The sequence below is a fragment of the Echiichthys vipera genome, assembly GCF_963691815.1.
Source record: "Echiichthys vipera genome assembly, chromosome: 8".
Taxonomy (NCBI): domain Eukaryota; kingdom Metazoa; phylum Chordata; class Actinopteri; order Perciformes; family Trachinidae; genus Echiichthys; species Echiichthys vipera.
The window spans coordinates 3,409,998-3,553,064 of NC_139833.1; the positions used below are offsets into that span (position 1 = coordinate 3,409,998).

A 143,067-nucleotide genomic window follows, 5' to 3' on the forward strand; every position below is an offset into this window, starting at 1 on the left:
ATTCTTGACAGTCATGGAAATGCTAATTATGCTAACTATTCATTCATTCATTCATTCATTCATCCTCGACCGCTTGTCCCTGTCGGGGCCGCGGGGGGCTGGAGCCGATCCCAGCTGACATCGGGCGTGAGGCGGGGTCCACCCTGGACAGGACGCCAGTCTATCACAGGGCACATAGAGACGAACAGAGACAGACAACCATTCACACCTACGGGTGATTTAGAGTCATCAATGAACCGAACACCTGCACGTCTTTGGACTGTGGGAGGAAACCGGAGAACCCGGAGAAAACCCACGCAGACACGGGGAGAACATGCCAACTCCACACAGAAGGGCCCCAGCCGGTTAACCACTACACCACCGTGTAGCCCGTGCTAAATATTATTGAGTTAAAATTAGGGATGGCCGATAATATCGGCCCACCGATATTATCGGCCGATATTGAGTTAAAAATGTAATATCGGGAATTATCGGTATCGGGTTTTTACATCCGATGTTAATTCTGTAGGCTTCAGCATTTCCGAGTGTACCTGAATGCAACACGGGCCGTTTACAGGCGCGTGCTTGATGACGTATAACAACAACAACACGCTCACTCGTAGGTCGCTAACCGTGGCTAACAAGCTTCAGCTCTCCCGGTGCATGAGATGTCCGTGGTTTGGAAGTATTTCCAAGTGTCATCTACTAACAGTATATGTGCGCTTTGCAATGACTGCAAGGCGTTAGTTATGAGAGGAGGAAACAAGGCGTCTTCCTTTAGAACATCAAATTTGATCACCCACCTCAAGAAGATTCATGGGGAGTTAAACGCTACATAAAGTGATGAAAAGAAGCAACAGCCGACACCGAGAAACAAACCTTTTTTCTATCGTTCAAGATGCCGGATTCACCAAACGTGTGGAGTTCCTCGAGCCACGTTATGTCTGTATAACGCCCAGTCGCAAGTATTTCTCAGACCATTGCTGACCCGAACTGTACAGCATTGTTTACAGTCACGTCGAGAAAGTAATTTCTGGTGCTGTATCCGTTAGATCCAATACAGGCTAGCATGTTGAGCTTGACTGCTAATTTATTGATTGTATTATTTGCCAAGTTACGGCTCTTTCGTTACTCAGTCTGGAAAAAGAAAACTATGTTTGTTCACTACTCTGGACTGAAGCTATGCATCTTCCTTGTGTTGATAATGTCTGTAGTGTGTTTGAGGCAAAATATTCTCTCTAAAAACACAAACAAATAAATGAATGGCACTTTTTTCAATAACTTATTTTGCGCAGACTGTGTTTACATTTGAAAAGCCGTGTTGCATTTATGTTTGCATCCAGTGGGGCATCACATACAATTAGGCATAATATGTTAATTCCATAATAGGTGATATGTGATGAATTTTGGTGTAAAAAGGCTGCATATATCGGTATCGGGTGATATCGGTATCGGAAATTAAGGGTTGGACAATATCGGAATATCGGATATCGACAGAAAAGCCAATATCGAGCATCCCTAGTTAAAATAAAATATCCGTGTATATTTTACTCGTCACACCAGAATTATTACTTGTCGTCATGGCATCGTGCCCAAAATTGCCTCTTTGCTGCTCAAAAAAGCAAAAAAATCTACATGTTTAAGGGGACAGAGGTGCTGTAGCATGCTGCTAGCAACATAGCTGATAGCTTTGATACTTTATTTTATGATGCATGAAACCACGACTGTTTACTTGCACTGATAACTAAAAGTACCTAATTTGAGGCAGAGTGCACGGTGTCATAAACACTCCCATTGCTCTGTGAAGGTGAGTTTCACACTTATTCCAGAGTCGAGGGGAGGCTTGGCTCAGCCGCGCTGGTACCGTGCAAAAATTTCCATGACCTGATATGACCGCTTCTCTCTATACTGAGCTGAAGGAGACTGCAGCATCTTAGCCTCACACACACACACACACACACACACATCAAAAAAATACACTGTCAAAACACAATGAATAAAGTAAGTTACGTGAACAAACATATACACGCACACAAGCCCAAACAATAGAAATAGGACTGAAATGAATGGCTCTACAGGTGTCCGGTTACCCCAACAGTGAGTGCAGTGTGCTCTTGTTTGGTGTGGTGGAGCATGAATGCCACACTAAGCAGGGAGCGCTGTATTCGTCACTCACAGATTGATAGCCTGACGCTGATGTTTAATCCAGCTTCAGGCTTCAGTGCACAGAGATGGGTTTTTTTTTTCTCCTATTCATTTCAGAGGCCATTATTTTACAGCCTGTGGTAGCGGCTCTTATTTTACCGGCCCGCACGCTATTTCAGGTACGTACTTTGAGTGTGCGCGTCAAAGGAGAAGATCAAATCTCCCCAGTGTGTATAAACTTTTAATTATGCATGTTATTATTTATCATGGTATATAGCAAAATTTATATTATTCATTAGTTTGTCTTCAACCGCTTATCCCTGTCGGGGTCGCGTGGGGGGCTGGAGCCGATCCCAGCTGACATCGGGCGTGAGGCGGGGTCCAACCTGGACAGGACGCCAGTCTATCACAGGACACATAGAGACGAACAGAGACAGACAACCATTCACACCTACGGGTGATTTAGAGTCATCAATGAACCGAACACCTGCACGTCTTTGGACTGTAGGAGGAAACCGGAGAACCCGGAGAAAACCCACGCAGACACAGGGACAACATGCAAACTCCACACAGAAGGGCCCCAGCCGGGATTCAAACCAGGAACCCTCTTGTTGTGAGGCGACAGTGCTAACCACCACACCAACGTGTTGCCGGCTTCTTTATTATAAAAAAAGATCCTTAAAATACTTTCATTTGACCAATAGGTGTCATATTTTTTAATGGTAAGTGTGGGAAATACAACTGTGTGTGTGTGTGTGTGTGTGTGGGGGGGGGGGGGGGGCGAATCACTGGACCCAACAGTTCAATATGTTATGATTAAATAATTCGAACAGGCATCTGCAGGTGTAAAGCAGAGCAAACTGAACAGACCTTTGAATGAGGGGCGAATAAAATCATGACATTAATTTATCTTGAAAAAAACACCCCATGCGTTGGTCAGCCCGTGACTCATACTACGGACATATGTACTGTAACTTCTCACACTGCCTAGGGTTTTTAGCTAAAAGCTCACAGCTCTGAATCACGGGCATCTATGGGATTTGACGACATCATGCCTGCAAACGTTATGAGCCAACCGCATCCAGAGGGAGATCATTATCCCGGATTGGCAGCCCACTGATTGGCGCAGGAGAGAGGAGGCAGCTCATCCTGACCTTTTTGTGAGTGAACCCTGACAAGATCAATCAAAAGCCAAGGCTCGCTCTCTCTCTCTCTCTCGCTCTCTCTGTGTCTCTCTCTCTCTCTCTCCGTCTCTCTCTCCGTCTCTTTCTCTCTCTCTCTCTCTCTCGCTCTCTCTCCCCGACTCTGACTCTCTCTCTCTCTCTTTCTCTCTCTCTCTCTCTCTCCCTCTGTGAAAACCTATTGAGTCATTCCACTCAGGCTTTGCAGCAGAACTGAATTACCCACCCACCCAAAGTGTAGCTGAATCTGAAAAGCCACTCCTCCCATCGACTCCAGCAGCACCCCATGCAGATTCCCCCAGTATCACTGAAGCACCAAAGGCTCTTACGGCGATAAGGGTCAGGGTACGCTTTACTGTAGCTTGTTTAGTGTCGGGCAACAGAGAGGATCAGCTGACGACGAGTCAATCTATTGATACTGAACAAAAAGACCGAGAGAATGACGCCACATCCGCACTCAAGGCTAATTTATTCAAAATAAACCATTCAGAGCCTTCCACGGACACATAGTAATACGACTTCCAGACTGTAAAAGCAGCCTATCCTCACACTATATGTAGATGACTTGATGTACTATTGGGGAGATGTCACGTCGTGTTAAGATCTCACCTTGGGCATCAGTACTTACACTTGTATGGATTATCAATGGGTCCATACGGTCACAATCCCTGGTGTAGCGCAGACATATTTTATCCTGCCGCGGTCAGCTATTGATTGACCTCTACGGTATCAAAGACCGTGCAATGTCTGCCAGATAATATGCGTTTAAACAAGCGTATTAAGTGACTGCGAGGCACCATCTTGTGTGCTTGTTCATTGGATCCTTGAACATACTGATGAATGTGTAAAATATTACGTCATTGCATTCAATTTAAATGCCTGTTGAACGTCGATTGCCTTCCTGTCTGCGGGGCCAGAATAATGACAGACAGGATATTTCCCATATATCTTGACATCATTGCATGTCTTTGACCAGAAAGCTTCTGGGATATTTGAAAAATCTAAAGGCACGGTCTTATTTGACATTTAGAAGTGCTGACTTCCCAGATCCAGAGGGGATTGGGCCAGCAAATTTAAATCGTCCATGAACTTGGACAGGGGGCTCTTTGATTCGCGAAACATCAGATCACTGAAGATCTGTCAACACCAACGGAGAGAAGCTCTCCGTCTGGATAATTCAGCCCTACATGTGTGATTAAAAGAGGAATCACTTCTCCTGAATGCTCGTCACTGGTCGTCTCCACCGCTAATTCGACACAACACTTGCCGGAAACGCGTCTCCAGTACACTCAGCGCCCCACTGGAGAATGAATGGGCTCTCTCTTTCGACAGATCCTCTAGAGCACAGGGCTAGATGGATCTAACGCATGCGGTACAGTAATAGCCTAACAGATGATGGTTCTTGGCACAGCCTGAGTATTGGAGGGGTGTAAGACAGTCCCTTATGTCATATGGGAGAAAGAGAGGGAAAGAGAAGGAGGGAGTAGAGGAGTGCTGCAGTGCATTGGTGGTGTGCTGTCTCTTTAACCACGGCCATGCTTGACAGGAGCTGCTGTATCAAACTACTGTAAAATCGACAAGGCCAGGGATAGCTCAGCGGCTAGCTGCATGCTTCCACAGTGTCCATCTGCACTCACCGATTGCCATTGTGGAGAAGGGAAAAGAGAGAGACAGTGAGGGGGTAGAAGAGCATGTGTGTGTGTGTGTGTGTGTGTGTGTGTGTGTGGGTGGGTGGTTCAGCGTGAGGAGGGGTCGACTACAGGAAAGAGAAAAGGAAAAAGAGATAGAATGAAAGGAGGTGTGAGTTTAAGAGAGCGAATGAGGGAGAGAAAAGATTAAGCCAAGATAGGAAGGCCCGTCTCTGCTGCTGCTGCTGCTGCTGCTGCTGCTGCCGCTGCCGCTGCTGCTGCCACTGCCTGCCTCCCACTATCTGCCTGTTCATGTGAGCCGGTACTTGGCATGACTGCAAATGGCTTGCCTCGTAAATTAGCTTAACACACTCGTCAATGTGGGCTCAAATACAACCGCATGATCGCCGAGGGGGGGTTTATTTCCTCCCCCAACTCTCCCCTTATCTGGACCTACATCTCACCGCCGATCACTGTCACACTAAAAATCAGCCGTCTTACAACACAACACTTTATCCGTAGATGTTGAGTCACTGTGCGGCAATAAATATCACACGGTGTTACATAATCGCTTTGAGTAACCATGGAGCTTCTAATGTATAGGTGGACAGGGGAGATGGATGGAGTGTGTCAAGGGTGTATTGAGCCGGTTGGCCAGGATACGTACGGGGGCTGCAAACAACACGTATTTTCACAATGGGCTGATCAATTGTTTGGATTATGAAATATCAGGAAATAGGGAAATGTGCGCATCACAATTCTTCATCTTCAAATGGCTTCTCATGCCCGACCGACAGTCCAAAAACATGATGGCGTAAAAGTGAGAAAAGCGACAAATTCTCCCAATTTAGCGACTTTCTACTGTAACATTTAAGAGGACATATGTAGGAACTTACGCATTTTACCATATAAATAAAATACAGCACATAAGGCTAGTAAATAAACAGGTTTACAGGTGTCACCCGCTTGATCCTACTCATGCTTTTAGGGAGTTAAAACCATTAAACCTAGCAGCGGATTGGTGCGTCTCCATATCGATACGCCTCATAATCCAGTTTGCGGTTAAACCCCGATCGGTTGAGCCAAATTGGATAAAACTAAACAGCGCTTAGCTCCGACAACAATGTCTAAAACCAAACACCACATCCCTGCGATCACGGGGAGAGAAAGAGCACTTGGTGCCATCGCTGGCAGGTTTTGAAGGTGCAGCACTGGGCGCACAATTTCCTGGCAATGACTCCCAGAGTGGGCTTGTGCGCACACACACACACACACAGCCAGAGCATCTCACCAACATTATGCAACCGACTTCTATAGCTGCACTTTCACACTAGGGCATTTTGGCCATTATCTGCTTCGCTCTGGGGGAATAATAATAGAAAAAAAAGCCCAGTGAAAAAGGAGCCGCTGTTAAATGTGGTCTCTCTTTTCACGTGCAGCTCAGACGACGACTCCAGGGTCACGAGTGAAGTCCACGAGCCGAGAGTGGAGCCTTTTCCGGTCGACGTTCGTCTCCATTTTGGCAGCACCCGTGGTTGTTCCACAAAGGGTTACAGGTCCGGGAGTGTGTGCCGCTCGTCTCCACACACACACAAACCGACACACTCTCTCTCTCGCCCTGGCAGTCACATGCAGCACACCTCCACTCTCTCCTGAACCCACACACCGACTACACACTGCTCATTTTCTCTCTGTCACACTCACATCCACTCACACACATCCAGTCTCTTTCCTCATCCTCCACAGCTTCTGGCATCTAAGCCTCTTTGGTGGTAACAGGTACTCACACGGACCACGACACCCTCAATCCTTCACGGTTCCTCCAAACTTTACGCCCGGCGTTCCATTTCATTCCGGTCTGACTCTGGCCATCGTGCTTGACGACCTCCTAGTTTTCCAAATTAGCCTCTCTGACACACACACGCACACACACACACTCACACACACGCATACACACACTGCAAATTGAACGTTTCGACTGGATAGAGTTGAGGCAGCTCACTGCAGCACGCCTGCTCACATATAGCATTAGTCACAGTTGCAGTGCACTGATACCAAGGGGAATCTGCCTTCACCGTGCACTGAAGCGCCTTTCACCCACTCACACTCGCGTACGGGGGAATGAAAGACCAGCAGGAATGGAGGAGCCTCTCTTTCTGGTCATCTCCATATTTTAGTGGGCAAAAGTTTTTTTGCACAGAGGAGGCAGGATGCAGTCCATTCAGGCTGTCGACACAACCCCAAATATATTTCCTGAGGTACTACACTGAAGAAACCCACCAATAGGAATATTTCACGGGAGATAATGAAGTATTAAACGCACACTCTGAACTCCTCAGAGTGCCTATAAGAGTATTACCACCATTTTACACCAACAAATAGAATAAAACCACTAAAATCAGACAATCTTGTCCCTATAAACTCCTTATAGCGTCACATCCTGGTCCACCACAGGAGCATTATGGGGATATTTCTAAGAATATCACAGCGGTTTTCACATATAAGGCAGGGATGCACTTGCAGGAGTAGACCGTGACACCAGCACGCATGCATACCTTATTACAATACTATAATTGCGGCATGCACGGGTCCATATGGATCCGTGCGTGTGTGTGCGTGTGTGTGTGTGTCCGTGCATCTATCGAGAGGCCACTCCGGGCTTATTCCTATGCACCTGTCGGCTATGGTGCTTTAAGATATGCCTATTGCATATGATAGAGGGAGAAGAGAGGGACACAGAGAGAGAGAGAGAGGGAGAGAGAGGGTGGTGAGGAACGGGGGGAGGACAGAAAAGAGAGAGATGCAGTGGATGAGAATAAAAAAATGACACTATAATAATAATAATATGTGCTCCGTCTTACCTTGAAAGGGAACATAGGACATGTTCCAACGGCATTGAACGGAAGCTGTGCGTGTCGGCGGTCTCTCGGTGCTCTGAAGTAACGGGGGGAACGGAATTAGAAATAAATGTGCAAAATAAAAAATCAAATAAAAGAAATAAAAAGAGGCGATGCGCTGCTGTTCACAGTGGCAGCCGGAGGAGAGGCCGATATTCCGCTGTTATCAAAACTGGCATCATAATCCACCACCGCTTATAAAGCGCTCGGTTCCCGGTGCATAAAAAAATACAGGATGCAGGAGTGTGTCTGCGTGTGTGAGTGTGTGTGTGTGTGTGTGTGTGGATGTGTGTGTGTGTGTGCGGGTGTGTGTGTGTATGTGTGTGTGTGTTTATTTGCACGCCGCTGTTGAGGTGTGAGGGTGAAACACGAGTGTGTGTGCGTGTGTGTGTGTGAGAGAGAGAGAGGGAGAGAGAGGAGGGGAGGGGAGGAGGACTACTGAGTACGCGCGCATGTGTGCGTGTGTCCGTGCGTGGGCGCGCACGTTTCCCAATATCTATAAGCTATGTTTAGCTGATGCGTTTTACATTTTGTGCTAAAAAGATATTATCATAATGTTGCAGTGAGTGTAAATCCACTGTACCGCTCCAGGCTACAGTGTGCTTTATATAGTGTGTGTGTGTGTGTGTGTGTGTGTGTGTGTGTGTGTGTGTGTGTGTGTGTGTGTGTGTGTGTGTGTGTGTCCCAAATGTATCTTATGACACAGGCCCACCGTCATTTACTTACTCGGGTGAAATTAAACGTCACTTTTTATTAAGTGTTTTAAAAATGACAGGTGTTTTTTTTTTTAATCCCTTCAAAATTGAATTATTTTGAGTTTATTCAAATTGTTAATAGCAAGAAAAGTATTTTAACAGTTTATAAAAGGAAATTAGACTCTATAGCCTACCTCTCACTTTATATTTTTGTGTTTATTTACACTATATTTATGTTTTAGTTTCACCTCATTGTCTATTAAAGAAGGTTGCTCTTCCCTCTTAACTTTACTTATGTCCTCATCCTGATATAAGATTGTAATTAAAAGCATTTAAAGGGGAAATAAACGCTTTATAGATATATTCTTTTAAAAAAGTAGGAGCCAGAAGTGTCCTTTAACTGTTGTTGTGTCACATGTTTGTAAAGAAATGCAAATAAAGTTGTAAAAAAGAAAACAAACGCTTATGTCCATGGGCCCGTGCCCAAAGGTTAGTGCCCATACATTCAATTTGTTACCTAGCAACTGATGTTTTGTCTCTGTTGAAAACGAGCTAATTAACATTACACGCTTCTGTGACAGCTATTCATAAAATCAGGGAGTGATAATAAATGTCGTTAATTTCTGACTGGAGCGTGCGCATTAGCTCCAGTTTATAGTTTTTATTTTATTTTTTATTTTTATTTTATTATAAAGATTCAATATAAACTTTACTTTTCCTGCATATTCCAGAGTAATACACAATACCAAATATGTATTTTTAAATGCAGAAATAATAAAAACATGAATTAAAATGTACAAACACAGTAAAACAAACAAAAATAAAATAAAAAGGAATAAAAAATAACAGAAACTTTGGCGTCTGCTGCTAAACGAAGGGCGTACATTTGAATAATATTAAATAATAATAAAATAGTTTTTGCCAATTTATTATCTTTAAGTTTTAAGTTTCCCATAGTGGTCAAATATGATTTAAAATCTGAATCTTTAAACTCTAAAAAGGGAAATAATATTATATATATGTGGATGTGGAAGTGCATCACAGTGAGAAGCTGTGGAGCCAAAATGGCGCCCAGAGCTGGAGTATGCTGCCTTCAAGTGACCTGGGAGAAACAACTACTGCGAGTTAAACATGAACATTTACCCTAACATGCGCTCATGCTAGCGTTCATAAAACATTTAAGTTGTGAAAAAGGATGAAAGCATATCTAAGAATACTAGCATCAACACTTAAGTGTCTTTTTAACCCAACTAGCAGTCGGTATTGAAGCTTCATTGGCTTCAGCTGAAATATTAGCTATGCATCAAACTGCAGTGGCTCTCAAACGGTACTGTCACAAGACATGAAGTATGCATGACACAGGTGAGAAGACATGAAGTATGCATGAACCCACAACACACACACACACAACTTTGGCTAACTTACTCACATGTGTGGCCCGCATGGTGTCTTCTTTCTGCCCCTGCTCCAAAGCCACTGCACTTCTGTTCATGTTGATTTCAAACCCCTAAAACAAAGCCGAGTCACAACTACGGGCTACTTTTTGGTGTTGTTTTCAACCCAAAACACTTGAACATGTTAGCTAGCATCACTTCTGCAGAGAGGCCCTTGAAGGCAGCACAGCACAGCAGCTGACTGTGGTTGAGTGGTTTAGGTGGGGCCGCCATCTTGTGGTCAAACCCAGCGGCTGCAGGTGAAGCTGGGGCCTCGAGTCCAATTCAACAGTGCATCTTTTTTCATTCTCAGAGTAAAATCACATGTGTAGTTGTTGTTTTTTTCAGTCCACTTGGTTTTAATTAAACTCTTTATGTAACACACCTGTGCACCTGACACTCGTTTGGCCTAGTAAGAACTATGACTGTGCACTTTTGCACATATAAACCTGCTGCTATCACTCGTTTTGCACTATTATGCCACCATCTGCACTTTTATTATCATTATTATTATTACGATTGTATTATTTTTGTTGTTACTATAGCAGTTAGATCATTTATGTTGTGTCACTTACAATTCAATTCAGTTCAATTCAGTTTTATTTACAGTGCCGAATCATAACCAAAGTTCTCTCAGGACACTTTACAGAGTAGGTAAAGACCACACTCTATGACTTATTTATGATTTACAGAGACCCAACAATTCCCCCGTAGAGTACGGTGGCAACGCAAACCTTCACTATAACAGACAGGAACGTCAGACAGACCCAGCTCTGTGGAGGACGCACATCTGTCTGCACCGGAGAGAGGAAGAGAAGGAGAGAGAGAGAGAGAGACAAAGACGGACAGATGGACAGAGAGAGACACACTTCCAGTAACTATAATAATATCTATAGTAATGTGAATATGACTTATATGTTATGGCGGTTAATACACCATTGTGTCTTGCACTTTACTAATTGTGTGAAGTCAAGTCAAGAGGTCTTTATTGTCCCTGGAGGGCAGTGTGCGGTGCAGCCAGCAGCAAAAAAATACATTTTACAGGTAAAACGATTAACATTAATTCAACAACAAACAAACAAAGAAAGTGCAACAGAGCCTCACTGGATAAAACAAGGAGTCAAAGTGACCACAGTGCTGTTAATTGTCCAGAGGGCCAACAGCCAATGGAGCCCAGGATTTGTTAAATCTGTCAGTCCTGCATCTGGGCACATTAAACCTGTCAGTCCTGCATCTGGGCACATTAAACCTGTCAGTCCTGCATCTGGGAACATTAAACCTGTCAGTCTTGCATCTGGGCACATTAAACCTGTCAGTCTTGCATCTGGGCACATTAAACCTGTCAGTCCTGAATCTGGGCACATTACATTAAATCTGCGTCTTGATGGAAGCAGTTTAAATCCAGGTGCTAAGGGACGGCTCGGGTCAGACTGGACACGTCTCGCTTTGTCTCTGTCTTGTCTAGTCTACACAGAGGGAGAGACGAAATGTCGGTTCCTTGTTTGTCTTGTTCACGTGAACTTGACGATGAAGCTGACTTTGACTTTGAGCACAGTTGTTTTGGCTCCACTAACATGGTCCGTGTGTGACAGTAAGCCAGCATGCACAAGACAAAGAGCCTGGAACCAAAGTAGCATCATCACATCGCATCTTCAGCCTCTTATCCGGGGTCGGGTCTCGGGGGCAGCAGCTTTAGCAGGGGACCCCAAACTTCCCTTTCCCGGGCCACATTAACCAGCTCTAACTGGGGGATCCTGAGGCGTTCCCAGGCCAGTGTGGAGATCTAATCTCTCCACCTGGTCCTGGGTCTTCCCCGAGGCCTCCTCCCAGCTGGACGTGCCTGCAACACCTCCCTAGGGAGGCGCCCAGGGTTCATCCTTACCAGATGATCCTGAACCACCTCAACTGGCTCCTTTCAACGCAAAGGAGCAGCGGCTCTACTCCGAGTTCCTCACGGATGCTGAACTTCTCCCCCTCTCTCTAAGGGAGACTCCAGCCCCCCTCCTGAGGAAACACATTTCAGACACTTGTACCCGCGACCTCGTTCTTTCGGTCATGAACCAAAGAAGCTCAATGACATTTTATAATGTCATCATTTAAATCTGTGTTTTTCTCCTGCGACTCGTCAAAATGACACGTTCAGCCGACGACCACTGGACCGAAGAAGTGACTTTCCCTTAAAAATCTTTACTTAACCATGTTTTAAACCGAATTTTGATCCCACACCTGCAAACGACACACTCGATTGTTACCGCTCGTGCTTCTTTGAGGTAAAACGTGTCACAGGATTGTCGCAGAGACGTGCTATCAATCTTTCTTTGGAGTCGTTCTTTAGCGTTTTCCATTCATCTTGAAAACTCATTGTAACCGACGCAAACACAAAATAAACATCTGTCTTTCACGTCGGCGACAGTTGTGCGTTTTCTGCCAAAAGGAGTAGTTAATCTTTCCTACAGGACGCATTTGGCTGTGATGTCATTCATCATCGCCATCACACTCATTTAGACCAACATTGTTTGAACCACCTGCAGTGGGAGTGATTAATGGCAACAGCAAAGCGGCTCGGCCTCAGTCTACTTTTGCTTTAAAGATAAAAAAGAGGTGATGTATATAATTATTTACATTATCAGACTATGGAAAATCATCTTTGCAGTCTTTATAGAGCAGAAATTTCTCCCTTGGGTAAAAAAACTCTGCCCTTCTTCATAAAAATGGAATAAATGTAGAATTAGATGAAGGCTGGGAGGTGACTTTAATTGTATTTGGCACATATTATGGGATTGTTTGTCTTTAAATCATATATGTATATATATATATATATATATATATTATATCATTCAGATAAATCATGAATAAAAAGTAACTACCTCTTTAAACTGTGCTTGCAAACTAGTTTTCACACTTTTACATGATTGAAACATAGTGTCCAGGTGGGATGGCTGATATATTTTTCTGTTCAAAACATCATTTCTATATTTCGTTTTAATTTAGTTTCATAATATCCCCCGACAGCACAAGTGCAAGTGCCCCTGGTTGGGAAACAGTGTCTTAACATTTCAGCTGAAAAGGTCTTTTTTACTTTTGCTTCGCTCTGTTAAAACATTTGCAAGTGATTGTGTATTTTTTATTATTTTTTGGTAACCCTGCCGTCGTTCTCCTCAAAGCAATTTCAGTCAAAAGCAACTGGACTTGGTTATTTGTGTAGGAAGACGTTTCACCTCTCATCCAAGAGGCTTCATCAGTTCATGTACGCATCTGACCAGGCTGGGATGAAAGGGCAGCAAATAATGCTGCCCTTTCATCCCTTCCCAGGAGATTCAACAATCTAACCTGTGTGTGCTGTTCAGACATGGCTTCCTGTGACCCCAACGACTGTCGTTCAGACTCAATAGAGCACTAACCAAGTCCAGACCAACTGCCCACCAAGGACTGCCACCCAAAGAGTTTGCATGTTCTCCCCGTGTCTGCGTGGGTTTTCTCCGGGTTCTCCGGTTTCCTCCCACAGTCCAAAGACGTGCAGGTGTTCGGTTCATTGATGACTCTAAATCACCCGTAGGTGTGAATGGTTGTCTGTCTCTGTTCGTCTCTATGTGTCCTGTGATAGACTGGCGTCCTGTCCAGGGTGGACCCCGCCTCACGCCCGATGTCAGCTGGGACCGGCTCCAGTCCCCCGTGACACCGACAGGGACAAGAGGCTGAAGATGAATGAATATATAAATATATGCACAAATAAAGAACAAAAAAGGACAGAGACGGACTTAATGATCACCTGTTTGAAAGCTACTAACAGATAAAACGGCGCATGAGGTGAAACTTTTTTATTATTCATGTTACATATTAGGTGTCAACGCAGAGTATACATGTACAAACGTAATGTCTCCAAAAATACACCAAACTCAACTTGGACTTGACTACTAATCCGAAAAAGAAGACGACCTCTCTCAAAAGAAACGATGTTCCTCAATGCTGATGTCTTTACTTCCTCCTCTTTTTTTTATTTTTTTTTTACTCTTTTGAAAAAATCGGGTCGAGTCCCACCTCGAGTACAACCTATAACGAGCACTTGACGGGCATGGACATACCATAGAAAACACGGGAATACATTCATCACCATCGCCTAGAAAGGTTGGACACACCTCTTCCTAATAAACTACAGTCAAAGAGTCACTGAGGAGGAGGAGGAGGAGGAGGAAAATCACAGTTAACAGAATCTCACTGGCCTGAAATGTACGTGGGAGATAATTCAACAGAGAGGTTGGTTCGGAACGAAAGTCTGAGAGTTTTGCATTGGTGTGATTATAACAGTATAAATGCTGTATTTGTCTTTTACCTGTTTTTTTTTTAAACAACGAAACCTGTAATAGTCTTTCCTGAAAGATAAAACCGACAAATGTACACACGCCGTTTACGTTTTATCGAACAGATTGCTGAAATAAACCTCTGTATAAAATATAAACTCTGAAACTTGCACCGCAGTATTCTAGATTTGTGTAACCTGTTTGAAACTCCGACTTCAGCTCCTCTGAGAGGAAGTCGGACCTCGACTTATGAATTCCTACTTAAAGGGATACCTCCGATGTTCTGAAGTGGGGTTGTATGAGGTACTTGTCCGTAGCCAGCGTGTCACCTACAGTAGGCGACGGTCGGCACGCATCCGGTTCGGAGAGGCAGGCCGGAGGACAGGCAATGAAGTTAAGCAATGTACCGCTGTGGATGGGGGCAGCAGGTACGCATATTTTAGCCACCTAAAAAAAACAATATCAGTTTAAGAGTACACTCTATTGAGAACATTTTCACAGCTTAACCTTGCCACAGCCTTGTTTTGATTTACGCAGGGGAACATGCAGCCGTTATCTTTGCTCTCGTCAAAGCCACCAGACTTTTTCACACCTTCATTGTGATGGTGCAGCTGGAGGTTGAGAGGAAATGGGAGAGAGAGGGGGCGACATGCAGCAAAGGGCCACAGGTCAAAGTTAAACCCTGGGTTCCTGCGGTGAGGACTTTTAGCCTCTGTACGCGGGCCGCCTGCTCGAACCCCTGAGCCACCGGGCGCCCCAAAGCCCCCAGACTCCATTGACAAAAACAGTAATTTTTCCCTTTGCATAAAACAGAGGTGGTGTAGTGGTTAGCACTGTCGCCACTGGGCCCTTCTGTGTGGAGTTTGCATGTTCTCCCCGTGTCTGCGTGGGTTTTCTCCGGGTTCTCCGGTTTCCTCCCACAGTCCAAAGACGTGCAGGTGTTCGGTTCATTGATGACTCTAAATCACCCGTAGGTGTGAATGGTTGTCTGTCTCTGTTCGTCTCTATGTGTCCTGTGATAGACTGGCGTCCTGTCCAGGGTGGACCCCGCCTCACGCCCGATGTCAGCTGGGATCGGCTCCAGCCCCCCCGCGACCCCGACAGGAACAAGCGGTTGAAGGTGAATGAATGAATATCTTGATTGTTTGGTTTGTATGTTAGTTCCTAACACTTTTAAAATACCAAAATCTCACAATAACACAATGTTGTTTTGCTGTTTTAATACAAGCTTGATCTACTGTTTCTGTCACTGGAGTCGTTGACGTGAGCGTACGGCTTCAGTTCCCCGCGTGTAAACTTAAACAGGGCTGTCTGTCCGTAAGGTAAAGTGGTGACATAGCACATTTAAACTGATATTGATTTTTTCTGGGTGTCTAAAATGTGTTTAGCTGCTGCCTCCATCCACGGCAGTACATTTCCTAACTTCCACGTCTGTCCTCCAAACTGGAGTTGCTCTGAGTGCCTTCTACCGTAGCTAGCGCCTTATACGACACTTCTAAAGCTCCGAACTATCCCTTTAATGCCATGTTGTTGCTTTTAAATCATAGACTGTTAGACCCTGGAAGAAACTATGGGTTTGAGTTGAGAGTCGGGCTCAGTGTCTTCTTTTACCTGTACTGTTACTTTGAACGCAAGGACTGAACTCGATACGACGTGAAACTGAACCTGGACCTGAACCTGGACCTGAACTGGACCTTTAGCCGATCTTTATGACATTTAACATCAAAACAAAAGCAAAAAAACCCGCAATATTTTCAAAATAATTTCCAATCGGGATGACTTCTAACCGACATTTCAACATATACATATATATATTGTATATACTGTATATATATATGTATATTGTGTTTTTTTGGAATGTACAGTAACATCACAGTCCTGTTCTGATATAAAACATTATAAATGGTCCTTGTTTAACCACGTTGTCGTGTGTGTAACGGATAAAGAGCCATCCTCTTGTTTAGTAGGCCTCGTTCATCTAACTGTCTCCTGATTGGTCGACTCAGGTCGGCCGACCAATCGGCAGGTACACAACCCATGTAGGCACTATGCAACCACGTCAAAGAAACAAAATAAAGGTATTCGATCATAGCAATATATTGTGAATATATAATTCTATCTATAAAACAAAAGCCCTCTCGTGGCTACTATCTCTAATACGTACAGTCGTCTAAATGTAAATTATGTATGTGACAAAATCTAACATAACAGATAACGAACCCCGTAATAATAACGTGTATACAATCTCTTATCAACATACTGCGATGAGAAGAAATGTGAAAACCTCCTGAGGATTTGTTTATGAAACCGGTGTCCGAGCTGATATAAGGGCTCAATCACTACCGTCAGGGCGCCCTCCCACTGTGCCTCCGTACCGGGCTTTAGGGTCCTTGTCCCCCCCTCCAGGCCCGTTTGTACTCACACTACCTGGGCCTCTGCGAATGCTTCTTGCTGCCTATACGTCATCACGCCGTAACACGTCACACGCATTGATGACGTCATGGCGATGCGTGGCTTTGTTTCCAAATCTTTCCGTAGACCTCTGAGTTTTTGTGCGTCTTGTCGACTGTTTTTGAATCTTTTCATCGACCAAATCTGCAGTAAACACTCCACCTCCGCATCACACCAACGTGAACCTTTCACCGCCATTGTTTGAAATGTCTGCGCATGGTCCCTCCTTCTTTTTTCTACGTCCCAACAGGCGCACAAGAAATGACCTCAGAACCGCCGTAGGCCTTGTGCCCGTACACGTGCGCACGCTCGTGCTCGTACATGTGCAAACGTGCTTTACAAAAGCCCACCTCTCCCAAACGGGCCGTGGCCGGCAAGTGACCTCTCCTAGGGCCGGTACGGTTGCACTCATACTGGTCAAACGAACTAGACTTTAGCCGTGAATCGTGCTTGGGCATGGTGCGGATGGACAGTGTGAGTGCGCCCTCAGAGTGCCTTTAAGCAAGACATTACACTGGCATCTGTGTGGTCGAACGTACCTGCTCTATCTCATCCTGATCAATCAAAGGTTACTGCTTTTTTCAGGAGCAGCCAGCAGCCACCACCCGGCCGTCACCGTGCCTCCCAGTGATGACGTAACATTTATCACAGTTTATTTTCTCACTGAACTCCGTGTGAAAATTAGCAAACAGATGATGAACCAGCAATTACAAGAGTGGCGTCTGATGGAAGTGAGGAGTTGGCTGCTGGCTGTTTCGCTTGCTCATCCTTTAGATCTCCGTATCAGAACCTGGGGGAAGCTTTTAAACTATTATATTGTTTTGTTTCCTTTAAAAAGCATGAATGAGTTTTAAAATGGTTTGTTTAAAGTAATTACTAATTTGGTGATTGAGATCATTCAGACGTCCAGGTGTCGAGACCTCATTTGGTTTGAAAAGTGAACCTTTTTTTTTATACAGCCAGGCTACAGATAATCTTTTTTCATCATTTTTTAAGTGATTATGATTCATATCAAAGTAGGGTCTAACTACACATTTAAATAAAGTAAATGAAACGCTGCAAAAGCATCTAAGAAACCTAAACTTAACTTCTTCATTCAAACACTTTTTGTGCTACAGGCCACATTGTGCTGTAAATTATTTTACTGTTGTTAAACAGGACGCCAGTCGGGCTCAGAGGCAGCCATGCGACGCTGGCTCACAACTATGATTCATTACAAATTATTATTATAATTATTGTGCATTACTTTTTGCAGGTATGAGCACGAACAGTGAATGAGAAAGAAGAAACACTATCAACCGTCTAATCGCACTCTCACCAAGGAAGCGAATGTTCAAAATATTCCTGTGAATTAGCAGCACGTTGTCTGTGACACGCTGTTTGAATTGTGTAAAACAAAATAACAGATGTAAGTATAAAGTATTTTAAAATGTAGTAAGTAAACGATTCTACCCGGCTGTTCAGTCTGAGGTAACACCCTTTCAAAATAAGATTTCCGGGTCCAAACGCTCCGTTGAAACAAAACAGACAACAACGTCCGAACATGTGAACAATTACGATCACCTTTAATGTCACTTAGACGTCTTTTTCATTGATAAGAAGGAGGTTAAATGACAATGACGTTGTTTTTTCTAAAAACTCAGATGTGTTCAAACAACAGGGAACACGGCACGGCTCGGCACGGCACGGCACGGCTCGGCACGGCACGGCACGGCACGGTACAGCATTGTAGAAGTACGAGGCTTGGACCCGGATATCATATTCTGAAAGGGTGTTATGTCACGACTTAACAGCCGGATAAAGCTCATTTTTCACTTATACTCGAGCAATGAAAAAGCAGTACTCTTTAATTTCCTGTATTAAACTGTTGCTTATCTACGGCGCTCTATATCAAGATATGAGTACCATCGCACACATGCTCGTCTCGAGTCCCAAAGATTGACAAATCCTCAGGAGGTTTAAAGATCTTCCCTCATCGCCGTCAAACATGATCAATGCAAAGGCATATTCCAAAGTTAACAGTACAAATATCAGAGGAACACTAGCAAAGAGGGACATTTAGTAACGAGTAGTGACCCTTATAACGATGCAGAGTAGAAGTGATGCTATGACAGCAACCTGGATTTGCAATGTGTAGGGTTTTTTTTTTCTTCCTTTTTTGTTTTGTTTGTACTTTGAACGCCGCCACATGTTACATACACAGTGTTCCAGTGGCAACTGCACAACAGTCATCGCGTCTCATGTTCACTCTGTGTGTGTGTGTGTGTGTCAGTACAAATTCACGTTCTCCCACTCCACAAGGTACTGCACCTTCCCGTCGGGTGTGACGCGTCTCGCCAAGATCCTCACTGCCTCCCCTCCTCCCCAGCTCCTGGCCACTGTCCCGTCCCCCCCTCCGACTACCACACCGCCACCTCCTCCTTCTCCACCTCCTCCGCCTCCCCCGCCTGCACCACCCCCTCCGCCCATGCCGTCCTGGTATGCGGGCACATCGCGTAGGACGAGAGGCTCCAGCTGCTTCTGCCCCGGCTGGTGTTGGTGGTTGTGTTGATGGTTGTGTTGGTGGTTCTGTTGGTGGTTGTGTTGGTGGTTCTGTTGGTGGTTCTGTTGGTGGCTGTGATGGTGTTGGTGGGAGTGGTGGTGGTGATGGCTGCCATTGGCATTGAGGGGGTATGGGAAGCAAGGTGGTGGTACTCTGCAGGTGTCCTCCACACTGTAGAGGGAGACAGAGACAAGCACAGGAGACAGGAACAGGGATGGGATCATCTACAACACCTGTAGTTCACCATCTCATTCAAATCTTCATTCTTTTATCTATTTATTTTAAAATTTGAGATTAGAGACAAAGACATCAGTCAGACGATAGTGACCACCTGTCACAGACATACACATGTACCCTGGTTAGAGAACAGTAACCATTGTGTCAGAAGAGAAGATTTAAACAATGTTTTCTTCTATAGGACTCAAAAATGAACAGGAAGTCTTGTCTTCAGCACGTCTGCGCCCACAGGACACCACTAGTTTCTCTCACTGCTCTGCTTTGATCTGCGTCCGTTCTGACTCAGTAACTGTAGTGGGTTTCTTAGACATTACTGTGTTGCCAAGGATTTTCCAGAGATTCTTTATGAGGTTTAGATCTGGACGCTTTCACTGTTTCAATATTCTTAGCTTTAATGAAACTGCGTAACCTGTTTTGCAGTGTGACAGGAGGCATTGTCTTGCATGATACTGCAGCTGATTTGGAGACAGTTGCAGTGGAGGTGTTGCATGTTGCCGAAGGAGGTTCACATAAACATTTGCCTTCACCCTGCCTTGTAGCTGTACAAAAGGCCCAACTCCTGCTGCAGAAAACATTCCCCAAACCATGACGTGACATCAAGGAAAGTTCAACTAATTTGTGTCTGATGGGAAACATTATGTTTGGCGTCGGACTGGGGAAGGACTGAACCCAAAGTGTGTAAAGTGGCTGTACACGAGGCCCAACTCCTGCTGCAGAAAACATCCCCCAAACCATGACGTGACATCAAGGAAAGTTCAATTAATTTGGGTCTGATGGGAAACATTATGTTCGGCGTCGGACTGGGGACGGACTGAACCCAAAGTGTCTAAAGATGTTAAATTTGGAGCAGGAAGTGGAATCCAGATCTAAACCCCATAGAGAAACGAGTACAGCAGCGGATATTCTATCTAAACAACAGTATTTCAGAATAAATCAAGTATTTCTAATCTGTTCTCTAATTTTGATCTCCAGTGTATCAGTATCTATCACGTACATGTTTTCCGATATGCAGCCGTATGAAAATCTTTTTACAGAACATATGAAGCAGAAAACTGAGCTTGGAGTGATTTAGAAACGCAGTCATATAACTATTTATTAAATTTTTATTTATTCTTTATTTAAGTGGTCAACCATTGACTCATACGGAACATACAGTACTTATTAGCTATTCAATTTAGCTTTTTATCTATTCTTTATTTAAATGGTCAGCACTTGACCGCTACTGATGTTTATTTAGCATTTTCTATTAATTCTTCTCAGTGTTAACTGGGAGAAAAGGCTTAATATTGTCAGTCACCACGCCTGACTTCAGGATTATAACAGTTCATATAACAAATTAATAGAATAATAACACCTTATTCATTACATTGTACACATTTCCTCCTGGACAACTATTCAGGCTCACAAATCGTTTCGTGCTTTAACCTCTGAATGTAAAACACTGTATGTATAATAATGTTAAAGCTTCTTTAATAAAGTTATTTGTGGAAGAAAATAGAACTTAATTAACATGTAAATCAGCCGTTTAACTGCCGAAATGTCCTTAAGTCTGTGTGTGATGAAAATGAACCTCGAGAGCTACGGTGGGGCTCAAAGGCAGCAACTGAGTATAAACATGAGCAGCAGCAGTTACTACGAAAGAGGATGACAATTGAGTAAAACCTGTTGTAGTGATTGAGACTCCTGGAGATTGCGGTGTTCCCGTTGTACGTGGCGTGGTACAGGGCGTACATCCGCTTGGGAGGAGAGCTGTGGACGGGGACGCACAGAGGTTGTACGTGGTTACTTTGCAGCTTTAATCTTAAATAAAGTACCGTATTTTCCGCACTATAGGCGCACCTAAAAACCGCGACAGTGCGCCTTATAATCCTTATATATGGACCAATATTGAGCCGCAAGAGGTCTCGCAACTACGGTGAGCAGCCGCCGACTCTATTTCCCCCCGTAGAAGAAGTAACGCGCGGTGCATGTTGAGATATACGACTGCGTGAAGCGTGCTGTTTCATTTCCATGTGTGTGTTTGTGTAAAGAGCCCAAAATGGCTCCTGTTAAGAGACACGCTTACGATGCAGAGTTTACACTCAAGGCCATTAGTCACGCAGTAGAACACGGGAATAGAGCAGCAGCCAGAGAGTTGAACATGAACCAATCAATGGTGCAGAAGTGGAGGAAGCAACAAGACGACCTCCCCTGACTGTTTTGTTGACATTTCCTTTAGAGCAGCTCCATCTAATGGATGCAGAACGTAACCCCAGCCTCCACTGTAGCGTCTGTTCTATGCGCCTTATAATGTGGTGCGCCTTATAGTGCGAAAAATACGGTACTATTTTCATCCAGGTGTGTTTGAAAAACAGACTATAATTTAAATATTCAGTTAGAAAAAATAAACACAAACAACAACATACTGTATTTACCAACTTACAGTTTGTGGTACCTCACCGTACAGACTGTTCTCTTTAAGCTTAATTACTTAAGGAACCAGATATCTTCTGCTAAGACTTCTGTCGTCACCCAAAAACTGCGTGGGCTAAAAAGGGTTTTGTAAAGGAAAAATAATCCTCTGAAACCCCTCAGCATTTATAACGGGTCTATCTGCGACACAGTAGTTTGGCTATGTTGATTTGATAGGGCTGGAAGGTCAAGTGACAGGATTCATACAGACTCTCCAGCATGAACACAGTGCTTCAAAGGCGGTTTCTGATCAAACATGGGTCACTCGGTCACGAGCCAACGCCCCCTCCTGAACACATGTTCCTGCAGCCTTATGTTACCTGTAATAGTGGCTACCTGACCTTTTAACAACCCTTACCTCAAACTAAGCTCCTCCTCTGACTTCCTGGAGTGGTAAAGACCGGCCCCTCCCATGTAGCCATGGCAACATGGCAGCAGCTCAATAGGGTTGGCAGCGACTGGGGGCGGACAAGCCTGGGCACAGGAGACACACAGAGATCAGCCGGTGTCTGGAGCCAACACCGTCACGGGAGTCAATCAAGCTCGGATGGCTCCGTGCTCAGACATACATTAAGTCCATTCTGCATGTGGACTGTTCAGTTTTGACACAAATATGTCTAAATAAAAGGTTTGCATGCTGAAAATCAGAGAGAAAACATTTTAAAACTGAGTTGATAAACATTTTGCATATTTTTTAGAGCTTAACTTCCATGTTCCTTCATGTCATGGTGTCATTCAACACCAAGCACATTCAATCTCAGGGATTTCCTCCCGATTTGATTCCCCTGCTTTTATAGACATGCATGTAAACAAAGTGTCATCATCATCATTCGTCTTCAACCACTTATCCCGCGGTCAGGGTCGCGCGGGGGCTGGAGCCGATCCCAGCTGACATCGGGCGTGAGGTGGGGTCCACTTTGGACAGGACGCCAGTCTATCACAGGACACATAGAGACGAACAGAGACAGACAACCATTCACACCTACGGGTGATTTAGAGTCATCAATGAACCGAACACCTGCACGTCTTTGGACTGTGGGAGGAAACCGGAGAACCTGGAGAAAACCCACGCAGACACGGGGAGAACATGCAAACTCCACACAGAAGGGCCCAGGCCGGGATGCGCACCTGGAACCTTCTCGCTGTGAGGCGACAGTGCTAACCACTACACCACCGTGTCGCCCTAAACAAAGTGTATATCTGGAAAAAGAAATTCTCTATAATTTCACTTCATTTTCACTGAAGTTCTTAAATGAGAAAATATTCACTACTCTTCATTTGTCAAGTATTTAATTCACTATTCAAAGATTAGATTTACCATGTGGTTTATTCACACAGTATATTTATGTATTATTATTTATTGAATTACCAGAAAAGCTGCTAAATAATTAAATATATCATATTCAAGATATATCGGGACTTTTTGCCCTCGATGTGAGTCACATCATCAGGCAGAGCCGTAGGATGTCGAACGTGTCTGCTCCAGAGTACATCCAAAGGAGCTGGCTGGTTAGTGAGGCAGCTCTCCTGACACGCAGACTCACCACCCGTGAAGAGTAAAAACATCAGAGCGTCATCAGAGCAATCGATCACTGGAAACGTCATCTGGGGCGGGGACGCCACGTAAAGTTTGATGCATTTCTCATTGCTGGACTGTGACATATGGCGCCCCACTTGGACCATTAGCATTCCCTTCTGTAGCATTGCTTTTCGGATGGGAGATTATTATTCAGTGGCCTCAGTCGACGTGTGTGCCTTTAAATGGATGTGCTCTGTCAATGCAGCACTGCCGAGGTGCCAGCACCACCTGGCCAAACTGTAATCGACTGCAAAGTGCACTTGGAAGTGATCCCAGGATACGCATATCAGCATTCCTTCCCATCTCACTTTCCCCGCGACAACGAACCTGCTCCTCCAAGACGGCTGGAGATTAGCATCAATCAGACGGGCACAATAGGGCCTGGATGTGCCAGAGTGAAAACGAGCGCTCTGTGCAGAGCATTGTTCCAGGATTACTGTACATGCACGTACACGGATCAGAGTGTTGTGTAGGAGGACACAGTACAATGAGCGTTCGCCGTTAAGAATGCTGCGTAAAAATAGTAACTGCCACGTGCGGTGTCGCCTGTTTCATTGTGATCCGCTGGGAATTAGGTTTGATGATCATGATAAATGTGGCGCTGAACTGCAGATGTTGATGAAATACATGAGTGGGTTTTTATGCGCGCCCGAGTTTGCATTTGAATTACACGTTTTAAATGAAGCCGACGCACGACACTTCATCTGTCACACGTTACCTTTACTCTACCGTAGCCTCTACAGCGTCAACATGCATTAAAGTACAGCAGAAAGGAGCAGAGAGATCCTGAGACACTGAGCTACACTGGGTGTTAAAAAGACACGCAGCCTGATTTAGACTGCGAAATGAACCTTCATCACAGCGTCTGACTGACAGGTTATTTGGATCGCAGAGAGCTGTTTACCTGGATGCATAAAAAAAAAAGAAAGAAATCATCAGAGAGGTTTGGTGGCCCAGACCTCCCTCCTCGCCCTGAGCCCGAGACAGAGGCACTGACCTGTGTCTCCATGATGCGGCGCTTTGATTTACGTGACTCTGTCCCCCCCACTCTCCTCTGGCAGGGTAGTGACAACGGGCTGAAGAGAACAAAAACACACGTAAATTAAGTTACAAGCACAGACACAGACACACAGTCCCACCGTGCACTGGTGAGTTTATTACTCTGTCTTCATAAACGCCTACTGAGAGGTGTAAAATACGAGAAGATGAGAGCAGAGAGATGATGCACTGAGGGAGTGTGATGTATTACATTAGTAACATATTTAACATACTGTATATGAGCCCAAACATCATCAGCAGGGAGGTTACAACCCACAACACACTCTTCATTGTGCCCTTATTAGAGCCGTTCAGGTAGAAGGAATTTAAACGTGTATGTGACCAGAGTCAAAATGTAAATGTATCCTCGTTGCAGCATGAATGTGTATGTATAGGGGGCACCCACTCCACTAGGTGAGCTACTGGGTGCCCCGACTGCAGATCTCAGTTCTCAGTTTGCAGAATAAAGTTATATTTCTTGCCTCTGATGTAACCGTCTGATCACTGAACTGACTTCACTCTCGTCAAATTGAACTTCTAACATTTCTCTCAGAAGTAGGGGCGAAACTAGAAATGCACCGATTCAGTGTTTTCCAATCCAATACCAACACCTGGGCTGAGCGAATCGGCCGATACCTGATAATGATCTGATCCTACTGTTGAATGAATGAACCCTATACCTGTCCGTGTGAGTGAAGGCATCTGGCTTGACATAAACATTTAGCCTTGTTAAAAAAAGATAACAAATTAAGACAGATATAAATGTACTTAATATTATTTATATATAAATAACAAAGTGTACATTAGCAGCAAAAATAAATAAATAACCCTCCATGTAAAGTGCAAACAGACTGCCCCGATTTATTCGGGGACCTATGTTTGTGTGCACTCTGCTCTTTTCTGTGTTTCTTTTACTTTCAGTGTGGCGAGCGCCAGGAGGCGGGGCTGATCCACTCAGGCAAGCGCAACGAGGCACACCTGGTTCCCATCTCCACTTAATCACCTGCTCCATAAGAAGCCAGCTCTGACTCCACTCCTGTGCCGGATCATTCCGTCTCATCGGTGGAGCTTGTCGCCAGCGTTCTCTGCGTCTTGGTAATACTCTAACATTAGAAGATAATCTGGCCCTAACTTTGTTTTTGTTCTCCTCGTTAGCTTGGTGCCTCGCCGCCCTGCCTGCCACGTGCTCGCCTCCAGCCTCCAGCCGCCTGCCAACGCGGACACCTTATGTTAATCCCTTTGGACACTTTCTGTTAATCTTATTGAACTTTGTCAATAAACTCTTGTGATCATTCGCTCAGTCTTCCGCTCTTGGGTCCTCCTCCTTGACGATCCGTAACAAAACCTAAGCACACAGGGGGGGTTGATGCTCTTTTAGGAGAATATTAAGTCACTGATGCTGTTGCTGGCATATGAAAGTTGCAGCCCTTTGATTGGTAAGTTAATTGTTCCTGCGTAAGGACTGTACGCCCCGGGGGAACCACCCCGGAGCTGTGATTACGATAAGAGCTATAAAAAAAGAGAGGCGCTGTCCTTACTCTGACCTTCTCCGGTGCGTGATGTTGACAGGTGGGTCGGTGATGAGGGGCGAGGAATCGGACGTGAGTGGAGGTGGAGCTCGGACCTGGAGCCCAAAAAGACACTTCTTCTTCTTGATCTCCTTTCCAGAGACAAACCTGGGGCGACATTAGAGAAACAGCGTGTACAGTGCAGCGTTGGTTCTTAAAACATATCAACATCAAATGTGTTTTTTTTTATCTTTCATTAAAACTCTTTGATGCTAATAATGAACTCAACGTAGTGTAAGAAAATGTACCTACTGTCCTGATGCAAAAGCAGACTCATGAACATTTCAATGTCAGTGATCGTGTACCTAAGTATGATTAAAGTTTATTTTTATTTGTATGTGAACTCACTAAAGGCAATGAGAGCTTTAGAGGCTCTACGAGACGAGATTATGGATCACCAGATTAGCTGGAAACCAAATATTCAATACATCAAGAGTAAAATATCCAAAACACTTGGTATACTTTATACAACGCAACACTCGTTAAATATGAAATGTTTGCATATATTGTATTCCTCACTCCCATACCCATCTTACTGCTCAGAAATGTGGGGATATGCATATAAAACGCACATAGATCCAATTATTAAGTTACAAAAAAGGCAATAAGACGACTCAGTAAAGTGGGACACCGTGACTCTACCAAGGAGCTTTCCATAAAATCTAATATTTTAAAATTTACGGATATAGTCAAGCTGGGGCGGCAGTAGCTCAGCTGGGAACCGGAGGGTCGCCGATTCGAGTCCCTGTGTGGAGCGTGGACTGGTGGCTGGAGAGGTGCCAGTTCATGCTCCTGGGCACTGCAGAGGTGCTGTTGAGCAATGCACCGAACCCCCAACTGCTCAGGGCAGCCCCCTCGCTCTAACATCTCTCCATTAAGTGTGTGTGTGTGTGTGTGTGTGTGTGTGTGTGTGTGTGTGTGTGTGTGTGTGTGTGTGTGTGTGTGTGTGTGTGTGTGTGTGTGTGTGTGTGTGTGTGTGTGTGTGTGTGTCTGTGTGTGTGTGTGTGTGTGTGTGTGTGTGTGTGTGTGTGATAATAGAGTGAAAAATCTAATTTCCCCGTTACAGGACGAATAAAGGAATTCTTCTTCTTCTGAAAATACTTGAAATCTTATTCAGAGCTGGGAAAAAAAGATCTTCCTACAGGTATTCAATCTTTATTTAAATGAAGAAACAATTGAATTTAATTTTTCACTCTTATTATTGTTCATGTTACACACACACAGGCCCGAAATACACACATGCACAGACAGGAACTATATACATGCAATTAATGGAGAGATGTTAGAGCGAGGGGGCTGCCAGTGACCAGCGCCCCGAGCAGTTGGGGGTTCGGTGCCTAACACCTCGGCCCAGGAGATGAACTGGCACCTCTCCAGCCACCAGTCCACGCTCCATTCATGGTCCACACAGGGACTTGAACCAGCAACCCTACAGTTCCCAGCCAAGTCACCCATGGACTGAGCTACTGCCAGCACTAGATGAAAGAACAATTGCTATCATTTAAGCAAGAACTAACATTAGACGAAGGTGCGTGTCCGTTATTGGTGTAAAAATTCATTCATTAAATATTCATTAAATACCAATAACTCGCGTCCTCTTCTAACAAATCAAAACAAGTGACAAAAAGTGTTAAATCACATCTGGTCTGACGGCATTTGAACGTTTAATTCAAAGTCACACGTTTCATCCTGCTCGTTTCAGCCCGCGTGTCAAAACGCTGCAAACTACACAGCGCTAAGAAGTCCCCTCTATTCATGAAGCGCTACTCATCAATCCAGTCATGCGTGGCCGGTGTTTATTCTTCTCATCACATGCGATGACTTACCTGTCCTTGTGGGAGTTCAGAGCGTTGAGGAGATTGTGACAGCGGTCTTGCCTCGGCGTGTCAGAGAGCTGGAGGACAGACGGGAATGAAAAATCAGAGCTGTGTTTACGCAGCGGACGGCCGTCACACGGAAAACCTTTTAATGCATGGAATAATTTTCTCTTACACACGCTGACAGCAATAATGTTGATATGGAAAAGCACTCGTCGCAGCTACAAAGCTTTAAAACCCTGCCACCGTGTGATGAGAGGACGCGCGATACATTTTGAAATGTCTTTTAAAAACAGCTTAAAGGAGAACCCCCTACTTTAACCTTACTGTCTCTCCTCTGTGGAGGAACTCATCTCATCTCATCTTCAGCCTCTTATCCGGGGTCGGGTCGCAGGGGCAGCAGCTTTAGCAGGGGACCCCAAACTTCCCTTTCCCGGGCCACATTAACCAGCTCTAACTGCGGGATCCTGAGGCGTTCCCAGGCCAGTGTGGAGATCTAATCTCTCCACCTGGTCCTGGGTCTTCCCCGAGGCCTCCTCCCAGCTGGACGTGCCTGGAACACCTCCCTAGGGAGGCGCCCAGGGTTCATCCTTACCAGATGATCCTGAACCACCTCAACTGGCTCCTTTCAACACAAAGGAGCAGCGGCTCTACTCCGAGTTCCTCACGGATGCTGAACTTCTCCCCCTCTCTCTAAGGGAGACTCCAGACCCCCTCCTGAGGAAACACATTTTGGCCGCTTGTACCCGCGACCTGGTTCTTTGGGTCCTGACCCAGCTTTCATGACCACAGGTGAGGGTAGGAACGAAGACTGACCGGTAGATCCAGAGCTTTGCCTTCAGCTAAGCTCTCTTTGCGACTGCAGCACCGCCCCCGCTGCCCCGATTCTCCGGCCAAACTCACGCTCCATCGTCCCCTCACTCATGAACATGTGGAGGAACTTCAGAATTTAAATTGGTGTTATCACAATTTTGTGTCACTGCACTCTACGCAGTTTGAGGATTTGTTAAAACCCATTCAGGTTTACCACCGCTGGTCGGTGTCCTAGATCAGTGACTCACAACCCGGGGTGCTTGACCCAGAGGGCTACTCCTGCATCGCCCAGGGGTGCTGGGTACGACCGAGGAGTGGCTCAACTAATTGGAGAAAATCGCAGAGATGCAGATCTTTATTAGATTTATTGACACAATAACAATAAGCTGACTGCAATAAGCTGACTCACACCAACCTTGGTGATTTCCTCACTGAGTGTATGATTGTTGCAAACGTGCAGAGAAAATGAAAGTGATGGATAAATAGTTGAAACGATCAACGTAAAGTAAAAGTAATGAAATCAAAGTAATGGATAAACAAGCGCGTGGGAGAAATGAAAGCCAAACTAAACCGTGATTGAAATCTGAAGAAAAAACCCAGAAAAGAATAAGTCAACCACAGTGAGTCTGAAAATACTGAGTCAACATTGACTTTAGTTTCTCACAGGGCACAAATCCCCGTCTCCTGAGTGAGAGTGTGTTTGACCCATTCATCAGAAAAGCTCTGAAGGATAAAAAGGATACACAGCTCAATAGTTAGCTTTGTGAGTAAATGGTTGAAAAGGTTACCCAAAGACATAAGGAACAGGTTAGCTGAATGGTTTAAACAGGTTAAAATAAGTTGTTAAAATGAATGGACAAATATCTGCCTTATATGGCTAAAAATAATTTATAAAAAGTTGAAATGGTTATCGTTCTTTGGGTCCTGACCCAGCTTTCATGACCACAGGTGAGGGTAGGAACCAAGATTGACCGGTAGATCCAGAGCTTTGCCTTCTCTTTTCGTCAAAGCTGGGTCGTGACCGAAAGAACGAGGTTGCGAGTACAAGCGGCCGAAATGTGTTTCCTCAGGAGGGGGTCTGGAGTCTCCCTTAGAGAGAGGGGGAGAAGTTCAGCATCCGTGAGGAACTCGGAGTAGAGCCGCTGCTCCTTTGTGTTGAAAGGAGCCAGTTGAGGTGGTTCAGGATCATCTGGTAAGGATGAACCCTGGGCGCTTCCCTAGGGTGACCTTTCAAAGGGTCTAATGTTTTTACCCTTAGTCAAATGTCCAGTGTATGTTTCCCTGGGTCAATATGTTGAAATCACCTACAGCTCACAGCGTACTGACGTTAAGCTTATTGAAACCTGTATGCCCTCAAATTTGTGGACAAAACCGTTTTCTTGTCTTTAGAGATTGATATCTCCCCAGTGGCTGAATGGGTTTTTACCATTCAAACTGCACATGAAACATCCATCTCTTTGTGTTTCTGCTGTGTGAACTGCAAAACTATGTCTTATATCAAGAGACATGGGGCCCTGGGAGCAGGGATAACCCCATTAAGGACGACTGTGGCTCAATTGGTAGAGCGAGTCGGCCAATGCCCGAAGGGTCGGCGGTTCTATCGCCGCCCTGCCCTACTTGTGTCATGGACGTTGTGTCCTTGGGCAAGACACTTCACCCACCTTGCCTCGTGTGAATGTGTGTGACTGCTGTATGGTTGAGGAGGTGGTCGGAGGGGCCGTAGGCGCTGCCACGCCCCCGTCAGTCTGCCCCAGGGCAGCTGTGACTATTGGGTAGTTTACCACCAACATGTAGGTCTGTGTGAATGAACCTGGACTTTGTAAAGCGCCTTGAGCACTGAGAAAGACGCTATATAGATTAAAGCCATAATAATAATAAGAAGAAACCAGCCAACTTAGGTTCAGAGTCACTGACCTCGATCATAAAAACATACAATGTCGAATTCAGGTCTTTAACTTGGCGGTGTTCTAACTCTAAATATTTTAACTTTAATGGCGTTTAACAGGCTTCAAGCATCAAATGACACACAAAAAAAAAGGCTGGCAGCATTTCACATCATTTCATCATGGGGCTTAAACGAGGAAATATCAATACCGCGCCCAGGAGCAACGAGTCCCAGTTCTCATTGGTGAAGGACAGGATTTCATGGTCAAAATCAAAGTATTTCCTCTTGCAGCAGAGCGAGAGATGGTAGAGCACTAAATGAGCCAAATCCATCCTGCGTTTAAAGAAACAAAGTTAATAAGACGCAGGTCAAACACAAAGAAGATCAAATTAAAAAGGATTTTCAGACATTTTAACACATAATTCAGAATATATTCTTATACTTATATGCTATATTTGTTAGCCTAGCTTGATATCCAACATTTTTACAATATTATTATATTAAAAACAATATCAATCAGTAGCAATAACATGATTTAGTTTTCAAATGTTTATAAACAAAGCCGCTATTTATTTAGTATCTTAACTTTCCCTTAGTCTAACCACTCTACTGAGAGTCAACATGTAAAGAAATAAGGTATGATCAATTAAAGGTACCGTATTTTTCGGATTATAAGTCGCAGTTTTTGTCATAGTTTGGCCGCGGGGGTGCGACTTATACTCTGGAGCGACTTATGTGTGAAATTATTAACACATTACCGTAAAATATCAAACAATAGGCCGGGCTGTTATTTATCTCAGTCACGTAAGAGACTAGGCGTATATCAGCAATCGTCACACACACACACACACACACACACACGCGTCAACCAATCAGAATCTGGCGGGGCGGGTCATGGCAGAAGTGCGTTGTGAAAAAAAAAGATGCTAGCTGCTACTTCGTACCGTTGAAAATTGATCATTTCAACATTGGCTGGATCAACAAAGCGTTGGCTTCAGTGATAACCGAAACCATCCTGTCGGGATTCAGAAAGGCCGGAATAATTGGAACCGCAACTGACGATGACCCTGACGTAAGCGACGTACCGATAGAAGAGGAAGCGGCACGTTGAATACCTTTGGAGTTGGCGGAGTTGTTCAGAAGTGACAGCGAGGAAGAAGAGTTCAGTGGATTTAGTGATTAGCAGTGACAGAGTGTTTGGTAAACGTAGAGCATGTTCTATATGTTATAGTTCTGTGTGATCAGTGACAGAGTGTTTGGTAAACGTAGAGCATGTTCTATATGTTATAGTTCTGTGTGATTAGCAGTGACAGAGTGTTTGGTAAACGTAGAGCATGTTCTATATGTTATAGTTCTGTGTGATTAGTGACAGAGTGTTTGGTAAACGTAGAGCATGTTCTATATGTTATAGTTCTGTGTGATTAGCAGTGACAGAGTGTTTGGTAAACGTAGAGCATGTTCTATATGTTATAGTTCTGTGTGATTAGCAGTGACAGAGTGTTTGGTAAACGTAGAGCGTGTTCTATATGTTATAGTTCTGTGTGATTAGTGACAGAGTGTTTGGTAAACGTAGAGCATGTTCTATATGTTATAGTTCTGTGTGATTAGTGACAGAGTGTTTGGTAAACGTAGAGCATGTTCTATATGTTATAGTTCTGTGTGATTAGTGACAGAGTGTTTGGTAAACGTAGAGCATGTTCTATATGTTATAGTTCTGTGTGATTAGCAGTGACAGAGTGTTTGGTAAACGTAGAGCATGTTCTATATGTTATAGTTCTGTGTGATTAGCAGTGACAGAGTGTTTGGTAAACGTAGAGCATGTTCTATATGTTATAGTTCTGTGTGATTAGCAGTGACAGAGTGTTTGGTAAACGTAGAGCGTGTTCTATATGTTATAGTTCTGTGTGATTAGCAGTGACAGAGTGTTTGGTAAACGTAGAGCATGTTCTATATGTTATAGTTCTGTGTGATTAGCAGTGACAGAGTGTTTGGTAAACGTAGAGCATGTTCTATATGTTATAGTTCTGTGTGATTAGTGACAGAGTGTTTGGTAAACGTAGAGCATGTTCTATATGTTATAGTTCTGTGTGATTAGCAGTGACAGAGTGTTTGGTAAACGTAGAGCGTGTTCTATATGTTATAGTTCTGTGTGATTAGCAGTGACAGAGTGTTTGGTTAGCTTAGCGCGACTTATAATCTGAAAAATACGGTACTTTTATTCTATATTTGTTAGCCTAGTTTGATATACTACATTTTTACAATATTATTATATTTAAAAAACACAAAAACAACAGTAGCAATAACATCATATAGTTTTCACACTAGACATTGAATGCACTGAAAAAATACTTCAAAATGTCACGTGTGAAATTAGTTTTACCTTGTTTTAGTTTCTACATTTCTCTCAAAAGTGTAATTATAGTGTTTTTTAATCGCTGCAAACATGTGAGAGGAGGTTTTACTGTTACATCACCAGGTCATGGGGAGTCTCTGGATGGTCTCGGGTCCCTTTGTGCACACGGAGCACTGGAACTGATAAAACCTAAAAACACAAACAGGGAAAAAACGTTTAAGAAATGAACATAATGTCAGACTGTGAAATATCATTTATGGTTTTAAATAAAGTGTATTTTCTTCTCTCTGATGATGAAGAACTGTCATCTTCTATTTTGTCTTTGTCCCGTTTCATCCTCGCTCACACAACCGCCGCCTCATTAACATATTAACTCTGTGAAAACTATTTTTGTCCATTTTCACGCTCACTTCTTATCTTTAAGTCCGAGTTCTTCGTTTACGCTCACTGAGCTTTTCCCCCCTTGACTTCTCTGCGGCCTACATATTTAAGTCTCTCTTCTCTGGACGTGTTATCATATAAATGGTGTGTGAGTTTCACCACGATGCTACATGCTGTTCTGGGCTGACCATGAAAATCAGCTCATACGCTACAACAACATGCGCCGTTGTCCTTCTCGGTGAATGTGTTGGCTGAAGGTCATTGGGAGAGATGAAGCGCAGACACAGTATGACGGCAGCGCACGCTTACTATTCCAACTGTGAACTCAGTCTTCACTCTTCCTCCATCACCTGCTCAGCAGATGTTGTACCAATCCGGCCTCACTCTCCCCGACTGTCAGTCTAAATCTAATCCCCACCCCCCAACCACCCCCCCCACCATTCAGACAGGCTCGGCATTAACAAGGTGTCAGGGCGGGTGTAGAACCCAGTCGTCTAACACAGATGGTTAATGACAGTAATGACTTAATGGATGGATACATTTTATTACACGCATGAGATGCAGCCCATCAAACGGCACTGGGATCAGCATCTTGCATATCCTCCCGACATCACATCGAAACAACTACCAGAGAGGGGATATGCCTGCTCCGCTGTCCGTCCCTTTGCTCGGAGTGTGCGCGGAGCTTCTCTCCTTGTACAACAAGTCAGTGAGTTCATTAACATGCCCGCTAATTATTTAGTCTAACGCTAATTAAGGGAGTTCTCTGGCAAGTGAAGCTGTCATGTAGACGTCTTCATCTAATTATCGTGTAGCCTCTTAAAGGGGAACAGCACCTGCATTCAGAAATTCCAATATTATTTACATAAATTCAATCCATAGAAATAGAACTGGATAGAAAGGACAATGAGCTATTTCTCATTGACAGCAAATCGATGCGGCTCAGGAGACGTTTTCCAGAGCGGCAGGGATTGAGGAGGAGGGGCCGTTAGATCCAGCGGCAGCGGGTCAGTGGACAGTTAGACCCAGGCCTCTGTTACGCTTGTTTTTTCTAACCAATGCAACATGAAAACACGGCGGAACCATTGCCTGTATAAAAAATGGACGTAGCATCTCCGTCGAGGTGCGTTCTCTCAACTTGATCCAATCGTACTCGTCTACGGGAGTCGGCATCTTGTCAAAGTTTGACTCCGCCTCATTTCCTCTGACCAAAAAAGGGCATGTATGTGACGTTGTGGGGAGGGTGACGCGTCCATCTGGCTGACGTTTACCTCCAAGGAGAAGTGAGGGTCAGGGGCTAGCTGTCACTCAAGAGGCTGCGCCCCTAATTGTTCATAAACTTTAACCTCCAATAAAATAAAAAATAGCCTGGTATTGAAAAGATCGGGGCGGCCATTGGCACAGTGGTTAGAGCAGTCGCCCCATGTAAAGAGGTCCTCAAGGCAGCGGCCGCAGGTTCAACTCCGACCTGCGGCCCTTTGCTGCATGTCTCCCTCTTATTATGCTGTGAAAACGGCCTTCATTACATGGGGGTCAATGAGAAATCGCTCTGTTATGAAACCTGCCCCTAGTGGACACTCAGAGAACTGCACTCAATCCATTTGGCACTTCCTTATTGGATCAACCAGGAAGTTGCTGTGGTTGGGGCTTGGGCGGAACCAGGAAGCCAACCAGTGAGCGACTGGCTAGTTAGCTAGCTCGCAAACTCATGCAAATACTGCAAAACTTCACCTCCTCAACTGCCACTTGGACGCTGCTCTGAGTATTCTGCTACATTGATTTCAATGCTAATTACCTTTCTACCCAATTCATTTTCTTTGGTTCAATCAGTATTTGTGAACACTAGCTACCTTTTCAACGGCCTTTACACACCAGGGTTGTGATAAAATAAACAACACAAAAATGTGAAATGCTCGCCTATATCCGTACAGGTGATGTGCTCAGCCTGCCAGATCAACTCAACAATTACGCAGTCCGGGACTCTTATTGTGAAAGGTAAGAATGGAAGGATGGAGTATATCATGTATGTGCTGCCTTTGTCATTGTTGAAAGGAGAAAATATAGCCATCGTAAATGGAACTGCGAAGCTCGGTGTTTTATGTTTTCATGCCTGTAGTTCGTGGTGGGAAATATCAGAAAATCAAACAAACCTTACTTTACCGCCTCGTTATATCCATTCTTTTATTTTTATAGCACCTTTCTGATTGACGCGTGAATAGATCGCATAAAAAACGCACCTCTGGTGTGTAAAAGGCCTTGTGTCAAAGTTGTGATGTCAGACTTTATACTTCATTACATCACAAATTTGATTTTTAACACTCTAGTTTTGGATTTCAGGAGTTGTTCACTGAATTTATTTTTTTGGACTGACCATAGGAATAACATGTATGAGTTTTAAAAATGGGCATAGTTCCCCTTTAAATTTGCTGATTTTCTGTCTTAATCCATCCGACAACGAATCAATATATTTGGGGCGGCAGTAGCTCAGTCCATAGGTGACTAGGCTGGGAACCAGAGGGTCGCTGGGGCTGCCAGTGAGCGGCGCCCTGAGCAGTTGGGGGTTCGGGGCCTTGCTCAACAGCACCTCAGCAGTGCCCAGGAGATGAACTGGCACCTCTCCAGCCACTTCATCTCCTGGGCACTGCCGGCACCGAACCCCCAACTGCTCGGGGCGCCGCTCACTGGCAGCCCCCTCGCTCTGACATCTCTCCATTTATTGCATGTATATAGGTCTTCACTCATATAGGTCTATATGTATTATTGTAAACTGAATATTTTTGATTGTCGGTTTTGACAAAATAAGCAATTGTATCATGATGTGTCTCCCTGACAAATACATATAAGTATGTTTTTCTAGACGAATTAAACACTTTTGTCTTATTGTGATTTGAGGCTTAAGGTTGGGCTTAAGGCTGTTGAGACCCAGTGTCTACATGCAGATTTAAGATTTCTTATCTTTTTTCTTTTATACTTTTGTATTAGTCCTTTATTGCATTGTTATTTACCCATTGTTTTTGGATGGTTCATCACCCTGGGCATTTTGGATGAACCACAGCTGCCATTATAGAGCTTGTCAGCCCGTTGGTGGGAATGATATAATAATGATATAAATAGTGAGGCTGTTTCCATTTTCCCCACATTGTGACTTGACAAAGATCAACGTAGGATTAAATCATCATTCCTAAACTTTTGTGACATGGTGTGCGGGCTCTACCTTGTCTTTAATGCTTCTGACAAATCCCTTTCTCTTCACTGTAATGAAAATAAAACGCTCTTTAAAGGAATGATAAGTAACGCACCTGTCTCCATACAGCAGTGGCTTGGTAAGACACTGCGTGCAGGCCTCGTGGAACCACTGACCACAGCTCCCACACTGCAACATCTTCAGGTTCCACCTGCGGTACAACAACATGAACACATGAATGAACGGAAGTGTCTAACATCCGTCACCACACACGTTTTTTGTATTCATGCATAATTGAGGGAAGGCTGAAGGCTAACGACTGCAGCGGAGAGTTCTCATTTTCTGAGCTGAAATGTGTCTTCGCTTGTAAACTCCCACCGGATCCTACGACTCATAAAGACGCAGCAGGTGGGTCTGTTTTACACTTGTTCTTTTGCCATGTGGGTGGGGTTTGCCACGTAAGCAAAATAGTGCAACATAAGCAAAAACAAATTAAAAAGCATTAAAAAGAGGGTTCGGGTAACTTTCTTTTGATGGACGAGTTACCTGGCAGTATCTGAGCCGATGCAGCGAACGTCTCTCACATCCGAGAAAGTCGAAACAAACTCTAAAGAAATCCTGCTAATACGGTCTGATACGCTGCATGCAGTTTGCAAATGGACTTGACTTCGATGAGAGTTCAGAGCATACATGAACTGCACATTCTGAAACTGAAACTGGCCTCTGCGGTGTCACTCACTCTCCAGGTCCGGCACAGTAGCAGTAGCATTGTTGTTGATTGGTCAGATGCTGCGGGTCCCAGTCCAAAGAGGACAGCTGGTAGGGAAGCCGGAGTTTCATGAATTGCATGAGCCGGGCGAAGCGTCCTCGCTTGAGCGCCCCACCTCTCTGAAAAAAAAACACAATTTTAGGACAGAGCTGATCGGTCGGTGACCCCTCAAATCACCGTCCTGTCAGAGCAGTGAGGGAGACAGATCACATTCGGTGAGGAGAAAGCAATTCGTCTCGTTTTATTGTAGGTCAGCTGTGAGAGATAGTGTCCGAGGCAGCGGAAGTCTGGACAATGAGATATGGACGTTGACCGATTGACAATTAACCGAGCGCTTTCTCATCTTAGATCTACAGAATTGGAGCACGTGTGATTGATTGACTTTAAATGTACTTCTCTCAACTTCAGCGTAGTTTTTCAGCTCCATAACTATTGATTCCTCATGATTTCTTGGACACAATGTAGAACATCTCATATTGAAGTCAATACTGAGGGAATTAGTGTGCGTTTTGCGCCGCATAAACCCATTTTCCGCTGTACACAACACTACGGTGGCAGCAAAGTCTGATATATTTGACTGAATTGCTCCCATATTACACACTGAATGTTTTTTTTTCTCCCCCCGGAGTGTGAGACGGAGAGATTAGCAGCCCGACCTTGGTTGCGACTGCAAAGACACATTGCCGACATATCCACGAATCGCTGTCAGCTTCCGGTTCGATGGTCGGCGTGTGGCACTCTGGATGATAACCTGTAATGGGAGGAGGAGGCAGAGCGTTTAATTCGTGTTTACGAGACGGACAGACGGAGTGACAATAATGGCAGAGCGGCTCCATGTTTAGTGCACTGCCGGTTTGTTTCAGCAGCGTGAAAAACATTTCACTATAGTTTTTGCATCCGGTGAGGAGGGAGCATGCTTGTCAGTAAACCTGTTAGTCTGACAGAGACGTGAAGACACAACGGTTAAGACGCGCTGCCCTCTCCTGCTGGTGCGTCGTGCTGCTGAGGGTTTGAAAAACTTCTTCCCACTTGCACTTCAGTGTATTTAATTTCATCATTCATGCTTTTAAAGTCCCCCTCCATTTAAAAAATGCGTGTTATTTATAGTTTCTTCACTTGGATGTTTTACCTACACTGTGCAGAACGAGGTAAGTGCAAAGTTTGACGCCAGAATGTTGTTTTTTCACATTCTGTTCTCACTTTAAATCTGAGTTTAAGGCCAGTGCACACTGTGGACTCCACAGTGAAGTAAGAGAAGTATTGTTTCCAGCAGTTAAAATGGATAATATTTGCATATTCATATAGATTATGAAGTTTTCAATAAGGGAGGAGGATTAAGATTTTTTTAACAGCGTAATTAAGCTTAAACTGGAAAAACAGACACATTACTATTCAATGTAAGAGTATTTTTATGCCTTAAAATATGCCTGTAGGGGATCTATAAATTAGCAACAAGCTCTAGTGAACACATCTTGTTTGAGTCTATGATTAAGCTCCATGTCTGTGGGCATCTCATTCACTTTCATTCCAACCAGGATGGAAGTGCAACAACTATCATTTACGATGGCGGTTCTTTGTAAACAGCAAAACTATTATTTACCATACTGTGTCAAATATTCAAGGTCACTGCGAGATCTGGTGGAGAACAAGCGCCTGACAGCATAATGATAAAGGTGTGCTTCCTTACCGTGGCGACATTTAAGACAATTTATGAGGGGTTCTTTAAGAGGTGGAGCGTCACAAATACAGCAAACTTCTTCCACTCCAGCGGCGACTGAGGCAAACAGAGGGAGAGAGAGAGAGAGAGAGAGAGAGAGAGAGAGAGAGAGAGAGAGAGAGAGAGAGAGAGAGAGAGAGAGAGATGCGAGGGGAGGGGAGGAAGTAAATGTGAAAGAGGAAGACAGAGAGAGCAGTCAACAGCATTAATTTATGTATATTGATTCACATCCTTGCCACCTCATTGATTTCCGTGTCTCCTGCACCCTTTCAGATTTCACTTCGTTTGACGGGCGGATATTCAGTCTAACAAGCGTCCAACTTCCCCCCCTTTGGCCTGATGCTAGGTGGAGTGGGGGCGCCGTTCCCCCCGAAGAATCATTAGACTAATAAATTCATAAATAGACTTTAATATACCAATTACATCTCAACGTACCCCGATCAGAGCACTCAGCATCATAACCTTGAGCGTGACTGTAATTCAGTTCCCCGCGTTTGTCTCGGAGCGACCATTCAGGGAAGCCGAGCCAAAATGTGTAAAAAGAAAACACGTAAACACGTAAAAGTTTTAAGTTCGTAAGGAGAAAGAAACAGAGAAGTGCTCCTTCAACTCCTCGGGGGAAAGTTTCAGAATGGAAATAAACCCGTTTAGTTTGAATTCAGCGTCGGTGCATTCGAAAAACTCAATCGAGGAGTGTTTTTTTGGAGGTGTAAGAAACGCAAAGTGCTCCCAACAGGAAGCTACTTAGCTGTTCTGGCTGAGGGGAGAGGGAGAAAATAAAAAAAGACAGAGAGAGAGAGTTCTTCTTACACGAGTGAATGTCCTTTCTCAGCACCCAGAACTCGGAGTTGTCCTCAAATCTCACCAGGCAACATTGCTTGACTCCATCTACCTGAGAGGGAGATAGCAGGTGAGCAGGAATGATTGACACAAACTAAATGGAAGTCTTTCCCAAAATCCAAGTGAACACTCACACTACACACACACACACACACACACACACTGAAAAGTATCCCTGCCACGCACACACACACGCTCCCGTATGCACTTACTCTTTTCACATTGCCGAGGTACAGTAGTCCATCACTCCATCGAGCCAACACATCATCTCCTTCACTTACTCCCCCCATCCTGAGGTGAAAGACAGAGAGGGGAGAGAGAGAGAGAGAGGAGAGGAGAGGAGAGAAGGAACAGGGCTCATGTGAAATGGAAATCCGATTTATTCGCTGAATACTTTGCTGCCGTTGCTGACAGAGGGGTTTATGGCCCCGGCGTTTCGGCTGGCTCTCAGACAGGCGGGCTTCGGTGCAAAGGGGTTAAAATCCCCCCCCCCCCCCCCTCCTCCTCCTCCTCCTCCTTCTCCTCCTCCTCCTTTTAGATCAGAGCATAGCGACAGCCTGTATCCACCACAGTGAAAGATGAGAGTGAGTACACAACCAGAGAGCAAGACAAATGATTACTGCACACATGAAACGCACATACACACACACACGCACACAGGGAAAAACACTGCATGATGACTGCTGCAATACAATTTGACTGAATGAGCAAAGACCACTGTGCGGCTACTTGAAGCATCTGCCTGGCACTTTGCTGTTTTCTTCTCCAACATCTCACAAACTTGAATAGATGCATGAGATGACTGTGCGGGCATTATCTCTCTGCACGTTAAGCATTTGTTCCAGTGCATGCACTCTAGTCAAGACAGACGCAGGATGCAGAACACAGTGAATGTAGCCTTTTGTGAATCAAAGGGAAAATCAGGCAAATTGGACAGTGAGCTGTGCCGGTGAAGGGTACCTGTCAAGTCGAACTCCTTTCCGTCGGGGTCACAGTGATTCCTGGGCAGGATGGACATGAAATGCCCTCATCTGCTGTCGGATCTCCGCTGCCCAATTACTGCCCGCACGGATGCGCAGCCTGCGTGTTTGCAAAAAGTGGATGGTGTGCATGTATGTCCCTGTCTGTGCCAAGCGCCTGTGTGTGTGTGTCAGTCAAGCCGTCACTGAGGAGGGGGTGAGGAGGAGGAGGAGGAGGAGGAGGTGGTGGAGGAGGAGGGGGGAAAGGCGACTGACTGTCCGTCCGTCTCTCAGCCTAGTTTGTCCGTCCCCCGCGATGCCGTTTCGTCATGTTCCCGTCGCTTTAGCTCTCCAATCCCCCCCCCCTCCCCTCTCCGCCGCCACCTATTGATGCTATTAAGGCGGGATTGTCAGAGCAGCACCGGAATCAAGCCGCCAGAGACGCCATCATCCCTGCCTCTCGCTCTCGACCGACTTGTTGTGACGCAGACATAAAACACCGAGATAGAGTGGGAGGGAGATACTGATAGAGGGGGATCCGGAGGTGGAGGGGAGAGGGGAGGAGGGGGGTCCGCGGCGAGAACACCTTCCCGTCTGAGAGACTGACCCTAAATCGTTGTGGACAAGGTGGGATTGTGATGTCTGGAGGGAGGGAGGGAGGGAGGCAGGGACGGCGGTGCGCTAATAGCCGGCGGAAGCAGCGCGCGCAGCGACGGGGGCCAATTAAGCGGCCAATTAACGAGTTTAGCCGCCTCATTAATTGGGCTCAAACAAGGGAGGCCGGCCAAGTTTAGGAAATCCGTGGAGAAAAGTTTTCAAACTGAGATGCCCCGAGCCAGCAGAGCAGAACACCCGGGCCGGTCTTTATCACTGGTGATTATGGCCTCTGGCTTAAGGAGAGGGGTGTGCTGCTGTGATCGCTGTCTTTATTAGAGGAGATCTGAGGGGTGGTTGGACATTACTCCATCCCTTCTTATGCAAAAGTCAGGTTTAGACCGACAGCGTTCAACACAATCAGCATGTAATCTACAATCAAAGCACTCTTTGCTGGAAACACCGGGAGGACACTCCAAAGTGGACAAACAGCACATCTGCAGGACAGATGTGACATCAAGAGGGTCATCTCCTCTCACAGTCATGTCATTTAACGCGCGATGGAAAACATTGTTCACACAAAACCACTTTGGCTCGGGTTAAACCAACTCAAAGCATGCAACTGGGTTTGCCACAAACAATACAGACAGAAGAGTCTTAAAGTAAAGTCCAGACATGAACCGAACATGCACACTGTGGAGTGAATCACAGGAAACCTCAGACATACACGAGGTTTAAAACTGCTTTAAGATGCATGTCATTAAATGATAACTCTGCATAATGAAGCATGCACTGACAGCACATTACACTCACGGTTAAGTTGCTTTGGAGGAATAACAGGATCTGGATGCAGGAATATGAATCCGAGCCGAGGTTATGTTTGTTTCATTCTGAGTCCTCTCTTGTTTGTTGATGTCTCGCACATTACTCACACAGTCAAGAGTGTGGTAACAACGCCGCGGTTCAAAATGGCCCCTGGCACATTAACAAGTGGTGAAGTGCCAGTTTCCAATTAACACCACTAGGTGGCGCGCAAATATCAAGGACAGCTGCACCGCAACCAGGCCTGCAGTCTGAGGGGTGTTCAGGGTCAGTGTGCTGAGACTGAGGTGTGCAGTGATATGAGAGTAGTTCCTATCCTCGGGGTCAGGACCGGTGCATTCACTTAACTGCACTCAAGCACAGTTTTTAGGTATTTGTATTTCCATTTGATGCTGCTTTACCCTTACTTTTAGAAGCTGATTCAGTTGACAACATCATTTAGTCCGCAGATTATTCTTAATAATACAGAATATATATCAGCTAACTGTTATGGATTAAACTACAGAAAAGCATCACAGGTCAATTAAATCAACCTGAACTTCACAATTTATAATCCAGTAATATTACAGATATTACTAGGCTTTAGCTGAAAAAACGGTTTTGGCCGCGGCCAAAAGGACAGTGTGAGTAGGCTCTAAGATCGCCTAAAGAAGCAGTCCTAATGATATAAAAAAAAACTTCAAATGATGTGATTTGGGTATATTATAGCATATATGTGTCATGTGTTGAGTCTCTGTGTCGTTTCTGGTCATTTCCACTTTGTGTGTCGGAGAAACACACACAGTTTCATCTTCCTATCCATAATGCACATGCTCATCCCCGTCACATGATAGCTGTGGTAATCAAGAGTGGAGCGATGGCTTCATGGTTACAGACGGTCCCATTCATGACTGGCTAACAGCTGAAGCATGCAGCCACAACATTTCTAATGTCAGCCAATCCTTTGGTGGATGGCAGCGCGTCTCTGATCGGAGCATCAGATAATTAATCAAAGATGGCTCGGGGAGTTAAGCATGCTGTCTGGATCAGTGTCATGAGGCGTCAGGAGACTCACACACACACTGAGGCCGAGATGAAATGAAAATGGCAAACATTTTACATCACTTGAGCGAGTGAGGGATCAGACATTATGCTATACTTTATACAGTTGAGTGACAAATTAAAGGATAAGCCAAGTTGTATATTCTTCAAGCTCTTCTGGAGGAATGAACTACATTGTTATTTCCCCGTTTTGTGTTGTAGCTGTGACGACCACAGCATAATTCAGAGGTTGTCTTTAATTTGTCACCAGTATGTATGTCAGTGTGGATAAGGATGGGCATTTAATACGATATCTCACCCAACTACACATGTGTGTAAAGCTTTAGAGCCACAGGGGGGCTGACTTTTAAGCAAAAGTACTCATTATGCATAAAATGGCTCCTGTGAGTTTTATATTACTGGGTATTTTAATTGTGCATTTACTGCTTACTCAGCACTTTATTGACGCAGATGGTCAAGTTGGAGCTGTTAAGGAGTTTAAAGTAGCATAAAATGGGAATAATTGATGCCTTGAGTATAGGGTTAGAATTAGGATATGGCTATGCAGTGGTGGAATAAGTACCCAGATCTGCTTAAGTAAAAGAATCAGTACCACAGTGTAATAATAAAGACTTTGTTACAAGGAAAAATCATGCATTCAAAATCTTACTTACAGTGTGACCATGTAGAAACTTTACTAAAAGCTATATTTAAAAAAACAAAAACAATAATACACCCACAGCGCATTTTGAGGGGTACAAAACGAAAGTATTGCTTTTCCATAAAAAAAATTAATATTCAAAAAATGTTTGACAATGACTTTCTGTCACGTTCTGTGCACCAGCCAATAGCGGCCGACATTGCCGGTTGCCAGAGTTGTCTGTTGTTCGGTGCAGCTACTGTCTTTATGGTGCAATTTGCCGGAGGGGGTGGGTCCAAACAGGCTCAAATGGACTCCGGTCTCCTGTAGGCTACTGGGCTGGGTCGGACCAACCTGGCAACCCAACCGGTGAAATTATTTTTTGTTGTTGGGACTACGATCTTGAGACACTAGATGGCGGAGTTCTGCTCCTTCTCCATATTCAACCTTGAACTAATATAAGAATTAGCATCAAAATGCAATTAAAGCACAACAGGTACTCTTATTGTGCACAATGCCGAGTTTCAGGATAATTTATTTTACTTAATGCATTCATGTGTAAACATATCAATGTATTAATGTGTAAACATACTAATGTTGCAGCTGGTAAAGGTGAGATGAGGCATTTGAGGTCCCGTCATCTAAAGAAAACACAGTGGCGACTACATTGGCCTGTATGCACCCGTATATTAGATATAATTGGGTTTTAGCGGTACCGGTGGCCTAGTAAACTGCAGTCAGCACCCTGTTGCTCGCGCGCCCTCCAAAGTACGGCCAAAACTAAATTAAAATTAAGAAATTTAAATTAGATTTTCAATATTTGAACTTACAATTACGCTAGCATAACAGTTAGCAGGTTTCAGTGAGCTAACATTAGCTAGCAAGCGAACGTTCGACAGAGCTGTGACTTAGCAACGCTGAACGGTTCTGTTGGTTGCTTGGTAACGCTTGCTAAGGCGGCTAGCAATTCGGTCGCATTAGCTAGCTAACATTAGCAAATATAAGTAGCTAAAACCACAATATATGGTTTTGGTTTTGCTGTACCGGCACAACACGAAGTCCACACAAACTGCTCCTCCCCGCCGGGTTGTTACTCAGGACAGCCGCCAACATGAGGCGCATCTCCGGGACCACCGCTGCAGAGTTTCCAACAGAAGAACCGCATTGGACGCTAGCGGGCTCCGGTTAGCTAGCACTGTTGGCTTTGGACTCGGGAGCGCGAAACTCACTCACCCACCATGGAGTTTACCGGAACAACATTTGACAGAAAAGTCAGACCACAGACTGAGAACGTCTCCATTTTCAAGTTTACAAAAGAGGTAAAACATTACACACGGGGCATTTAATAGAAACATAACGTTACACACCTGGGGTAGGCCTCTAGCCTGTTGGTGTGAGTCCTAGGCTTTAGGGTCAGAGTTTGGGTAATGGTTCAGGTCAGTGGCAGTGGAGAGACGGGGAGGACCAATGTGCCAAACTCTGCGACTTGTTTTGCTCCAAACAAGTGCACAAGCGTCAGCAGAGGATGCTAGTGATGACTCTATAGGTTTGGTTACAGTGCTGAGATTCCAGGTGTGTTAACAAAAATAAGAAAATAGCCAATAAGTGCTTTGTCGAAGAAAAATAGTTTGTTGCGACGGCGCTATCTAGCGTTAAGTGTGTTGTCAGACACACACCTACTGTAAATATGCACCTGAACATGGCATACGTCCACACACACATACCCCTGGGTGGCTAACTTTTTGGCTTACAATGCCCAGACTAATCTAACATTAAATGAACTGTATGACTGGTCTAACACTAAACCCCGCTCTAAAATGTCTCGGTGGATTAGGTTAGATGAGGTGAAGAGGTTACAGGTTTAATGCAACAACTAAAAAAAACCCGTGTGTGTAGTTTATACGTTGCGTACGCGCGCACGTACGCAGGAGCCGATCGTGCGGAAATGCGTCTGTGCGGGGAATGCTTCCCTCTCCGGCCCCTCAAGTCACATTTCCCCGGAGGAGCGGTGCATTGAAGCTGCTCCCTCCTCACACCGTGCACCACCCGGAGAGACGCTGCTGTTGCTAAAGCGCTGAGTGCATAACACACAGGCAGGAACTGCGACGTCAGAGAGAGAGAGAGAAGGTGGAGAAGAGGAGAGGAGAGGAGAGGGAGGGAGTTTGCAGCTTGGCCAAAGTGCGCTATCAGCTGCTGAGGGCTGGACAGACGAGCGGTGCGGGGACACTGATAGAGGGGATAGACAGGGGGGTGGTGGGCGAGGCGGTGGACGGAGACTCTCGTCGTTGTCGTCGCTGACGGTGGCACGGATGGGCGCGACCCTCAGCTGAGCCCGGCCACAGATCGAGCAGCGCCAGCGGCCATCCAATGCTGCCTGAATCCAGCTGACCACAGTTGGATACCCCACATCCTGCGAATGACACTTGGTTATAAGTAAGTTGCTGTACAGCTTCCTTTATTTCTCTTCCTCTATTTGGTTCGTTTCATCGCCTGTTTTCTTTACATACTCGGGCCCTTCGGGTCAATGAGGGACTCACAGTAGGAAGCAAATGTCACAATCTGTCACACAAACTTTTACAGCCCTCACACTGACGAGGCTTTATTCTCATCATCGTGACAGGAGCTATCATGCTGGTGGTATTTACTGAGCAGAAATGGAGCATTATGGGGTGTGACTAAACTGTAACCTAGTTACAGCTGTACAGTATGTGTGTGTGTACACCTCAGTCATATAAGGGCTGTTTGCTTTGGTCAGAGCCAGTGAATAGCAGGCATTCAGACCTGTGCATGACTGTTGGTCAGGGCAGAAACTGCACTGTTTACGACTTGTTTTCGCTGCAGGCCTCTCATGCAGACTGTGAACTAGATAACGAGCCACATTATAAACCTACAGCGATGATAGATTGTTAAGTATAGGAGGAAGTAAGTGTTGCACAAAAATTCTACAGAGCTGCAGGAGTGCAAGACAAAAGGACAATGGAAAGTTGGGAGTGCCAGCACATTTTTATACCATACTTAAGCTTTTTAGCCCCTGCTCTTTCTTATCCAGAGCTGTGAGCGAGCTGACAGGGGGGTCCTCGAAGGATTTTTTCACCAGGATGAAAGCGTCAGCGGGCTCTCTAAGGGATTGATTCTGTGGACTTTATGGTACAGCAGCCACCTGACTGCCATTCTGCACATTTTTGTCACAAGTCAGAAATGTCGTGATTCATTTATCAACATTTAATGAATCTGTAGTTGAGCATTCCCTTATAACACTCATACAGTATCAACCTCTCCATCTCTCTCTCTCTCCCTCCTACACCTCTTTTCCCGAAACAGTGTTTACTAGATGTCTATCTTCATGGCAATCCAAATACCAAAGCAGGGAGAGGGAAATGGAAGGAGGGGTTGCTATGCAAATCATGACCTGCTGTGGGGCACAATGAATGCGTTAAACAAATTAACCAAGAAATGGCCGCTGAGCTGCCATTTACCTACTGTAGTGTGTTTCTATCGTTTCAAATGTTTTTGTATTGGCATTCAGAGATTGCTGTACAGTTTTTGTTCTAATGTCTGCCTGATAAACTGCCCAACGTTGATCTAGAGTATTCATAGTTAGATACAAACAGGACGATATTTTTGTTCTAATTACACTGTAATGTGATTATAAAAGGTTCATTCTTGTGTCAAAGTTTAGAAGTGTGTCCACTATTTCTATGGTAGGGTTAAGGTTGAGGCTGTACCCCATCGCTTACATTGAAAACACATTAGAAAGTGATCTTTGAATCGCCACTTTGAACAGGAGGATGGATTACAGCGAGCAGAACATCTTTCAGTGTTAACATGGGCACCTGATTATTGGTTCAAGACAGACTTGACCCATTTTGAACCTATCCATTAAGACAAGATATAAAAGAAATACAAGATGGAGTGACAAGAGAAGGAAAATGAAACTGAATTAAAATAATTCTAAAAATTACAGTGCAATTTAAGATATGACAGCGAGAAGGTTCCCCATTCGCGCCCCTGCTGGGGCCCTTCTGTGTGGAGTTTGTATGTTCTCCCCGTGTCTGCGTGGGATTTGTCCGGGTTCTCCGGTTTCCTCCCACAGTCCAAAGACGTGCAGGTGTTCGGTTCATTGATGACTCTAAAATCGCCCGTAGGTGTGAATGGTTGTCTGTCTCTGTTCGTCTCTATGTGTCCTGTGATAGACTGGCGTCCTGTCCAGGGTGGACCCCGCCTCACGCCCAATGTCAGCTGGGATCGGCTCCAGCCCCCCGCGACCCTGACAGGGACAAGCGGTTGAAGATGAATGAATGAATTAAAGATATGAATAAACAGTCGCAAATTAAGTTAAGCATCAATCTGACTGACCTTTAATTGGCATTTAAACGACTTGGATATGTGGTGCATAGAAACTGGAGTTCTACATGCTTAGTTTTGACCTTGAGGACATCAGCAGACCTGTCCCAGATAGTCTGAGAGGTCTGGACAGTTCATAATGTACATTAGCAGCACTAAGGATGCATGAGTCAATAATCATTATTATCACAATCTGCAATAAAAAAAGCACTCACAATAAGTCCGGGGGGACTTTCCATAATTGGGGTAATTCCGAACATTGTGAATGTCCTCACGAGGGACTTGTTTGTCAAATTAACTGCAGTTTACTTGTTTTTCCTCAAACAGTAACATTAGTTTAGCCACACCCCATAAGTAACAGTTTAAGCCATGTAGACTTTATTTTATTTTACAGTAAATCATCTTCTTATTTGTTGCAGGTCTCGTCTATTAATTAAATTAAGAAGTAAAAAGTGAAAGTGTCCATGGCACAGGCTTATGGCACACCTAACATCGCTGTGCATGTATGCATTTGTTTAATAGGCTCTGTGCATGTAGAACGAACATCTACAGACTTTGCACCGGGCTTCTCTGTGAATTCAGCTCTCTCACTACAAGTCTGTTGCACTGTTACAAGGGAAACTTTATGATTCATGATTACCTTCTTCAAGATCATTTGTTTGTTAATCATTAAAAAGGATGTTCACCAAACAAAGATGTGGCCTATCTGTCATGCAAGGTTCTTAACAAAATGTGTGATAAAGTGATTCCAGTGTGATTTAGTGCCCATTAATATTGATAATCATCAGGATAATATGATGAAAGGTAATTACTTTGGCCAGGATAATCGTGAAAAATGAAATTTTCATATTGTCTAAGGCCTCAGCAGCATTACAGAGTATTTCCCATGCAGGTAGCCAGTGCTTTCCTGTCCTTAGTGAGTGATTTATATGGAGAATAATAGGCTTCAAATGTCACTTTACTAATTGAAATGTTATCTAATCCCAACAAACTCAAGATTTCTGTGTGAACGGCTGCCTAAGAGACTTTTCTCATGTCCTTCTTGTCTGTGGCAGCTGGCACCATGCTCCCCCGTAACATGCGAACAGGTGGTTATGACCTGCCGGGGGTGGAGTCAAGCGACGTGCCTCTCATTGGCTACCGGCCCTTACCGCTCGACAGCAGCACCCCGAACAACCAATCGAGGAGGGGGAGCGGCTGCGATGAATTGGAAACTTCACAGGTTAGTGTTTTCCCTCAGCCTCATTGAAACTCATCCATCACTTGAGTATGTTACACAGAGGGATGTGAAGTTGGTTTTTCACAGCTTTGTGTGAAGTCTTCATGTGTCTGAGTACTTACTCTCCTACTACGCACATTATTAGTTTTTCTTCTGCTCGCACAATAAAGCAGTGTGACGGATGTGAGAGGGGATTAGGGGAACTTTTTATTTGTCATGACTGTTCTGTTCTGGTCGAAGCAGCTTAAAAGCAGTTAGGACACTCCTCTGTGAAACAAGCCGAGCTCAATTACCAGTTTGTTGAATAAACAGCAGATGTAGTCGGCTGGTTTTCAGAATCCCAGAGGGAGAGAGAGAGATGAAGATGCCGTGTATGTTTAATGCCTTTCCACCAGGGCGACCCAAATGCTGTTATGTATTAATATATTCCTCTTGTCAGAGCCCAATTAATTGGATAGATTACACGAGGCAGACTGCATTTTCCTACATGCACGTTCTTTAGCTCATCTATTTATATTCCAGTATACATACACAATTTGTTAGTCATTGATTTATAGTGGAAAGTATAGCCATATATATATACATTAAAATATATTTGATTTGATATGTCTTTAGTTATTCCGGTTTAAATATTTAAATGTAAAACTTACATTTACAGATGCTTGACCCAAAGCTCCACTCCTGTTAATATAACAATAAAATCTATGTTAAAAATATTTATAGCTTACATTAAATTATGTCGAACATACATTTTAAAATGTTTTCTTTATCTATACAGTTGAAGTTTTTACCCCTTTTTCTGGGCCACCTAGCGAGGAGGACCGAGATGTGCTGTGACTGCTATGACCATATATCTGAATAGCTAACATTCCCACCACGCCTTTAATACTAATTAGCAAATGTTAGCATGCTAGCAGGCTAAGCTAGGATGGTGAACATGATAAACATTATACCGGCTTAGCATGCAGCAGGGATAAGTCCGAAAACCCGGACGTGAGTTAGCAGTGAAACCAGGGCGATGCTAACTTCCGGTTCGGCCTATTACAATTCATCATCCCTGCAGTACGCTGTTATGAGCATGTTAACATGTTGATGTTAGCATTCAGCTCAGAGCACCACTCTGCCTCACAGGGCAGTTAGCATGGCTGCAGTGTGGACCCTTGTGTCTACCCTTCCTTTAAGTTAAATCTATGTTTAAATGTATTTTTAAAGACATGCTGTCTGCATTCTCCTGCATAAAAGTGTGTGTTTTGTCAGGTAAACTTCTCAACTTTGTCACAATATGGACTTATGTTGAACTAAAACTGAGGAAGTTGAAAGGTCCATGGCGAGCTCAATTTCCCACGATCTTTCACCTCTGTTAATGTTTAGTAACTTGCTAGTGAAGCTCATTGAGCCTTATCAGAAGCTTTTCAGATGCAGGGTGCAGACCACAAGGGAGCCAGGGGGAGCCTCTTAGCAAGATGTGTGCCTGGTGGAAATCATGATGCAGTCTTTTGCAGTGCATTTCTATTTTTCTGTCTTCATCATCATGGATCATTCATAAAATGGGGCTATTGTTGATGCAATATTCATGCGTGAGGGTGATTCCAGGGTTTTCCATGGGTTTTCGAGGGCTTAGGCTAACAGCCATGTGCAAATTGACATATTGGTGACATCATCGTGCGATTGTTAGCATAAAGCTAACCTATGCTAAAGCAAAACTTGGTTGTCTATAGCTTCAGCAGGTGAAGTAAGCAAGCAAGACACGGTCACTTTGCTTGGGTCTTGAGGAGTTGCAGCATTTATTCACAACAAATAAACTGCACTAACACCGCTCTGCTACTTTCACCGTTATAACGTTACTGATGACTTCATACTCACCCACACACACACAATGTCAGTCCTCTCTCTGCGGCACATGCAAGAAAAGTGTGAGCTCCCCCAAAAGACACGGTAGCTTAAAGTTTTCAGACTATTCATATGGTTGAACTTTGAGTATATGGTTGAGCATTTAAGTCTCTAAATATCCTCAAATGCTTTTTCTTGCAACGTATTATGTTTTATGTTTACACCTGAGGGCAGGATTTCCTCTCCTTACACGAGGTAAAATAAAACTTTAGAACTCAACAAAAGCCATATTGGTAATGCATTTTCCCCCTGAGTCATCATGACCTAGTGCTCAACTCTCTTGCCACACAGGACCTACACATAGCTCTTTGGTTTTACTTCACTAGAAACCCCTCACAGCTAAAAAGACAAAACAAAAGTTACGCTGACTCTCTTTCTGAGGGCGCAGACCTCCTGCATGCTCATGTCACATGCTGCCTGCTGTACCTCGTAGTAAATAATGCATGTAGCGGTTTGGCCGGTCGATGTGGTGTACACCTGCTCTCCCTATAAACAGTATCCAGTATCACAGGCCGTCTCCAAGGACAGTCTGTCGAGTGGAATCCAATACGCCGCTTGCTGATTCTTTAATGAGGGAAACTATGATGTGTGAGTCAGAATGCATGAATTGAATAAATCGAGGGGAACGATGAAGCTTCTAGGTGAAAGAAAGAGTGGGTTTTCAGGTTCATTTCAATTGATTGAGATGAAAATCCAGGCTGAAAAATATATTGGTAATGCATTTTGCATGTTTAGCCTATTTTCTTGCCTAGCGGTGAATTTTCTGCTCCCAAATGTAAATAGTGGGTTAAAAGCACAGGGTATTTCAAATGCAGCTACAAATAGATTATACGGCGGGTCGTCTTCCATTCGAGAGATCGGCCGTTCGATCCCCGGCTTCTCCGGTCTGCATGTTGCAGTGTCCTTGGGCAAGACACTAAACCCTGAATGGCTGTGTGAATGGTTAGATTAGATTAGATGGTATGTAGATGTCCACTGTCTTCAGTGTCTGTGTGAATGTGACAAGTAGTGTGAAAGCACCTTGAGTAGTCAGAAGACTAGAAAGTTATAGCTATAAAGGCACAAGTCCATTAACTATTACCACTGTCGCCTCACAGCAAGAGGGTTCCTGGTTTGAATCTTGGCTAGGGCCCTTCTGTGTGGAGTTTGCATGTTCTCCCCATGTCTGTGGGGGTTTCCTCCAGGTTCTCCGGCTTCCTCCCACAGTCCGAAGACATGGGTTATGTTCATTGATGACTCTAAATTGGCCGTAGAATAGTTGTCTAACTCTGAAGATGGATGGATGGATGATTTCTGAATAAACATTGCCTCTTCTATAAACTCACCATTATGTGTAGTTATTCAGCAGTTACACAGAATATATTAATCACAGGTGTACATTTCTGTACTGAAAGTAGCCCAGGTAGACCAGAATGCAAATACAGACCTTTGGAATAAGAGTACCAGCCTCATGAAAAGAGTCAATTGGTACCATTCACTGATTCCTGTGACTCATACAACAATAATTTAGAGAAGAGTTTGCAGTTGCAAAAGGCCCTTAGTTGTTTTAACCTGACAATGCCCCCCATGCACAAAGCCCGGTCAATGAAGAAATTGTTTTTTGATGCAGAAGAACTTGACTTGCCTGCACAGAGCCCTGACCTCAACCAATACAACACCTTTGGCATAACCTGGAACACCAACTGTGAGGGCCAGGCTGTGTTAGAAAACAGCTAGTTTGTGTGACGGTTGAACTTCAAGGTCGGTTGAAAAGTCAGCCATCGGTGAGTGGAGGGAGATGCGGTTTTGTTTAAATATGGGGACATCTTAGGATCCTCTCTCCTTGGTTGTACATGTGGAAAGAGACAGTTACAGAACTAGAGAAATCCATGTCTTACCATCCCTCCAGCAGTTCTGATAGAGTATACTGGTGTATTGAGGCAGGTCTTATCGTCTAACATCTATTAAACCACGACTATGTTTTTGTGGTTCAAGAGGCATAATTACCTGCATCTAAGCTCCAATATCAGGAGGAAACCCTAAAACTAGATGACATGGTTTTCCAGCTATAATGGAAAAAGTCTCTGTCTCTGTCTTTTGCTTTTGATAACCATTAATCTGGTAGACTTCACATGTTGGTGGGTGTGCTGCTCAGGACCCAAGGAAGTGCCGTGTCAGATGCAAGTTCTTGAGATCTACAAAACGTATGTATTAGCAGTACATGTACACTGTGTACTGAGAGGGGACCCGGATAAACAAAACGGCATGCTGGGTACTTCTTGCTCTCAGTTGATCGTTTCAGTACATTCAATAACAGATTACGAAAGAGAGAATTGTTCCTGGAAATAGCGTGGTCCCAAAAAGCCGGCTGTTAGCAAATGATGCGTATACTCCGACATTGCTTGGGGACGAACTATGTTGTTAAAGCTGCAGGTGGTTTTGAATAGGCTCTGCACTCGCAACAGCAAATTAGCTAGCTAGCTACTGTACATATACCCATTAACCCATTTCTGAATGACAGGAATGAGTTAACTGCTATTATCTGGATATTTTAGTGGAAATCACTAAATTAGAGGAGCCAGATAAAGAAACACTAAAAAATCATGTATTCCCCACAAATGAACTTGTGAAACATCACAGACTGATGATATCTAACAGCGTAATCGTATCCAAGGGAAGATTTCTTTCCTTTAAAGGGAATAGAACAGCTTTGACCTGAATGCCACCGAGTTTTACTTGAAAGAGAGAAGATAAGGGGCACCAAGGGATACAGAGATGAAAGCGTGAGAAGAGGAGCAGAAAGAAAGATAGGAAGGAAGGGGTCGGGTTGTGGACCACTCAAAAAACAATGGTTATCTTTAAATAAAGCCTCAGAAGATGTATTTATGACCCCCTGTTCAGTGGAAAGACCCGTGTCGGGTTGTAAATAAGGACGGCAGCGGTGTGTGTATTTGTTCAAAGTCAAAGCTTTAAAAGCTGGATTTATTTAAGGGAAAAGGTTTGAACTGGTTGTGTTTTTGAGAACGGGGGGGGTGAAAATGGAGAGTCGGCTTCCTGTCCGGTGCTTTTCTGGTGCCGTCCATTAGCTGACGTAGGCGTTCGGGAGGAGAAGTTGACGCAGCCTCGGCTTGTGATGGAAGGAGAGGGGAAGAAAAATAGCTTCGCAACACGACAGCACATCCTGCTTCCTGTGTTTGTCTTCACTTATTATGTACTTCCTGCATGCAGCTGGGGGTGGGGGAAGGTTAAGAAAAAGTGGAGCTGAAGGCCCTAGAAGAAAATAACATAAACAAATTGTAACATATGGCAACAACAAAGCAATGCATATGGAGAAAAAATCAATGCTGGTTTTGATAATACTTAAAATACCAGCTGCAGACTCTTCTTTTTAAACGCACCAGAGCCGACTCATGCCACCCACCGCAGTGGCCTATAATCATGATGCTTATCCACCACCACAATTCCAAATTACACACATCTATTATACTTGGAAAAGTTCCTCCACAGGAAAGGCTGGTTTCTCTGACCCAGATTCAACCTCGTTTCAGAAGGCAAACTCATCTGACACTCCACTGAATATACTTTTATCTCACATACACCAGCTCTGTCTGGAATAATGAAACCGAGCCAATAACTAGATTTCTTTATGTATGCGATGAAGGCCCACGGGGTCATTGTGTTTAGTTGCTAAAAGCCAGAGAAGTGATCAGGGAACGCTTTAAATCACTTTCACGCTTCTACAAGTAAGCAGTAAGACTGTGCCTTGGGGGGAAATTAAACTATATTATATATAAACAAGCTATATTTAAAGCCTCGTTTGCTTTCTTTTTATCTTGGCGAGAGTCGTTGCCGCTCCACGGTGCTGTTAATCATACTGCTAACGGCCTGCCCGTGCATCTGTAACACACATCTAGTCCTCCCAATTTATCACATTTTTCTACGTGTTAACTGTCGTCAGTCAGAGTTAGATTTCTTCCTTTGACCTGCGTTATTTCATTCTGACTCCCTGCAACAGATGTTGGTTTAGATCAGGGATGTCAAAGTCAAATACATCAAAGGGCCAAAGGGCCAAATTTCCTACAAGCAACAAAAAAAACATATTAAAATGATTGCATATAACCTATTGAACCAAGACCTCACACAGGCTCACAGACAAAAACAACCTTCCTGTACATTAAACGAATAAAGCAATATTTTCCTATGACCTTAGTTATTTCAAAGAAAACATTTTCAACAGGCAAACAGCAAAAAAGAAAAATGTCCTTCAAAAATAAAACATGTTCCTTAATATCAAGATAAAGACACACAGCTTAGTGAACATGTGCTCTGCCTCCCACCAAGCTTGAAACACCCTGTTCTCATCGTCCACCTTCACTTTAGCCGTTATTGGGGGGGGTGCTGAAAGTTGACATCTGCCCTGAATGCTGATGAATAATGAAGCCGAGGCGGCCCACTTGCGGCGCTGCAGTGAGTTTGCGGGCTACCGTTGCATTGTGGGTAATGTAGTTTTGGTGCGTGAAAAACACCAGCAGGCGGCTGTGGCGTGCGGGCCGGTTCTAATATTAATCAAATATCATCCTGGGGACCAAGATCATTCATTCAGATCCGGCCCGCGGCCTTGACTTTGACACCTATGCTTTAGATGATGAGAAGACTTAAACTTAATATATACAGTATAAGTGCTTTGCAGGTATTTTGAATCAGAGTAAATACAGTTGACTTTGTGTACAGTATGAGTTTTGAGCATGACTCATGCTCAGTAGCAGACTTATGACTCTTCCTTGGCCCATGCTACACCCCTCCAACGAGTTTCAAGGAAATTTGGCTGATATTTAATTGAGCTGTGCTGAAAACATCATTACATGACCTTCCTCTCAGGTCCACTAAGCAATTTAGCATCTTTTATCTCATTGTTTTGATTTAAGCAACTTTACTGTTTTAAACATATCTAAGCTGCAACAAGTCGCTGCTTTTATTTATTTTTTGCAAAAACTAGGGACTATTTTGCAATGGGATCACACCAGCCGCTACGTCAATGCGGGCCAGGTGGAGCACTGGTCCCTTCCGTACTAAGTACCCATCAGCTTTCAGCCTTCATTTTGATTTCAACTACGCACCTGTAACGTTTTGTGACTGCATCTTGTACGGTTGCGACACTGTCCAGTAACAAAATCTGCCCACTAACAAACCATCTCTGTGGTAGTTCCCTCTGCTCTAGGCGTCTCCAGGACCACATTTTGCCACGATGATACACACACACACACACACATACTCACAAGGTGAAAACTATAAATGATAAAAATCTGCTTTAAGTAGCTAATGGGACACATTGTTACTCTAGCAGAATGCTAATGCTGCTCTGTGTCTACCCTATGTTGTTCTGTTAGCTGACACACTAATAAGCTAACTGTCCTCCACACATACAACTGTGAAGTCTCCACCTAGTTAACATGGCTTCACTCTGCAAGTCATTAGCCCCTTAAATAAACACAGCTTGCTTCCTGGTTCAGTAGCTATCTGAACATTTATTACCACTCGTTACAAAACTACAGGCCTCTTACTGCTCAAACAGCATGTCAGGCTTTTGAATAAAAATACAGTATGAAGGCTGTCCCAACTTCCAGCTGTGATCAGATGGCCGCCTTCTCAGATAATTGTTGTTTTGCTAAAGCTAGTGTGGTTTTAAACAGGATACTCAGTCAAACTGGTTTATCTGTAAGGGAAGGTCATCTAGAACGACAAAGAGAGCAGGAGAGAGGAGGGGAGAGATTGAAAGAGAGGGGGTATTGTTCTGGAAATAGCTTCAGGGCTTTGTCTGTGTGTGTGTGTGTGTGTGTGTGTGTGTGTGTGTGTGTGTGTGTGTGTGTGTGTGTGTGTGTGTGTGTGTGTGTGTGTGTGTGTGTGTGTGTGTGTGTGTGTGTGTGTGTGTGTGTGTGTGTGTGTGTGTGTGTGTGTGTGTGTGTGTGTGTGTGTGTGTGCGCGCGCATGTCTGTGTGTGTGTGCGTGTGCGTGTCTGTGTGTGTGCAGGCAAGTACACGTGCCTATTGATGAGGGTCTGCTCTTGTGTGAGCAGTGTGTGCATGTGTGTCTATGGTTGACTAAAAAGAAACTCACTGAAAATGAGTTTTGTGCTAACAACACGAACGTGTGTGTGTGTGTGTGTGTGTGTGTGTGTGTGTGTGTGTGTGTGTGTGTGTGTGTGTGTGTGTGTGTGTGTGTGTGTGTGTGTGTGTGTGTGTGTGTGTGTGTGTGTGTGTGTGTGTGTGTGTGTGTGTGTGTGTGTGTGTGTGTGTGTGTGTGTGTGTGTGTGTGTGTGTAATGGGTGTGCCCAGGTGATGCATGCTCGTGGGGGCAGGACTTAGCTCCTGCTTCAGGTGTGCCTTTGTGATACAGAGCCACAAGGCGTTGGGAGGTAAACAGTGAAGACATACACACACAGATCTAGGTCAACCGACATCGATATAACACGCGGTCAAGTAAATAAAGAGAGAGAGAAAACGAGGGAGCAACAGATGAGAGAAAATGGAGAAAATGCTCTTTTTACCTTCATCCTGAAGATTTCCAGGAAGCTCAGGGGTTGCTACCTGTCTGGACTCGTAGTGGGAAAGGTAACTTGTGTGACCCTTTTTTTTTCCTCTATCGCGTGCGTGTGTTTGTTTGCCGGGACGATTTCATGGGAAAGATAGAATCGCATGCAGATTTAAGTAGAAGCGAGCAGACACGGCAGGTAGAATAACAGGTTTAAAACTTAACTATTCAGTGCGATAGGATCCTTTTGAACACAAGTAGCGTCCGCTTGGAGCGTTGACCTTCGATCAAGTCAAGCCAAGGTAATTTAAAAGAGACTAATTGAGGCTAACATATGCTCATTACGACTAATTACACCATAGATCGAACAGCGGGGGAGATAGACGAACTCAGGCCCTTCTGCTGTCCGTATGAATATGTTTCTTGGTCCATATAAGACTTTGAATTTGCATATGAGAAAGCTCACAAGTAAGCACATGCGAAATGAATGAACGTATAAGGCAGGCCATTAGTTTTTCCTTTTTGGAGAGGATAATTAACAGTTAACGATTCAAAGAAAGGTTCATAAGAGGTCGTGTTTTCAGTGTATTTATCCCGTTTCCATAGTGTCGCCGGTGTGTTTTGCAGATCCAAACTGTTGACTCATGACGACGTACAGCACAGGGTGACTCCACACGGTGTCTTGCTCATGCATTTTTTACGGTGGAAAAGTCACAGTTGCGAAAGCGTCACTGTCCGGAGCAGTGTACAGCGATATTGATCAATGTATCACTTACAGGCTCAATCTGTGATCTAGATGTAGACAACAGGCTCAGACCAACTGACGTACGAAAGTTCACAACACAAGATTGGACAGTTTAACAGCAGCTATATCTGAATTATTATTGTTGTTGTCGGATTCTGTTAAAGACTTGTTTACATCACTGAAAGATGCCTACATCAGCTGAGAAACACCAACTGATTTTCCATTTTTAACTTAAACTCTGCAGATATGAATGTGAATAGACTTCAAACGTAGAGCTGGGCAATAATTCAATATGGTAATTTATCGTCTTTCAGTGAAATCGTGTGTATTGTGATGAAATTATACAGCGCGATATACAATAACATGGTCTAAATGGATCATAACAAGCACATACTTACTAACTAATACTTTTGTAGGTCCTGTGTGATTGAATATATTCAACAACAGAGTGAACAAATTCATTTCATCTCATCTTCACCCGCTTATCCGGAGTCGGGTCGCGGGGGCAGCAGCTCCAGCAGGGGACCCCAAACTTCCCTTTCCCGGGCCACATTAACCAGTTCTAACTGGGGGATCCTGAGGCGTTCCCAGGCCAGTGTGGAGATCTAATCTCTCCACCTGGTCCTGGGTCTTCCCCGAGGCCTCCTCCCAGCTGGACGTGCCTGGAACACCTCCCTAGGGAGGCGTCCAGGGTTCATCCTTACTACATGCCCCTGAACCACCTCAACTGGCTCCTTTCAACGCAAAGGAGCAGCGGCTCTACTCCGAGTTCCTCACGGATGCTGAACTTCTCCCCCTCTCTCTAAGGGAGACTCCAGCCCCCCTCCTGAGAAAACACATTTCGGCCGCTTGTACCCACGACCTCGTTCTTATATATTTATATATATATATATATATATATATATATATATATAAATATAGGGAAGTTGAAGTATAAAGTTGCATATAATGGAAATACTCAAGTGAAATGCCTCAAATCTGTACTTAACCACAGCATATATTTGAGTAAATATATTTTCTAGCACCCGGCTTCAAAGACACATTTTGAATGTGTGGCTTATGATATTAGCGAAAGCAGTTTAGGTGGCATCCGGCTTTTATCTTTACGGTTGTTTTGACAGTATTCAAACGTCTGCAGTGCTACTGTACTGTACTTCGCTCACAATTCTTCTTTCTATTAAAGTGCTATGAGTCATCTGCTGTCTGCGACGTGACTGCAGGATCCTGCTATTCAAGAACCCTGTGTCAATACGTAGTTGTTGATAAGACTGGGCCCTGCTGCCAAGACAAATGATTGTTATTCATTGATATAAGTGGTTTTAGGACTGCAAGAGAGGCTTCAACACTCAAGCATGTATGAGAGCATATTATTAGCATCTATTTTTCTTCTTGTCTAATCCAGTGGGTTTTCTGGGGTTTCCATGTGTGAGATTGGGAGACACAAGGCTGGATTGCACCAAACGGCACTAAACCAAGTTGGGAGATAATCTAAACATAAATATTATTGCATTGCACCATTTAAACTCTGATTAACAAACACACTGTGAAATCATTTATTTAATTAATTATTAATATGATGTTAGATATCATGTCTGAACCAGGGGAAAATGAGCACATTCTGTTTACGTTGTTGTGGCTGAAAATGTGTGGGCTGCATATTAATTACTACCACTAATATTTAATTAAAATGCAGAATCTTTGTTGCATCGTGTGCATACAGAAAGATTCAAAAATCCAAGTCTAGATATGGTTTTTATCTTGTGCACACAAGATTTAAAGGAAAAGTTATCTTTCAGGACTTTGGAGGCTCCGTCTTATGCACCTTGTTAAGTATTAATACCATTAGTGATGCACATGAAGAAGAAGAAGAAGAAGAAGAAGAAGAATTACTTTATTGATCCCGCAACGGGGAAATTGAATTTTTTCACTCTTATTATTAATCATGTTACACACACACAGGCCCGAAATACACACACATGCACAGACAGGACCTATATACATGCAATTAAGGAGGGATGTTAGAGCGAGGGGGCTGCCAGTGACCGGCGCCCCGAGCAGTTGGGGGTTCGGTGCCTTGCTCAACAGCACCTCTGCAGTGCCCAGGAGATGAACTGGCACCTCTCCAGCCACCAGTCCACACTCCATACATGGTCCACACAGGGACTTGAACCAGCGACCCTACGGTTCCCAGACAAGTCACCTATGGGCTGAGCAACTGCCGCCCCGAGAGATGTTATAGCGATGTGCATCACTTAATAACATTAGTGATGCACATGTGTACATCTGCCAGATGAAGTCCATGCAAAGATGTATAAAACAGAGCTGCAGGGTTTTTTCTTTTTTGTTGATGATGTCTGTTTTAAAGTTTACTCACATTTTCACTTTTTCTTGTGAAATACGAATTAGTTTCTGTAATTTCTGTGTTATCATACTCTGTGATTCATGAAATGAAACAAGCTAAAAAAAAACAAGGAAAACCGTTGTCTGGTTGAAGTGTCTACACATGGGTCATCATTAGTTTACTTTCATATTAAAGAATCACAGACCAAAGATACTCACAACCACTGTTTTGTTTGGTTCTCTTCTTCAGGCCGAGCCCTCACCAATGAAGACCACCTGGTACTGTCCTCTGGAACTGGTAAGGCCAGAGTGTTGCTCATGTAACACGCATGGATTATTGTGCCTGAGAGCCAGTCTGAGTATAAAAAGGGTAACTGTGGCAGGGATTTTCCCTGAGGCTAAAACTGAATCGTCTGAGCTCATGGAGCATGTGAGAAACGAGTTCAAAGCAGCTTGATTTTATGCCTTTTTTTCATTGATATTGGGTATTTTGTAGAACAGATTATATCTCAGTGTTTTTAATGAGGCCGTCTATGAGTGTGAGTCTGTTTAGTTCAGTAAAAGAATGAGGTTAAATTAAGCACTTGGGATCAGTATCAGCAGTGAAATATTTATCGGCTCTTTATTCCTCCTAATGTCAAGTATCTTGTTAAGAATCCGAAGTTCATAATGATTTTCATGCATTCTTTGCAACACATGAACACTGTCTGTTTATCTGGTTTCTCTGCTCTGCAGTCCACTGTGGTTGAGGAAGAGGAGGAAGGAGTGATCTACACAGTGGTGGTCAAACAGCAGCACGGTGCTCCCAATAGTCCTGTAAGTCCTGTGTGTGACAGACTGGAGACGAGCGGTTGGCGAGGCCTCCAGTTTGCAGTAACATTAACTTCCTTTTCTTTCCCTTCCTGTCTTCCTCCAGTCGGGGGTATCTCGCTCCCAGTGTGTAAAAGCAGGGACAGAAGAGAAGCTGGTGCTCCACCTCCTCCACTCCTTTTCTATGGGAGACTCCTCTTTCATCACCATCTTCCTCTCCACGTATCGCTCCTTCACGTCCACAGGGAGAGTGCTGGACATCCTCACTGACAGGTAACGTTAGGAGAGGACAGTGTTCTGATCAACACAATTATGGGTATCGTTCTTCTCTAATCTGGCCTTCAGGGAGGGCTGAAAAAATAAAATAAATGTTGAACAACTGGTACGATCCAGTTTTAGTTGTATTGATGCACACCATCCACAGCAGCTGTCAGTGTCCTGTGCAGTTTGAAGTGGTGAAATCTCCGGCTGATCCGGTCCAGTGGGAGTTTGGGTGGAGGAAGAGAATTAAAAAAGTGATGGAGAATTCAAGACTCTGATTCAAACCACAGGAGAAAATCTGATAGAACAAGACTACAGCGAGTCTACAGCCATGCTAGCAGCTCTGCTTTTTGAGTTAACGTCCACATGCTCACAATGGCAGTGCTTACGTGCTGTAAACGTACTTAAACAGGTATAATGCAGGGTTGGTGCAGGTGCTTGAGATCCTTGAAAAGGCTTGAATTTTAATGTTGTGCTTTCAAAGTTTTAAAAGTGCTTGAAAATGCTTGAAATTGTATCTGCATTTCTTTTACAACAAAAAGCTATAGAATAAAAATTTCATTTGACTTCTTTCTTTCTTATTACGAAACAATTTGAGTTGTTTATAACTTAATACCATCTCTATTTAAATTATATTAATGAAAGAAAAAAGGGAAATAATAAGTTTCAATATGTATTCATAGAAATATGAAATTTACCACTGATGTAAGGTGCTGGAAAAGCTTGAAAGTGCTTGAAAAGTGCTTGAATTTGACCTCAGAACAGGTGTACGGTCCGTGGCCGGCAAGCATACCGCTCCTGGGCGCGGTACGGTTGCACTCACAGTGGTCAAAGGAACCAGACTTTAGCCATGAAACCTGTTTGGGCACGGTACGGATGGACGGTGTGAGTGCGCCCTCAGAGCCACACTGCTAGTGCAGTAAATACTTAAGTGCAGATAAATTGTTACATTATCGTCAGCAAAAACTGTTTATTTATCTATTTACTTCACACTTAATTTGACAGGGTGAACAGATTTTAGCTTAGCTTTGAAATTTGTCTTCAAACTGAGTCTAATTTAATTTAAACAGCAGTCTGGACTTGTGTAACTAAATTTAGAGACACTTTCACTCACGAAGGATGCACCTGGGTGCCTATTTAAAATAACAGCGACATGATTAAGGAAAAAGAAAAATCTTGCTTGTGAAGGCTTTTTGTTTTGTGATGAAGTCTTTATTAAATAATGGGGCGTTTGTATGAAACAGCTGCTTGGAAAGTTTTCTGAAGATGCGACGCAAAGGAGAGTTTATAGTCCTGGTGACATGCTCCGTTTACACCTTTGCTAAAAAGCATCTTGAGAAAAACAAGCCACGAACGCATTCATCAAAGAGTTTTATTTATGACGGAGCAGATGCACACATTTGAAGCTGAATTATATTTATGTTTCTGCTTTTCTCCGCTCCACTAGCGTTTTCCTTTTTCTGTTCACAGACTGGAGAACCCGCCTGGGAACAGCCAAAGGAGCCAGATGAGACAATCTTTCAACAAGTGAGTTTTTGAAAACGCTACCCAACGTCTTTGTGCAACTTTTACCGCGACACGCAAATGTGTTGGCGTGTTTGTGCTTAAATATAGTAAGCGTGAAGCCGTGTGTGCCATGAAAACAGTTTCACTTCATGCTTCTGTTTTTAGGGGAATGTTTTATATATATATATACATATATAACCAGGCGGTGAAAAACGTTTGTTCTTTACTATTTTATCTTTTTTAAAGTACATGTTAACATTAAACAAGTGAACACCAGAAGACACTGAATCAAAAGATATGAATTACACATATGACATATATATGTTATATGTTTATATGTATATATGTTATCTCAGATTGATTGTACAGATGAGGTGTTGTTTCTGCTGGGCAAATATGCCTGACGCGCCTCCTACAGCGCCTTGGGTCAGCTGCAGGGTCATCAGCCGGGGACCACCGCTCATTGGAGTTGCGCTCTCTCTCTCACCCCGGAAAGCCTCCTGTGGGCGGAGCGGTGGCAGGGACGTCTCCCTGCCACCCCCTGCAGCTGTCCCATCTCATTGCTTTGCCCCCCAGTTCTTATCCCTTCTTCTCAGCCACAGCCAGAAGCTTCCCTTCTCTGCTTCCTCAGCAAGGGCCTAAGATAATTTAGCAAGTCAGTCAGTTTTGTCGTGTCACCACTTAGTTTTGTTTAAACAATAACATATTTTTCACAGCCCTACAAAGTGCAGTAACTAGGAAATCACTATTAACATGAGTTCTGCACAGTCTTTGATCTGAAAGTACGGAGGTTATGATTGATTTGGATAAAAATGATACCATTTCAAACCGGTAAACCATCAATCCATCATAGATATTCATTTGTTGGGACAGTAAACGAACTTTAAAACCACTTTTTTGTTGCTTAAATTATATCGTAGTTATTGCACTTTGGCGTCGTAGGGCAGAATACTTCATCAGTTTTGTGACACACTGCAACTTTCTTGACTTGCAAAATTATCGTTTAAATTGAAAAATATCATCTCATCTCATCTTCAACCTCTTATCCGGGGTCCAGTCACAGCAGCTTTAGCAGGGGATCCCAAACTTCCCTTTCCCGGGCCACATTAACCAGCTCTAACTGGGGGATCCTGAGGTGTTCCCAGGCCAGTGTGGAGATCTAATCTCTCCACCTGGTCCTGGGTCTTCCCAGAGGCCTCCTCCCAGCTGGACGTGCCTGGAACACCTCCCTAGGGAGGCGCCCAGGGTTCATCCTTACCAGATGATCCTGAACCACCTCACCTGGCTCCTTTCAACACAAAGGAGCAGCGGCTCTACTCCGAGTTCCTCACGGATGCTGAACTTCTCCCCCTCTCTCTAAGGGAGACTCCAGCCCCCCTCCTGAGGAAACACATTTCACACGCTTGTACCCACGACCTCGTTCTTTCGGTCATGAGACAAATATCATATGTGTAATTCATTTCTGAGACAAATAGGATTGAAAAGCAGACTCCATCTCTCTATTTCATTGAATTAGCGCTTTGAGATAAAGATGCGTAACTAATGGAAAAGAGGCTAAACTGTAGTGATATTAAGTGGTCAGATCGTCGTGAGGAGGCATCACCTTTCAAAAGGACAGTCTTGATCCCATACTTCCACTGAATTACACAGCAGACTCATCTCTAGGCTGCTTTTCTTTCCTGAAGAACTCAGCAACTTTTGTTTGTCGGAAAATATCAATATATTCAATCAATTTCAATCTGCGACGGCTTGGTTATCTGCCTCTGGCATCGTGCCCCGCCCGAGGGCTTAGAGCAGAAACAGATGCACCTCCCTTCTTTTGCTCCCAGCTCATTTTAGGATTGATTTGAAAATGGTCCTTTCCTGTTCTGGTGACCTGATTTACCCACACAGTAATATAAGGACTCTGTTTGTTCTCAGCACTCTGACTGTCTGGAGGTGAAGGTTAAAAAACAAAAGAATATCATACTGTTGGTGTTGTGCCCCATTAGGTTTTTCAGTAACATCCCCTAAAGCCCTGGAAATGCTGAATCATTTCCTCCTTTAACCCCCCTCTCTTCTCTTCTGCAGAGCGGTGTGTACGGTGTTCAGCACATGGCTCTCCGAGTATCCTGAAGACTTTAAGAGTTTAGGAGAGCCCTCTCGCCTGCTGCGCCTGGCTCCCCTCTTCCCCCAGGACTCCTCGTCTGCAGCGGATCTCCGTGCTCGCCTCCTCAGGATAGCTGAAGAGCTCAGCGAGAGAGCCCTGCTCCCTGACGCCCGTAAAGGTCTGTCATTTAACTGGGATTACAATGACACCAGTTAATGCTAGGCTGGATGAGGTTTTCATTTCTTCTCAGTCTGAATCCCAAAATTGGGTTGCAAAAGATCAAAAAACACAACATGGGTGGCCTCCTTGATTATAGAAGTGGAACTCTTTGGGACTATTTTTCAGACCTCCTTTATAGTGTTCCTCTGAACCCAGGAGTCTGTAGAAGGATGGTTAAAATCCTTGAACACTGGATCATTTTATTGAAATATTCTGGACTCTAGCCTACAGCTACTTGCTTTTGCTGTACTTTATGTTGAGTGCTTATTAGAAAAGGATAGCATGCTAACACGCTAAGATTAGCTTGACAGCACCAGACCAAATTAGTGTGGAACTTATCAACGCGCGCCCTGCCAGCTACAAATGTGTCTGCATCTATAAAACATGAGCTTGCACATTTGTCAGCCAGGCCGTGCCAAAATGGCGAACATGGTAAACATTATACCTCGTACATGTGAACATACTTACGTTAACAGTTTTAATTGTGACCTTGTTGCCATGCTAGCATTAGCCTTTAGCTGAAAGCACTGCTGTGTCTTAGTACAGCTTCAGATCCACATTGACTCTTAATCGTGTTTTCTCTCATCCTGTAATCTTGAGGCCATGAGTGTAATATCTCATTATCTCTAGTCCTCGACATAATAAAGTCATTTTAAAATGAGATATTTATCCTGTTCCCTCGGCTTTCCCTGAGATGACTAGATAACAAAGCTGTTATCTTAATCTCCATTCTCTGGAACACAACAGCTTCATTATAACACTGGACGCAGTGAAGGATCAGAGCAACTCTGATTGTAACTAATGCCTGCGACTAAAGGATTGAAAAGATACGTAGGGCCTATAGACAAAGGTGTTTCTTAAATTCTGAAGCCACAGTTTTATTGAACAGCTTCACCCTTTGCAGATAAGACCAGTTTCACCAGCCCTCATCCTGATGCTTCCAAGTTTGAACCCACCAGCATCCTCGGATTCCCTGCAGCGCTCGTCGGCGAACAGCTCACCAAAATAGAGACAGTGAGTTCTTTTTTTATGTTTTCTTATGGTTGCATGAAGTAAAAATATTGACCAGTGATGCTGGAATGTATCTACAGCCCTTAGAGTGAGTGGGAAGCTGTCATTTGTTTTATTGTGACATTTCCAGAGTGTGTTTGCATGCTACTGTTCTACCTCTGATTTAAAGTCATCGTTGACTTCAAAGCAGAATACCTTTTGAGTTTCTAGTTTATTTGAAAAGGAACAGTGCAAATCAATAAATACTCATGGTAGAAGCTCTGTTTACATCTTCATGTAGATACATTTCTGTTTTTCTGCTCCACTTCACTAACACTAAACACTAAAACAGTGTTTGCTGTTCAAACCGACAACAGCAGTTTGTTGAGAACACACAGAATTAAAGTGGTAATTATAGTAACATGAGCCACTTTTGCTGCAAACACTAACAGAAAGGTGCCACCCTCAGAAACTCCCACTGTTAGCACGAGATTCCTCGCAGTGTTTGGTTTGATCTGGGATTTTTTAGGAAACTGTTGTAGCTGGGGTTTTTTTGTTACTGAATTTATATTCTGTCACTTGTCAGGAGCTGTTTGTCCGTCTGGTCCCGTACCACTGCCTCGGCTCACTTTGGTCTCAGAGGGACAAGAAAGGGAGGGAAGGTGTGTGTTGGTCCGTCCGGGCCACCATACGTCAGTTTAACAAGTTAGCCAATGCAGTTTTAGCATCCTGCCTCTGGCCCACGAATCTGCGCAGCCAGCAGAGAGCCCGGCTCCTGGAGAAATGGATCAGCGTCGCGGAGGTAAGTGTGCAAACATCAAAGATCACAGCTCCAAAAAAGAGAGAATGCAGGCTATGATGCCGTGTTTACAGCGTAGAACTGAAAAAGAACTGCTCATCTTGAAAGGAAGTTGTGAACACTCTGTCAGCTGGGCTTTCAAGTCTTCCAAAATCCTCCACTGTGCATTTTCCTATAATAAACCCCCGTTAATCCCCGAACCGTAATCCTGTTCTCAGCTCTGACTCTGTGCATACCATCGCAAAATTCACAGTCGGCTCTGTTTCGGCTGCGACTGTTCGAGTCATTTCACCTTAATCCATAGCTGAGAGCAAAACACTGTAATGGAGTCTCAATTTATGGATCTTTTTCTGGACGGAGCAGCAGCAAATCTCTAATTAGTGCTCTCTCTAGTTGAGTGCATTCGGTGGTTGATCACTTTGGCAGAAAATAGGAAGAGAGACTGTTATTTTTTATACTTGATGCAGGAAATGTACTCTGCATGAACAGTACATAACAGAAATGTGCTTAGTCAAGAATGTGATGTACGAGCTGAGGGCAGAACCGTAAAGCTTTGAATCTGCTTAAAGAACGTCGGTATTATACAAGATATACAGTGTGTGGATTGAATGCGTTATGTAACAGGGTTATGGTTAGTGTGCACAACAATCAGCTTCTTTTAAGGTATTGAAACGCTCACAATCTGCTCTCACACACACACATTTATTACATATACTGTATGTATATATTTATTTATTTTAAACCACGGCTTATCTCCAGTATTCCTGCATGAAGCTGCATCTGTCATCACACACACACAAACATCCTCTTCGGCGTGGTCAGGTGTCACTGGTTTGCTGCCAAAGCGCTGTGCTATAAGACCACCGCAGGTTCCTTTTAGAGGTATCCATTATTCAGCACCTCAGGCTGACACTGTAACTCAGTAGCAGTCAGACCAACACACAGGTGTGCTCAGTTACAGTGTAAGAGAGAGAGAGAGAGAGTGTGTGTGTGTGTGTGTGTGTGTGTGTGTGTGTGTGTGTGTGTGTGTGTGTGTGTGTGTGTGTGTGTGTGTGTGTGTGTGTGTGTGTGTGTGTGTGTGTGTGTGTGTGTGTGTGTGTGTGTGTGTGTGTGTGTGTGTGTGTGTGTGTGTGTGTGTGTGTGTGTGTGTGTGTGTGTGTGTGCATGCAAATGAGTGTGTTCATCTGCGTGTGCTTTCAACAGGAGTGCCGAGCCAGGAAGAACTTCTCCTCACTGTACGCCGTCGTGTCTGCCCTGCAGAGTAATCCCATCCACCGGCTGAGGAAGACGTGGCAGGACACTGACAGGTCTGCAGCTCACAGTTTGTTATTGCCACATACTCAGGCAACGGTTGTCACTGAACAATGAAATGAAAGGACGTTTGCTGTCCTTCAGATTGCCTTCCATAAAAACTATACGACGTGACAATAAAACAACAATAGACCTTTTGACGTGTCACAGTGGGGAAAAGACAGGTGTAAATAATTAAATAAACCATTTAGCTGCTTTGATTTTAGGTTCCTGGTATCGTGGCCTGTTGGCTCACCCTCACTGGGTTACTTGAACATAATGGAGCCAAGGTTTGTGTTTCTGCTCACAGCTGGGGCCAGTTTCACAAAGCCTGGTCTTCAGTGTTAGACCAGTCATTTTGCTGCTTGATTAGTCCAGACGTTTAAGACTATTTTAAGCCTAAAAAGTTATGCACTCCGCCCCCAGGCTAAGTGGGAACTAGGGGCGCACTTACACTGTGCGTCCGTCCCGTGCCCTGTGCTTTAGGGTCCTTGTCCCCCCCTCCAGGCCCGTTTGTACTCACACTACCTGGGCCTCGGAGAATGCTTCTTGCTGCCTATACGTCATCACGCCGTAACACGTCACACGCATTGATGACGTCATGGCGATGCGTGGCTTTGTTTACAAATCTTTCCGTAGACCTCTGAGTTTTTGTGCGTCTTGTCGACTGTTTTTGAATCTTTTCATCGACCAAATCTGCAGTAAACACTCCACCTCCGCATCACACCAACGTGAACCTTTCGCCGCCATTGTTTTAAATGTCTGCGCATGGTCCCTACTTCTTTTTTCTATGTCCCAACAGGCACACATGAAAGAACGTCAGAACAGCCATAGGCCTCGTGCGCACGCTCGTGCTCCTACATGTGCAAATGTGCTTCACAAAAGCCCACCTCTTACAAACGGGCCGTGGCCGGCAAGTGTGCCGCAGCAAGGCACGGTGCGGTTGCACTCACACTGGTCAAAGGAGCTAGACTTTACCAGTGAAACCTGTTTGGGCACGGTACGGATGGACAGTGTGAGTGCGCCCTCAGAGCCGTGGTAGATGAATTTAGACGTCTATCTAAAGTCTGGCCAACAGTCAGATTTCTGTCTAGTCTATCTTTGTGAAACTAACTCCTGAGTCTTTATCACAGTTATTAAAAGTCATAACTCAGGTGTAAAACTGTAGCCTGGACAGTGAGATAATAATAAATGATTGAGGACTTTTATTGACCTCTGCTAGTGAGTCATGAGTTGCTGCGTTGGCTCTTCATCTCATACAATTATTGTGTCTTGAAACTGAAAGAAGCGATGACGTCTCATTCTCAGAATAGAAGATCTTTCTCTTTAATAATATGTTATTGTCGACTGAGTGTCACACCCACTGTTCATGGAGCAGAGCTTAATTAATGTTTTTAGTGTCACCCGTGTCCACACAGGACGCTAGATGATAGTTGTAGAGTATTTCACTAACACACAGGTGGAATTTGGCTTTAAAAAAGTTCTTCCAAACTACAGGGAAAATTAGTTTTACACAAAACGAAAGCTGCGGTGTAAACATTCAGCAGTTTCACCATTACGGACTTTTTCTGCAGCAAAGTCCGTTTTGTTGTTTTACTGTAAAAGCAGCGTAAACTGTGAAATAACGTTTTCACAGTACAATTAATCAACCAAGCCATTAGTCGATTGGAAAACCAGCAACTATTTTAATAAGAGATGCATCGGTTCAGTCATTTTTCAAGCACAGACTCCAAACATACCTCGCTCCAACTTCTTAATTTGAAGATATGCTGGTTGGCTTTTTTTTTATATATGATAAAAAGTCAGTGTTTTTTTGTGTTTTTGTACTGTTGCTTGGACAAAACATGCTGTGTATTTTCACTATTCTGACATTTTATGGACCAAACAATTACTCGTGATTCAAGAAAATAATCGCCTCATTAATCAATGACAATAACTGTTTCAGCACTGATGTGGTGTGGTGCTTAAAGTGATTCAAAAGTAACTTGTGCAAAAAATACTTAAAGCTGACGTATGTCCGTGATGCTGAGAACTTGGCAATGGCCTAAGGGCGCACTCAAACTGTTCATCCGTACCGTGCCCCAGCACGTTTCACGGCTAAAGTCTAGTTCGTTTGACCAGTGTGAGTGCAACCGTACCACGCCAAGGAGTGGTACACTTGCCGTCCATGGCCAGTTTGGGAGAGGTGGGCTTTTGTAAAGCACGTTTGCACATGTACGAGCACGAGCGTGCGCACGTGTACGAGCACGAGGCCTACGGCGGTTCTGAGGTCATTTCCTCTGCGCCTGTTGGGACGTAGAAAAAAGAAGGAGGGACCATGCCCGGACATTTCAAACAATGGCGGTGAAAGGTTCACGTTGGTGTGATGCGGAGGTGGAGTGTTTACTGCAGATTTGGTCGATGAAAAGATTCAAAAACAGTCGACAAGACGCACAAAAACTCAGAGGTCTATGGAAAGATCTGGAAACAAAGCCACGCATCGCCATGACGTCATCAATGCGTGTGACGTGTTACGGCGTGATGACGTATAGGCAGCAAGAAGCATTCTCCGAGGCCCAGGTAGTGTGAGTACAAACGGGCCTGGAGGGGGGGACAAGGACCCTAAAGCACGGGACGGACGGATAGTGTGAGTGCACCCTTATTATATATTTCATCACTTGTTAAAAATATATAAACATACATAAAGTATTATATGAATCGTAAACGTGAACCTGGAGAACAGTTTCTTCACAGCATTAAACTGCTTTACAGGACACTGTTGTCACCCTCTGGACACTTTATTTATAATACACCAGAGCAACCTTGTAAATAACTGTGAAGTGAAGCTCATAAAGAAGAAATAGACAATAACATTTCATTCCTGAAGCTAAAAACTATGAAATGCCACTTCAGCAGTGTTGTCCCCTCAACATAAACCCAAACTATTATCAGTCACAGTCATGATATCAAACATTATTTACGTTCTTTACATCATCGCCTCCCAAACCTCAGTATCCAGTTCCAGAACAGGATCTTGACTTTGCAGACTTTTCAAGTTCAGCCTGAAATATGAATTGTAATCAAATGAAATGAAATGTATTGATTTGATCACTCGACAGGGAGGCGGTGAGGAGATACGAGGAGCTGTCCGAAATATTCTCAGAAAAGGACAACTACTCACAGAGCAGAGAACTCCTGAAGGAGGTAAGTTTCTGTCCAGACGAAATACAAAAAATGTAATATACTGTACATTTTCAGCGTGAACTCGTGCTCTGAATGACGACGTGATGTACAGAGGAAATGGAGCAGGTTCAGTGAGAAATGCCATCTTTTATTTATGGCGCTCAGAGGCTGGTTTCTAACCGAGTCATGACTCAGCATTCAAACTGTTTTGTTTATTTAAAGTTTAAACGTTCGAGCCTGATTGATGTGTTTTCTCGACATCTTGCCATTTGGCCACTTGTTTGTGTGTTGGATGAAACAAACCGGTTGCTTAGAGGCTGGAGAAGCAGTTTCTTGTGCTGGAGAGCTGCCAGTTCAAACTCTCGCTCACAGTGTTGTGGTGTTTAGTCTTCAGTCAGATCTCAACAGCTCTTTTCTGATGTCCTGGACTCGTTTGAGGCCTTTTTTTTACTCAGATCTGTGCTGTACTTGGCTGCTGTTGGAGGCTTTTACCGCCTACCTTGTAACTACCTTAGTAAAAAACAGACTTCAAAGATTTTTTCTCCTCATCACTACAAGTATTTTCAGTTCACACCTGTGTGTACAAAATGTAAACGCCTGAAGAATTTGTGTGACATACAAAAGGAAAGAGACTGTTCACTGACTGTTCACTGTACGCGGGTCTTTTTTTTCCACTCTTGACTCAATATCATCAGTTCGGGATCTAATTTTATTCATTACCAATTAATGTATGAGCTAAAAAAGACCTCTTCACTGTTTATGCAGAGGAACGTCCGCACTAATTAACGGACTGCAGTGCTTCTTGCTCCACCTTCTAGTACTGGGTCAGTGTGCACCTCGAGAGAGTGGTTATGAAAAAAACAAGAAGCAATAGAGCGTGTCTGTTGGTACCACATAACTTTTGACAATGCGAATCCAAAAATAACCCTTCTTCTGTGCAACGAACTGACGTGAACCAGACTGCTCGATGGAAAAAAGGCTCTAAATGCGAGCAGGCAGTGATGTCTGTCAAGCCTCAAACTGCAGCTCTGAAAAACAATGCGACTCCTCTGCACTGATATCGCGCATCCTGCCGACGAGCATCCCATAATTTGAAGAGCAGTATGAGACATTTATTAATGTGTCTGTCAGGAGCCACTACTGAACCACATTTGTTAAATTCCTATCTGCCCAGACTGCAGCCGAGCCTTCTCCTCAGCCGAAAAAGCAGCATCCAGCGGATTCATGACTGCCTTAAAAGAGCAGAATCCAGTCTAATCTGGTTGAGTCAAACTGCCCTTATTCTGTCAACACTTCCACTTCAGTGCGAGAAACCCGTCTGAAGACGTACATTATATTTAGTTTGCACTGTGAGAGCACGTAGAGTCGGAGAAGTTGACAGGATTAGCGGTGTTTTGATTCGCTGTTATGGTGCAATGCAGGCATCAATACCATGACATTAGCAGCGATTTTACCCACGATACCCCCAAAGGAATTCATCCAAACATTTGCTTTCTTTTTCAAAAAAGCGTCACTCGGAGCTTTGATGCCTGAAAAACACCATCGTCTTCTGTCGCCCTTTGATTTTCTTTAGCACAGTTACTTGCTTCCCTTCATCTCTCAGCTCGTCTGAAAGTGACGACGACTGGCAGTCAGAGTGTGAGATGAATCAGACGAATAATAAAAGACTCGCTAAAAGTTGGAGGTAACAGATTATTCACAATAGCATCGGGCAATATGACGATGTTAGATCGTGAAGGATTAGAACGTGCTGATGATCTACCAAAGCAAACAGATCCTAGTATCGTCTGCAGGGCACATTTTATCCATTGCTGTTCCACGCTCAGGTCTTTTTCTCCTCAGCCAAATCACACTATTGGCTAGTCCCCCTCACGCACCGTCCTAAAGACATGACGATCAACCAATCCTAGTGAACTACAGGCAGTGACCAGGATCTCTCAGTCCCCATCATGTTTTAATCGGGTGTAGCGGGAAGTCAGGGCAAAAACAATGAAAACGAAACTACCGTGTCTTACCTGATACGATATTTTTATCATGAACGCTACAGAGATAACACAAAAGACTGGACCCAATGCAGACACGTACAAAAAAAAGTTTAATAACAACTACACACAGAACGTAAAACACTACAGGGAAACAGGAATACTAATAACGAGACGGACAAGGAAACAGGAACACGGGAAACTACGGAGAAACAAAATACAGACAACAATTAAATATACTTATCAACGGGGAGCGTGGAAACCACAAACGAGAAAGGAATGCCAATCCGGCGCCGCATGCCTGTCAGCTCAGGGTATAAGTAGTAGACCAGGTGATCAGCGTAACAGGCTGCAGCTTTGGGGGAAACGCCTACCGGACCTAGACGACAGGAAACGAGAGGGAGACACATGCAGGGAAACACAGACAGAGGGAGACAAACTCACACCACAGGAAGAGAGGAGGGTACTGACAGAACCGAGTCTTGACAAATTTCGCCATATCGCCCACCCCTAGTTCACAACGATGTCATTGAAGCGCTTGACAGTGTGATAAAACTGTGTTTTTGTGGCAATGTCGTTTGTCACTACAGGTTTCTGGTCTCTGGAGTGTCAGCTTTACATCTACATCATGAAAATGTATTCGCTGATTTTGCACCGATGTGACTGTAAAGTCCTCAGAAAGCTGCTTTCCTGAACAAATACCTTCATTAAAGAATAATTAACATTATAAATATTATTGATTACGTTGTCAAATAAACTTAATTATGTTAAGTATCAGTCAATTGTTGACAATTTATGTAAAGGATAAATACAAATACAATAAATAGCTATATGACACTGTGTCTTTGTCCGTCTGAACATCGTTTTCTGTATTATATGTTCTGTAAAAAAGGTTTTCATGTCAGAAAACATGTACGGATAGATGCCGATATCTCTTTGACAGGCCGAGCCATACGATTTATCAGCCTGCTCCAACCCCATCTGTTGATCAGCTGCTAAATGGACTTAACAGTTGTTTCTAAGTGTGAACTTAAAACCTGAGACTATCTGTATTTGTGTTGCAGGAGGGCACATCAAAGTTCGCCAACATTGACAACTACAAGCATCTTAATAGGGTAAGTACTGTGGAAATGAAGATGTGTGTGTGTGTGAATCTAGGGAGCGATGGAGGTGGAGTTTTTTGTAACATTTAGATTAAGTTAAAAATGAACTCCCTCTGCAACCTGCTGAGAACCAACGACTGTTGCTGCACAGGTCAGGACGCGGCTTTAGCGTTTATAATATATTCACACTGGAGCGTCAACTCATTGGGGTTTACCCCACCAAGACATTTCAAATTACCTCAACAAGACAAAACCTCAGATCTTTAAACGTATTAAAAAAGACCAATTTTCAACTTAACAACCCACGTCTGGTGTGCATACCAATCGTTTTAGCCTGAAGGGTTGTACACCCCTCTTTGTGGGAGACCTTGAAAAACGCAGGAATGATGTAAGACCCTGCAAAAGTGTCATTAGTATCGTAAAAGTTAAGGGACAAAATGTGTTATGATATCTTTAGGAAGAGATTGTGTCTTTATGGGGTCTTGTGAATCCTGTTTTGTTGATATATAGTGTGTGTGCTCACTGTCATAGATATCTAATATAGGTTTAGTGCGTCACACAGAGAATCAAGTTTTCTATCCGTTAAAAAACCCTTACAGTTATAATTCATAGGATTTCAAACTAAAAGTACTTGAAAATTCAGTTTTCCTACAAAACACTACATGAAAACATTGATACCAGTGTCCCTTATGCTAAGCGGGGGGGGGGGGGGGGGGTTTAGTGGTTTGATGGAGGGTTGTAAGGGGGATCGACCGGCATGCCGCAGCGAAGTGGAACAGAGGGCTGTCGTGTGTGTGATGCGCTGAATCTTGAGCTGTCGTTTGAAAAGTAGCTGCAGGCGGCGGCTTTGAAATCCCTCGCTGTGTGGGCTCTTTCCGATGTGACTAGAATCCTCTGGGGAAGTGATAAAACACTCTCTTCTCCTCTTTTCTCACACAGTCCAACGCCCAGGGCACTGTGCCTTACCTGGGCATCTTCCTCACAGACCTCACCATGCTGGACACGGCGGTCAAAGACAGGCTGGATGTAAGTTCCTCTCGTCTCTATCGAGCAGGGAAAGTTGGTCACGGCCGCGGGAAGTTGCGCATTTTAAAAATGATCAAACTGACACACATCCTGTCACTCAATTTGCAGAACGGCTACATCAACTTTGACAAAAGGAGAAGGGTGAGTGTTGCAACACGTGATAAAGTTTAAAGGTTTATGCTTAAAATAGGACATTTGCATTTGGGCTGATGCTCGGGGCTAAGCTTGTGTTTCTGCACCCACACAACATACAAGTAGAAGAAGAAGAAGAAGTCCTTTATTAATCCCGCAACGGGGAAATACGATTACTTGACTCTATTATTATTATTCATGTTACACACACACACACACACACATACACACACACACACAAAGGCCCGAAATACACACACATGCACAAACAGGACCTATATACATGCAATTAATGGAGAGATGTCAGAGCGAGGGGGCTGCCAGTGACCAGCGCCCCGAGCAGTTGGGGGTTCGGTGCCTCGCTCAACAGCACCTCAGCAGTGCCCAGGAGATGAACTGGCACCTCTCCAGCCACCAGTCCACGCTACATTCATGGTCCACACAGGGACATGTCACCTATGGACTGAGCTACTGCCTCCTGTGGCCCTGGAAAGATCCTGTTATAGAGACGAAGAAGAGATGAAAACAAAAAGAGATTTGGGATCATTTTTGAGATAAGAGCGTATTAGAGTGAGCTGAGCAGAGGTGATGTAATATCTGAGGGAGGAAATGATGTGAAGTGCGCCGTGAGGTGCAAGATTAGAAAGAAAAAGAACTGGCACAGTAATACTCTTGCTTTTTTATGATGAAGCTGTGCTGATTTGTGTCTTTGTTACAGGAATTTGAGGTTTTAGCTCAAATCCGACTCCTGCAGTCTTCCTGCAAAAACTGTGTTTTCACCGCTGACGATGCCTTCACACAGTGGTATCAGAGTGTACCGACACTCACAGAGGAGGAAAGGTAAATATCTCTGTGTTTGGTGCTTATTATACCAACGTCTTGAGTGCATTAATTTGCATTTGTAGGGGAATGACTGTTTTTAATATTCAATGACGTCTGCTTCAGCTACAGACTGTCCAGTGAAATTGAAGCGCCTGGTGAGCCGAGTCCCCGTGGCCTTACTCCAACAGTCATCATCACACAGTGCCCAGAGTAAGCTATACTGAACACTCCTACACACACACACACACACACACACACAAACACACACACACACACACATACACATACACATACACATACACACACACACACACACACAGCAGAGTAAAATGAGAATATGTAGACTAGTATTTAGGCTGTGGTGGGTTGTGAGCAATGAGCACTACTCACACTATTAAAGCAGTAATTAATTAATTAATTATTTAACATTAACCACTAGTGAATGAAAAGAAAAGTAGTCAATTTCAGTTTCACAACAGTTTTGATAATTAGTGATTTAAAGGATCTAGACAAATGTCAGTTTTTGTTGTGTTCATGTGTTTTCATATCATTTAACGCCGTTAATTGAATATTTTCTGATTTTGAACTGTTGATTACACAAAACAAGCGATCTGAAAGTGTGACCTTGGCTTTTTTTATCGACTAAATGATTTTTCTAAAAAATAACATTGACTCATTTGAACGTGTTTGTGTATTTCCTCGTGTTGACAGCCTGAGTACCTCTCGGACCAGCCTGACCGGCGACAGCGACAGCCTCTTTGACTTCCCCTCCCCTGTCAATAATCTGCTCTCAAAACTCACAAAGGTAACATCGTTAACGTTCTACTTTTGAATTTATACTTGTACTGAACTATGATGTTAAATGGTACTAGAGAAACACTCACGTACCCCTTTGTTTCGAGTGCAGCACATGAGATCCCCGTCCGTGTCCTGTCTGGATGTTGACACGTCCACTTCAACCAACGACTCCACCCCTGCCACGCTGACTCCATCCACTCCCACAAAATCACACCGCCGATCAATCTCCTGCGGCAACAACCCCCCCAATAACATCCAAGGGTCGGGGCCTGACATGCGAATCATCAGGATACGGATGGACCTGCATGATGGAAACCTGTACCGCAGCATACTGGTACAAAACTATTTCAATCTACTTTACAGCAGCGGTGAGATTGTAGCAAACGCTTTGTTCTAAATTATCCGCGACATGCTGCACTTACAGCCTCTCTCTATCTGCGAGGATCCCGTAATGATAGTCATCAGAATGGGATCCTCGGGGGAACAATGGACCCAGGATATCATTAGTGCAAATCAAGCTGTCCCAGTGCCATTGTTATTCTCCTCTCTCCCCTCAGGTTACGAGCAATGACAAGACCCCCACTGTGATCAGCTCCGCCTTAGAAAAGCACAATCAGGACCCCAAACAGACATCCAGATATGAGCTGATCCAACTTCTGCCTGAAGGAAAAGGTAAAGACGGAAAAAATGCCGTTTTCATTACATTGATGATATCCAAATGGAGACAAACTGACATCATCTTGACACTTTTATTTCTTTTCTCTTTGATGCATTAATACATTACACCGATCGGGGTGTGCGCGAGTAATTTCGAACAAAAATACACTGGGGAGAGCGTTACGTTCACAGCGGTGATGGTGATGGAAGGATGCCAGACAACAGTGCAGTGCCTCCTGAGTACTAGGTCTGCTGTTCAATTTGGGAGGTAGCCCCACAGCTTATCAAAACTGTCTGATTCCCCTTCAACGCTGAGCTCAAGCCCTCCATCTGCAGAACTTTAAAGATCTCTCTATGCCATTGGATAACAGTAGAAGGTCTGACCTTAAACCGTTGAGTTAAAATGTATCTTACTGCTTATAGGAGATGCTTGTTTAAACTGTACAAACCTTCACCTGAAAGATTCTGCCGAAACAAACCAGGTCTCATGTGTTTTTCCTTATCGAAATTAAACTTAAGTTCACGTGAGACTTTTTCCCAGAAACGAAATATCAGAGGGAAGTGTACTGACAGGTTTTTATTTCCACTCTTGCATCTCTGAAATTTGTCTCTCTTCTTCTCCAGAACTCGTCATCCCCGCTACAGGAAACGTCTTCTACGCCATGACGTCATCCAGTGTCGACTTCCTGTTGAGGAGGAAAGGCGGGAACACTCCTCTGGGCTCGCAGCCGATCAACACGGAGACGAGCGCCACGTTTCCTCGGATCAAGGCCAAGGGTAGGAGACTGGTCAGGACGCTGTTTTGACGTTCCTCAACCCGGCTTTGTCCACAGTGACGGACAGTTTTCCCCTCACAAACAGTGAATGTGGCCTTCTACACACGCCTTCCTCCCATACAAAGCTTGTTCTGCCAAAACACCAAGACCAGGACCAAGTCTTAAACGACGACTCCGAAGCAGGTTTCGTCAAACACGTCGCTCCTCCAGCTGCCCTGCTGCATTAACTAGAGCCGTCTGGTGCTGAAGTACAGTGTCTTTTGTCCTTTTTTTCCAGTATGCGTTACTAATTAACAGCTAGAGGAAGAGCATCGGGAACCTTTAAACTAAGGGCGCACTCATAGTGTCCTTCCGCACCGGGCCAAAACAGGTTTTTCGGGTCAAGCCTAATGCGTTTGACCAGTGTGAGTGCAACCGCTCCGCGCATAACACGGCCCGTCTGAGAGAGGTGGGCTTTTTTAGAGCGCGTTTGCACATGTACGAGCACGCGCACGTGTACGAGCACGAGGCCTACGGCAGTTCTGAGGTAATTTCCTGTGCGCCTGTTGGGACATAGAAAAAAGAAGGAGGGACCATGCGCGGACATTTAACAACAACAACAATGGCAGCGAAAGGTTCACGTTGGTGTGATGCGGAGGTGGAGTGTGGAGTGTTTAAACAGTCGACAAGACGCACAAAAACTCTGAGGTCTATGGAAAGATTTGTAAACAAAGCGACGCATCACCATGACGTCAATCAATGCGTGTGGCGTGTTACGGCGTGATGACGTATTGGCAGCAAGAAGCATTCGCGCGAGGCCCAGGTAGTGTGAGTACAAACGGGCCTGAATTGGGGGACAAGTACCCTAAAGCCCGGGGTGCGGTGCGGAGGACAGTGTGAGTGCGCCCTAAGTGCTTTCGGTGCTGGCCCTCGAGTCCCAGTCAGGTAGCACTTAATGCATTTTCGTCCAACTCAATGAATAAGATGTGTTTTAATTGCTCATAGTCACCAGAAAATGCCCCTGTTGTGTGCGTCGGTCATGAGTGACGCTTCCAAACGTAGAAAGACAATTTAATTGGCGTGAACCATGATCACCTGAGACGCCGTCGAAGGATTTAGGACAGTGTTTTTATAATGACATCTAAATAAACAGCCGCTCAGATCTGGTTCTGGTGAACAGCACACGTGAGGGAGACCCAAAGATCAGTGCAAGTGAATCGATGTAGCAAAACACTGGAGCTCGTCAACTGAAACATATAAGTGTTTTGTATATATTTCTACATTTTGTATGTCTGTATGATGTGAACATTGTGTTTACACTGGCGAGGAGATCTAGGTCCACGTGTCCGCGTTGTCATCAAGGGAAAAAAACATCAAATTCCTGGAATATTTACACTTTAAACATCACGTGTGCACAGACGCGGAGTCGTTACTTCATCTGACTCATGCATATGTTCATTTCCACATAGACTTAAAGCTGCATTCATCAACCTTTTTACATTAACGATGAAATCATCAGGGCTGGGCGATATGACAACATCAAAACGTCTTTCATATATGTGTTTGTTATACCGTTTCAATCACTATGTTAAAAAAAACAAACAGTGGATGTCACTTTAGGCTGAACTCACACGGACTCAGGGAGATCCGGCAAATTGCGGCAGGGTGGTCCGGTCGGTGTCAATGGCGCGTTATTGTGATGCCCTGTTGTGTTCTTTAACCCCCTAATTAATGTAGCAAGAGTAGGCGCCTCCCTAGGGAGGTGTTCCAGGCACGTCCAGCTGGGAGGAGGCCTCGGGGAAGACCCAGGACCAGGTGGAGAGATTAGATCTCCACACTGGCCTGGGAACGCCTCAGGATCCCCCAGTTAGAGCTGGTTAATGTGGCCCAGGAAAGGGAAGTTTGGGGTCCCCTGCTAAAGCTGCTGCCCCCGCGACCCGACCTCGGATAAGAGACTGAAGATGAGATGAGATGAGTAGATCTAAATTATTATTGTTTTCCGTCAGATTGTTGTTGTAATTTCGACATTTCCGACCGTATTTGAAAGCAGCTTCGAAAGAAAAGAGACAGAGCGACTGCGCTGGAGCTGGTTGCCGTACTCTACGGGGGAATTGTTGGGTCTTTACCTACTCTGTAAAGTGTCCTGAGATAACTTTTGTTATGATTTGGCACTATAAATAAAATTGAATCAAATTTAATTGAATTGAAACAATCCGCTGTTACACAAACTCTGACGAACCCTCACAGTTTTCTTGTGTCAATGATAGAGGTGGGGGCGGGGTGTTCACCGTTTACCGTACGGGACTCTCAGGGCCTGATCACACTATCCTTTTGGCCGCGGCCAAAACCGGTTTTTCAGCTAAAGTCTAGTACCTTTAAGTAGTGTGAGCGCACCCGCTCCGCGCTCAACTGGGGCCAGCTGGGCCGCCACGGCCCGCTTGAAAGAGGTGGGCTTTAGCGGAGCCGTTTGCACATGTACGAGCACGAGCGTGCGCACGTGTACGCGCACGAGCACGAGCCCTACGGCAGTATCGTTATGTCCGCCTGTTCGGACATGTAAATAGAAGGACGGACCATGCGCGGACATTTAACAACAACAACAATGGTGGTGAAAGGTTCACGTTGTGTTTACTGCAGATTTGGTCGGATGAAAATATTCAAAAACAGTCGACAAGACGCACAAAAACTCCGAGGTCTATGGAAAGATTTGTAAACAAAGCCACACACACGAGATCAATGCGTGTGACGTGTTACGGCTTGAAGGCGTATGGACAGCAAGAAGCATTGGCCGGCCCTGGTAGTGTGAGTACAAACGGGGCTGGGGCGCGGGGGGGAGAGGGAGGGGGGACAAGTACCCTAAAGTCCGGGTCTCGGTCCGGGAGGATAGTGTGATCACGCTCTCACACCGCCTCAAACACGCTCTGATCGCATCGGCCACCGCAGCATGACGTCAGCCAAAGCCCTCTATGGGGTTTTTCTGCAGCTTCCACCGCCGCAGCCTAAACGAACCCTAACCCCCACTCAAAATGAATGGGAGGACTTGTGGTTTTGCTTGACCTCCTGAACTCAATTCAATTCAAAAAACTTTATTTGTCCCCGGGGGGAAATTCAGTGCACACAGAGCAGCAAATAACGTCAGTGCAACTATACAAAAACATTTTACCTATCAACAAGAACTGGTCTGAATGAGGCCTTATGTGCTGATTATTGCACGTTCTGTCCGTTTTGTCCATTTTGTAAAAATATTCAGTACTTTACATGAGTCAAATATTTAATCCACACAGAAGTGCACAAAAATGGCTTTACAATGTGGTTATTTGACTATTTATTTATTGCATTATCAGTGTAAATGATATATATTAATGATCGGGATAAAAGATGTTGTCCATATGACCTAGCCCTGCACCTCTAAAGAGATTTCTGGCCTTTTTAGCCCAGCAAACTCACGTCACAGTTCATTCTCACTGCTGTTTTTAGCTATAAACACTGCGCTACCTGCCCAACAGCAGCCAGCCGACACACTAAGTCAGCGACTAGATGGTGGAAAAAATCTGCATGTAGTCGCTGAAGACCAAACTAGCACTTATTTTATCAGACGGACAGCTCTGGATAAATCCTTCCTCTTCAGCTGGACGTGTGTGCAGTAACATATTGGCTGTAGCAGCTTTAAACGCTGTCATGCAGCTCGTTCTGGAGTTCTTCTGACCCCTAGTGACCAAAAACAGATTATTGCAGCTTTAAAATACAACAAAAAAAGAAAAAACATCCCTTGCAGCACTTTTTAAAGCTTGTGGCTTTGCTTGAGTTCATCACCGCAGCACCGAACCCACAAGGAAAATCAAAGACTACACCACCATTATTCAGTTTGAAGGTTTTCCAGCAGAGCATAAGCTAAACTTAATTTATGCAGTTTCACACAGCTCAGCAGGACACACCTTCACTGCTGTTTACATACAGTGCAGAGCCTCAGCGCCGCGTAGGTTTAAAACAAACGACCTCTTTGACAAAGTCTTGTGACCTCCGGTTGCACCCGCTCAGTGCCGGTGACGCCTCCTTACCGGCTGAGGCACGAGCGTCGCACAACCAGGGAGAGGATTCTGGGTAATAATAGATGAAGTGTGTTAGCGTTATGCTACGCTACTGATTGTTGTCGTGCCTTTCTCTACAGGACGCTCATCTGTCCCGTGTTTGCTTAAGAATGTAAACAGTGTACATGGAGGAAGCACAGTCCCCTGCGGGGCTGTGTGGCCTCACATCAAAGTTATTTATGCACTACACACAGGATGTCCTATTTTTGTGGTAATAAATTTACTTTTATATGAATTCCATTGCTTTTGATTGATGTGCTGTAACGTATTCCACGTTTCATACAAACAGATCTTACGAGGCTGCGGAGTATAAATATAATTAAAGCTGTCTGAGTATGTTTAATACCACATTTCCATTTTTCTAATGGAGAAGGTAAACAACCCAAGATGAGTGTACGTCAGCCACAAAAGAAATACACATGAAATCAAACAAACATAACAAAAGAAAGTTCTGAATGTGTCACAAAAGCACATTAGACATTCATAAACACTCATAACCATCCAGTCAATAACGATCGTGCGTGAAACTCAAAGTATTAAAGCGTTCCTTACAGCTGAATGTTGCCAGTGTCTGTAGTTTCATTTTGTCGGTGGATTATGTGCATGTGCTGGATATTACATAGTGCAATTAATCCTTTTCATACATTTAATGCTCTATAAAACGAATTTTCATACATTTAAAGCTCTAAAAAAACAATTTTCATACATTTAATGCTCTATAAAAGCAATTTTCATACATTTAAAGCTCTATAAAACCAATTTTCATACATTTAATGCTCTAAAAAAATAATTTTCATATCTTTAATGCTCTATAAAAGCAATTTTCATACATTTAATGCTCTATAAAACCAATTTTCATACATTTAATGCTCTATAAAACCAATTTTCGTACATTTAAAGCTCTATAAAACCAATTTTCATACATTTAGTGCTCTATAAAACCAATTTTCATACATTTAAAGCTCTATAAAACCAATTTTCATACATTTAGTGCTCTATAAAACCAATTTTCGTACATTTAAAGCTCTATAAAACCAATTTTCATACATTTATTGCTCTATAAGACCAATTTTCGTACATTTAATGCTCTATAAAACCAATTTTCATACATTTAAAGCTCTATAAAACAAATTTCGTACATGTATGAACGATGTCTGCCCTGAGACCAAAGCCACAAACCAGCTCGTGTTGGTTTAAACAGAAGAAAATCCAAGGTAGTGAGGCAGCACTCGTGCAGTTTGTCACTTTCACTCAAAACAGAACCCAGCGGTTACAAAAGACACTTGAACAAATGCTTTCAGTTTGTGAAGTGGCACAAAATGAACGCCATATTTCCCATAAAGCTTTCTGCTCCCTGCCTGATGTGACTCCTTGTCCTCCTCCAGCTTTGTTCTGCATGAATTTAGTTTGACGAGGTGGACGTGACCGCACTTATAACAGCTGATAATCATCTGAACAAGTAAATGAACGAGTTAAATGGTTTTTGTGCCTTAAAGGCCCCAAAAAACGTATTTTTCCATCAGCCTCTCACTGCGAGTGATGGGGTCCCACATGAACGCACTGTTTCTACCACAGTTGGTTTGTTAACAAGAGATTTCTGTATTTTTTTTACGCGTTCTTCTCACCGCGTTGAAATGGGCGAGGCTTTGTTGGAAAAACAACAGACGACAGTTGTTGGGTTGTTTGGTCACCGTCCATCAAATCTGATCAAACACACACACAGTCGGGATCTTTTAGACATGAATACTTAATGTTTTAGAGAAACGCTAAAGATTTAAAGCTAAGTTTCCAGGTGCTTTAAAGAAACCCATCTTAGATCATTGGCTGTAATGTGTATCGCATCACCCACATGCACGTGCGTCCTCACGCATACACCCAAGTGCAGATGAACCCACGCATAAAAACATAATATTAACAGTGATCAACAACTCCACAGGGAACCTTTGAGAGACTGATTGTGACATTTTAAAAGTGTATATCTGTAGAAAAGATCAGAAAGATCATAAACAGTAATGATTTCAATTACATTTCACCGGACATTAAAAGAAATATACACATTGTACCAAATATGTGCCAAAAACCCAGACACCAGATATTATCAGGGTGTCAACACTGGCTCGTTCCTCCTCCACAAGCCTCGCACTCCAGCGCCGCCGTCCGGTAAGCCTTCCACACCACCGGGTCCTGCAGACACACGGTGCCGCCGCCCCGCTTCTCCTCCGCCTCGTTCCGGTTAATGTCGCCCACACACACCCAGCCTCCCCCTGCCCCTGCCCCGGCCGCCGTGGGGCTGACAGCCCACTTGGAGTGGTCCTGGCTGGCTTTGAAGGTGAACGTCTGCCCCGGGTTGATGAGCGTGATGTCAAGGACCTTCCAGCCCTGCGAGCAGTCGGAAGGGAGGATGCCCGTGGAGCGAATCCAGAACTGGACCAGGAGGTCAGACTGGAGGCTGGGGGCCACCCAGGAGTGGTACAGGTCTGATGAAGCAGAGGGAAGATGTTTTTATTGTCTTATTGTCTGTAAACTGGTCTTAGATCAAATAAAAAGTACATTATTAGCATTAGATAATAATTAGTACTTGGTCCGTTTATACCGACAAAGAAAGTCAAAGCTGACAAAATGAAGTCGTACCATTTTTAAAAGAGGCTCCTTTGGCAAAGTCGATGAAGGCGGTGCCCCCCTTTGAGGTCAGGGTCACGCTGCGGTTGGATGCAGGTTTGATATGTGGAAAGATGTGATCAGACGCGTGTTTCTTTGAACAGACAGCAGCCAGCGCGGGCACCAGGGACGCCAAGGACTCGGGGACGTCGCAGTCGTACACATTAGGCTGATTGATCTGGAGCTGCTCTCCTGTGGTGCACAACAAATTAGATTTCATGCAAACGCTGCTGACGGCACTCCAGAATCACTTCATTTGTTAAGTACGGTGATTAAATAGCGCTGTCTTGGGGACATCGGTGCAGAGGCAGGTCAATAACTTAGCCACAGATGATGAAGGGATAATAGAACCAAACAAACAGAGTAAGAACCTCACTCTTCACTGCCATGAGAAGAAAAACATGTATTTACACTTTATTAGGTGCACCTGTCCAACTGCTCGTTAGTGCAGATTCCTAATCAGCCGATCACATGGCAGCAGCTCAGTGCATTCAGGCATGTAGACATGGTGAAGAGGATGTGCTGCAGTTCAAAGCGAGCATCAGAACGGGGAAAAAAAGGTGATTTAAGTGACTTTGAACGTGGCGTGGTTGTTGGTGCCAGACGGGCTCTGAGGATTTCACAAACTGCTGATCTACTGGGATTTTCACGCACAACCATCTCTAGGGATACAGAGAATGGTCCCAAATAGAGAAAATATCCAGTGAGCTGCAGTTTTGTGGGCGCAAATGTTAATGTCAGAGGTCAGAGGAGAACGGGCAGACTGGTGCGAGTTGATAGAAAGGCAACAGGAACTCAAACATCCACTGGTTCCAACAGAGGAATGCAGGAGAGCATCTGTGAACACACAACACCACCGACTTTCTACAGAGAGGGAACAGCAGCAGAAGACCACACTGACACTTCATTAAGCACCAGGTGCACCTAATAAAGTGGCCGGTGAGTGTATATACTTGTCATATTCACGCATTTACGGATCCATTTCTACCACGTTTGCACATTTCTGGATCGCCTCCTGTGAGTTTGTGAGCAACGCAACATTTGTGGCTTCTTTGCATCATTTTGCACAACTTTTACCAACGACCATCTATAGAATGAACCTCACAGATGTCAGGTGCAATCGTTCTTTAGGTGTGCATTTTTGTTCTGTAAAGTTCTATCCACAAAGATAAATAGAAAACCCAGTTTCACATGTAGAAATGGATCCGTAGATGCCGACTTTCTAGCAGAGAGGGAACAGCAGCAGAAGACCACACTGACCCTTTATTAAGCACCAGGTGTGCCTAATAAAGTGGCTGCTGAGTGTATTCTGTCGTGTTATTTTTCTTCCTTTCTTTCAACCTTTCTACGTCGACGGTTTTTGTTCCCTTATCGTACGAAATCTAAAACAATTGACATTTGTTGTGGTCCCTAACTACAGTGTAACACTGCGCTTCACTCTCATTCTGCTTACTGTGTTTCCATGACATCCATTAGGGCTCCAGCTGTAAACCGCTTTCATTATTGATTAACCAATCCATTATATTCATTAACCAATCCATTATATTCTGCTTAACTGATTCATCATTTAGTCTGTAAGTACATCTTGAAAAACGACCATCCCAATTTAACAACAAGTATTATTTAGCGATACACTGGCGTCCTGTCCAGGGTGGACCCCGCCTCACGCCCGATGTCAGCTGGGATCGGCTCCAGCCCCCCGCGACCCCGACAGGGACAAGAGGCTGAAGATGAATGAATCGTGCACAAACGTTCATGTTGCCCAGAAGACGAATCTTAAAGACTTCAGTGATTCCCTGATTTTTTTTAACCATCTTTTCACTGTATCAAATACTCTAGCTGAGCTAAATGAGTGCAAAACATTTCCATCGGCCTCTGCTTTAATTGACCATTAAAATTGTTGTCGATGAAGTTTATATCAACTGACTAATCGGTTAATCGTCGTATTGTTTCAGCACTAACTCTATGCATTAATCATAAGCCGGTGTGTCAACTCAGTAACTAGATGATTAAAAAATAAATATTTCTGGAGAGCTGAGGAAGGCAAAGCTCTGGATCTACCGGTCAATCTTGGTTCCTACCCTCACCTGCGGTCATGAAAGCTGGGTCAGGACCCAAAGAACGAGGTCGCGAGTACAAGTGTCTGAAATGTGTTTCCTCAGGAGGGGGGCTGGAGTCTCCCTTAGAGAGAGGGGGAGAAGTTCAGCCATCCGTGAGGAACTCGGAGTAGAGCCGCTGCTCCTTTTGCGTTGAAAGGAGCCAGTTGAGGTGGTTCAGGATCATCTGGAAAGGATGAACCCTGGGCGTCTCCCTAGGGAGGTGTTCCAGGCACGTCCAGCTGGGAGGAGGCCTCGGGGAAGACCCAGGACCAGGTGGAGAGATTAGATCTCCACACTGGCCTGGGAACGCCTCGGGATCCCCCAGTTAGAGCTGGTTAATGTGGCCCGGGAAAGGGAAGTTTGGGGTCCCCTGCTAAAGCTGCTGCCCCTGAGACCCGACCCCGGATAAGAGGCTGAAGATGAAGATGAGATACTCGTCCTCACATATTGGATAGGTCGCATCCATGAACACAAACAGTGGCGTCAGATCTCCGTTGCCCCTCTTCAGCGTGCACGTTCATGCTGCAAAGGTGCCCTTAGATGAAACGTGACACCTTCTGCTGTTTGACAACATCTCTCCGCGGCGGATCCCACGTCACCTGCTCGCGCTCTCAGCGTGCCAGCTGGAGAGGAGAGAATCTGATGGAGCTAATGCGTGCGGCAGTGTGAGGGGCCGATATCTCTATGGAAACACACCTCAATCTAATTACATTACCCCAGGCACTGCCATAGCAACTGTGCCAACGTGTGAGTCTGCCAGGGAACGACACAGGCGTCGCGGTGACATGGCGCTGACACCTGCTTATGCTGATTATCTGGGATCTGTATTATCTCGCTGTTGCTGTCAAGACCTGACTGGATTATTAAGTACTGGGGACAAGAGAAGAATGACTAAAGAAATCCCTTTAAAGACGAGACGGACTGACAAATGTGTGCAGGGAAACTCTGAAACGTCTGGAAACCTGAGCAGCTCTTTAAAGTAGAGCAACACCGTTCAACATCAGGGAAACTCTGATTTATTATCAGTCATTCGACACTCACCGGCCACTTTATTAGGTGCACCTGTCCGACTGCTCGTTAACGCACATTTCTCATCACGTGGCAGCAGCTCAGTGCATTCAGGCGTGTAGACATGGTGAAGAGGATGTGCTGTAGTTCAAACCGAGCATCAGAACGGGGAAGAAAGGTGATTTAAGTGACTTTAAAAGTGACGTGGTTGTTGGTGCCAGACAGGAGCTCTGAGGATTTCACAAACTGCTGATCTACTGGGATTTTCACGCGCAACCATCTCTAGGGTTTTTACAGAGAACGGTCCCAAAAAGAGGAAAGATCCAGTGAGCGGCAGTTCTGTGGGCGCAAATGTTGATGCCAGAGGTCAGAGGAGAACGGGCAGACTGGTGCGAGCTGATAGAAAGACAACAGGAACTCAAATATCCACTGGTTGTGCATGGTTGCATGGTTGTAAGGTATGTATGGTTTTAACATCTGTGAACGCGCAACACCACCGACTTCCTAGCAGAGAGGGAAGAGCAGCAGAAGACCACACTGACGCTTTATTAAGTGGAGCAGCAGTAGCTGAGTCCATAGGTGACTTGGCTGGGAACCGGAGCGTCGCCGGCTTGAGTCCCTGTGTGGACCATGTATGGAGCGTGGACTGGTGGCTGGAGAGGTGCCAGTTCATCTCCTGGGCCCTGCCGAGGCAAGGCACTGAGCCCCCAACTGCTCAGGGCGCCGGTCACTGGCAGCCCCCTCGCTCTGACATCTCTCCATTAATTGCATGTGTATAGGTCCTGTCTGTGTGTGTGTGTGTGTGTGTGTATTTCGGGACTGTGTGTGTAACATGATTAATAATAGAGTGAAAAAATCAAATTTCCCCGTTGCGGGATTAATAAAGGAATTCTTCTTCTTCTTCTTCTTCTTCTTAAGCAGCAGGTGTGCCTAATAAAGTGGCCGCTGAGTGTATGTTTAACAGACTATCGTCACTGAAGAAGTGCCGTTATAATGACAGGAGATTACATGATTGGCTGATATCATCACTTGCAAATGAAATATTTAAAAAAGGCAGCAAACCGACATATCAGACTAGTCTTATCTTACAAATGGCAGCATTTTTGAGGCTACAGCAACTGGAATTTTAATCTATTGAGCATAAATAACCTTTTGCGTCGATACATATATGAACTTTAATAGGAAGTAATCTTTAATTTAGGTCCCAGCTCTCATACCATGATCAATATAAACATGATTGCAAAGCCTTAGGTGCATTTTGAGAACAGCTCTGCCTGTGTTTAACAGCCTCGTGACAGGACTCCAGTCTTACCGATGGTCTGGAAGCGGTCGAGCGGGTAGGTAACGCAGAGGAAGTTTTGTCCGTAGTTCTCGCCGCTGCTGGGGTAGTAATACTCTCCAGCCTGCCGTACGGGCGGGAAGTGAGGGGTGCTGTGGACCAGCCAGAAGCCCTGGTTTTTATCCAGCAGCACAACACCTGAGGAACAGAGACATGAAAGAGCGTCAGCAAAGAAAGGTTTCCCTGCAGATGCTTAGCGTCGACATGCAAGTCAGGATTAAATAAACTCAACTCTGCTCGTCTTCCTCTACACACCACAGCTACAGCTACAGCTACAGGTGATGAGTCTCTGCAGGTTCATCACTACCAGCAGCCTCTTTACATCGTCATTGGTTACGGTACGACGCACATTTCTTTTGGATACTTTAGGGTTGTATTGTTTTCTGATCCTATGTTTATTTAACAGGGACAACAGACAGTCGCAATTAGCTAAAGAGCTAAAGTATATCAGACGTCCCGACGATGACTGCAACGCAAAAACTCAACTGTTTGAAAATCGACCATTTTTAGTACATTTGGGGACTTTTATGGCCCCTTTTGAAGTTCTTAATTGGATGTGCATCTGTTTCATTCATTCATTCATTCATCTTCAAGCGGTTGTCCCTGTCGGGGTCGTGGGGGGCTGGAGCTGATCCCAGCTGACATTGGGCGTGAGGCGGGGTCCACCCTGGACAGGACGCCAGTCTATCACAGGACACATAAAGACGAACAGAGACAGACAACCATTCACACCTACGGGTGATTTAGAGTCATCAATGAACCCAACACCTGCACGTCTTTGGACTGTGGGAGGAAACCGGAGAACCCGGAGAAAACCCACGCAGACACAGGGACAACATGCAAACTCCACACAGAAGGGCCCCAGCCGGGATTCGAACCAGGAACCTTCTCGCTGTGAGGCGACAGTGCTAACCACCTTTGTTTGTTACATGCATTTCCCCATACTTCCTTACAGAGAGTAATGCACGGACGTGATGCAGGAATTAAGCTTGATTGAATAAATATTTCCTTGTATCCAGTGTTGCGGTCGACATTTAAGCACAAACCTGCCCGTATTTTCTAATTTTGCGTATAGAGTCAAATCTCTTGCAGCCTGTCGCGGCCGTGCAAGGATTGGGGCCGGACTGCTCAGGACACTTTACAGAGTAGGTAAAGACCACACTCTATGACTTATTTATGATTTACAGAGACCAACAATTCCCCCGTAGAGTACGGTGGCGTTGAAAACCTTCACTATAACAGACAGGAACGTCAGACAGACCCAGCTCTGTGGAGGACGCACATCTGTCTGCACCGGAGAGAGGAAGAGAAGGAGAGGGAGAGAGAGAAAAGACGGACAGATGGGCACCTTTTGTGTGCCCCCCTCTACTTCCACTGCCGTCCACCCGTCTGTCACCAACGTCCTCGAGCGGCCTCTGGTCGTTGTAAAGGACGTACGCTACTTCTGCGTCCTGTGGAAGAGGAGAGAGTTGTTTTTATTGAGATTAAAACTGTCAGTGTCGAGCCTGGGAAACACAGCTCCGCAACAACAATATTGAAACCTATAAAACAGCACAACACTGTCGAGGCTGAGGTGAAACTATTAGGTTTTATCTGAGGCACAGCTGTGCAGAGACAGAGCAGCTGCAGAGAACAACAACACCAGTCACTTTCACTTCTCACTCTCTGTTTCCTAATCTGATCTAATAATGTCAGGTTGTCACAGCAGCCACAGTTACCGCGGACACTTCTTAGAAAAAGGGCTTATCGCTGCATTTAATGCGTTTCTAAAACATGAGACGTCTGCAGAAGCTAAAGTCCAGCTGCTGATGTGTGAGTGAGAGAAACCCTGTTCCTCTAAGTGTTCACTACAGATGCTGACGGAGCTAAATATGGCTTTGTTAAACTGTGGACGTTAAAGAAAAGTGCGTTCAAGTTCCTCTAATATTAAAAACAATGGAAGGTTTGAAAGCACTTTGGTAAACACTGACGAGGATTCAGATAATTAAACAAATATTGATGCTACAGCGGGTCAGAGACGGGCAACGAGGCCAGAAGCTTCTATCTCAGTCACAATATTAATCATTCATTCATTCATTCATTCATCTTCAAACGCTTGTCCCTGTCGGGGTCGCGGAGGGCTGGAGCCGATCCCAGCTGACATCGGCCGTGAGGCGGGGTCCACCCTGGACAGGACGCCAGTCTATCACAGGACACATAGAGACGAACAGAGACAGACAACCATTCACACCTACGGGTGATTTAGAGTCATCAATGAACCGAACACCTGCACGTCTTTGGACTGTGGGAGGAAACCGGAGAACCCGGAGAAAACCCACGCAGACACGGGGACAACATGCAAACTCCACACAGAAGGGATTCGAACCAGGAACCCTCTTGCTGTGAAGAGCCAAGGGCTAACCACCACACCAGCGCCCAATTAATTTATGGTGATGTTGTGTTGTACTCTGTATTTGTGTGTGTATTGTGACTTTTCTTACGTCAAAGCACTTTGTAAACTGCTGTTTTATACAAATAAAGTTATTAATATTATAATTATTAGTCCCCTTATTGTTCCAGAAGTGATGGAATCGGACCTTTCCCTGGGCGTAGAGTTGTCCGACTGTCCTGCCCAGGGCTCCCGTGGTGTCGTTCACCGTCCCCTTCCCGTTGGTCCATCCTTCGCTCCCTTTGTCCAGCAGTAAATACATCTCCCCCTCATGGGCGGCTTTCCTGCCATGCTCCTTAGGCAGCTTGTACACATAGAACCTGAGAACGTGAGTACATGTTAAAAAGATCCTGAAACAGCTTGAGATTAAACCGATTCCCAAATGATTGTTTGAAAATAAAGTGCAACAGTTGTGTGGCGCGTCGATAAATCTGCCTTAGGGTGCACTCCCACTGTGCGTCCGTCCCGTGCCCCGTGCTTTGGGGTCCTTGTCCCCCCCTCCAGGCCCGTTTGTACTCACTCTACCTGGGCCTCGGAGAATGCTTCTTGCTGCCTATACGTCATCACGCCGTAACACGTCACACGCATTGATGACGTCATCGCGATGCGTGGCTTTGTTTCCAGATCTTTCCGTAGACCTCAGAGTTTTTGTGCGTCTTGTCGACTGTTTTTGAATCTTTTCATCGACCAAATCTGCAGTAAACACTCCACCTCCGCATCACACCAACGTGAACCTTTCACCGCCATTGTTTTAAATGTCCGAGCATGGTCCCTCCTTCTTTTTTCTATGTCCCAACAGGCGCACAGGAAATGACCTCAGAGCCGCCGTAGGCCTCGTGCTCGTACACGTGCGCACGCTCGTGCTCGTACACGTGCAAACGTGCTTTACTAAAGCCCACCTCTCCCAAATGGACCTGCAAGCCGCTCCTTGGCGCGGTACGGTTGCACTCACACTGATCAAACGAACTAGACTTTACCCGTGAAGCGTGCTTGGGCACGGTACGGATGGACAGTGGGAGTGCGCCCTAAGAGTCAAGAAACAGGAACAAAAACCGAGAACCCAACATAAATCCCACTGTCCCTCCCAACATGGTGATCTTTTAATCACGCCTGACAGAGTGAAAACAAAGAGGCGTCACGTGTATTTTTAAAAGCCTGTTTTTGTCCGGGACTGTTATCGGTGAATCACCAGTCGACAGCATCTCCTCGGTCGTTGTAGCAGGTGATCGGTGAGGTGTCGCCTCCTGGCGTCACACAGACGATCAGCAGGGAGAGAAACAGAAGCATCTGAAAAGAGCAGGCAGACGTACAAAAATCAGAAGAAGAAGAAGAATTCATTTTATTTATCCCGCAAGGGAAATTCAATTTTTTCACTCTGTTATTATTGTTATTCAAGTCACACACACACACACACACACACACACACACACACACACACACACACACACACACACACACACACACACACACACACACACACACACACACACACACACACACACACACACACACACACACACACACACACACACACGACCTATATACATGCAATCAATGGAGAGATGTCAGAGCGAGGGGGCTGCCAATGGATCGGCGCCCCGAGCAGTTGGGGGTTCGGTGCCTTGCTCAACAGCACATCGGCACCTCACCTTCTGAGTTTGACGCAGCCCTTGGGCAAAGTGACAGAAACCAGGCAGGAAAAGCAAAGTCACTAACAGCTCAGGAGAAGTTGGATCCAATAACTTCCACTCACCTCTGTCTGAACGTGTCTCTCCTCAGTCACGTCCTCAGGAGTGTGTTAAACTGTCCTCTGAGCGGACACGGAACTTCACTGTCGCTCCCTGAAACCAACATCTTCACCTACATCCTTGTTTGGGGCTGACTGGGACTCCGGCAGCGGGATGGGACAGTGACGTCACAGCACGCGACCGTTAAAAGTTAGAAAGCGCCGAAAGTGTTAAATTAAAAAACAGTAAAACCTTATGGAGGCATTATGGGGAGTTGCCCCTGAAGCCCTTGTTTGAACTATCTATTATTTTATATATTTTTAAAGTATTTTACTTGTTTATTTTTTTTTATTTGTATTTTTTTTATTTTTTCTATTTATTTATTATGTCACCAAAGTGCTGTTTGTTACTGTACGGACCTTTTCCAAGATGTAAACACAAACATTTCAAAACAGAGCTATATTATTTCCGGTTTCAGTGTACGTGAGTGACATCAGCTGACAGGAAGTTACCAAGGACTAAGGCCGTTGCCTAGCAATGGAATTATTCGGAAAATCCCGTTGTAGTTTTTCCGACAGACTTCTTCAACAGCGAACAAAAAGCCACAACAAACACGAGATAAGTAGTTTTAATATATGATTGTAACTTTAAAAAAAGAGTGACTGATAAAAAAAAACATATATATATCGTAAACCTTGTTTTAAACGCTCCTCTACAACTTCTTCACTTCCGGCTCATCCTTCTCTAAAAGTCCTTGGTTTCAGTTGAGTTACCGGTGACGTCACCCGGTGGGCGTGGCTGCGCAGAAAGCTGCCAAATACATTTAGAATAAATAGAAAGATAAATGAATAAATACATAAATAAATGTAAAAATAAAAGCCCTGATTACAGAATGATGGGTCTAAAATAAAAATAAAGATAATTATTTCCTTTAACTGTTTGAAAAATAGCCTTTATAGCCTGAATGTAATATATAAGCAACATTATTAAAGAAATCAAAGATAAGTTGATTGGATTTGATCTATAGGTGCATGATAGCTATATTGTACCAATATCTAAAACATATTTAACAAATCTGACCATTTTCATGCCCCCTAAATGAGACATTTTCAGTGTTTTCCCCCTTTACAGGCAGGATGCTGATGCCTCTGCACCCCCTTAAAGGATGGGGAGACATTAAACCTCCACAGTAGAGTTAAACTGAGGGTTTTAGAGACATAAACACCCCCAAATCTATTTCAGCAAACACCATCAGCCTTCTAAGTACGTAGCCTATTGCACATTTCCATGATCCTAAAAGTGGAACTTGAATCTAGTTGTTGTTTCTTCCTGTTTGACTCTTACACAACTTTGGCGTGGTGTCTCTTCTTGTTAAATGTTTTTCTTCTCCTCTGTTCCTCTTCTCCTTTTTTGACGTTTACCCGTCTTTACATCCCTTGATGTTTTGGAGCATAGGCTGAAAAAAAAACGTGTCGTCATCAAGTACGGGATATATCGTGACCTTTGACCTTACACGTGAAATCCAGATTGTTTTACTTGATCTCCCTTATTTTATTAAATATGTTTATTGCTTTTAATGTGGCTCTCGACCATCAGTGCTGATCAGAGCGTTGCCGTGTCACATAACCGAGCTGTGTTTAAAGAAGTGACACGGTGTCCTCGCTTCACTTTTGACCTCACTGGTGCAGACCGACCAGGACTTCCTCAGAAACCTTTCCTCTGAGCTGAGAGGACTAAACACACATTGGAGGAGTTCACGGGTTTACAGGAGAGCCCTTCTGGCAGGTGACACAGTGTGGCGTTGGATTATCACGTCCAGTATTTAAGTATATCGGGACAGGCCTTTAAAAACAAGTTGCATGGGGAGTTTTAGCGAGAAGCAACGCCTTTCTGTAAAGCAGCAGCGATGAAATTCACCGTTAAACTCTGGATTTGTGTCAAACTTGACCATAAGTATTATTTAAAGCACACATGCAGAGTTCATTTGCAGATAGGAGTCATTCTTAAAATAAAAAAACAACACCAGTTTGATTGATATTCCTCTGAATGCCCTGCGCAATTAAAAAAAACCTGATTTATGAACATTTTAAAAAGAGATATCTTATTATGGTATATATGAAGAAGAAGAAGAATTCCCTTATTAGTCCCGCGAATGGGGAAATTCAATTTTCACTCTATTATTTTTTCATTTTACACACACACAGGCCTGAAATACACACACATGCACAAACAGGACCTATATACATGCAACTAATGGAGAGATGTCAGAGCGAGGGGGCTGCCAGGGACCAGCGCCCCGAGCAGTTGGGGTTGGTATTCCCTGCTTGTACACACACACACACACACACACGCACACAAACATGTTTTTGCAAATGAACCTTTCACCGTCACTTTAAATGAGTTAATCTCCTCTGTGTCTTTAGGGTGATCTGACCTTCCACAAAAATGACAAAATTCAGGAACTTTGAGATAACGCTTGCGTTCAGCTCCATCTGTGAAGAGTTAACACCTTTATCTTCGCCTCCTTTGTTCCATAAATGGTCACATCACTACCATGTGTCTATCTATCGGGATAGTTTTGATTTAGGATGTTTCAAAAAGATTAGACACAAGTGTGTGTGAGATGAGCTGGCAAGCACCAACACTAAATTACACCTTCCTGTCCTCGGTCCGTCTGTGCTGAACCTGTATCTTCTCTTTGTACTGCGTGCTGTCGTTTTGTGGTCTTGTTGTTATTGTGTTGCATGCATTCTGTATTTGTGCATCTGCTCTGCGTGCTGTGGTGTGACGTGTCTTGCGTCATGAATGATGTGATTGATGTCATATATGCTGTTTTGTCATGTTTGTTAGCTGCTGTGCATGTTTTGTAGATTGCCCTGGCCTCTAACTTTGTAATTTAATCTAATTTGTTCTATATTTTACATTCCTGTAAGGTGTTTTTAGGGTGACTTTAACATCTGTCCAGGGACTACAGATGACAAAATAGCCTCTTGGCTGATTCTGCCGCATTTACAGTAACGTTATTAATGTGCACTGTCCCTTCAAACTTCAAGGGAATGATGATTAATGATGCAAACAACAAGGTTTCACACATCCTGGTCAGCGTCACTGCTAAAACTCTTACAATCACAGGCAATCACTGCGTTTGATAAGTCAAAAATAATCAATATGAGGACATCACGAGAGCGTTTTAAATCTCTTTTTCTCCTGACAACACTTTACATACAAACTGAATAAATAGATGAAATGCAAAGGACTCAGATACACAGTCTGTTTATTTCCTGGAGGAGAATCATCCGTTTACAGTCAAGCACTGTTTGGCCTTGAAGCTCTTATCTCCTCAACACCTCCTCTGGCGTGTTTAATGTCTACTGTACAAATAAGGAGGAACAACAGAGATCGGTAGACCGCCTCCTCCGCATGAAAAACAGGAACACACTCAGAGCCATTCACTCGTCACACACACACTCAATCAAATACAAACTTTGATGAGATAAGAAAGCAAGTCCGCTGATCCGATTTACCGGGAAAGAAAGGAACAGCTGACCAGCAACGAACTTAATCTCATCAAGAGTATCCCTCACGTCCCATTCAAAGCTGTGTTGCTCAAACATTTGCCGCGTTTTTTGCTAAAATCTCAACAGCTTTGACGCCGACTATCAGGAGGGATAACAATTCAGCATCATCAGGGTCAAAGAAACCCCTGTTTTTACAGAAATCACACTAAAAAAAGAAGCTACAATACTGGACGGCTCTCGCTGTAGCCCCACAGTTTTTCCTCATCTCAGGTTTGCAGCAAGCACGGTAGTTCAGTCCTCTGCTCGTCCATGCGTCCCCCCTGGACCCTCAAGAGCAGGGAGAAGAAGTCCTCGTCGTCCATGGGACCGGGAGCCCTGCTGCGCTGCTCCTCCAGCCGGCCCTGGGCCTGTGGGTGGAGGTGGAAGTGGGAAAATGAATGCCTGAGATTAAAATAGTTCCCCTCTGAAGTCGACATGAGACGGGTTTTGCGAGAACTTTCCTCAGAAACAAAGCTGACGAGGCCTTTTGTCATGATAACAGCGTTAAACTAGTTCGGACTGCTTACCTGTGTGGTGAGAATCATATTATACAGGTCCTCTTTGGGCACGGGCGCGGGAACTGGAGCAGGCGTGGGCTTTTTCACAAAGGAGAGTTGCTTTATGCTGCCCCGGAAACCTCTGGCTTTTGTTTTTGGTGGTTGAGACTTTTCTAGCTGCGCCCTCTGGTCATCCAGCCGGCGAGCCTGAGCGGTGGCCACCAGCTCAAAAAACTCCTCTTTCTGCAGCGAAGTCATGGAGGAAAAGACGACTGCGGAGAAATGAGAGAAAAGAGCTTTGTTGGTCAGATGGCCCGGAGACTTTAAGTGGTCAAAGGAAGACGTGGAAACGTGCCGGTTACACATATTGAGTCACAGAGTACGGGTAGTTTCATGTCTATTCAGCTCGATCGACATGAGTCAGCATCTCGACATGGAAACAAATGCAACAGCTGCACCAGTTTAGTTGCTTAAACTGGTGTCAAACAGAATAGAGCTTCCCAGGGCGCTCCCACCTCTGTTGGCTGGTTTTGTGGTGTTGGGCTCGGAGTGGCACCTCCTCCTCCTCATCCCGGGCTCCAGCCTGAAGGAGCAGCGCTGGTCATTGAGCCGTCTCCCCTCCTGAAGGGTGCACAGCAGCTCGTACAGCGCCTCCGGGAAGTCAGGGGTTAACCGGTGAACCTGAGGAAGCGAGGGTAGGAGGCAGAGAAAGAATGAGGAGGGAGGAGAGATTTGTCAGCGAGTGGCACAGAGTGTTTGTTGGCACAGCAAAAGAATCCACTCGACTCTTACGTACTCCCACATGCTCTGTAACAAAATGATACCTGCTGTTTTTTCCACCGCGAGATTGTTTTCCTCGTACATGGTGGCTGCTCAGAGACACTATAGAGGTAATCTCAGGGCACACTGACAAAGCTAGAGTAAAATAACAGTCGACAAACCTTTTTTGGATTTTCTTCTGGATTTTCTGTCCCCTCAGAGGAATTTAACCTCTCAATGTCCACTTGAGGGTCCTTTTGTGTCACCTTTTCCTCCGTGTCACTGGGTTTCTCAGGATTTTCATTAATCCCCATCCTCTCATGCGTCTGCCCTGCGCTCCCACCGGCTCCTCTGTTTTGTCCATCTTTCAGGGTCCCAGTTTTCTCTGGTTCGTCCTCTTCAGTCACAACGACCTCCCCCGTCCGGTCTCCCTCTGCGTCGGTCTCCTCTAAACACATTTGACTCGCTATATCTTCATCACTCTCGTCCTCTTCTGTATTCTCCCCTTCCTTTTTCAGAGCCCTCTCTCCGCTGCAGCTCTGTACGGCCACAAATGACCTGTTCACTGCCCCTCTCTCCATCACGTCCCCCTCTTGGGTGTTGACGAGACGCGTCAGCAGCCCCTCTTCAGCCATTTCAACTTTGATCTCTGTGCAGTCCATTAATCTCACTGTCGACCCCCTGACAAAGAAGAGGCACATAAACAGGGGTCAGGTTAAATATTTTTTAGGTCAAAGACTTTGCGGACCCCGTTGTTAATACTTTTAAACATTTACCGACCGTTAAATGACTTGGGATAACCGTTAAGACTGCTAGAGAGGAGCTGTGTCTTTCACTTGCAAAGTAATGTATGTGAAACCAGTTCGGCAGGTTCTGGCATGTTGACTACAGATGTTTAAGCTGAGAATCCCACAGTAAGTCACATATTCCTGTGTATCACACTGTGTGACAACTAAGGGGTGAGAACATGATTAGAAGAGGTATTATTGATTTCTGTTTTTACTCTAATTGTTGTTGTTTTAGCCCCAAAAGTTGCCCCACACAGGAAATGTAAATTTGACTCTTACCTTTTACTCTTTGTCTCTTCAAAGCCTCATCTCTTGAAGTCCCCGCAGGACGACCACAGCATTTTTGACTCTTCACTTGTCTCGTCGATATCTTTATAAAGGAAACGAAAAAACCCTCCTGCTATGAATAGTTTCACACGCCGACGTGACACGCTCTCGCCCTTTCTGTCTGCATGCTACCTTCTCTCTCCCTCGTCTCCTCTCTTCCTGTTCCTCTTACCACAGCCCACCCTTATTTATTTGGCCCGCATCTGACAAGCTATTGTGAAATACTACTGTCAAAAAGCAGAAGGTGTCACGGTCATGCATTCGATCGGTCCAGGTATCATCCAGAGGAAAGGGGTTCTTCGTCATTTGAGATCACCTTAAAGCTGTCAAAGCAAGTTGTAAAGCAGCTGCTGCTCATTTGATTATGACAGACCAGGCAGCAACGTGTTGAAACAGGCAGCACAGCTCTTCTGACACGGCTGTGGTTTTGGCACACATCCTGTTGATTTGCAGCTAAAACGAGAAGTAGAGTCAGGCAAGTGAGAGGAGCAGTCTAAAGTGAGATTACGTTAAACCAGATGCATCAAAAAGAAGATTATTTAATCTGAGTGTCTCTATTGATGCTTGGGATTAGGATGACAGCCTGGTGGGAACGGACAGGAGAACATTTGTACAGTAGCACCTCATTGTGTATATGTGTATATATACATTATACATATATTTATCTTGATTATTATTTTTTTTTATTTTATATTCATGCACACACACACACACACCTACATACACACACGTACATACACACAAACACATACATACATACACACAAACACATACATACATACATACATACATACACAAACACATACATACATACATACATACATACATACATACACACACACACACACACACCTACATACACACGTACATACACACACATACATACATACATACACACACACACACACACACACACACACACACACACATACATACACACACATACGTACATACACACACATGTATACATACATACACACACATACATACATACATACATACATACATACATACACACACACACACACACACACACACACACACACACACACACACACACACACACACTTACTTACACTCTTTCTGAACAGGCATGCATGCAGTCCCTTTGTTGTTGTGTTGTTGTTGTTGTTGTTGTGTTGCCCCTGTGCTGTCACATGCTGCACGCAGTGTGTTGACATGGCTCGTACCTGTCTCCTGCTGTCTTTTCCCGCTAGGGGACCCTGCTCTCTCGGATACACTGCTGTTGTGTGTCTGTGAGCACAGCCGGGCACCAGCAGCAGTCGTCGCCACTGTGCGTCGCTGAACGATGTTGCAGCAGCAGCAGCCTCTGACGGGCAACGGGCCCTCCTCCAACGGCCGGGGACTCGGCATGAGCGGCCACCCCGGGATGCACACCCTTAACTCGGTTCATCAACCCTCCCAGCGCCGGTCGGACGCAGGAGACCCAGCCGGCCTCGAGGGCACAGAGAACGGACATGAACCCCGCAGAGACATCGGGGACATACTGCAGCAGATAATGACCATCACCGACCAAAGTTTGGACGAGGCACAAGCAAAGTAAATAAGAATTACATTTATTTTATTTTTTTGAATCTTTTTTTGTTGTTGTGCAGCTTTGTCGAAAGTTTCCTCAACTTCAGTCTATTGTTTAGATTATTTTATTAACTTTTAGCAAACTGCAGCAAAGGAAAACAAAGTTACTTTAGTTATAACCTGTGCACATTAACACGGTGTTGTGTTCGTCCCAGTCTCTTTCGCTGTCATTTACAAACACATAATAATGCGCTTTAACGTCGCCTTAGCCTTTGTTAGCACTGTTAGCTCGCCCACCACAGCTAACCAGGCTAACTAGCTTAGCCGAGGCTAACAGCTAGCGCTATACTATGAACGATAAAACGGTATTTTACATTCGCACGTTTAGACTTAATTATGTTATAAGCTAATACAAATACGACCTACGTTACTTGGTTGTCGTATACACACGGTTTACCGGGAAATAACTAGCCTCGTTAGCACATAGCAAGCTAACGTTTGCTAACTTTAAGTAGCCATGCTAAAGGTAAGGTTACTTCAATTCGTGTTTTTGTTTTGGTCAATTAGCATAACGCCTGTTTGTGTTGACGTTAGCTTCAAGTTAGCTTTATTACAGCACCCTTTGCACTATTTTAATGTTAATAATAACATTTCTCTGTGTTTTTATATATGTATTTATACTGTTTACACTCCTGTACATACATAGATATATAGATAGATAGATAGTTGTATGTATATAGATAGATAATAGTTAAATGTTTACCTTTGTTAAGTTTGCTATCCTTGTTTCAGCTCTCTGTCTGTTTCTGTGTATGTAAACTGAGAGGGACACAAAGCCAGAGTCAAGCTCCTTGCATGTGTTCAGTTGCTTGTTCATTGAAGCAGATTATGATTCTTAAGTCACTTTATCTTTCTTTATTCACAGGAAACATGCGCTCAACTGTCACCGAATGAAACCTGCATTATTCAGCGTCCTGTGCGAGATCAAGGAGAAAACCGGTGTGTAAAAGAGTTTTGTTGTTGTCTAACAGCCCGTGACACGTTTCATTATCAACCCACCTCTGCTGAGTTTAGCTGTGCAGTGGTTATTAGACTGTGTTGACAGTGTGTCATCACAATCTAATACAATCAGAACAAACACACACACACACACACACACACACACACACACACACACACACATCAGGCGGAGTAACTCAATACTTGCTTTGTCAAAAGCAAACGTGAAACAGGAAGATGAACGTAATGAAGAAAGCTATTATGTGAAATTCCTTTTGGTATAAAAATAGAGTCAAAGTGCAGCAGCTGGACAAATAAACATCCAGTGCCTAGAGGCTAATCCAGTACATGTTACAGGCGGATGCTTGGTTTGAGAACCCTAAAGTATTTGCAACAGTTTATTTTGCAGAAAAACAAGAGGGTGGTGAGTGATGCTGCTTGATGTTTTCATTATGTTTAAAAAAGGCCTTCCTGCAAAAACATTTTTAAAGTTACAATCATATTTGTCCTCAGTCCTCTGAAATTGCCCTGTAATGTGTTAATGTGGGTAATAAATGAATATTGATGAGTAGCGATGCACCGATCCGATCCAGTCATTTCTTCTTTATTAATATCATATACAGCAATACAGTGCCTGATCTAGTCACTTTAATTCTATTTTTGCAACACCGGTTAGGTTTCATATTACATTTTAAAATATATCTTTAAATTTATCTTCACTCTGGAAACAGACTCATAAACATCCTCAGCATCGTCCGGCAGATGTTAAAGGACCTCAGCCTCCTCAGGAAGAAGAGTCGACTTTGGCCCTTTTTGTAGACAGCCTCTGCTTTTCTAGTCCAGTTCAACTTATTATTGAAGTACACCCCCACGTCCTTATACTCCTCTACAGCGTCCACAGGAGACCCCCTGGATGGAGACAGGGGCACCTCCTCATCCTCATCCTAGGCTCCAGCCTGACACAGGTGTTTTCACCCTCCTCAGATCCACTACGAGCTCCTTTGTTTTAGTAAGCCTAAAGGACTGAACCAAAGCAAAGTTACGTTGATCCACAAGTTGCACTAAAGGAGGAAAGGCATGCATGAATTCATGATTTGTACAGGCTTCAGTTGACTTGAATGGGAGATGGAAGGAAATATCCGCAGGACAGATGTGTAATGAGACTTTAACACAAATTCATACTGTCTTCTTTTGCTATTTCACCCATGAAACCAATTGACATCTGTCTCATTGACAGGCCTGTCAATGAGGAACGCCCAGGAGGACGAGCCTCAGGACCCTCAGCTGGTGCGGTTGGACAACATGCTGCTGGCGGAGGGTGTGGCGGGGCCGGAAAAGGGGGGCGGGGCGGCTGCTGCTGTGTCTGCTGCCACCAGCTCAGGAGGGATGTCACCTGACAGCTCGCTCGAGCACTCCGACTACAAAAGCAAGTTGAGCCAGATTCGCAGTATCTACCACACTGAGCTGGAGAAGTATGAGCAGGTACCGTGTCGCAACAGGAGACGAGCGCTGACATTGTCCGTACACGCTTGCCTGTACTAAAGCTGCTCGCCAGAAGCGCAATCCATTGGCATGTTAGGTCTAGAGTTCAGTCACATTGATTTCCTTTGCTGAAGAATACACCTCTGTCCTTATGTTGCTGATCAAAAACACACCAGGTGTATCTTTGTGTGAGACGTAACTAGAGTAACACACATTCCAGCCCTTTTGTCTGCTGTTATTCAAAACACCATTCAGTCATGTTGTGAAATCCACGATTTGTAATCCTACTCATCAGCAACATACAACACATTTTCCTGCAACATGAATTAAAAGCCTAGACGTTGTGTAAGTGGCCTGAACTTGTTGCACATTTAAAACATAAAGCAACCCTTCTGCAGTTGCATAGAGCCGAGCTGCTTTGTGGTTCACTTTGATTTATCAGTGGGACGTAGCGGTTATGCTAAGATCTTTAGTAGTTATGCTATTACATGCTTATACACGCTTACTGACATAACACTAATAAATAGCTGCTATTATTTCTGAATGTTTTGATGTGACTTTTTTTTTTTCTCTACAAGCACAAATGCCATGTTGTAACACTCAGAATAGGCTTCTATGACCTTATCACGTAGCTTTATTGCTTTACACATGTCTGTCCTTCACTGTCTGTCGTTTCATTGGCCTCCCCAACCCAGGCGTGCACCGAGTTCACGACCCACGTGATGAACCTGCTGAGGGAGCAGTCACGTACGCGGCCCGTGACTCCGCGGGAGATTGAGCGCATGGTGGGCATCATCCACCGCAAGTTCAGCACGATTCAGACGCAGCTGAAGCAGAGCACCTGTGAGGCAGTCATGATCCTGAGGTCCCGCTTCCTCGACGCCAGGTAAGCACGCGTGGATGCACTCAATTTTCTGTGGTAGAGATGAGCATATTGTACCAACAACCTACGGCATTAACGACATACATTCAGGGCGCACTCACACTGTCCCTCTGCACCAGGCCAAAACAGGTTTTACGGGTAAAGTCTAGTTCATTTGATCAGTGTGAGTGCAACCGCTCCGTGCCTAGGTGCGGCCAGCTGGCCGTCCACGGCCCGTTTGAGAGAGGTGGGCTTTTGTAAAGCGTGTTTGCACATGTACATGTACGAGCGTGCGCACGTGTACCAGCATGAGCGCGATGCCTACGGCAGCTCTCATGTCATTTCCTGTGCGCCTGTTCAGACATAGAAAAAAAAAAAAGACGGACCATGCGCGGACATTTAACAACAACAACAGCGGCGAAAGGTTCACGTTGGTGTGATGCGGAGGTGGAGTGTTTACTGCAGATTTGGTCGATGAAAAGATTCAAAAACAGTCGACAAGACGCACAAAAGCTCTGAAAAACTATGGAAAGATTTGTAAACAAAGCCACGCATCGCCATGACGTCAATCAACGCGTGTGACGAGTTACGGCGTGATGCCGTATGGACAGGCAAGAACCATTCGCCGAGGCCCAGGTAGTGTGAGTACAAACGGGTCTGGAAAGGGGGACAAGGACCCTAAAGCCTGGGGCGTGGTGCGGAAGGACAGTGTGAATGCACCCTCAGACCTGTATTTGTGTACAGAAAGGGCCTGGTAGCATTATTTCAATTATCTTTTTCAAACAGGAAACAATCGATGATGCTTTAAATACTTATCACCCGTTTGTGTCTCACCAGGCGCAAAAGGCGCAATTTCAGCAAACAGGCCACAGAGGGCCTGAACGAGTATTTCTACTCCCACCTGTCCAACCCGTACCCAAGTGAAGAAGCCAAAGAGGAACTTGCCAAACAGTGTGGAATCACCGTCTCCCAGGTAACCGGCAAAACTACATTAAATGGTACTGTACTTTCAGTATCAATCAATTTCTGACCATAAAAAAATAAATAGCTATATGACACATTTCTTTAACACCCCGAGCATCAATATCTGCATTACATGTTCTGTAAAAGAGTTCTCATATTGGAAATCATGTCTGGCTCTAACCCTGAGCCTGTATTGCTTTTACCTTCCAGGTCTCCAACTGGTTTGGCAACAAGAGAATTCGCTACAAGAAAAACATCGGCAAGTTCCAAGAGGAGGCCAACCTTTATGCCATGAAGAACGCCCTGGGGGGCCGACCGGGCGACGATTCCCCGCACACTCCCAACTCCACAGGTACCAAAAGACAAAGGAAGCTACAGTGTGCAAATCCTCGCCTTGAGGCAGTTTCCGCCCTTCTCTGCCTCTTGTTTGTCCCTAAAGTTGTATCTCTCATATGTCTCACCTGAAAACAATGTGTCACCTGAGGCTCAGGAAACGGAAACTGTTTGTAGTAAACAAAGACACGTATGCAGCCACAACAGAAATGAGGATTTTGGTGTGTGTTTCTGAACTGGTCTGTGGCGCCTTTACCTTTGCTTAAGTCTTTTGTTATTTTGCGTAACGTGCTTGCTCTGTCGCTACTAGCCTCGCTTTTCATGCTACATCTTTGTGACTTAGTTGCTGGAGAGCTAGTGTATGAACCATCATGTGACAGCTGGGGTAAAAAGATGCTGTACACAGGTCTCAAATTTAGGTTTGACATGATAAAAAGCATTTTCACTCACATTTTTGCAGGTGTTTGTTCCTTTCCAGCTTCACATTTAAAGGCAATACAATACATTCATACTATTGCGCCCTAAACTGCTACAACACTGAAACTGCTCTCTTGTTTTTGTCTTTCTTTAGGGTCTGGGTCCTTCTCTCTGTCCGGGTCAGCTGACCTGTTCCTCGGGGTTCCACCTGTAAACGGCGAGCATTCTGCTTACCAGATGGGAGTCCAGGTACTTTATAATCATGAAGTAGATCCACACATATTAAGTGATAAGGCCGGTTACATGGTTTATTTTCTTTCTGAAACATCAAAACCAACATTGAAGGGAAAACCAATTGCTTAATGTTATCACGGTTTCATTTTTTCTTTTATCAACAACTCATATGGGCTCCAACTAACTTTATTCAGACTTCAACAATAGCTTTGATTAGTCTGAGCAGCAGTCCAAAGCCCAAGGATATTCAGTGTGCTATGATGTAAGAAAAGGAAAAGCATCAAACCCTCACATTTGAGAAGCTTGAACTGTCAAATGTTCAGCATTTTTGCTTGAAACTCGCAGAGAGTTCAAACCTGCTTGTCAAACTCAACATTAACATCTCTTCAGACAGGCAGACGCCATCTTTGTTGTTGGTTGTGTGTTAAAATTGCTTTGGGGCAAGTCTGACATCAGACAGACGGCTGCTGCTGAACAGTGAATCCAGTTCAGATCCCAGCTCTCAGGTCTTGGATGCCAGTCTTTCCAATAAGCACCTGAACGCACCATCAAGAGGAGTTTCTGTCCGCTGCATTCCCTCGAAATGTGACAGAACTTTGACAAAACCAAACGTGGTGTTTATTGCGGTGAATTATCTCAGTTATGTTTTGGGGTTGTGCGTCCATACGTCCCATTCTTGGGGATGCAATATCTCAGGAATCCCTTGAGGGAATTTCTTGTGGCTCAAAGATGAGAATTAGATTTTGGAGGTCCAGGGCCATTGTGGCCTTGCATGACATATTTTTTGGCCGTAACTAAAGAATTCATACGCTAATTATGACTAAATATCAAACAAATGTCTAGCAGGATAAAGTTTTGACGTGGTATTTTATATCACAAAGGTCAACTTCACTGTGACATCATAATGTTTCATGACTCAGGAACAGCAGGGGAGACGTTTGGTCCGATACTGAATTGGTGACAGTCATCTTGAAACTGTGGTTGTTTAGATCTTCTGTGCTGCCGGGTGGAAGATGTGTGTGTCAAGCATCAACATACAAAATACACTTTCAAAGTCTTTGCTGCATGGATTGCCATGGGTGTGAACTGCAACCTTACTGTTGAAGAGGAATGCAACTGCAAACTGCAACAGTAGCTACTCCGTTAATATGAAATCAGTCTGAAACATCTTGAGATTGTGTACAACAGTTAGCTGTTGTAGCCTCGGGGAAGACCCAGGACTAGGTGGAGAGATCAGATCTCCACACTGGCCTGGAAACACCTCAGGATCCCCCAGTTAGAGCTGGTTAATGTGGCCCGGGAAAGGGAAGTTTGGGGTCTCCTGCTAAAGCTGCTGCCCCTGAGACCCGACCCCGGATAAGAGGCTGAAGATGAGATGAGATGTAATGTTAAAATACACCGATGTTGGTTAAGGTGTTAAAAAACGTGCTAAAAAATGACACGATGACAAAAGGTACAGCGCAGCCAGATGACGCATGTTGTCCTCTTTGACGGTTTGTGTGTTTCTCTTTTCGTTTTCTCAGGCCAACGGCAACTGGCAGGGTCGAAACTCGCCCCCGTCTGGCGCCTCGCCCCACAGCGACCGCTCGGAAAACTCTGACTGACGGCCCCGCCCACTGGCACAGAACGACAGCGACGGAAAGATTGACGACGGAAAAGACAGAAAGAATGAAATCACACTTCCCACTTGGCTGCAGTTGTTTTTCTACGTTGTTTGGTTTGATTATTTGAAATGTACGTTGTATTTTTGTTCTCTTTTCTCACCGCTCAGCTGGGTCATCATTATGTTTCTATGATTCGCTGAGTGCACGGATGGTAGAGTGTGCGTGTGTGTGTGCGTGTGTGTGTGTGTGTCGTGTGCATGCAGGTGTGGTTTTCTCATCAGGGTTGCAGGATTTGTTTCTCCACTATTTTTAACATGTTACTGAGGTGTGTGTTTGTGGCTGGGGAGGGGGAGGTGGGAACAGCATTATCATTGTTTTTAGCACACTATATCATCACTATTATTAATATTATTATTGCTGTTTTATCATTAGTGCTACAACTGTTTTAATTGTAACGGCGCAGAAAGAGAGAATGCATTTAGTGAATGAGAGGACAATAGAGAAAATCCAAAGATTACGTGTGTTTGTTTCTCTTTGATTTGTTTTGTTTGGTTTTTCTACCGGGCTTCTGTGTCCCTGTAAAGCGAATGAGGTGTGTGTGTGTGTGTGCGAGTCCATATCAATGGTTTGAATGCGTATATCAACAGTGCTGTCTTTTTCTCTGTACAGTGAAACACCTGTATTCTCTCTACCTCTTTTACAATAAAGACTCTCTGTATTCACAACCAGATGGCGATCGCTCCAGACTTCATTGCAGCTAGCCGGGCAAATAGTTTCAGCTTTGTGTGTGTGTCTTTCCCCGTCCGATACAATGGAGGTAATTGTGGCTACGTATTCCCTGAGGAACCTAAGACATTGACGAAAGCCCTCCATCCTCTCTGGTCTTGTGCCTTTCGATCCATTTACTCTTTTAGCCCGTTCTGTGCTTCTTCTTCTCCTGGTGGCTCTATCTTCCTCTTGTGTGTCCCATGTTAAAGCCTTCTTGGTGGTTGATGTTGTTTTCTCAGTACGTGACAGTCCGGTTCCACTTTATCCTAATTTGAAGTCCAGGTAAGTGTGTTGGTGATCATTCCAGGCCACTAGAGCTAGACACTAGATTCCCAGAAGGCGTCAGAAGCAGCTGTACATGAACGCCTGCAGTCTGCCGAGTATGTTGGTGCTAATTTTCTTTTGTTCTGATTCGTACAACAGAAGGAATTTAACAGTCATTCATTCATTCATTTTAAACCGCTTATCCCGGGGTCGGGGTCGCGGAGGGGCTGGAGCCGATCCCAGCTGACATGGGACGTGAGGCGGGGTCCACCCTGGACAGGACGCCAGTCTATCACAGGACACATAGAGACGAACAGAGACAGACAACCATTCACACCTACGGGTGATTTAGAGTCATCAATGAACCGAACACCTGCACGTCTTTGGACTGTGGGAGGAAACAGGAGAACCCGGAGAAAACCCACACAGACACGGGGAGAACATGCAAACTCCACACGGAAGGGCCCAGGCCGGGATGCGAATCTGGAACCTTCTCGCTGTGAGGCGACAGTGCTAACCACTACACCAGTCGAGTTGAAACATTGCATTCTGGTTTTGAGTGCTGTTGTTTTTGCTTTCCAGATGTCATTCAGGATGCTGTTCTTGTTTTTCTTATGTCTTCCTCTGTTCACAGTAATGATGCTCTTCCGGTATGTAAAGCCGTGCACCTCCTCTTGGGTATGATCGTTGATTGTTGGTGCATTTGTTCTTGTTATTCATTCTCTCGGCTTTGTTTTTGATGTGTTGATCTTGTGTTTAGTGTCTCTCATATCATCCCGTCTCATCTTCAGCCACTTATCCGGGGTCGGGTCACAGGGGCAGCAGCTTTAGCAGGGGACCCCAAACTTCCCTTTCCCGTGTTGAGTGTAGCAGCAGTTCTTTCTAGTTTGTGGGATTTGTTATCCTTTATCTGTCAGTGTGTGTGCAAGTAGTGCTTTATCATCAGTAAAAAAGTAGATCCTATAGCTCGGGGACGGGGAACCCTGCTCCTGGAGGGCCACTAGGTTTCTCCTGCTCTAACACACCTGAGTCTAACGATCATTAAACTCCTGACAAGCTTCAGCTGCCTGATAACGAGCAGAGCATTAGACTCAGGTGTGTCGGAGCAGAGAGGAACCTAAAACATGCAGGACAGTGGCCCTCCAGGAGCAGGGTTCTCCACCCCTGCTCTAGCTGCCCTGCCAGGCTCCACTGTACGCTGGTCTGTTCGATGAATGATCCAATCTACGCAGAGGAGGAAGAGCAAACATCCCTGTCTACTCCAGTCTGGACCTCGAAGGCCTCTGATGGACATCCTTCAAGGACAGCGGAGGTGAATGGAATTGTATTTATGGTGCTCAATAGTGGTGATGGTTAGAGCAGTCGCCTCATGTAAAGAGGCTGAAGGTCCTCGAAGCAGTGACCGTAGGTTTGACCTGCGGCCCTTTGCTGCATCTCTCTCTCACCCCATTTCCTGTCTGTCTTGTATGATAAAAGGCTTGGAAAAAAAGAGAGAACTGTGTCTTTATAGTAACAAGAGCCCAACTCCTCTGGTTAAATCCACACATGTCATTTTCACTGAAGGGACCTTTTTATATTGAAGAAGTAGATCCAATGAAAAGTGGGCAGCATGTTATTGCAAACGTGTCCAGTGTGTATATGTATATGTGGCTGAACTAACAAGTGTGAAACTGCCCAACAGACTAAATATGAATTAGTTTATTTATTTATAATGGACTGAAAATGTGTTATGGAGTTTGCACCAATGGGCTCAGACGGAGCAGTTCTGTCAAAGTCCAGTTCAAACATTAATTTCAACATATATTGGTACATTGTGCTGACTCGGTGCATATTCCTTAGCCTAACATGGAAACTTAACTGGCAGTAAGCTACAATTTAAACTTGATAAGAAAAACGTTGTATGCAGTGGAGCTGGGAACTGTTAATAATACCAAGTTGTTGGCAGAAAAAGAAATAGGGCACTCTTTCTTTATTGATTTGAATTTAATTGTCTATTGTCATTGTACCAAAACCATCCCTTAAAGTGCAGAAATAATTAAACAAAAGCATCAAAAAGAAAAGGCCAGACCTTTAAAAGACACATTTAAAACGACATGAACACACGGTAGCAGCTTAAGGAGACAAAAACAGAAGATTGTAGAGTCCCTGAGCATCATGTGCCATCATAGGTAAAGGTATTTGCTGTGTGCAGCACTGTTGGATAAAAGCTGTTCTCTCTTGTTAAGATGTGATGGGGCGTGATGGTGTGGAGTTCACTGCTGCAGGATCCATGAGTCCCAACAGTGATTCAATCAAGACTTAATTAATGAATCTCCAACAGCAAAGGACCCCCGTTAAAAACGCTGCCACGTGTGTGTTGCCACTGTCTCTCCGCTTTCCCACGGTCGCCTGGCAACATCAAAGGGTCTCCACGAGCAAATGTGTGACAACTGTGGCGTTAAAGGGCGCGCCAGCACGAGACAGCTGTGCCCAAATGGCACGCGTGGTCCATTGTGACACGGGGGTGCGAATGCAAAGTGTTAAACCATTGTTGCGCCTTCACCCCGCGGACCGACTCACAAACGCAAAGGCGTCACGTGTGGTCGGCAAAAGTGTCAGCACTCGCCGTAAGTGAGCGCGCACTTAATGGAACAAAAGAGACTTTAAGCAGAGAAAGAACCAGTCAAAGGGGATGATGGTGAGCCACGTGTGATGAATGATTTTTGAAAACATAAAACCCGGGCTGTACTTTCTCAATTTGGCCCCAGACTCGTCGTTATGGACCGAATATGTCACAGGCTTTGGGACATTAATAAAACAGAGGGACAGATGGACAGATCGATGGATGGAAGTGCCAACGCATTCAGGCACTCGCACCTCAAATGGCGCACAAATGCTTCACGCGCGCTGTGGTGCAGCTGTACAGACTTTACTGCATCCAAGTGACTTCACGGACAAACCCTATCAGGCTATTTATAGCACAAGAAAAGTGCAGTCTTATTAGAATATAATATTAATATTAGGGAATGGCGATCCAAGAGGGCAAAAACACAACACTACTCACAACTAGTAGTGTCATATCAATTTAAACTCAAAGTTATTAGCAATGTTTTACTTTCTATGTGTAGACTTGGTTTTGTTTATGTAATGCAAACAGCATTTCACACCAAGTATCATAAAAATCACTGGTATTTGGGGCAACCCTAAGGTGAGGTTATAAACATATAAATATAAATTCATTATATTTAAAGTATTTTCCTGTAATTTTACGCACGGCTTTACGCGCAATATGGAAGGTCCCAATCATTTGTGTCTTGTTTTTCTGTAACTTGGCACAAACTGATTTGTTGCATTGTGGTGATTAATCAATTATAAAAATAAGTCAATTAAATTAAATTAAAGTACTGGGAATACAAAACTGTGGGGTCACGGATCTTGGGGGAGCGGGTGGGTCGTTGGTGGTGGGGCATGTAGGTGCGAATGTAAAACTTTGGCCGGGTGAGAGGGAGGAGCCTGAGGGGCTGGCTGCGTAAAAGAAGCCGCCTGGGACCAAGGAGCCGCATTGCCTGATCAGTTGCAGACTGTGAAGGAACCTCTTTGACCTGTTACCACTGGATAAGGACAAACCTCACTGGGACTCCGGCCACAATGAAACTGATGGAGGAAACAAAGGATGCAGCAAACGAAAGAAAGGTAAAACATTGCAGTACATGTTAAATACATGTCTTTATGTATACTATAGACTATACTGCTATTGATACAAAGATCATGATTGAAACTACAGAAGTATCTTTATAATTTGACCTTTTTAAGCTGGAAATATTTTTTTAATCAGTCAGTTACATTGAATCCCCCACCACTGCACATTTGGCTCATCCACGCATGTTTTTCTCCAAGTTAATGAAATCTCAGGTGGAGAAACGTCGAAGGGAGAGGATGAACCACAGCCTGGAGCGCCTGAGGACCATGTTGCTTCAGGAGCCCCAACAAACGGTAAAGACAATACAATGAAAACACTTTAAGTGCACTTAAAGACAAAGGACAAATGAGAACATTCAGAGGCTTTCAAATATGTATTTATCTTTACATGCAATAAATCTCTCCGTCTCAATCACTAAATCTTAAATAATATTATTTTGTAAGAACACAATTAAACATAGAATTGGTACGGTAAAGAGAACCCTTGTGTGGCGTTCAGGTCTCTCACTGCCAGCAGACTCCATTAACTCCTACTGATGTTTTCATGCAGGGTGGGACTCAGCACAGAGTGGAGAAAGCTGAAATACTGGAGCACACAGTCCTCTTCCTGCACAACACAGCCACGGGGGACAAGACGAGAGCCGAAGGTGGTGTTGGAGGCCAGAAACCCTCCTTCCAAGACGGCTTCTCCACCTGCCTGCAGACAGCTGCTCACTTCGTGGGACCTGAAGGGAAAGGCCTGTGGCTCGGAGCAGCGCTGAACGCATCTCTCGCCACTCGTTTTTCCCATTCAGACTCTGATTCTGCAGGTGTCCACAGAAGAAGAACCGAAGCCCCTTCCTCCAGCTCTCTGCCACACACAAAGTCCATTCTCCGGATGCTGAGGCAAAAGTCTGAGCTGCACACACGAGGCTTGAGTGTTGCTCATCCGTACCAACTCCCAGTGCAGCCGTCCAGAACTCCTCAACAGGCTCAGGCACAAAATCAGCTCGAGATCAGACGAGTGAGCAAAGACAGCCCACCCCAGAGCAGCCTGGCCGTCAGTCAGACTTTGTGGAGGCCCTGGCCCTGATCGCCTCTGAAACTGAACTTTTTGATGACTCTAACAGCTGATTAATATTCACTGGTGCCAACCGTAATGTTCCTTAATGAATACTTGCGTTGCTCTCTTGCAAAAAATGGCCGCTGACCTTCCGATGACGCTTAACGGTGTCTGTGTTCAACCTCAAAGGGCCTGTAAATAATGTAAAAATCTAATTTGTATGTGTGTATGTGTGATAGGGTTGACTCCTCTTGTTTAATGCTTTTGAACGAGTGCAGTCAGTGGAGCAGCCATCTCTTCCGTGGACGGCACGAGGGTCCTCCCAGAGTTGGACGCACGTTTTAGAGGTGAGTGACCTGGAGCCGGAGAGTTTCCCTCCTCCTTCATGTTCAGCTGTAACTCTGCCACGTGTGCTGTCGTGATTCTGGACGCTGAAGTGGATCATGATTGAGTGTCCATTCATTACTTTTCCAGGTGTTGGACCTCAGGGTTGGCGGCTGCAGGAGGGCCACATGCAGCCCCCTCACGCTCACCCGTGTGCCATGATGTCTGCAGGCATTACTGACACCTGCGGCTCCGTATTCTCTTTAAATATATATCTTGTCTATTTTGCACACTAATTTATTCTCGATGTCTCCCTATGGTGAGCAGTATTCCTGTCTTTTATATAATAAAATAAAAATACTTCCTAAAAGTCATGGTGTCAATTTATTATGTGTGTGTGTATATATTTCCTATGCAAGTTGCAGGCCTTTTGTCTGCACTGACAGCTCTTTTTAGTGGGGTTCAGAGGTGTGAAGCGTGCTCTCCTGCAGAGCGACATCCTCCAGGTGTGAAGTCTGCCCAGGAGGTGACACAGAGTCAATAGCAGCTCTCGCTTCAAAGACATCAAAGATAAACCAGGTCATTCACTCCGTTTGAATGCCTTTTTAGGATTAAACCAAGAATGAAGAAGACAATGTAGCCTTGGGCAGCCTGTGCATCAGGTTTACCACAAAAAAATCCAAATAAATAAGCAAATTAAATCAAATAACAAACCGAGGTTGAGCTGCAGCAGATAACCCTGGCACAGAGCCTCGTCCTACATGTCTTCTCTTGAGGAATCTGAACTTTTCTGTTCCTGAAAGTGAAGTAAAGTTTATTTATAGAACATTTGTAGCTTCAGAGTCATTGCCAAACTTATCCTACAGCCCTCAATGTCACTGCTTCTCCAACTAAGACTATGTACAGTCTAGATTAAGCACTGTAATGCCATGTACCATAGTTGTTAGGGGTTTGCCTCACCTCATAACACAATCAAAAGACACATAATAAGAAATAAACACACACAATCTGCTATAACCCCCACCCCAGCTCCCATAGGACATCTAGGCTCCATGTATTGGGTCAAACTAACTTTTCTTTATCATGTCATTAACTCTCCACCTGACGGGATGAGGCTGAATGATCCAAAGAACCCTGCAGCTCACGGTCACGTCTGTTTTCACTGTGGTTAGTATTCATCGGTCACCTGCGGCGCCCCCACCTGCTCACGGGCCGTTTGTTTGCTGCGCGTGTCCGGTGTCACTTCACAGGAAACCAAACGTGTCCTCACACCTCCCGCGGCACTTTGAAGTGCAGTCACGCTCACGAGGACAGATGTCAGGTTAGAGCTGTCTGGAAATGTTGGAAACGGACATAAAAGCGCAGTTAATTGAATCAAGTCATCCACTTTAAAACGTGTCCGGTTATAAGTCTGTGCCAAGAGCTGAGTTTAGTGAGCGTCCCCGGCAGTCCTGCAAAATGTGTTTTGACCTTAAGTCAATCACTACAAGTCTGAAAACTCAAGAATGCATTCCCCTTAAAATATGTTATTATTACTTTTTGGCTGAATTTAACTGTTGACACAAATCCAAAGTACTGGAGGAAGTTCTGTTCGCTCCTTCAGTAAAATATTGTCTTGTTTAACAAAAGACCATGCCGCGGCAGCAGCTCAGTCCATAGTGGACTCGGCTGGTCGCAGGTTCCAGTCCCTGTGTGGACCGTGAATGGAGTGTGGACTGGTGGCTGGAGAGGTGCCAGTTCATCTCCTGGGCACTGCCGATGTGCTGTTGAACAAGGCACCGAACCCCCAACTGCTCACTGATCCACTGGCAGCCCCCTCGCTCTGACACCTCTCCATTAGTTGCATGTATATAGGTCCTGTCTGTGCATGTGTGTGTGTATTTCGGGCCTGTGTGTGTGTGACCTGAATAATAATAATAATACCATAGTTAAAAGATGAATTTCCCCTCGCGGGATTAATAAAGGAACTATTCTTCCAACAAAGTGAGTTTCATTATTATCGTAGGTCTCGGCCTCCAGCCGCAGTTTCTTTAGTCGCACCTTTTAAACGACCGACGCGGGAGCGCGGGAGACACTCTTCTGGCTCTTTCTCGTGGGAAAAGAAAAGTCGGAGCGTCCATTTGCACTTTATTATCTGTTAGTATTAGTACATCATTAAAAGGAAGTGTGTGGAGGGCTGCGAGCCTTCAGGTTCCCACACATACACTTTACACACACGACACACCTTCACTCAGATGCAAATTACGCACCGAGGTCGCCCCCGTCGGTTTACGGGTATGCGTCAGTTCCATGTTAGTTGAGCTCATTAGGAGAGAAGCTCTGTCTCGGGTTTAAAGTATTTTAGTCACCGATAAAATGTGTGTGTGTGTGTATGTTTGTGTGTGTGTGTATGTGTATGTATGCCTCTATCAGCCGCCTCTGCTGGCTGTAATAGTACAGTGAGTGTCGTGGTTTTATGTGAGCACAGGTTACTGCTGTTTGCTATTTGGGGCAAACCTAAGGCGAGGTTATAAACATATAAATCTTAATATAAATGTATTATATTTAAAGGTAATTTCTCAAATTCAGTATTTCCCTGTAGTTTTACGCATGGCGTTTTACGCACGGCTTTACGCGTAAGATGTAAGGTCCCATACATGTGTGTGTACATGTGTGTTTTTACTGTAACTTGGCACAAACTGATTCCTCCAACAAGTTAATTTAATTTATTTCCAGATGTTAAATCGTTTCTGACTGAATGATGAGAACGAACCGCAGCAGAGCTCTGCAGGTTGAAACTGTGACCTCCGGTGAAAATAACATTAGATCATTTGACTTGTGGCTTTATGGTCTTCTCACTGTTGGATCATCTCTGTGCCTGATCCAAATAACAGGTTTTCCTGCTACATGTGTGTCGTGCCTTTCTACATGACGGCCTATAGGCACGTGCCAAAAAATATAAGCAATAAGCAAGATACAACCGTTGGAAACTGTGAGACATTTAACTGAACTGAAACTGTTTGTGTGGACGGGACTGACGCGTAAAGGTTCCTCCAATGTACAAAAAAGATCTTTAAGAAGTCTGTCACATACTGTGCTTTGTAATGGATTTAACCAGATGTTACGCGTTTTTAAGCTGGCGCGTGTTTGAATGAGGTGTGAAGTGGTCGCGTGCTGCTGGTGCTGCTGCACGTGTCTGTCTCAGAGGGGGTTAGTGAACTGCAGCAGTTACGGGGTCAAAGAGACACGCGTCGTTCCTGGAGCCTTTGAACACATCTAAGATCGTAAGAATGAACTGAAAAACAGAAATCAACATCAATATGTCAGCATGGGCGGTTTCCCCTCTAATATATGGACAACACCTGGATGCAACATGAGGACAAAACACTGGATTTACTCCATTTATTTCATTTCATTCCCCTTTATTTAACCAGGAATATTCCCACTGGGATTTAAAATCTCTTTTCCATAGAGTCCTGCACCGAGCAGCAGCATAAACACACAAGTTTCACATTTAGAACCAGAACAACACACAACTAAACATGACACACACCTTAACATGATAATAAATCAACAAAATAAAACAGCAATAAAAATCAGTGCTTAGAGACAGTACATGTGCAAATTGTACTCCAGAACATGCACAGTAAAGCACAAGTGAGGTGCTTGTGCTTGTGCTTGACTGGAAGATTCAAGATTCAAGATTCAAGAAGCTTTATTTATTTATCCCGAGGGAAATGATCGTGCAACAGTTTCAATACAAAGATGGGAAAGGATCAGAGTAACAATAAGCGTAAAAACAATCGAATCAAAGTAAAGCTAACATGAAATAAATCAAACAATAACTAAGTGTGACAGACATTGTGGTTAAACGCATGTTTATACAATATACAACAATACGCAGCGTGCAGTTTAGCAGCATGTTGAAATAAAATAAGTACAAACTAAATAAGTGATGAGGAGCGATAAGTGATAACATAAATATTACGTCACTTTATAACTCTACAATTCTCCACAACTTCTGTAATTCTTCTTCTCATTCTCACATTTCAGGGGGAAGGATGGTTAATCAAACATTTCAGGATCAAACCAGTGGTCCCTGCCCATTTGGCTCCGTGTCACATTAGAGTGGTTTCTCCTCTAAAGTTCAGATAGTTTCATTTAATTCCAAGTGTTTGAGGCCCAAATAAGTCCCATTATGTCAACAAAGCGACTATGAAAGTAATACTTTCGTGTATCAAAACTTCTTATTTCCATCCCCATTAATTAATTCAATTCAGTTTTATTTACAGTGCCAATTCATAACAAAAGTTATCTCAGGACACTTTACAGAGTAGGTAAAGACCACACTCTATGACTTATTTATGATTTACAGAGACCCAACAATTCCCCCGTAGAGTACGGTGGCGTTGAAAACCTTCACTATAACAGACAGACAGAGAAACTTCCAGAGATGCAAGCAACCACAAAAGGAACAGTAACTATAATAATATCTATAGTAATGTGAATATGACTTATGTGTTATGGTAGTTAAACAGCAGAACAGTAGAAACAAGCACAGCTAAGGTGATAGAAAATGACAATTATAATAATTATGGTGGTAAACATGATCAATGATGAGTAGCAGCAATAGCAGCTACGGTACAGCGAGACACACCACTGATGGTGTTTTTATGGCTACAAATTTTATAATTTATCAAACTAATGATAGTTTATATGAGTAACAGTGATAATAGCAGCAGGAAGCGTCATGCAGGACCACGGCAGTAGGCACCACCACCATCAGCAGAGACCTGAGAGATGACAAAGCACAAACAACTCCGGGGAAGAAGTTGAGTTAGTAACATGCACTGATGAGACATTAATGATACAGACAGAGAAGAGAGAAGCTCAGAGGATCAGGAACAGGAGTATCCCCCGGCAGACTCGGCCTATAGCAGGATAATTAAGCAGAACAAAATCAGACCCTATAGGGAAATATGACCTTCTGCTGACCCCAAAGTGACCTTGGGTTCCTCAGCCCTGGGTTGAAAGTCAGTGGAGCAAGAGTACCCAACTGTAAAGTTAAAATTAGCTCAACCTTGATCAGATACAACAAACTGCTGCTCACATTGTTGAATATTAATATAGTCCCAAGGAACACATTGCAGACTTTACTGCAGACTTTTACTTTTGATAATTTAAGTACATTTCTTACTTATGTAGGACTTTGGATGCAGGGCTCGTAATGGAGTATTTTTGGTACTTTTACTTAAGTAAAGGACCTGCGTACGTTGGTCTTCCATCACTGCCAAACGACCTGCTTACATAAGCTCTGCGCATGAATAAACTATTCTAATGTTGCATGGATAAAAGAGGCAAATGGTGGCATGTTCTCCAAACCAAATAACAATAAATACATAAAACAAAAGGCCTTTGGTCGACACGGCAACACGCAGACAAATGTTAACTAAGTGTGACGGTGGGAGAACGTCTCCCAGCTCGTTCTCATCATGGGGACGTGGAGCACGAGGCTTCATCCTGACTTTATTACCTGTTAAAACCGATACTTCAGTCACAGAGCGTGCATGGAGGAAAGGTGACTCCCAGGTTCTCACGCGCAGTCAGAATAATACTAACAGTGTGTGAGAAGAGTCCAAAAAGAGTGTTTTGTCGTTTTGTTTTAGTACTGAAGCTCAACACGTTAAGTGGAAAATCCGTGCGTAAAAGCGGTTATCCACAGAACTACAGCATCATTAGATATAAATGTAATGTGCTTTAAAATAAATCCAACTACAGATGGCACGACAACTTAATGCAGTTGTGTTTACTGCGTGTGGGAGACTGTTCACACCGACAACCCTTCAGTCATTTTAATTCTCCCCAAATGTGAGAATCGCTTCTAGCAGCTTCTCGTGGGACACTTGGGCAGGGAGCTGCATTCACACTTTATTACGTGTTAGAATCGATGCATCATTACAGAGAGTGTTTGAGAGAGAAGTGGCTTTCGGGTTCCCACGCGTTGCCTCTCTGAATTCGATCATGAAATGTGCTGCCATTTGTTTTTAATCTCATTATTTCACAGGCGCCGTACGTGCGTAAAGGGTCATTTTACGCGCGACACATAGCGGCTATTTCCAGCCGACTTGGCGGATTGTTTGTGTGTTATGAAACATGATTTGAATAAATAAGTTATATCTAACTATCAACTATAAAGCCTCCGTTTCAAAGAGTCCATAGTTTACAAAACAGCGCGTAAAATAGTGGATTTTACGCACGCGTTGTAGTTTTTATAGAAAACAAACATCTGAAACATTGAGGACTCCCCATGAACACTCACACATCTGAATTTCAGTCACCCGTGAGTCAGTGAATAAGCACTTCATCAAAATGTTTTTGGATTTCTCCTGATTGTCTCGGCTCCGCGCGCCTTTTTTTATGGCAGTATCGCCTGAGGACACGTCTCGTTTGGCCATCCAGGATAAAGGCGTGAGAAGTCACCCGCGGTCATCTGTCTGAGCCTCACGCTGTTTCGGCGGATGTTTGTTGCTTTCCCTCACATATGTTAAAACGTCTCACGCGAGCTGGTAACACCTTTCGTGGGCGCGTGCCTCTCCCACTCTGCGGGGCAGCTGCACGTGCCCGCAGATTAGTGAAGGGTCGTTCAATCTGCATTCATCTTCAAAGATTGATCAAAAAAGTGTTAAAATAGAGAATTAAGACACCGTTGAAATAAATAATAATTAATTTCCAACTTTATTTCCATGTGTTAACAATAATAGCTCATCTTTTCCACTGATACGTAAACCTACACCTCTCCTTAACTTTTAAACTGCAGGAGTAAAAACAGGTGTTCACTTATAATGTTTAATATTTTAAAGACTTTAACGAACTGGTAAAACTGACTTTAGTAGTTTGAACGTGGAGTAATAAAATAAGGACTAATAAAAAGTGGAGTAAAATGAAGTCTGTGGTCAGAGGTGGTGGGTGGAGCGTAAAGGCACGCCCACCTGTAGCTTAAAAGCTCTCTCGGAAGTCTCCGTGGTCACCGGTCACATCCAGCTTTGACTGAAAGACCGACTGAGCTGCTGTTCCCAGTTCTTGGATTATAATCATGAAACTGCTCCAGAGTTCAGAGGACGCGCAGGCCGGGAAAAAGGTATGTGTCATTTATGCTTTCGTGCAATATTTCAGATTATTTTGTAGACTATGTTATCTGCAGTGTCTCTCCTGTAAATTATTCCTAATATGTGGGACAAAATCGTGCTTGTTGAAAAGTCTTATCTCTCTAAAATGTAGTCTTTTCTCTTTCCGTCGCGCAGAATCTCAAACCTCAGGTGGAGAGACGTCGAAGGGAGAGGATGAACCGCAGCCTGGAGAGCCTGAAGACTCTTTTGCTACAGCGGCAGGTAAAGACCACAGCACTCTGGTGGTCCGTTGTTCATCCCATGAAGGCCTTTTAGTTTGGGGCTGTGGAGGTGTTTATTAACTCTCTGTTTCTGTCCCATAGGAAGCGACTCGGCGCAGGGTGGAGAAAGCTGAGATCCTCGAGCACACGGTCCTCTTCCTGCAGAGAAGTGCCGAAGGAGTCCAGAAGAGAGCCGAGGGGGGAGATGGAGGCCGGAAACACTCCTTCCAAGACGGTTTCTCCACCTGCCTACAGAGAGCCGCGCGCTTCCTGGGACCTGAGGGGAAAGGCTTGTGCCTCGGAGCAGCGCTTGACGCATCGTTTGCTGCTCGCTTTCCCCGTTCAGACTCCGCGGGCGCCTTAAGAAGTGCCAGTTCCTCCTCCTCCTCCAGTTCCCTGCTCCTCAGAAAGTCCTCCAGGTCCATTCTTCGGGTGCTGATTCACAGGGCTGGGAACAGACTGTGCACGCCGAGCTCCACTGTGGCGGATCGTGTTCAGACAAATGGAGAATCCCATCGCTCTCCATCGACTCCCCAACAGCCCCACAAAGTGGCGAGTCGAGCGAGCAAACAGAGCCAACCGGTCAGCCATGCAATGTGGAGGCCCTGGCCCTGACCACCGTGCAGTGAACCCAGAGACTGAACTTTTAAAATGACTCTAACATGCAGATTGATATTCATACAAGAGCGTGTGTTCATTTCACTCTCTACAAGGACAATTCCAGTGCAATGTATTGAACACGAGCCCGCTGCTTCCTGTAAAGTCTGACACATTTGTAGATAATGTAAAAACAAAGGAACACTAAGTGCTGCTGGAACCTTTACAGGCACACTCGTGCTAATTGTGTCATATTGTGATGTATTTTTGCACCTTAATTTATTTTATTTGTAATTTGCAAATAAACAAAAGGAAAATCATTAAAACAATGCGCACGTGTTAATTGGTGCTTTGCTGGCACGTGTCTCAAAGGGACATAAGTGTGGACTTTGAGCACGTGAGGACGGAAGGCGCCACGCGGTGACGTTTCACACAGTAGAGAAAGCTTAATCCTCACTCCTACTTTAAAAACTATAACAAACATACACGTGGCCAAAACAGTCCGGGAGATTAGATCCATACTTACATTTGTCGTATTTATTTATAGCTTTTTATTATTGCAAATATGGATTATGAGGTTAATGATTTTATCCTTAATCCCGTTGTACTTGCACCATGACAATACACATATTATATTATAATTACATGTCTAATATTATGGTATTACTACGCGCATGGTTCGATTTAAGATACGCACAGTTGCTACGGAGTGGAAGCCGTGCGTAAAAGGTGCCATTCCCGTGCGTAGTGTCACATCTTGCTGCTTTTTAAACCGACTTTGAGTGAGAAAATGTGTTTCCCGTGTTAATAGAGATTTTATTGAGGATAGGATTCGGTGTTAAAGAAAATAAAATCACTATTAGAGGTATTTTTGTTTTGCGTAAAAGTTCTTCCGCTTCACGCGTTCCGAGCATTTAATTGCATCAGTTTAAAGAGTTGAGTACAGCAAAGTCTCTCCGTCTGTAACTCATTTGCATTTCAATCGTTGGCGAATGCGTGTGGGGACGTGGGAAGTGTCTCCTCTCCGTGGCACCCTCTCCAGTTTTAACAGGTAATAAAGCTGTAAACGCGGCGCCATTTCCTCTTTTCCCACGAAAAAGACTTTGACGTGTCTTTATCTGAAGACACGTTGCGTGGGAACTGTATCAGGCACGCGCCAGCTCAGCGTTTATACGCCCAACGGTGTGAATTACAGCTCAATGTAAAGTACTGTGCTGAAGTTGGTTTTAGGTCCTAATATCATGAGTTTCAAAAATACAAAAAAAACAAATAATTCAAATCCTAGGGATCTACAAAGTTTCCAAACATATAGAAAATGTCTGAATGTTGTAGGAAATATGTGTATGACTATAAAAACAAGACATGTGGAATGATTACCTTTGATGTACCTGCACTTACAGAACATGTGTAATATGAAAAACGTATTTTAAAGTTTAAAGAAATCAAGGTTCATTAAAAAAACAAAAACAAAATACAGTTTAATCTGTACACACGATGACTTTTGGTGATTGAAATTCCCTAGAAAAACAGTGCAGTAGCACTGGGGCGGCAGTAGCTCAGTCCATAGGTGACTTGACTGGGAACCGGAGGGTCACTGGTTTGAGTCCCTGTGTGGACCATGAATGGAGTGTGGACTGGTGGCTGGAGAGGTGCCAGTTCATCTCCTGGGCACTGCCGAGGTGCTGTTGAGCAAGGCACCGAAGCCCCAACTGCTCGGGGCGCTGGTCACTGGCAGCCCCCTCGCTCTAACATCTCTCCATTAATTGCATGTATATAGGTCCTGTGTGTGCATGTGTGTGTATTTCGGGCCTGTGTGTGTGTAAAATGAAAAAATAGAGTGAAAATTGAATTTCCCCGTTGCGGGACGAATAAAGGAATTCTTCTTCTTCTTCTTCTTCTTCTTCTTCTTCTTCTTCTTCTTCTTCTTCTATCACTCAGATTCTTAAAAACATACCCAGCACATTTTCCTAATTCCTTATAGACCTGTAGTTTATGTTATACGGTAACGTGTTATATATGATCATTAACAATCCACAATATTTGCATGAGAAGTCACTTTGAGGGCGACTGTGGCTCAGTGGTAGATCCAACCCCCCCCCCCCCCCCCCCACACACACACACACACACACACACACACGTCGAAGTGTCCTTGGGCAAGACACTGAACCCCGAATTGCTCCCCGTGCTGCGCATGGGTGTGTAAATGTGGTGTGAATGGTCAGATTAGATGGTCTGTAGATGTCCACTGCCATCAGTGTGAATGTCTGTGTGAATGGCTGAATGTGACAAACACCGTGAAAGCACCTTGAGTAGTCAGAGGACTAGAAAGGCGCTTTATGAGTACAAGTCCATTGTCTTTATTGCATGCATGAGTAGGACTCTAACACCCGTGTGCAACCGTTTCTTTTTTAATCATTTTTTCAGACGTCAAGACTGTGAAAAAAATACAAAATTCACAAGATGTCTCAGTTTCAGAGTGACTGTTATATCCGTCTTGTTGTTGTTGTATTACCCTATTTGACTGTTTCATGTGACAGAACATTTTTACAGGAACAAGAACCTCCTCCCTAGTAAAAATTACAATAATAATAATAATTTAGGCAAGGCTGAGTGAAACCTGGGGAGGTTATTGGAGAAGTGCTGCTGTGAGAGGAATGTAAAAGTAAATTTAATAAGCAGATCTGTCAGGCGACACCCAACAGATGCGTTATTGATAATAATTAGGTCCCAGGAGGATGAACTCCCTCCAGTTGTTGGCCTCTTTGTAAGCTTTAACAACAAAATGCATCAAATTAAAGGGCCTCTCTGTCTCTATGTCTATATACAGTATATGTTCACCTGTTCTTCCATGTTATGCGTTTGGGCTGAATGGAGAGGCCGTTGCAGTTTTGTCGCTGGGTTCTCTACAAAGCCGTCTGCGTGGAGTCAGACGTGTTGTTTGACCTCTCACCTCTGGATTTCTGCTCTGAATGTGTTGAACCCGCGGCTGCTTGCTCTGCTCTACTGGGATTGTCCCCGTGTATAAGTGGCTGCTGCTGCTGGTGGGGGTCGGGCTGGGCGGCGGCATCTGTGGGAGGTGAGACAATCACTCTTTCTACGGGCTCATTGGCTGTTCTGTCTGTCACAATAACATAATTGGGCTCTGGCTGGTGGCCGCTGGAGCGACGCTGCAATGCATGCTGGGTGCAGGAAAAGGAACGCTGGCGAGGGGCAGGCTGGGGTGACAGGAAGTGAGGTGTTGCAGCTCTGTGGACTTCCTGGTGCCTGTCACGGTCCTCGTCTTCCGAGGTCACCTCCTGTAAGGTGCTGATTGGCCGAGGGGAGCGGCCCATGACTCTGGGCGGCACCAGCGCGGTTGCTGATTGGTTGAGCTGTGGTCGCCAGTTCTGAGGGGCGGGGTACTGCACTCGGCTCATCGACCAATCACTGGCAAAGACAAAAAAGTAATTGCAATGTTAGATTATATATTATATTGGCTTTGTCTTAGATGGAAAAGATTCTGGAGAAAGATGTTGAAGATGAATCTATGTCCTTCACAATCTAATGACGTCCAAGGGGAAGCCATCAGATCACTTGTTCTGTTCGACCAACACGCCTAAAATCTAACCTGACATCGCCAGATGGATTGATTCTCATTGTCTCAGCATTTCCATCTGGGAACTCTCAGATCTTTTGGGAAGGAAAATACTGGTTGCTGATTGGATATCATCAACATACGGGCCATAAACATATCAAGATCAACAAAGCGTATGACGTACTAACAGTGCAGAGGCAAAGCTCGGAAAGGAAACAACATGTGGGTAAAGATAATTTGCCGTTTCTGTGACGTGAATTTACGGATAAAAGGCCCAAATTCATGTGTCCGGTACATATTCAACAGAAGGATCCAAGAGAAAAAAGCGATAGCGAGCGGCTCGAAGGCTGCGCTCATCTCATCTGTGTAGGCCACCATGTTGTTTTCACGGAACAGTCACTTCTCGCTTCCTCACTTAAATCCACCTAAAAACCAACACTGATAGGTTCGGTCGCTTGGCAAACTGCACCAAATTTTCTCTGCTGCACGTTACCAGACTGATCTGCGAGTAAAATAGATCAGGACGGACTCAAGAGGCTACTTAAAATCTATCGATGTTCTATTTATTGTCAATTTACTAAGACAAGCAACTAAGAAATCCTCACAATTGACAAGGTGGAAGTGGGGAGAGTTTGTTTTAAATCTTTTCAGTTATCCATCGTTAAATATCAGATAGTTGAATATTGCATAAACTAATCAATTCGTCCCTTAGAGCCCTGACACATGAAGGTCAAATGTCGGCCAAAGGTCAATGTCGGGCTGTCTGTGAGTATCTGACGCCCTGGCTTTTGCAGTGTGTCTCTTGTTGGCCCCGGTCTGCCCCGGTCTGCCTCGGTCTGCCCCCGTATTGAATTGGGTTTGGAGCCCGTTGGTGAGAGAAATTCAGTTTAAGCGACTCAGTGCACGAGAAGGGAAAAGGAAGTGAGGACAGTAAACAAAGGACCAAGTGGCTATGAGACTGAAAGCGATCTTCTTTTATCACGTAGGATACTATTTTTTTTGGCTCTTTAGCAGAAATGACTAATCATTGTTGGTGTTATCGTTCGCTCACGCACGCTAAATATAATTTCTTCTCTCAACATCAGGTTGTGTTGTTATGTGTGCGCTGCTTAACTAGTCTCTTGATCCGTCCTGTCGATCTTCCCTTTTAGAATGATGAATACAGACTACTGCCCCCTGCTGGTGTGGAGAGTTATCTCCTCTCACACAGGTGCAGAAAGTACATGCTGGTTGGCAGTTGGCTGTACTCTATGCGGTGTGTTCTAGTGCAACGTTTTGGCTCAGACGCAAGTCACCGCTAGTTTTTTTTATGTCGGGGCCCTCTCTCATGTGGTGACAGATAAAGAGACACATACTGTGGTCTGTGTGTTGTCACTGAAACCTTACGTTTGTGGAGGTGGGGTCATATCTCGATGCGCTATGATCCCAGAGAAGGAGGCACTTCTTCCAGGCAGTCCTTGTGACCCGGCCCACGGCGAGTACATCAGAGCGCGCTCCTCCCACATCATGTCATTGGCCGCGTCGACGGGGACAGGCCCTCTCTGAATCTGGTGAGCCAACAGGAGCTCCAGGACTTGGTGATGTATGCCCTCTCTGGCCACGTCGATCGGACGACGCCCTCTCCTATCGTGCAGCTCAAGGTTGGCGCCATGAAGGAGGAGAAGTCTGGCCGTATCATAGCAACCATGGAGGGCAGAGAGGAAGAGTGCCGTCTCGCCCTGCCAGAGAAATAATAAAAAAAAAAAACGACACAGTTCTGTTATCTCTGGATGATATAAATAAACCAGGCAGAGTCGGTGTACAGCTCGAACCACTGATAAAGAACTCACCTTGTTGTCTTGCAGGTCCACAGCAGCCCCGTAGCGAATCAGGGTCCTTGTTAGGGAGAGGTGGTTTACTGAGGATGCCCAGTGCAGGGCTGATCTCCCTGAGAGAGTGTGAGTGGAGGGGAGGTAAGGGGGAAGAAGGGAGGGAGTAATTCAGCCAATGAACAACCATTACACAACAGAGTCGAGCCCAAGATGGTGAAGAGAGGGAGGATGGAGGGAGACTTGTTTCAGCTGAAGTGAGAAAGACACGACAGAGACAAAGGCTAGAGGTGTAGACAGACGCGGACAGAGAGACGGGAAAAGCAAGGAGAAAGATCGGCAACAAGAGTTAATGTCCGTCAACTCGAGCTAGAGCACATTAACTTTGTTCGGAGTCAGAGGAGGGCAGCAGGGGAGCTGGAGGAGGAAGAGGAAGAGGTGGAGGCCATGGAGAGATGAGCACAGGACGGGAGAGGAGGGACACAAAAAAGAGGATGTGAGAGAGACGGAGTAAGTTACACCAGTTACTCAGCCCCTCAGTGTACAGGTTTCAGAGGGTAATCAAGAGCTCTCCATGTTGTGTTTGTGTATTAAATATCTTAAAACTATTGGCTGGATCGCCATAGAGTTTGGTACGGATACAGATATTCATGTTTCTCTCAGGATAAGTTATAATAATTTGGGTTCATTTTGTGTAAAAACTCTGTAGAAAAGCTTTATTGCCAAAAAATACGTAATGTTATTAGATTCCCAGTCACTACATGGACCTTTGTTACACTATTATACAATAATAGGGGTTTATAAACTATATATTTTTAAATTGTTTGCCTTCTGAGTTAAAAAGTGATTAAGCAGCTCGTACATGACGGGTTTAGAGCAGAATATTTATATTATTATATATATTATATTATATATTATATTAATCTCTGCTTAACCGCCGACGTAACATGGCTGGATCTTACAGTGAATATACAGGCAATCAGGAATCTGTCAATTTTTTATTACTATTTTTCCTTTTGAGGTTAATCAGGGGACATAGAGCTGGGCGAGACGGAGAAAATCAATATTTTTGACTCAGTACCTTGATGGCAATATTGTAAGGTTGACTATTGGTGCTTCTAGAAAATATTAACAAAGAGATTTACATGATTTTGGATGAATAATCATCATTAATGTGGATATAATAACTAAGTGGGTAAAGGGAGATAGTAAAAAAGTCTGGTGAGTTCAGAAAATGACATCACTTTACAGTAATGCAGCTTATAAAGGCAGGAAAAGACAACACTAATGTCAATTTAACACATTACAGCATCCAAACTCTAAGACTTTATCTAGACACTCATCACAAGCAATATGGGGGAATGTCATTTTAATAAAATCAGCTGTACTGCCTGCGTGCATATTGCTCCTACTTATACTTTTGTACTGAGGTTTGGGGTCGAGCCAGGCGCCAAAGTAACATTAGTGACTGTGACACTGATGCATTACCAGTGTGGTCAGTGTTGTTGACAGGCACGCCGGCTCGCAGCAGCTCCAACACCACTCTGTCCAGCCCGCTACGCACCGCCCGGATCAGAACCACAGACCCGTCTGGGCCACACCACTCTGCCGACTGCGGACACAAAAGACACAACAGGCAGTAAAATAATAAATATTTCACATGTAAATATATATGTAACAGTTTCAGTTTGACCTCAAATAACAATTACTTCTCACATCATGGCTAAAATAACAAAAACGTAAAACAAACAAAAACAAAGCACAGACCTGCTGAGGAGGACTGAGCAGAGGAGGAGGCATGACGTTCCTCTCCCATCCTCTGGGGGGAGCTGAGGCGGGAACAAAACATTTTTAACTGAGTACAAGGATACAAATACTGTTTATCTAATGATATGTACCATTCAAATGTCATCTCCCATGTGTAACTTTGACCTGCACAGTTTGTCAGTATAAGGGCGCACTCACACTGTGCGTCCATCCCGTGCGCCGTGCTTTAGGGTCCTTGTCCCCCCCTCCAGGCCCGTTTGTACTCACACTACCTGGGCCTCTGCGAATGCTTCTTGCTGCCTATACGTCATCAATGCGTGTGACGTGTTACGGCGCGTCATGGCGATGCGTGGCTTTGTTTCCAAATCTTTCTGTAGACCTCGGAGTTTTTGTGCGTCTTGTCGACTGTTTTTGAATCTTTTCATCGACCAAATCTGCAGTAAACACTCCACCTACGCATCACACCAACGTGAACCTTTCACCGCCATTGTTTTAAATGTCCGCACATGGCCCCTCCTTCTTTTTTCTATGTCCCAACAGGCGCACATATAATGACGTCAGAACCGCCGTAGGCCTCGTGCTCTTACACGTGCAAACGTGCTTTACAAAAGCCCACCTCTCCCAAACGGGCCGTGGCCGGCAAGTGTACCGCTCCTAGACGCGCTCCTGTATATATATATATATATATATATATATATATATATATATATATATATATATATATATATGCCGGGTTTCCAGAAGTATAAAAGTGACTGAATAAGTGAGCACGTGACTGTTAAACCTTACGTTGCACAGGTCTGCGGGGCTGCGAGGCTCCAGCCCGGTAGTGTTTCTGCTCCTGGCTCCTGTGGTCACAGATGGTGGCGTCCTCCTGTCGTCTGGAGCATCGCGCGCTGATGTCTTCCATTGAACTCTGGGTAAAGTCTGTGTCACTTCCTATATCCTGGTCCCTTCTGAGAGGTCTGTAAAACCAAAAGTTCACATTAAGAGACTGCTGTGGTCTTCGTGTGGTCACATCGCGTTCCTTTTTTCTTTCTCCTTATTTGGATTCATGAGTCACCCGAGAGCTGTGCTGCAACACACCCTAACACAGGCGTACAGACTCGCCATGTCAGCGTAGGTTTTTCCTAAAACATGCACGGGCCGGTCGTCTTTGAGGAAGTGGACCAAGACCCTGGAACTCAACACGGATCAGACATGTTTATTGTTTCACGGCCCTGAGTGAGCCGTGCTCAGTGGGCCTGAAATATGTATTTTCTTTTAAAATATTTGTTTGGCCTTTATTTGATAGAAAGACAGGAAAGAAATGGAGAGAGAGAGAGAGGGAGAGAGAGAGAGCGAGAGAGAGAGAGAGCGAGACAGAGAGAGAGAGAGAGAGAGTGAGAACGAGAGAGAGAGAGAGTGAGAACGAGAGAGAGTGAGAGAGAGAGAAAGAGAGAGACAGACAGAGAGAGAGAGCGAGAGAAAGAGAGAGACAGAGAGAGAGAGAGCGAGAGAGTGAGAGAGTGAGAGAGAACGAGAGAGAGAGTGAGAGAGAACGAGAGAGAGAACGAGAGAGAGACAGAAAGAGAGAGAGAGAGAGAGAGATCAATCGTTTAAACATCTTTCGTATAAAATGTTACATCATCTGCGTCATCTTGAGATTTCTTGTTTTGTGTGAACAGCAGTTACAAACCAAAGGCTCTTTGATTTGTTTACGATATTAAACAGAGACAAGTTTCCATTGACTTAAAGGTTGAATATGGAGAATGAGCAGAACAGCACCATCTGGTGTTTCAAGAGCGTAGCCGCAACAGCAGAAAATAACCCCAGCAGTCGGGTTAGCAGGTTTGTTGCAAAGTGCGTCAAGCGAGGAGACAGGAGACCGGAGTCTGTTTGAGTCTGTTTGAGTCTGTTTGAACCCGTCCCCTGGCACCATAAAAACAAGGATTAGAGGAGTTTGAGACAGTTACATTAGCCGTTAGCGTTAGCCGTTACAGCTAAGTAAACATAAAGTTAGCCGACCGATCAAGGAGAAACGTAGCTATTTCGGCATGCGTTTTAATGTCATTGAACTCCCTTATCTGGCTTTTGCCCGTCTCCGGTCACTCAGCTGCGCGGACAAATAACACCCCCTTCGCAGAGGCTCCGAAGCAAACTCCATTTCACCCGGTGCCAGTCTACAGTAGCTGCACCCAACAACAGACAACCCTTGCAAACCAGCATCGCCGGCCGCTATTGGTTGGTAGATAAAATATTAAAATATTAATTCAGACTAAATATACATTTTTTTATAGAAAAGCAATACTTTCATTCTGTACCCCTCAAAACGTCCCTTTTAATAAAGATTCTACAAATTCACCTTTGATTATTAATGAATTTTCGAAACTTTATCGACTAATCAATTAATCCTCTAACTGTTTGAGCGCCAGTGTTCAACGTGACTTAAAAAGTAACATGTAATCAGGCCTGTAATGATCTGCAGGTTCAGATCATTGGGAGGCAAAGGAGTAGTTTGCTACTTCCCTTTACTGTTACTAATGTATATATACACACACAGGATGACCCCTGACTCGTTTTAGACTACACCATGTCTGCATGACATCATCCCTCCAGCAGACAAAACATCCTCTCATGTCTTTCAAAGCCGCTCGTCTCACCGCATTCGAATGGCATCCTCCCCGAGGGGTTCCCTCCTCCTTTTCTTCTCCGCTTCCTTCGCTTTCTTCTTCTTCCTCAAGCTCATCTTCTCCTTCTCCCTGCTGCTGGATCTCACCCTCTGCTCTTGGTGGGCCGCGTGCGGCGCCGGGGCCTTGGATTTGGGTTCGCTGTCTGTGACGGTGGAGCGGTGTCTCACCCGGTTTCCACTTGCCATCTCCGCCCGCCGCTGCCTCACCCGCCTCACCACCAGGAACACCACCAGGGCCAGCACCAGCAGCAGGCCGATGGCCACAGCAATCACGGCCCAGAGCCACGCAGGGGTCGACTCTTTGAGAGGGGGAAGGGGAGGTTTATGTCACTTTTAAGGCTGCAGGGTAACCACAGCAACACCTAAAATCGATGTGGTCATATTACCGATATTACAGTGTTTTAGTTAATATAACTACTCCTTAACTTTCCTAAAAAGAATTAACAATAAAATCTTATTGAGCTCGACCTCTGAGATATTAAATGTTTGAACTAAAACTCAAACCTGCAGCAGTGACCTCCACATTTACACACTGGAAATGGAAAAAGTGTTTTATAGTGTTTAGTTTGGATGAAATTCAAAGTGGGATGGGTGTGTGTGTGTGTGTGTGTGTGTGTGTGTGTGTGTGTGTGTGTGTGTGTGTGTGTGTGTGTGTGTGTGAGCCTACCTTTGACTTCCTTTTTCACCGGTTCCTCCTCTCTGCTTCCTATTTCCTCTCGGACGCCTCTGATACTGACAACGGCCTTCAGCTCTGGAAGGGTCGGGAACGAGCCGGGCTTCAGCAACATTACGGCACGCAGGAAACTGGCGGCCTCAGTGGCATAGGGGAAACAGGTAGAGGACACACGGGAGCACGGCCTGTTGTCCACTTGGAGGAAAAGGAGGCAGCTAGGAAAGAGTGAGAGAGAAGGAAACAGTAGGAGAGAGCAGGAACATCACTTCTGAGCGACTGACGCAGGTTGATCTGGATTCGTCTGCTGAATAACATCTAGAAGTATTAAAATCTGGTACGTAAACTAACAATAAGAAACTCTTCTGCCATAAAATATACATCCTGTTACCAAACAAAACAAATATTCAAGGAAAATGTTATTCCGAGATAGCATAACTGTTTTACTGTGCTTATGGAGTTCCCCAAGGTTCGGTGCTTGGCCCACTTGTCTTACGTAAATCCTTTAGGTGCTTGATTAACTTATGTTGAAATGCTAGAAGGAAGCCTACTATACACTGGAATATTGTGAATATTGTTAAAACAAAGAGGAAGACAGTATAAGGTGTTACCTGTAATAAATATTTTAGGTTATTTGGCTTGATGAAAGTCTATTATAAAGGGAACGCCACCAATTTTACACATTAAAGTCTGCTTACAAGTCTCGGGGAGTACGACTGTACATGTGAAAAACTCTGCATTGTTAATGGTCTCGTAGTCTAACCGTAGCTTTATTTTAGCATCTCTCTTTAGTGAGAAGCAGCAGAAGGTTTCCAGCCTCTATGGGGCTGAAAGGTTGAATCTGGAGAATGAGCAGAACCCCGCCATCTAGTGTCTCAAGATCGTAAACGCAACAACCACAAATAACTCCAGCAGTCGGGTTGCCAGGTTCATTGCCGAGTGTGTAAAGCAAACAGCCTGCGCCATGTCAAGTGATGAATCTTACATGGTTACGACTAATTTTGACTAATCAGTTCATTTACAACAGTATTTACGTTAGCCAGCATTCAACTGGAAGTCTTTCTTTATTTAAAAATAATTTTTTGGGCAGTTTTCAAGCCTTTTATTAGATAGGACAGACAGGAAATAGGGTGAGAGACAGAGGGGGAGACATGCAGCAAAGGGCCGCAGATTCAAATCGAACCCGCAGCCGCTGCCTTGAGGACCTTCAGCCTCTTTACATGGGGCGACTGCTCTAACCACTGTGCCACCGGTCGCCCCTGGAAGTCTTTCTGAGTGGTGTGTAATCGATTAGCGAGCTCTCAACTCAGAATGATTTCTTGTTTCTGTAGCAACAACAGACAAACCTGGCAACCCGCAACGCCACACGCTATTGGCTGCTACAAAATGCCCGTGGGCGTATTATTTTTTTAAATATATCACTTTTAATAAAGATTCTACATATTCAACCTTTAACTGGTTAAATACGACTTCACCAGACTGCACAGTTCACTTAGCACCTACCCATTTGAGTCATCCGATGACGCCTGAGCCAGCAGGTTGGCGAGCTGCTGAGGGTCAAACTCAAACAAGTTCCTGTTAGCGGCGAGAGGGGCGGACCCTCTCAGTTTGAGCGGTGACTGGAGGAGGACGCTGAGCGCCCAGAGCAGGGAGCTGTTGGAGAAGGCGCCACGTTGTTGCGGGAAGTTGGCGTGAAGGACCAGGGTGCCTTTGGCCCACAGGGGGCTCTGGTGCGTGAAGCAGTCGCTGCCGTCCCATCCGCAGGGGGCGCTGTCGCATCCCTGCTCGCAGTGGGAGTTGGCGTAGTGGTCGCGACAGTACTGGATGTGGCCCGGACTGAGAGCGATGAGGGGGGGAGAGATGACGAGACGTAAAAAAGAGATAGAATAAGAGATTTGGGGGAAATCTCAAATCAACATCTACTTCTTAGGTTTTTATGTCACCCAGAGACCGGGCTGTTAAACGCACAAGTTCAAAGGTCAAAAGGTCATTTTTAGAGTAAAAGATGTCAAAACAGGGAATAAATTACTATAAATGATTAAACATCTTGTTACTATTGTTTTATTATTACTTTATAGATGGTTCAAAGCCTTATTTTTACTTTATGTTTCATATTGTGTTTGAATTGTTGTAGATATCACTTTGTTACCATGGTACCAAAGGAAACCTTAAGTGCATTGATTAATGACAATAAACAACACTGAATGAATCTTATTAATGCTAATATTAATCATGATGAGTTGCTTGTTATTTGTGTTACTTGAACCTGAAATAATGTATATATTAATTTGTAAATATTAATACAAATAAGTAAAAAGAGGGGAAATAAAGACACATAAAGGACAAGATAAAAGGATAAAAGGATAAAAGGATAAAAGGACGACTATAACTGGCATGAATAAGAAAAATTAAAACCTAAAACATTCATTAATAAGATTGAAATGCTTGTTAATAACATAACAAATAACAAAAGGGTTTTACTTGCAGTGGCCCCGGTCCTTCAGGCAGTCGAAGCCGTCCCTGAGGCACTCGGGCTCCGTGCACTCTCTGTCACATGACCCGTCCCCGAACTTGTCCTTACACTTTCTGTTGACTGGACACTGACCCCACGGATCTCCAGACGCAGCTGTGGAGACGGGGCACAGGTTAGTGTTAAGAAGGGGCAACAGTGCACAACTCTAGGCAAAAAATGTGAACTTTGTTACAGTGGGTGTGGTTAAAATGTAATAACGGTGTATTTATGGAGGGATATAGGTGATCTACTGTTTTATGAATGTCTCGTCTGTGAATGAAACATGTGTCTGCATATTTAAAGTGCAGGTCACTTCCATTTCACATGTTTTTGTACACTCAGCCTCTTATCCGGGGTCGGGTCGGGGGGGGGCAGCAGCTTTAGCAGGGGACCCCAAACTTCCCTTTCCCGGGCCACATTAACCAGCTCTAACTGGGGGATCCTGAGGCGTTCCCAGGCCAGTGTGGAGATCTAATCTCTCCACCTGGTCCTAGGTCTTCCCCGAGGCCTCCTCCCAGCTGGACGTGCCTGGAACACCTCCCTCGGGAGGCGCCCAGGGTTCATCCTTACCAGATGATCCTGAACCACCTCAACTGGCTCCTTTCAACACAAAGGAGCAGCGGCTCTACTCCGAGTTCCTCACGGATGCTGAACTTCTCCCCCTCTCTCTAAGGGAGACTCCAGCCCCCTCCTGAGAAAACTCATTTCGGCCGCTTGTACCCGCGACCTCGTTCTTTGGGTCCTGACCCAGCTTTCATGACCACAGGTGAGGGTAGGAACCAAGATTGACCGGTAGATCCAGAGCTTTGCCTTCCTCAGCTCTCTTTTCATCACAACGGTGCGGTAGAGCGACTGCAGCTCCGCCCCCGCTGCTCCGATTCTCCGGCCAAACTCACGCTCCATCGTCCCCTCACTCGTGAACATGATCCCGAGGTACTTGAACTCCTTCACTTGGGGTCAGGACTAATTGTATTTTATTATATTAATAATAATAATAATAATAATAGAATTTATTAACAGAGCACCTTTCATACAAAATGGAGCTCAAAGCGCTTTACATTAAAAACATAAAAAGGAGAAAACAACCATTAAGAGCATTAAACATGAAGCATCCATCTATTAATAGTCACTTAACAAGAATAACAGTGCTTATAACATTGAAAAATAAAATAATTAATTAGGAATTATAGTTAAAAAAATAAAGGAACTAAAGCGACAAGCAACCAATTGTAAAAATAGCTAAAATTATTGAGTAAAACACATAATAAAACAGGAAAATAGAACTAAAAAATGCCTTAAAATGTCTTAAAATGGTGGGATAAGGTTTCCAAGACTTGGTTAAAAAGATGTTTTTTTGGCATTTATATAAAGTTTACCAAGTGAGCCTCTCTGATACTTTTGGGTGAGGAGTTCCTTAATTTGGGAACATAGTTGAGAAAAATCTGGCGAAGGGTTATGGCTCTGTATCAAGCGTTAAGTCCTGCAGTTTCATTTCACCGCGCTAAGTGTTTTACGGCCGGACCAGCTCGGCCCCGTGTTCAAAACCCCTCATTGTCTCGTTAGCAACTGCTCATAACAATGCAGGTCGAGCCATGAAAGGTGGGTCCTGATACGGGCCGTTAGAGGAAACAGGAAATGAGGCCCCGACATAAACAGGAAGTTTCCAGGAGAAGCGAATAGCAACAGGAAATGGAGTGGGCCGGGACTTGATAAGGGTCGAAGGTCGTCACCGTGGCGATGGGGAATGTGATGGAGTTGGACAATGGGCTTGGCAGGTGTGTGCGGGACCATTAAATCATAGCGGCATTAAAAAAAAAAAAGAAGCATGAACAATAGTGCTGAAACTAGACACTTTTGTTTCACTTGATCCTGCTATGGGAGGGATAATAACATATATCCTCTTTAAAACAACCAAATTTTTTTGTTATTTACATTGGCTATTAAAAAAAAAGTCTATTTCTCTTCTGATATATTTCAAAATAACGTCTTTGGGGGGAAAAGATATTAACCTTAGTTTTATTTCTTCAAATTGTGTCGTAAACTCCTTTTTTCGAAGCTGGTCGTCACATTTCTGCCGTGAGAAGATGCAGCTTCACTACACCTTTAAAGTTGTTTCGTGCATTTACCAAAGAAAGACGAATCTGGCGAACTCACCTCGACACGTCCAGCTCAGCCCCAGCAGAACAAACGTCCTCAGAGCCGACATCTTCGGGGTCGTTCACAGAAGAATCGGCGCTTCCAGTGCAGCTGTTGGTGGTAAAAAAAACCTGCCTGTGATCTCCAGGAGCCGCAGCTGCGACCCACGGCGTTCTTACACTGATGTTAATCTCTCCGCTCTGTGGTGTTGCTGTTGTCCTGCTGTTCACAATGTGACTCTCGAGTGAAGCTGCTCAATCCCATCACCACCACCACCACCACCAACCACCAACCACCAACACCTTCCACCACCCAGCCCACTTTGTTCACTCGCTCTCTTTTTTTGCAGAGGCCCTGCGGATATCTGGACAACTTCCTGCCACTGTGTGGAGAAGAATGGGAGGGTGACGACCGTACGTGCGTGAGTCAGTGTGTGTGTGTGTGTGTGTGTATTTGTGGCTCTCAACTTTGAAAAAAAACACAGTATGGGGCATATGAGCTGTTAGAAGAGACGTTATTTTAATGTGTAAAAAGCCACAGGGTGTGAGGGGACGGCGCGGTTTGAGTTTGACCTTTACAAAGAACCTGTTTTGTCCGGCTGCTGAGTCCGAAACACAAAACTCGACCCAAAAAGAAGTCTGTTCTTATATAATCCACAAAAGAACCCAGAGCCCAAATGGCTCTTTGTCGAACACAGCATGAAATAAATAAGAACCAACAACTTGAGAAGTTTGCAGGGTCGTGAGTCCTTTGAACTTTCACATGAATCTTATTGAAATGAATCTGTTTTAGTATTTTTTTACACATTATGACACTTTTGTTTCAGTCTTGAACTAAGGCCGCACTCACACTGTCCTTCCGCACCGTGCCCTGGGCTTTAGGGTCCTTGTCCCCCCCTCCAGGCCCGTTTGTACCCACACTACCTGGGCCTCGGAGAATGCTTCTTGCTGCCTATACGTCATCACACCGTAACACGTCACACGCATTGATGACGTCATGGCGATGTGTGGCTTTGTTTCCAGATCTTTCTGTAGACCTCGGAGTTGTTGTGCGTCTTGTCGACTGTTTTTGAATCTTTTCATCGACCAAATCTGCAGTAAACACTCCACCTCCGCATCACACCAACGTGAACCTTTCGCCGCCATTGTTGTTGTTGTTAAATGTCCGTTCATGGTCAGCCTTTTTTTTCTATGTCTGAACAGGCGCACATAAATGACATGAGAGCTGCCCTAGGCATCATGCTCGTACACGTGCGCACGCTCGTGCTCGTACATGTGCAAACGTGCTTTACAAAAGCCCACCTCTCTCAGACGGGCCGTGGACGGCCAGCTGGCCGCAGCTAGGTGCGGAGCGGTTGCACTCACACTGGTCAAACGCACTAGGATTTACCCCAAAAACCTGTCTTGGCCCGGTGCGGAAGGACAGTGTGAGTGCACCCTAAACATGATGATTGATGAAAAAGAATCTCATAACTTACATTTTAAGGAACAACAACACAAAAAAACCCCAAATCAATGGAGTTTTGAATAGTTCCACTTAAGTGCAACAGCTGCGTTACGTCCATACTGCTTCAGATCGCACAGTCGATGCTTGACAGGATTTAATGAAACATGTCGACAGAGTCTTGGAATCAAACTCTCCATAACGTGAATATGACCGTGCTGTAAGTAATGAACGCAAAAACGACTTATGTGCTTCGTCCCCTCTCTACTGGTTACCCGCTTTCTATGCTTGTGGTCCTGGAGCTCCTCTTTCCAAACAGTATTCCTCCCAAAGCTCATTAAACAAGTTCCCAGTAGCACCGAAAGAACACCCTTGGTCCCGTTTGGAGTCGCACAATCCCAAATCCATCTTTTTGAACACGGCGCAGAAAACCTGCCGGGAGAGAGGCGGCGTCTTCTTCTCCGCGCAGTGGCTGTAGTAGTGCCTGTACACCTCGGACATGTTGGAGAAGACCGGCTCCAGGTACCGCTTGGAGACGGACGTCCCGCAGCAGTACGAGGAAACTTTGGGTAAGCTCTCGAGGAACTCGTTCAGGACCACGTGCTCTGACGCTTTACGGGACTTCCTCTGTGTTTGCTTCTTGGTGGTTTCCTCTGAGTCGTCTTGCTCGGATGCGTTTTGCGCCCAGTTAAGCACCGACCACTCTCCGATCCCCAAAGTGGAGAGGAACATCTTTTTGCAAACTTGTTTTCTCTCACCGTCGGCAATCAAATGATACCGCATGGAGACGGACCTTCTCGACTGAGTCCACGGCGCTCGGGTTCTTTCCACCGGGTCACAGTCGACTAATCCGGACACGTAAATCTTTCTCTGAGTCCAGTTCATACACTGCCAGAAGCTGCGGAACAACTCGTTCCTCGTGTCTTCACTGAAGTCAGCACAGAAGCGGTTGGACGCCTTTTTGCAAGCGCCGGACGTGCACCCCGATCCCATCGTCCTCTGACCTTTAGTGATGGTCGTGCCGTCTTTCTTCCGCTTGCTGACGTACGCTTTGCCCTCCATCCGAAGTTGCTTCTGTCGATTTTGCTTCCACGTTAGCGGCTTGGCAACTCGGGCCTTTTTCCTGGATGACGCCTCAGGTTCTGGCGACTTGTCTTCGTCAGTGGCTTTCGCTCGTTCTGAAAAAAAACAGGGAAATGTGTGAGGTATTACTGTCATACACTTTGATGTTACTTATGTTTACATTAGTGCAATAAGCAGGGCGGCAACTAACTAGTTATTCTCATTGTCTATACAGCACTCGGGAATCCAATCGGGAAGTTAGCATCGCCCCGGTCCACTTGACACAAAGCCAAAGAGAGGAGGGGCCTGTGGAACAGTGGTTAGAGCAGTCGCCCCATGTAAAGAGGCTGAACGTCCTCGAGGCAGCGGCCATGGGTTCGACTCTGACCTGCGACCCTTTGCTGCATGTCTCCCCCCCTCTCTCTCTCACCCCATTTCCTGTCAGTCTGATCTAATAAAAAAAGGCTGCCAAAAAAATAATTTTAAAAAAGCCAAAGAGATTTTTCCATTTTGGATTATTGTGTGTGGTGGTTGGTTAGCACTGTCACCTCACAGCGAGAGGGTTCCCGGTTTAAATCCCGGCTGGGGCCCTTCTGTGTGGAGTTTGCATGTTGTCCCCGTGTCTGCGTGGGTTTTCTCCGGGTTCTCCGGTTTCCTCCCACAGTCCAAAGACGTGCAGGTGTTCGGTTCATTGATGACTCTAAATCACCCGTAGGTGTGAATGGTTGTCTGTCTCTGTTCGTCTCTATGTGTCCTGTGATAGACTGGCGTCCTGTCCAGGGTGGACCCCGCCTCACGCCCGATGTCAGCTGGGATAGGCTCCAGCCCCTCCGCGACCCCGACAGGGACAAGCAATTGAAGATGAATGAATGAATGAAGCGTAAGAGGTAAAAAGCGAACGTGATGACTTCAGCGTCACCATCAGCTTCCAACTAATTTCGTTTGGACACAAAAGATATTTACTGACATATTTTATGTCGTAGAACAAAAGTTAATGTTAATCCCAGATGTTATTTCAGGCATCTAACAACAACAAAAATCTAATTTCTGTGTTTTAGGACTCATCCCTGCAGCACTCTATTAATGTGTTGATTATTTTCCCGTTAAATGATTTTATAATTGAATCTATAGAATATAAAAAAAGTGTAACAGTCCAGGGTGAAGTCTGGAAGTTGGTTGTTTCTGTTCAAGCAGCTTAAAAACATTAATTTGCGGAGTTGGAACCTGAAAATGTTTGCTAGGGTTAATCGATTATCACGTGTTGTCGACTAAGCGATAAATCAGTTGTTTCCTTACAACGATCTTGAGAAGGAGGTGAACAAAGACTGAAGACACTCACCGTGGGTCTCTTCTGCAGAGGAAGCAGGGTGCCGTAGAGGACACCGAGGGACCGCCCGCCTCTTTTCTAAGTGGTCTTCGTTCAATTCGTTCTTTGTTGTCGCTCCTTTCTGCGTCCAGCTGAGCACGGACCACTCTCCGATCCCCAGGGTGGACAGGAACATGTTCTTACACACCTGTTTCCTCCTGCCGTCCACCATCAGGTGATAACGGAGCGAAACCGACCTTCTGGACTGAGACCCCACCACCCGGGACCTTTCCACGGGGTCGCGGTCCACTTGCTCCGCCACATAGAGTTTCCTCTGAGCCCAGTTCAAGCGCTGCCAGAAGTCATCAAACACCTTCCTCCTGGCCTCCTCGTCGATTTCATTGCAGAGCCGGTTCGACGCCCTTTTGCACGCATTCGAGTTGCACCGCGGCCCGACTGCTCTCGGCTGCTTTGTCACGACCTCGCCGTCTCGTTTGCGTTTGCTCACGTACGATTTACCCTCCATCCTCAGCTGTTTCTGCGTGTTTTGCTTCCACTTCGACGGATCTCCGACTTTTGCTTTGCGTCTTTTGCTGCCGGCCCCCGACGTATCCATGTTAGTGTTTCCGTTTTTGGCAGCTGTGTGAAGCAGCGCTGATGAAAATAAAACAAAATTGGATTATTCATCGGAGGCAGTGGACTCAAATTCATAAGCTCAGCTGGAAATGACATATTTGGTTCATCAAACACAAAATAATACAACAAACAAGGATAATCCAAGGTGCTGTTAAGAACTGCAGCAGCACACGGGAAGACAGGATACTCCTCTTGAATTTGACAAACTTGAATGTGAATATATAAATTAATTATAGTGTTTTATAGAATCTTTTTCTCCTTTCTGCCTAAAATAAAAAGCCATTTGTCAACACATCGACACCTTGCAAGAGAATTGTCACGCGCGGTGAGGTCTGTCCTGTCTTTGGGTTTTTTGTCTTGTGAATTTCCTGTTTTA

At 44.6% G+C, this 143,067-nt stretch overlaps 10 protein-coding genes across 12 annotated transcripts in view; 4 read left to right on the forward strand and 6 right to left on the reverse strand.

The window, feature by feature from the left end:
- Positions 1-7,816, reverse strand: part of syngap1b (synaptic Ras GTPase activating protein 1b) — a gene marked incomplete at both ends in the record, with an annotated part of 171,782 nt that extends 163,966 nt beyond the window's left edge. Inside the window, 1 exon segment of the mRNA XM_083918601.1 lies at positions 7,795-7,816. Within this exon segment, the coding sequence (XP_083774727.1) occupies positions 7,795-7,816 (22 nt within the window).
- Positions 7,817-16,230: 8,414 nt separating this feature from the next.
- On the reverse strand, positions 16,231-40,171 carry phf1 (PHD finger protein 1; the record flags this gene model as incomplete). Its single annotated transcript, XM_083917750.1, has 15 exons — positions 16,231-16,302; positions 19,018-19,420; positions 21,149-21,235; positions 22,296-22,411; positions 24,514-24,592; positions 26,099-26,230; positions 27,949-28,016; positions 30,847-30,970; positions 33,111-33,179; positions 36,671-36,766; positions 37,295-37,443; positions 37,981-38,075; positions 39,012-39,098; positions 39,852-39,933; positions 40,094-40,171. The coding sequence occupies 15 exons, from the start codon at positions 40,169-40,171 to the stop codon at positions 16,231-16,233; spliced, it is 1,737 nt and encodes a 578-aa protein (XP_083773876.1).
- A 5,979-nt stretch (positions 40,172-46,150) lies between these two features.
- Positions 46,151-82,154, forward strand: rgl2 (ral guanine nucleotide dissociation stimulator-like 2). 2 transcript variants are annotated; one of them, XM_083918053.1, is made up of 20 exons: positions 46,151-46,349; positions 49,316-49,482; positions 61,212-61,259; positions 61,697-61,777; positions 61,878-62,044; positions 63,503-63,559; positions 65,609-65,805; positions 66,751-66,860; positions 67,423-67,638; positions 68,839-68,942; positions 72,024-72,108; positions 75,134-75,184; positions 76,112-76,198; positions 76,307-76,339; positions 77,049-77,170; positions 77,276-77,362; positions 77,864-77,957; positions 78,060-78,284; positions 78,508-78,622; positions 79,232-82,154. In XM_083918053.1, exons 2-20 carry the CDS (start codon positions 49,324-49,326, stop codon positions 79,411-79,413), a joined length of 2,220 nt encoding a protein of 739 aa, XP_083774179.1. In that variant the 5' UTR covers positions 46,151-46,349; positions 49,316-49,323; the 3' UTR covers positions 79,414-82,154. The 2 variants fall into 2 exon arrangements, with proteins under 2 accessions (XP_083774179.1, XP_083774180.1); XM_083918054.1 differs by lacking the exons at positions 46,151-46,349; positions 49,316-49,482 and adding an exon at positions 57,832-57,956.
- A 1,928-nt stretch (positions 82,155-84,082) lies between these two features.
- dnase2 (deoxyribonuclease II, lysosomal) lies at positions 84,083-94,853 on the reverse strand. Of its 2 annotated transcripts, XM_083918309.1 has the most exons (7): positions 94,736-94,853; positions 94,172-94,269; positions 93,131-93,302; positions 91,903-92,005; positions 90,528-90,692; positions 86,082-86,300; positions 84,083-85,927 (listed from the first exon to the last, which is right to left on the reverse strand). In XM_083918309.1, exons 2-7 carry the CDS (start codon positions 94,267-94,269, stop codon positions 85,557-85,559), a joined length of 1,128 nt encoding a protein of 375 aa, XP_083774435.1. In that variant the 5' UTR covers positions 94,736-94,853; the 3' UTR covers positions 84,083-85,556. The 2 variants fall into 2 exon arrangements, with proteins under 2 accessions (XP_083774435.1, XP_083774436.1); XM_083918310.1 differs by lacking the exons at positions 94,172-94,269; positions 94,736-94,853 and adding an exon at positions 93,508-93,587.
- Positions 94,854-97,966: 3,113 nt separating this feature from the next.
- Positions 97,967-101,874, reverse strand: gpsm3 (G protein signaling modulator 3). The gene is made up of 6 exons (XM_083918492.1): positions 101,828-101,874; positions 100,590-101,090; positions 99,705-100,203; positions 99,279-99,444; positions 98,794-99,035; positions 97,967-98,634 (listed from the first exon to the last, which is right to left on the reverse strand). Exons 3-6 carry the CDS (start codon positions 100,182-100,184, stop codon positions 98,494-98,496), a joined length of 1,029 nt encoding a protein of 342 aa, XP_083774618.1. The 5' UTR covers positions 100,185-100,203; positions 100,590-101,090; positions 101,828-101,874; the 3' UTR covers positions 97,967-98,493.
- Positions 101,875-101,906: 32 nt separating this feature from the next.
- pbx2 (pre-B-cell leukemia homeobox 2) lies at positions 101,907-109,789 on the forward strand. Its single transcript, XM_083918493.1, has 8 exons — positions 101,907-102,197; positions 103,099-103,172; positions 104,410-104,654; positions 105,350-105,540; positions 106,354-106,489; positions 106,690-106,831; positions 107,384-107,478; positions 108,987-109,789. Exons 1-8 carry the CDS (start codon positions 101,947-101,949, stop codon positions 109,065-109,067), a joined length of 1,215 nt encoding a protein of 404 aa, XP_083774619.1. The 5' UTR covers positions 101,907-101,946; the 3' UTR covers positions 109,068-109,789.
- Positions 109,790-113,726: 3,937 nt separating this feature from the next.
- Positions 113,727-114,849, forward strand: LOC310950088 (uncharacterized protein; the record flags this gene model as incomplete). The annotated part of the gene is made up of 3 exons (XM_083917751.1): positions 113,727-113,771; positions 113,976-114,071; positions 114,328-114,849. 3 exons carry the CDS (start codon positions 113,727-113,729, stop codon positions 114,847-114,849), a joined length of 663 nt encoding a protein of 220 aa, XP_083773877.1.
- A 7,309-nt stretch (positions 114,850-122,158) lies between these two features.
- LOC310950090 (uncharacterized protein) lies at positions 122,159-123,124 on the forward strand (the record flags this gene model as incomplete). The annotated part of the gene is made up of 3 exons (XM_083917753.1): positions 122,159-122,260; positions 122,424-122,510; positions 122,612-123,124. The coding sequence occupies exons 1-3, from the start codon at positions 122,216-122,218 to the stop codon at positions 123,122-123,124; spliced, it is 645 nt and encodes a 214-aa protein (XP_083773879.1). The 5' UTR covers positions 122,159-122,215.
- A 2,406-nt stretch (positions 123,125-125,530) lies between these two features.
- Positions 125,531-138,391, reverse strand: notchl (notch receptor, like). Its single transcript, XM_083918019.1, has 11 exons — positions 138,263-138,391; positions 136,078-136,222; positions 135,100-135,432; positions 133,594-133,814; positions 132,898-133,225; positions 131,045-131,220; positions 130,256-130,317; positions 129,977-130,100; positions 128,510-128,607; positions 128,067-128,398; positions 125,531-126,532 (listed from the first exon to the last, which is right to left on the reverse strand). Exons 1-11 carry the CDS (start codon positions 138,312-138,314, stop codon positions 126,010-126,012), a joined length of 2,394 nt encoding a protein of 797 aa, XP_083774145.1. The 5' UTR covers positions 138,315-138,391; the 3' UTR covers positions 125,531-126,009.
- A 453-nt stretch (positions 138,392-138,844) lies between these two features.
- Positions 138,845-143,067, reverse strand: part of LOC310950673 (uncharacterized protein) — a 6,879-nt gene continuing 2,656 nt past the window's right edge. Inside the window, exons 4-5 of the mRNA XM_083918606.1 lie at positions 142,089-142,709; positions 138,845-140,865 (exon numbers count right to left, since the gene is read on the reverse strand). Coding sequence (XP_083774732.1) covers positions 139,970-140,865; positions 142,089-142,709 — 1,517 coding nt within the window. The 3' untranslated portion in view covers positions 138,845-139,969. The remainder of the gene's footprint in view (positions 140,866-142,088; positions 142,710-143,067) is intronic.

Bases quoted from the DNA above. Each gene is read 5' to 3' on its own strand.
- dnase2 (XM_083918309.1), bottom strand. From the start codon at position 94,269: ATGCTTCTGTTTCTCTCCCTGCTGATCGTCTGTGTGACGCCAGGAGGC. The intron at 93,303-94,171 runs GTGATTCACCGA...TCACGTTCTCAG, and splicing joins CGAGGAGATGCTGTCGACTG to GTTCTATGTGTACAAGCTGC. The intron at 85,928-86,081 runs GTACGACTTCAT...CTGCTTCATCAG, and splicing joins AGGAGCCTCTTTTAAAAATG to ACCTGTACCACTCCTGGGTG.
- gpsm3 (XM_083918492.1), bottom strand. From the start codon at position 100,184: ATGGACTGCACAGAGATCAAAGTTGAAATGGCTGAAGAGGGGCTGCTG. The intron at 99,036-99,278 runs GTGGGAGCGCCC...ATTTCTCCGCAG, and splicing joins CACAAAACCAGCCAACAGAG to TCGTCTTTTCCTCCATGACT. The intron at 98,635-98,793 runs GTAAGCAGTCCG...CTCCACCCACAG, and splicing joins ATATGATTCTCACCACACAG to GCCCAGGGCCGGCTGGAGGA.
- rgl2 (XM_083918053.1), top strand. From the start codon at position 49,324: ATGCTCCCCCGTAACATGCGAACAGGTGGTTATGACCTGCCGGGGGTG. The intron at 61,260-61,696 runs GTAAGGCCAGAG...TCTGCTCTGCAG, and splicing joins GGTACTGTCCTCTGGAACTG to TCCACTGTGGTTGAGGAAGA. The intron at 68,943-72,023 runs GTCTGCAGCTCA...ATCACTCGACAG, and splicing joins ACGTGGCAGGACACTGACAG to GGAGGCGGTGAGGAGATACG.
- pbx2 (XM_083918493.1), top strand. From the start codon at position 101,947: ATGTTGCAGCAGCAGCAGCCTCTGACGGGCAACGGGCCCTCCTCCAAC. The intron at 104,655-105,349 runs GTACCGTGTCGC...TCCCCAACCCAG, and splicing joins AGCTGGAGAAGTATGAGCAG to GCGTGCACCGAGTTCACGAC. The intron at 107,479-108,986 runs GTACTTTATAAT...TCGTTTTCTCAG, and splicing joins CTTACCAGATGGGAGTCCAG to GCCAACGGCAACTGGCAGGG.
- notchl (XM_083918019.1), bottom strand. From the start codon at position 138,314: ATGTCGGCTCTGAGGACGTTTGTTCTGCTGGGGCTGAGCTGGACGTGT. The intron at 133,226-133,593 runs GTAGGCTCACAC...CCCCTCTCAAAG, and splicing joins GGTGAAAAAGGAAGTCAAAG to AGTCGACCCCTGCGTGGCTC. The intron at 128,399-128,509 runs GTGAGTTCTTTA...TTTCTCTGGCAG, and splicing joins TGGACCTGCAAGACAACAAG to GGCGAGACGGCACTCTTCCT.